Source organism: Phoxinus phoxinus, assembly GCF_949152265.1.
Source record: "Phoxinus phoxinus genome assembly, chromosome: 15".
NCBI lineage: Eukaryota > Metazoa > Chordata > Actinopteri > Cypriniformes > Leuciscidae > Phoxinus > Phoxinus phoxinus.
In genome coordinates, this window is record NC_136890.1 from 9,249,388 (window position 1) to 9,393,566 (window position 144,179).

The window sequence follows — 144,179 nt, forward strand, 5'->3', positions numbered from 1 at the left end:
CTTCAATGCACTTCAGATTGAGTTAGTTCTTGAATGCATTGCAATGCAACAAAGTGCATATTACTTATTTGTCATACTTTCAATGCACAACGCTTAATATAAGATTGCATTGCAAATATCGTCAACGCACTTCAGATTGAGTTAGTTCTTGAATGCATTGCAATGCAACAAAGTGCATATTACTTATTTGTCATACTTTCAATGCACAACGCTTGATATAAGCAATGAGCTCAATCTTGAGCTTTCTATACATACTCAAAGACTCCTTCTGCTGTTACGTCAGCCAAAAAAGTATTCCATATTTGACCCAACGAACATATTTTTGGTCAAATAATAGTCAATCTTGAGCTTTCTATACATACTCAAAGACTCTTTCTGATGCTTTCATAAGCCATATAGATGTTCTTAGAGAAGTCCATATCTGACCAATTGAACTAATTTCTGGTCAAGATTAAGATTAAGATATTTCTGACCAAAGAGTTCTCGAAACTAACTTTCTATACAAAGTCTCCTTCTGATGTTACGTCAGCCAAAAAAGAAGTCTATATTTGACCCAACGAACACATTTTTGGCCAAATAATAGTCAATCTTGAGCTTTCTATACATACTCAAAGACTCTTTCTGATTTTACATCAGCCAAAAAAGAAGTCCATATTTTAACCCAACGAACATAATTTTGGCCAAACAATAGTCAATCTTGAGCTTTCTATACATACTCAAAGACTCCTTCTGATGCTCCATAAGCCATATAGATGTCCATATAGAAGTCCATATCTGACCAATTAAACAATGAACTTTCTATACATTCTCATAGACTCCTTCTGATGTCACTCAGCCAAAAAAGAAGTCCATTTTTGACCCAAGGAACATATTTTTGGCCAAATAATAGTCAATCTTGAGCTTTCAAAGACTCAAAGACTCTTTCTGATCTTTCATAAGCCATATAGATGTCCATATACAAGTCCTTATCTGACCAATTGAACTAATTTCTGGTCAAAGGGTCTTCAAATGGATTTAAACTATATACATTTATAGACACCTTCTGATGTTAAATCAGACAAACAGAGGGACCTTTTTGAAATACTGAACATGTTTCTGGCCAAAGATTCCTTAAAGATGAACTTATACATTCAGATTTCCTCGGATGTCAGGAAGACACTATTCAAAATATGAATTACTAAACACATTTCTAATCAAGAGAACTTTCTATATTTAAAGACTCCTTCTGATGTTACGTCAGCCAAAAAAGAAGTCCATATTTGACCCAAGGAACATATTTTTGGCCAAACAATAGTCAATCTTGAGCTTTCTATACATACTCAAAGACTCTTTCTGATGCTTTCATAAGCCATATAGATATTCTTAGAGAAGTCCATATCTAACCAATTGAACAAATTTCTGGTCTAGATTAAGATTAAGATATTTCTGACCAAAGAGTTCTCGAAACGAACTTTCTATACAAAGACTCCTTCTGATGTTACGTCAGCCAAAAATTAAGTCCATATTTGACCCAACAAATATTTTTTTGGCCAAACAATAGTCAATCTTGAGCTTTCTGTACATACTCAGACTCCTTCTGATGTTACGTCAGCCAAAAAAGAAGTCCATATTTGACCCAACGAACAAACTTTTGGCCAAATAATAGTCAATCTTGAGCTTTCTATACATACTCAAAGACTCCTTCTGATGTTACGTCTGCCAAAACAGAAGTCCATTTTTGACCCAAGGAACATATTTTTGGCCAAACAATAGTCAATCTTGAGCTTTCTATACATACTCAAAGACTCTTTTTGATGCTTTCATAAGCCATATAGATGTTCTTAGAGAAGTCCATATCCAACCAATTGAACAAATTTCTGGTCTAGATTAAGATTAAGATATTTCTGACCAAAGAGTTCTCGAAACGAACTTTCTATACAAAGACTTCTTCTGATGTTACGTCAGCCAAAAATTAAGTCCATATTTGACCCAACAAATATTTTTTTGGCCAAACAATAGTCAATCTTGAGCTTTCTATACATACTCAGACTCCTTCTGATGTTACGTCAGCCAAAAAAGAAGTCCATATTTGACCCAACGAACAAAGTTTTGGCCAAATAATAGTCAATCTTGAGCTTTCTATACATACTCAAAGACTCCTTCTGATGTTACGTCTGCCAAAACAGAAGTCCATATTTGACCCAACGAACATATTTTTGGCCAAATAATAGTCAATCTTGAGCTTTCTATACATACTCAAAGACTCTTTCTGATGCTTTCATAAGCCATATAGATGTTCTTAGAGAAGTCCATATCTGACCAATTAAACTAATTTCTGGTCAAGATTAAGATTAAGATATTTCTGACCAAATAGTTCTCGAAACAAACTTTTTTATACAAATACTCCTTCTGAAGTTACGTCAGCCAAAAATAAAAGGTCCATATTTGACCCAACAAACAAAGTTTTGGCCAAATAATAGTCAATCTTGAGCTTTCTCTACATACTCAAAGGCTCCTTCTGCTGTTACGTCAGCCAAAAAAGAAGTCAATATTTGACCCAACGAACATATTTTTGGCCAAATAATAGTCAATCTTGAGCTTTCTGTACATACTCAAAGACTCTTTCTGATGCTTTCATAAGCCATATAGATGTTCTTAGAGAAGTCCATATCTGACCAATTGAACTAATTTCTGGTCAAGATTAAGATTAAGATATTTCTGACCAAAGAGTTCTCGAAACAAACTTTTTTATACAAATACTCCTTCTGAAGTTACGTCAGCCAAAAATAAAAGGTCCATATTTGACCCAACAAACAAAGTTTTGGCCAAATAATAGTCAATCTTGAGCTTACTATACATACTCAAAGACTCCTTCTGATGTTACGTCTGCCACAACAGAAGTCCATATTTGACCCAACGAACATATTTTTGGCCAAATAATAGTCAATCTTGAGCTTTCTATACATACTCAAAGACTCTTTCTGATGCTTTCATAAGCCATATAGATGTTCTTAGAGAAGTCCATATCTGACCAATTGAACTAATTTCTGGTCAAGATTAAGATTAAGATATTTCTGACCAAAGAGTTCTCGAAACGAACTTTCTATACAAAGACTCCTTCTGATGTTACGTCAGCCAAAAATTAAGTCCATATTTGACCCAACAAATATTTTTTTGGCCAAACAATAGTCAATCTTGAGCTTTCTATACATACTCAGACTCCTTCTGATGTTACGTCAGCCAAAAAAGAAGTCCATATTTGACCCAACGAACAAAGTTTTGGCCAAATAATAGTCAATCTTGAGCTTTCTATACATACTCAAAGACTCTTTCTGATTTTACGTCTGCCAAAACAGAAGTCCATATTTGACCCAAGGAACATATTTTTGGCCAAACAATAGTCAATCTTGAGCTTTCTATACATACTCAAAGACTCTTTTTGATGTTTCATAAGCCATATAGATGTTCTTAGAGAAGTCCATATCCAACCAATTGAACAAATTTCTGGTCTAGATTAAGATTAAGATATTTCTGACCAAAGAGTTCTCGAAACGAACTTTCTATACAAAGACTCCTTCTGATGTTACGTCAGCCAAAAATTAAGTCCATATTTGACCCAACAAATATTTTTTTGGCCAAACAATAGTCAATCTTGAGCTTTCTATACATACTCAGACTCCTTCTGATGTTACGTCAGCCAAAAAAGAAGTCCATATTTGACCCAACGAACAAAGTTTTGGCCAAATAATAGTCAATCTTGAGCTTTCTATACATACTCAAAGACTCCTTCTGATGTTACGTCTGCCAAAACAGAAGTCCATATTTGACCCAACGAACATATTTTTGGCCAAATAATAGTCAATCTTGAGCTTTCTATACATACTCAAAGACTCTTTCTGATGCTTTCATACGCCATATAGATGTTCTTAGAGAAGTCCATATCTGACCAATTAAACTAATTTCTGGTCAAGATTAAGATTAAGATATTTCTGACCAAATAGTTCTCGAAACAAACTTTTTTATACAAATACTCCTTCTGAAGTTACGTCAGCCAAAAATAAAAGGTCCATATTTGACCCAACAAACAAAGTTTTGGCCAAATAATAGTCAATCTTGAGCTTTCTCTACATACTCAAAGGCTCCTTCTGCTGTTACGTCAGCCAAAAAAGAAGTCAATATTTGACCCAACGAACATATTTTTGGCCAAATAATAGTCAATCTTGAGCTTTCTGTACATACTCAAAGACTCTTTCTGATGCTTTCATAAGCCATATAGATGTTCTTAGAGAAGTCCATATCTGACCAATTGAACTAATTTCTGGTCAAGATTAAGATTAAGATATTTCTGACCAAAGAGTTCTCGAAACGAACTTTCTATACAAAGACTCCTTCTGATGTTACGTCAGCCAAAAATTAAGTCCATATTTGACCCAACAAATATTTTTTTGGCCAAACAATAGTCAATCTTGAGCTTTCTATACATACTCAGACTCCTTCTGATGTTACGTCAGCCAAAAAAGAAGTCCATATTTGACCCAACGAACAAAGTTTTGGCCAAATAATAGTCAATCTTGAGCTTTCTATACATACTCAAAGACTCTTTCTGATGCTTTCATAAGCCATATAGATGTTCTTAGAGAAGTCCATATCTGACCAATTGAACTAATTTCTGGTCAAGATTAAGATTAAGATATTTCTGACCAAAGAGTTCTTGAAACAAACTTTTTTATACAAATACTCCTTCTGAAGTTACGTCAGCCAAAAATAAAAGGTCCATATTTGACCCAACAAACAAAGTTTTGGCCAAATAATAGTCAATCTTGAGCTTACTATACATACTCAAAGACTCCTTCTGATGTTACGTCTGCCACAACAGAAGTCCATATTTGACCCAACGAACATATTTTTGGCCAAATAATAGTCAATCTTGAGCTTTCTATACATACTCAAAGACTCTTTCTGATGCTTTCATAAGCCATATAGATGTTCTTAGAGAAGTCCATATCTGACCAATTTAACTAATTTCTGGTCAAGATTAAGATTAAGATATTTCTGACCAAAGAGTTCTCGAAACGAACTTTCTATACAAAGACTCCTTCTGATGTTACGTCAGCCAAAAATTAAGTCCATATTTGACCCAACAAATATTTTTTTGGCCAAACAATAGTCAATCTTGAGCTTTCTATACATACTCAGACTCCTTCTGATGTTACGTCAGCCAAAAAAGAAGTCCATATTTGACCCAACGAACAAAGTTTTGGCCAAATAATAGTCAATCTTGAGCTTTCTATACATACTCAAAGACTCCTTCTGATGTTACGTCTGCCAAAACAGAAGTCCATATTTGACCCAACGAACATATTTTTGGCCAAATAATAGTCAATCTTGAGCTTTCTATACATACTCAAAGACTCTTTCTGATGCTTTCATAAGCCATATAGATGTTCTTAGAGAAGTCCATATCTGACCAATTGAACTAATTTCTGGTCAAGATTAAGATTAAGATATTTCTGACCAAAGAGTTTTCGAAACAAACTTTTTTATACAAATACTCCTGAAGTTACGTCAGCCAAAAATAAAAGGTCCATATTTGACCCAACAAACAAAGTTTTGGCCAAATAATAGTCAATCTTGAGCTTTCTCTACATACTCAAAGGCTCCTTCTGCTGTTACGTCAGCCAAAAAAGAAGTCAATATTTGACCCAACGAACATATTTTTGGCCAAATAATAGTCAATCTTGAGCTTTCTGTACATACTCAAAGACTCTTTCTGATGCTTTCATAAGCCATATAGATGTTCTTAGAGAAGTCCATATCTGACCAATTGAACTAATTTCTGGTCAAGATTAAGATTAAGATATTTCTGACCAAAGAGTTCTCGAAACGAACTTTCTATACAAAGACTCCTTCTGATGTTACGTCAGCCAAAAATTAAGTCCATATTTGACCCAACAAATATTTTTTTGGCCAAACAATAGTCAATCTTGAGCTTTCTCTACATACTCAGACTCCTTCTGATGTTACGTCAGCCAAAAAAGAAGTCCATATTTGACCCAACGAACAAAGTTTTGGCCAAATAATAGTCAATCTTGAGCTTTCTATACATACTCAAAGACTCTTTCTGATGCTTTCATAAGCCATATAGATGTTCTTAGAGAAGTCCATATCTGACCAATTGAACTAATTTCTGGTCAAGATTAAGATTAAGATATTTCTGACCAAAGAGTTCTCGAAACAAACTTTTTTATACAAATACTCCTTCTGAAGTTACGTCAGCCAAAAATAAAAGGTCCATATTTGACCCAACAAACAAAGTTTTGGCCAAATAATAGTCAATCTTGAGCTTACTATACATACTCAAAGACTCCTTCTGATGTTACGTCTGCCACAACAGAAGTCCATATTTGACCCAACGAACATATTTTTGGCCAAATAATAGTCAATCTTGAGCTTTCTATACATACTCAAAGACTCTTTCTGATGCTTTCATAAGCCATATAGATGTTCTTAGAGAAGTCCATATCTGACCAATTGAACTAATTTCTGGTCAAGATTAAGATTAAGATATTTCTGACCAAAGAGTTCTCGAAACGAACTTTCTATACAAAGACTCCTTCTGATGTTACGTCAGCCAAAAATTAAGTCCATATTTGACCCAACAAATATTTTTTTGGCCAAACAATAGTCAATCTTGAGCTTTCTATACATACTCAGACTCCTTCTGATGTTACGTCAGCCAAAAAAGAAGTCCATATTTGACCCAACGAACAAAGTTTTGGCCAAATAATAGTCAATCTTGAGCTTTCTATACATACTCAAAGACTCCTTCTGATGTTACGTCTGCCAAAACAGAAGTCCATATTTGACCCAACGAACATATTTTTGGCCAAATAATAGTCAATCTTGAGCTTTCTATACATACTCAAAGACTCTTTCTGATGCTTTCATAAGCCATATAGATGTTCTTAGAGAAGTCCATATCTGACCAATTGAACTAATTTCTGGTCAAGATTAAGATTAAGATATTTCTGACCAAAGAGTTCTCGAAACAAACTTTTTTATACAAATACTCCTGAAGTTACGTCAGCCAAAAATAAAAGGTCCATATTTGACCCAACAAACAAAGTTTTGGCCAAATAATAGTCAATCTTGAGCTTTCTCTACATACTCAAAGGCTCCTTCTGCTGTTACGTCAGCCAAAAAAGAAGTCAATATTTGACCCAACGAACATATTTTTGGCCAAATAATAGTCAATCTTGAGCTTTCTATACATACTCAAAGACTCTATCTGATGCTTTCATAAGCCATATAGATGTTCTTAGAGAAGTCCATATCTGACCAATTGAACTAATTTCTGGTCAAGATTAAGATTAAGATATTTCTGACCAAAGAGTTCTCGAAACTAACTTTCTATACAAAGACTCCTTCTGATGTTATGTCAGCCAAAAAAGAAGTCCATATTTGACCCAACAAATATATTTTTGGCCAAATAATAGTCAATCTTGACCTTTCTATACATACTCAAAGACTCATTCTGATGTTACGTCAGCCAAAAAAGAAGTCCATATTTGACCTAACGAACAAATTTTTGGCAAAATAATAGTCAATCTTGAGCTTTCTATACATACTCAAAGACTCCTTCTGATGCTCCATAAGCCATATTAGATGTCCATATAGAAGTCCATATCTGACCAATTGAACCATGAACTTTCTATACATTCTCATAGACTCCTTCTGATGTCACTCAGCCAAAAAAGAAGTCCATATTTGACCCAAGGAACATATTTTTGGCCAAATAATTGTCAATCTTGAGCTTTCAAAGACTCAAAGACTCTTTCTGATGCTTTCATAAGCCATTAAGATGTCCATATAGAAGTCCATATCTGACCTATTGAACTAATTTCTGGTCAAAGGGTCTTCAAATGGATTTAAACTATATACATTTATAGACTCCTTCTGATGTTACGTCAGCCAAAAAAGAAGTCCATATTTTAACCCAACGAACATATTTTTGGCCAAATAATAGTCAATCTTGAGCTTTCTATACATACTCAAAGACTCCTTCTGATGCTTTCATAAGCCATATAGGTGTCCATATAGAAGTCCATATCTGACCAATTGAACTAATTTCGGGTCAAAGGGTCTTCAAATGGATTTAAACTATATACATTTATAGACTCCTATTTGACCCAAGGAACATATTTCTGGCCAAATAATAGTCAATCTTGAACTTTCTAGACATACTCAAAGACTATATAGCCATATATAGATGTTCTTAGAGAAGTCCATATCTTGACCGATTGAACGTATTTCTGGCCATAGGGTCCTTAATTGGTTTTAAACTATATAAACTTATAGACTCCTTCTGGTGTTAAATCAGCCATACAGAATTCCATATTTGACCTACTGAACATATTGCTGGCCAAAGAGTCCTTTAGGACTGAAATTCTTTCTGGCCATGGAGTACTCAATTGAACTTTCTATTGATTCTCATTGACTCCTGAGTCAGCCATACAGAAATCCATATTTGACACAATTTGAACATAATATCTGGCCAAAGAGTCCTCGATCTTGAACTTTCTATACATACTCATAGACCCCTTCTGATGCTTCATAAACCATACAGAAGTCAATATCTGACCTATTGAACTTATTTCTTGTCAAAGGGAAATGTTAAATTAAGTATCGTCGGAAAAATCTGAGTATTTAGTTAGTTCACTTTTAAGGACCCTTTGGCAAAAAATATGTTCTATTCACCAGATATGGACATCTATATGGCTTATGAAGAATCAGAATGAATCCATGAGTATGTATAGAAAGTTCAAGATTGAGGATTATTTGGCCAGAAATATTTCCCTTGGGTCAAATATGGACTTCTGTGTAGCTAATATAACAGCTAATATAGTTATTGTTCAGGAACTCTTTGGCCAGAACTATGTTCAGTGAGTCAATAAGGGACCTCTGGATATGGCTGATTTATCATCAGAAAGAGTCTATAACTTTATATAGTTTAAAATCATTTGAGGCCCCTTTGACCAGAAATAAGTTCAATTGGCAAGGTATGGATATATATTATGAAGCATCAGTAGGAGTCTTTGAGAATGTATAGAAAGTTCAATTTTCGAGTACTCTTTGGCCAGAACAATTTTCAGTCAAATATGTTTTTTTTTTGTCAGGCTGATATAACCTCAGAAGAAATCAATCTGAATGTATAAGTGTTAATCTATAAGGACTCCTTGGCCAGTAATATTTTCAGTAGGTCAAATATGGAATTCGGTATGGCTGATTGAACATCAGAAGGAGTCAACATATTAAGAAAGAAAGAGTTCAAAGACTCTTTGGGCAAAAATGTGATCAGTAGTTCAAAAAAGGGACTTTGTTATGGCTGATTTAACATCAGGATGAGTCTATAAGTTTATATAGTTTGAAACCTTTTGAGGACCCTTTGACCAGAAAAACATTCAATGGACTTATATTTAGATGGGTTTAGACTTTCATTTGGCTTAATATGAGGTATTAAAAGGAGTCTTTGATATTTTATAAAGAGCTCCAGATCAAGGATTTTTTCCCAGTAATATGAGGGTCAGAAGGTCAAATATGGCCAAAAAATGCATCAGGAGCATTTATCATCAGGAGGAGCCTATATCTATATATAGTTTACCCCCTTCCTCGGCACCCTCAATTTTGGCAAGTGATGCATTCATGACATAGCCAAAATAAAAAGATTTCTGCTCAGAACTCATTCTGAATAGACACATAACCAACATATATTTAGAAAGCCAACCCTTGAGAGTTTACAGTTCAAGACACAAAATTCATCAAACTGTTATAAATATTGAGATATATAAGGTCAAACATAAAACAAAAACAACAAATATTAAGAATATATTTATTAAATGTATATAAAAAAAATTTTATGTAGGATATCAACTTATAACCACAACTAAAGTGTAGCTACAAGTTTGGTCATGCTTCATTTTAAATCTGAGGATGATATCACTAAAAGTATGCATTTTATGAAGCCTATTATAAGGTCCTATCATGGGAGGCTTTGGAGAAGTTTTCATGAGAGGCTTTGGAGATGCTTATTAGATATTTTTATTGCCCTATAAATACCCATTTACAGTCTTTGACTAATGTCTGGCGAGGAGAAATGGCCCATTAGTGTAAATTGACCAACATTTAACACTTCTGCCAGTGAGAGACTTAATCTGCCATTATTCTTTTATTCTTATTCTTTTGTTTGAGATCAGCCATAATAGCCTGCATTCCTGTGTTATTTGCTTGGTCATCTAAATCTCTGCCATCCCACTAATACAAGTAATCCATATATTATCTTCAGTCTACGAACAAAAAAATAACTGTTCTTGAAAATTCTTTAAAAAAAATATTGTATGGAATAACGTTAGTCAAGCTCATGTAGCAGGTGCATTAGCTCATCATGTAGCCTCAAGCTAAATGACACAATATAATTTATTAATAATACAGTTTTACTTAAAGCTCACTTTAAAACACCATCGAGTATTTGAACCATATTCCGGTCGCGGTTTAAAATGGTTTCAAGTCAAAAAAATATTTTAAAATATGTTTTATTTAGCATTAAATACGAAGCTAGGGGCTATCTTTACTAGCATGCATACTGTAACATTCTTTGTTCCTATAACCAAAATCGAACAGAAAGCACACACACAAACCAGATATACTTGAATCCTGAATTTATTAGCTTTTTTAAATCACACAAAGAGATGTTTAGTTGCGTTTGCCTCGTAGCTCAGAATGAGGAAGTAAACAGACAGCGCCAGTGTCAGTCAGTGAAGAAGCACAGCCTTTTTGGTCACGTTGAACACGTGGATGATTGACAGATTTAGAAACGAATCATATCGCGCTGATGTCATGGTTTACTCGAGTCAGGAAGAGTAGAGTCATCGCTAGCTCTGTTAGCTGTTTTTAGCATTTTTGATCGCTTATTTCAAGTATATTTGAATAGAAATGTGTTTCTGCATTATAAAATATTTTTAAAAAATGTCATAATAATTCATTATTTCTCCAAATATGCGCACCATTGGACTAATATCCCTCGCGGATCGTGGATATTGTATGTAGGCCTATATGAACACAAATAAACCGGAGATGAGATGAATGGCTGCTGTATAAGTGATGATTTCTATTCCAAATAACGAACGTTACAGATTAATTATTTTGCACTCCTGGGATAAATTAAGAAATTAATGTCACTGAAAACCAGTTTAATTATAAACAGTGGTCAAATATCGAAGCTGGAGTTTTAAACCATCCTAATAAAGCTAATATTGTCCAGATTAAGTAAGAGTGTGATGTTTTTAACTAGTAATGAAATTAAAAAAAATCAGGATCACCAGTGGTCCTTGCTGAGGAAGGGGTTTTAAAAACATTTGAGGAATCTTTGGCCAAAAACATGTTAAATCGGTCTAATATAGACTTCTGTCTAGCTGATATAACATCACGGGAAGTCTGTATAGTATGAGAAGTATGTATAGTAAGTTACTGTTCATTGACTCTGGCCTGACGTAATATCAGACGAGTTAACGAGTATGTATAGAAAGTTCAATTTTCGAGTACTCTTTGGCCAGAAAATTTTTCAAAAGGACTTTTGTCAGGCTGATATAACCTCAGAAGAAATCAATCTGAATGTATAGTGTTAATCTTTAAGGACTCTTTGGACAGTAATATTTTCAGTAGGTCAAATATGGAAATCTGTATGGCTCATTGAACACCAAAAGGAGTCAATATGTTTAGAAAGATAGAGTTCAAATACTCTTTGGGCAAAAATATGTTCAAAAAGGGACCTCGGTATGGCTGATTTAACATCAGGAAGTTTATATAGTTTGTATAGTTTATAACTAAGTTTATATAGTTTGAAACCTTTTGAGGACCCTTTGACCAGAAAAAGGTTCAATTGGTCAGATATGGTCTTCTATTTATAGTAAGTTAATGTTCATTGACTCTGGCCACAAATATGTTCATTAGGTCAAATATGGACTTCTGTATGGCTGATTTTTTTATCAAAAGTAGTCTATAACATCACATATAGTTTATATAGTTTAAAAACTTTTGAGGACCCTTTGACCAGGAATAAGCTCAATAGGTCAGATAAGGACATATATATGGCTTATGAAGCATCAGAAAGAGTCTTTGAGTCTTTGAAAGCTCAAGATTGACTATTATTTGGCCAAAAATATGTTCCTTGGGTCAAATATGGACTTCTTTTTTGGCTGAGTGACATCAGAAGGAGTCTATGAGAATGTATAGAAAGTTAATGGTTCAATTGGTCAGATATGGACTTCTATATGGACATCTATATGGCTTATGGAGCATCAGAAGGAGTCTTTGAGTATGTATAGAAAGCTCAAGATTGACTATTATTTGGCCAAAAATATGTTCGTTGGGTCAAATATGGACTTCTTTTTTGGCTGACGTAACATCAGAAGGAGTCTTTGAGTATGTATGGAAAGCTCAAGATTGACTATTATTTGGCCAAAAATATGTTCCTTGGGTCAAATATGGACTTCTTTTTTGGCAGACGTGACATCAGAAGGAGTCTTTAAATATAGAAAGTTCTCTTGGTCAGAAATGTGTTTAGTAATTCATATTTTGAATAGTGTCTTCCTGACATCAGAATAAATCAGAATGTATAAGTTAATCTTTAAGGAATCTTTGGCCAGAAACATGTTCAGTATTTCAAAAAGGGCCCTCTGTTTGTCTGATTTAACATCAGATGGAGTCTAAAAATGTATATAGTTTAAATCCATTTGAAGACCCTTTGACCAGAAATTAGTTCAATAGGTCAGATATGGACTTCTATATGGACATCTATATTGCTTATGAAAGCATCAGAAAGAGTCTTTGAGTATGTATAGAAAGCTCAAGATTGACTATTATTTGTCCAAAAATATGTTCCTTGGGTCAAATATGGACTTGGCTGACGTAACATCAGAAGGAGTCTTTGAGTATGTATAAAGTTCAAGAATGACTAATATTTGGCCAAAAATATGTTCCTTGGGTCAAATATAGACTTCTTTTTTGGCTGACGTAACATCACAAGGAGTCTTTGAGTATGTATAGAAAGTTCGTTTCGAGAACTCTTTGGTCAGAAATATGTTTAGTAATTCATATTTTGAATGGTGCCTTCCTGACATCAGAAGAAATCAATCTGAATGTTAATTTCATCTTTATAGAATCTTTGACCAAAAACATGTTCAGTATTTCAAAAAGGAACCTCTGTATGTCTGATTTAACATCAAAAGGAGTCTATAAGTTTATATAGTTAAAAACCATTTAAGGACCCTTTGGCCAGAAATACGTTCAATTGGTCAAGATATGGACTTCTCTAAGAACATCTATATGGCAAAGAAAGAGTCTTTGACTCTTGAGTCTTGAGTCTTTGAGAGTCTCAGACATACAGACATTCCTCTGTATGTCTGATTTAGCATCAAAAGGAGTCTATAAGTTTATATAGTTAAAACCATTTAAGGACCCTTTGGCCAGAAATACGTTCAATTGGTCAAGATATGAACTTCTCTAAGAACATCTATATGGCAAAGAAAGAGTCTTTGAGTGTGTCTAAAAAGTTCAAGAGTAACTATTATAGAGGTATAGAAATTTCAAGATCGAGGGCCATATTTAAGTTGAGTAGGTCAAAAGGGACCTCTTTATGGCTGATTTAACACTAGAAGGAGTCTCTAAATTTATATAGTTTAAATCCATTTGAAGACCCTTTGACCAGAAATTAGTTCAAAAGGTCAGATATGACTACTTTCTTCCTGATATAACATTACGTGAAGTCATTACATATTTCTGGCCAGAGTCCATGAACATTAACTCTCGATACATACAGACTATGTATCGTGAGTTAATGTTCATGGACTCTGGCCAGAAATATGTTCAATAAGTCAAATATTTGACTTCAATTGGTCAAATATGGACTACCAATCAGAAGGAGTCTATGAGTATGTACAGAAAAGTCAGGATCAAGGACTCATTGGCAAGAAGTATATTCAAAAGGTACACATCAGGAGGAGACAATGAGAATGAACACCAAGTCGAGGACACTTCGGCCAGAAAAATGTTCATTAGGTCAAAAATGCTGGATGTAACTTCAGAAGAAGTCAATCAGTATGTGTAGAAAGTTCAAGTTTGAGGACTCATACTGTACTGAGGAAAGATCAAAATGAGTCATTATGTATAGAATGTTCAAGATCAAGTACATTTTGGCTAGAAATATATTTCGTAGGTCAATTATGGACAAATGTCTGGCTGACTTAAAATCAGAAAGAGTCTTTAAGAATCTATAGTAAGTTGCCTTTTGGGGACCATTTGGCCAGAAATATTTTCATTGGGCCAAATCCATCTGGCTGACGTAACATCAGAAGTAGTCAATGAGTTTACATAGTAAAAAAAAACTTTGAGGACCCTTTGGTCAGAAATATGTTCAATAGATTAGATCAATCAGTATGTGAAGAAAGTTCAAGATTGAGGACTCTTTAGCAAGAAATATATTCAGTAGGTTAAAAATGGACTACTGTATGGCTAAAGTACCATTGAAAAAGGAGTCATTGAGAATATATAGTACGCTTCCTTTTGGGGAAATATTTTCAATGAGCCAAATACTGGCTGACTTACGAAAACATCAGAAGTAATCAATGAGAATCATAGAAAGTTCAATATCGAGGTCTCTCTTGCCAGAAATATGTTAACGAGGTCAAATATGGACTTCTGTATGGCGGACGTAACATCAGAAGGAGTCTAAGAGTTTATATAATAAAAAAACATTTTGAAGACCCATTGGCCAGAAATATGTTCATTTGATCAGATATGTGCTTTTGTATGGCAATGAGTTTACATAGTGTGTAGAAAATATGTGTAGATAGTTCAAGTTTGAGGACTCTTTAACAAGAAATATGTTCAATAAGTTAAATATGGACTACTGTATGGCTGAAGTAACCCCAACAGGAGTCAGGAGAATATATATTATAGAATGTTTAAGATCAAGTACTTTTTGGCCAGAAATATATCCAGTAGTTCAAATATGGACAATTGTATATTTGCAATACATGATATTTGCAATGCAATCGGCTGTTGTATTGCATTTCTCTTACGATCAAACGTTGTGCAATAATAACATATAAGAATATAAGAAAAACATATGAGTAATATGCAATGCAATCTGTTGCAATGCATTAAAACCTTTTTCCGTTGTGCAAAGAACCTAACAAATGTCATTGTACATGAAGAATAACATATAAGTAATATGCATATTGTTGTCAATCTGCTGTTGTATTGCATTGCACATACGATCAGGCGTTGTGCATTGAAGAATAAGTATATGCACTTTGTTGCATTGCAATGCATTCAAGAGCTAACTCAATCTGAAGTGCGTTGAAGATATTTGCAATGCAATTTACTGTTCCATTGCACTGCACATACGATCAAACGTTATGCATTGAAGAATAAGAAATATGCACTTTGTTGCATTGCAATGCATTCAAGAGCTAACTCAATCTGAAGTGCGTTGAAGATATTTGCAATGCAATCTTATATCAAGCGTTGTGCATTGAAAGTATGACAAATAAGTAATATGCACTTTGTTGCATTGCAATGCATGCAAGAACTAACTCAATCTGAAGTGCGTTGACGATATTTGCAATGCAATCTTATATTAAGCGTTGTGCATTGAAAGAATGACAAATAAGTAACATTAACTTTGTTGCATTGCAATGCATTCAACAACTAACTCAATCTGAAGTGCGTTGCAATGCAATGCAATCTTATATTAAGCATTGTACATTGAAAGTATGACAAATAAGTAATTTGCACTTTGTTGCATTGCAATGCAATGCAGATATTTGCAATGCAATCTTATATTAAGCATTGTGCATTGAAAGTATGACAAATAAGTAATATGCACTTTGTTGCATTGCAATGCATTCAAGAACTAACTCAATCTGAAGTGCGTTGACGATATTTGCAATGCAATCTTATATTAAGCGTTGTGCATTGAAAGTATGACAAATAAGTAACATGCACTTTGTTGCATTGCAATGCATTCAACAACTAACTCAATCTGAAGTGCGTTGCAATGCAATGCAATCTTATATTAAGCGTTGTGCATTGAAAGTATGACAAATAAGTAACATGCACTTTGTTGCATTGCAATGCATTCAAGAACTAACTCAATCTGAAGTGCGTTGACGATATTTGCAATGCAATCTTATATTAAGCGTTGTGCATTGAAAGTATGACAAATAAGTAACATGCACTTTGTTGCATTGCAATGCATTCAAGAACTAACTCAATCTGAAGTGCGTTGACGATATTTGCAATGCAATCTTATATTAAGCGTTGTGCATTGAAAGTATGACAATAAGTAACATGCACTTTGTTGCATTGCAATGCATTCAACAACTAACTCAATCTGAAGTGCGTTGCAATGCAATGCAATCTTATATTAAGCGTTGTGCATTAAAAGTATGACAAATAAGTAACATGCACTTTGTTGCATTGCAATGCATTCAACAACTAACTCAATCTGAAGTGCGTTGCAATGCAATGCAATCTTATATTAAGCATTGTGCATTGAAAGTATGACAAATAAGTAATATGTACTTTGTTGCATTGCAATGCAATGCAGATATTTGCAATGCAATCTTATATTAAGCATTGTGCATTGAAAGTATGACAAATAAGTAATATGCACTTTGTTGCATTGCAATGCATTCAACAACTAACTCAATCTGAAGTGCGTTGCAATGCAATGCAATCTTATATTAAGCATTGTGCATTGAAAGTATGACAAATAAGTAATTTGCACTTTGTTGCATTGCAATGCAATGCAGATATTTGCAATGCAATCTTATATTAAGCATTGTGCATTGATAGTATGACAAATAAGTAATATGCACTTTGTTGCATTGCAATGCAATGCAGATATTTGCAATGCAATCTTATATCAAGCGTTGTGCATTGAAAGTATGACAAATAAGTAATATGCACTTTGTTGCATTGCAATGCATTCAATAACTAACTCAATCTGAAGTGCATTGAAGATATTTGCAATGCAATCTGCTGTTGCAATGCTTATTCAAGCGTTGTGCATTGAAATTATGACAAATAAGTAATATGCACTTTGTTGCATTGCAATGCATTCAAGAACTAACTCAATCTGAAGTGCGTTGATGATATTTGCAATGCAATCTTATATTAAGCGTTGTGCATTGAAAGTATGACAAATAAGTAACATGCACTTTGTTGCATTGCAATGCATTCAACAACTAACTCAATCTGAAGTGCGTTGCAATGCAATGCAATCTTATATTAAGCATTGTGCATTGAAAGTATGACAAATAAGTAATATGCACTTTGTTGCATTGCAATGCAATGCAGATATTTGCAATGCAATCTTATATTAAGCATTGTGCATTGAAAGTATTACAAATAAGTAATATGCACTTTGTTGCATTGCAGATTGTATTGCAAATATCTTTAACGCACTTCAGATTGAGTTAGTTCTTGAATGCATTGCAATGCAACAAAGTGCATATTACTTATTTGTCATACGTTCAATGCACAACGCTTGATATAAGCACTGCAACAGCAGATTGCATTGCAAATATCTTCAAAGCACTTCAGATTGAGTTAGTTGTTGAATGCATTGCAATGCAACAAAGTGCATATTACAATTTTTGTCATACTTTCAATGCACAACGCTTGATATAAGCATTGCAACAGCAGATTGCATTGCAAATATCTTCAATGCACTTCAGATTGAGTTAGTTCTTGAATGCATTGCAATGCAACAAAGTGCATATTACTTATTTGTCATACTTTCAATGCACAACGCTTGATATAAGCACTGCAACAGCAGATTGCATTGCAAATATCTTCAATGCACTTCAGATTGAGTTAGCTCTTGAATGCATTGCAATGCAACAAAGTGCATATTACTTATTTGTCATACTTTCAATGCACAATGCTTAATATAAGCAATGCAATGCAACAGCAGATTGCATTGCAAATATCTTCAATGCACTTCAGATTGAGTTAGTTCTTGAATGCATTGCAATGCAACAAAGTGCATATTACTTATTTGTCATACTTTCAATGCACAGCGCTTAATATAAGATTGCATTGCAAATATCGTCAACGCACTTCAGATTGAGTTAGTTCTTGAATGCATTGCAATGCAACAAAGTGCATATTACTTATTTGTCATACTTTCAATGCACAACGCTTGATATAAGCAATGAGCTCAATCTTGAGCTTTCTATACATACTCAAAGACTCCTTCTGCTGTTACGTCAGCCAAAAAAGTATTCCATATTTGACCCAACGAACATATTTTTGGTCAAATAATAGTCAATCTTGAGCTTTCTATACATACTCAAAGACTCTTTCTGATGCTTTCATAAGCCATATAGATGTTCTTAGAGAAGTCCATATCTGACCAATTGAACTAATTTCTGGTCAAGATTAAGATTAAGATATTTCTGACCAAAGAGTTCTCGAAACTAACTTTCTATACAAAGTCTCCTTCTGATGTTACGTCAGCCAAAAAAGAAGTCTATATTTGACCCAACGAACACATTTTTGGCCAAATAATAGTCAATCTTGAGCTTTCTATACATACTCAAAGACTCTTTCTGATTTTACATCAGCCAAAAAAGAAGTCCATATTTTAACCCAACGAACATATTTTTGGCCAAACAATAGTCAATCTTGAGCTTTCTATACATACTCAAAGACTCCTTCTGATGCTCCATAAGCCATATAGATGTCCATATAGAAGTCCATATCTGACCAATTAAACAATGAACTTTCTATACATTCTCATAGACTCCTTCTGATGTCACTCAGCCAAAAAAGAAGTCAATTTTTGACCCAAGGAACATATTTTTGGCCAAATAATAGTCAATCTTGAGCTTTCAAAGACTCAAAGACTCTTTCTGATCTTTCATAAGCCATTTAGATGTCCATATACAAGTCCTTATCTGACCAATTGAACTAATTTCTGGTCAAAGGGTGTTCAAATGGATTTAAACTATATACATTTATAGACACCTTCTGATGTTAAATCAGACAAACAGAGGGACCTTTTTGAAATACTGAACATGTTTCTGGCCAAAGATTCCTTAAAGATGAACTTATACATTCAGATTTCCTCTGATGTCAGGAAGACACTATTCAAAATATGAATTACTAAACACATTTCTAATCAAGAGAACTTTCTATATTTAAAGACTCCTTCTGATGTTACGTCAGCCAAAAAAGAAGTCCATATTTGACCCAAGGAACATATTTTTGGCCAAACAATAGTCAATCTTGAGCTTTCTATACATACTCAAAGACTCTTTCTGATGCTTTCATAAGCCATATAGATGTTCTTAGAGAAGTCCATATCTAACCAATTGAACAAATTTCTGGTCTAGATTAAGATTAAGATATTTCTGACCAAAGAGTTCTCGAAACGAACTTTCTATACAAAGACTCCTTCTGATGTTACGTCAGCCAAAAATTAAGTCCATATTTGACCCAACAAATATTTTTTTGGCCAAACAATAGTCAATCTTGAGCTTTCTATACATACTCAGACTCCTTCTGATGTTACGTCAGCCAAAAATAAAAGGTCCATATTTGACCCAACAAACAAAGTTTTGGCCAAATAATAGTCAATCTTGAGCTTTCTCTACATACTCAAAGGCTCCTTCTGATGTTACGTCTGCCAAAACAGAAGTCCATATTTGACCCAACGAACATATTTTTGGCCAAATAATAGTCAATCTTGAGCTTTCTATACATACTCAAAGACTCTTTCTGATGCTTTCATAAGCCATATAGATGTTCTTAGAGAAGTCCATATCTGACCAATTACACTAATTTCTGGTCAAGATTAAGATTAAGATATTTCTGAACCAAATAGTTCTCGAAACAAACTTTTTTATACAAATACTCCTTCTGAAGTTACGTCAGCCAAAAATAAAAGGTCCATATTTGACCCAACAAACAAAGTTTTGGCCAAATAATAGTCAATCTTGAGCTTTCTCTACATACTCAAAGGCTCCTTCTGCTGTTACGTCAGCCAAAAAAGAAGTCAATATTTGACCCAACGAACATATTTTTGGCCAAATAATAGTCAATCTTGAGCTTTCTGTACATACTCAAAGACTCTTTCTGATGCTTTCATAAGCCATATAGATGTTCTTAGAGAAGTCCATATCTGACCAATTGATTTAATTTCTGGTCAAGATTAAGATTAAGATATTTCTGACCAAAGAGTTCTCGAAACAAACTTTCTATACAAAGACTCCTTCTGATGTTACGTCAGCCAAAAATTAAGTCCATATTTGACCCAACAAATATTTTTTTGGCCAAACAATAGTCAATCTTGAGCTTTCTATACATACTCAGACTCCTTCTGATGTTACGTCAGCCAAAAAAGAAGTCCATATTTGACCCAACGAACAAAGTTTTGGCCAAATAATAGTCAATCTTGAGCTTTCTATACATACTCAAAGACTCTTTCTGATGCTTTCATAAGCCATATAGATGTTCTTAGAGAAGTCCATATCTGACCAATTGAACTAATTTCTGGTCAAGATTAAGATTAAGATATTTCTGACCAAAGAGTTCTCGAAACAAACTTTTTTATACAAATACTCCTTCTGAAGTTACGTCAGCCAAAAATAAAAGGTCCATATTTGACCCAACAAACAAAGTTTTGGCCAAATAATAGTCAATCTTGAGCTTACTATACATACTCAAAGACTCCTTCTGATGTTACGTCTGCCACAACAGAAGTCCATATTTGACCCAACGAACATATTTTTGGCCAAATAATAGTCAATCTTGAGCTTTCTATACATACTCAAAGACTCTTTCTGATGCTTTCATAAGCCATATAGATGTTCTTAGAGAAGTCCATATCTGACCAATTGAACTAATTTCTGGTCAAGATTAAGATTAAGATATTTCTGACCAAAGAGTTCTCGAAACGAACTTTCTATACAAAGACTCCTTCTGATGTTACGTCAGCCAAAAATTAAGTCCATATTTGACCCAACAAATTTTTTTTTGGCCAAACAATAGTCAATCTTGAGCTTTCTATACATACTCAGACTCCTTCTGATGTTACGTCAGCCAAAAAAGAAGTCCATATTTGACCCAACGAACAAAGTTTTGGCCAAATAATAGTCAATCTTGAGCTTTCTATACATACTCAAAGACTCCTTCTGATGTTACGTCTGCCAAAACAGAAGTCCATATTTGACCCAACGAACATATTTTTGGCCAAATAATAGTCAATCTTGAGCTTTCTATACATACTCAAAGACTCTTTCTGATGCTTTCATAAGCCATATAGATGTTCTTAGAGAAGTCCATATCTGACCAATTGAACTAATTTCTGGTCAAGATTAAGATTAAGATATTTCTGACCAAAGAGTTCTCGAAACAAACTTTTTTATACAAATACTCCTTCTGAAGTTACGTCAGCCAAAAATAAAAGGTCCATATTTGACCCAACAAACAAAGTTTTGGCCAAATAATAGTCAATCTTGAGCTTTCTCTACATACTCAAAGGCTCCTTCTGCTGTTACGTCAGCCAAAAAAAAAGTCAATATTTGACCCAACGAACATATTTTTGGCCAAATAAGAGTCCAATCTTGAGCTTTCTATACATACTCAAAGACTCTATCTGATGCTTTCATAAGCCATATAGATGTTCTTAGAGAAGTCCATATCTGACCAATTGAACTAATTTCTGGTCAAGATTAAGATTAAGATATTTCTGACCAAAGAGTTCTCGAAACTAACTTTCTATACAAAGACTCCTTCTGATGTTATGTCAGCCAAAAAAGAAGTCCATATTTGACCCAACAAATATATATTTGGCCAAATAATAGTCAATCTTGACCTTTCTATACATACTCAAAGACTCATTCTGATGTTACGTCAGCCAAAAAAGAAGTCCATATTTGACCTAACGAACAAATTTTTGGCAAAATAATAGTCAATTTTGAGCTTTCTATAAATACTCAAAGACTCCTTCTGATGCTTTCATAAGCCATATAGGTGTCCATATAGAAGTCCATATCTGACCAATTGAACCATGAACTTTCTATACATTCTCATAGACTCCTTCTGATGTCACTCAGCCAAAAAAGAAGTCCATATTTGACCCAAGGAACATATTTTTGGCCAAATAATTGTCAATCTTGAGCTTTCAAAGACTCAAAGACTCTTTCTGATGCTTTCATAAGCCATTAAGATGTCCATATAGAAGTCCATATCTGACCTATTGAACTAATTTCTGGTCAAAGGGTCTTCAAATGGATTTAAACTATATACATTTATAGACTCCTTCTGATGTTACGTCAGCCAAAAAAGAAGTCCATATTTTAACCCAACGAACATATTTTTGGCCAAATAATAGTCAATCTTGAGCTTTCTATACATACTCAAAGACTCCTTCTGATGCTTTCATAAGCCATATAGGTGTCCATATAGAAGTCCATATCTGACCAATTGAACTAATTTCTGGTCAAAGGGTCTTCAAATGGATTTAAACTATATACATTTATAGACTCCTTCCTATGTTGCGTCAGCCAAAAAAGAAGTCCATATTTGACCCAAGGAACATATTTCTGGCCAAATAATAGTCAATCTTGAACTTTCTAGACACACTCAAAGACTATATAGCCATATATAGATGTTCTTAGAGAAGTCCATATCTTGACCAATTGAACGTATTTCTGGCCATAGGGTCCTTAATTGGTTTTAAACTATATAAACTTATAGACTCCTTCTGGTGTTAAATCAGCCATACAGAATTCCATATTTGACCTACTGAACATATTGCTGGCCAAAGAGTCCTTTAGGACTGAAATTCTTTCTGGCCATGGAGTACTCAATTGAACTTTCTATTGATTCTCATTGACTCCTGAGTCAGCCATACAGAAATCCATATTTGACACAATTTGAACATAATATCTGGCCAAAGAGTCCTCGATCTTGAACTTTCTATACATACTCATAGACCCCTTCTGATGCTTCATAAACCATACAGAAGTCAATATCTGACCTATTGAACTTATTTCTTGTCAAAGGGAAATGTTAAATTAAGTATCGTCGGAAAAATCTGAGTATTTAGTTAGTTCACTTTTAAGGACCCTTTGGCAAAAAATATGTTCTATTCACCAGATATGGACATCTATATGGCTTATGAAGAATCAGAATGAATCCATGAGTATGTATAGAAAGTTCAAGATTGAGGATTATTTGGCCAGAAATATTTCCCTTGGGTCAAATATGGACTTCTGTGTAGCTAATATAACAGCTAATATAGTTATTGTTCAGGAACTCTTTGGCCAGAACTATGTTTAGTGAGTCAATAAGGGACCTCTGGATATGGCTGATTTATCATCAGAAAGAGTCTATAACTTTATATAGTTTAAAATCATTTGAGGCCCCTTTGACCAGAAATAAGTTCAATTGGCAAGGTATGGATATATATTATGAAGCATCAGTAGGAGTCTTTGAGAATGTATAGAAAGTTCAATTTTCGAGTACTCTTTGGCCAGAACAATTTTCAGTCAAATATGTTTTTTTTTGTCAGGCTGATATAACCTCAGAAGAAATCAATCTGAATGTATAAGTGTTAATCTATAAGGACTCCTTGGCCAGTAATATTTTCAGTAGGTCAAATATGGAATTCGGTATGGCTGATTGAACATCAGAAGGAGTCAACATATTAAGAAAGAAAGAGTTCAAAGACTCTTTGTGCAAAAATGTGATCAGTAGTTCAAAAAAGGGACTTTGTTATGGCTGATTTAACATCAGGATGAGTCTATAAGTTTATATAGTTTGAAACCTTTTGAGGACCCTTTGACCAGAAAAACATTCAATGGACTTATATTTAGATGGGTTTAGACTTTCATTTGGCTTAATATGAGGTATTAAAAGGAGTCTATGATATTTTATAAAGAGCTCCAGATCAAGGATTTTTTTCCCAGTAATATGAGGGTCAGAAGGTCAAATATGGCCTTCTGACCTCATTATGGCTGATTTATCATCAGGAGGAGCCTATATCTATATATAGTTTACCCCCTTCCTCGGCACCCTCAATTTTGGCAAGTGATGCATTCATGACATAGCCAAAATAAAAAGATTTCTGCTCAGAACTCATTCTGAATAAACACATAACCAACATATATTTAGAAAGCCAACCCTTGAGAGTTTACAGTTCAAGACTCAAAATTCATCAAACTGTTATAAATATTGAGATATATAAGGTCAAACATAAAACAAAAACAACAAATATTAAGAATATATTTATTAAATGTATATAAAAAAAATTAAATGTAGGATATCAACTTATAACCACAACTAAAGTGTAGCTACAAGTGTGGTCATGCTTCATTTTAAATCTGAGGATGATATCACTAAAAGTATGCATTTTATGAAGCCTATTATAAGGTCCTATCATGGGAGGCTTTGGAGAAGTTTTCATGGGAGGCTTTGGAGATGCTTATTAGATATTTTTATTGCCCTATAAATACCCATTTACAGTCTTTGACTAATGTCTGGCGAGGAGAAATGGCCCATTAGTGTAAATTGACCAACATTTAACACTTCTGCCAGTGAGAGACTTAATCTGCCATTATTTTTTTATTCTTATTCTTTTGTTTGAGATCAGCCATAATAGCCTGCATTCCTGTGTTATTTGCTTGGTCATCTAAATCTCTGCCATCCCACTAATACAAGTAATCCATATATTATCTTCAGTCTACAAACAAAAAAATAACTGTTCTTGAAAATTCTTTAAAAAAAATATTGTATGGAATAACGTTAGTCAAGCTCATGTAGCAGGTGCATTAGCTCATCATGTAGCCTCAAGCTAAATGACACAATATAATTTATTAATAATACAGTTTTACTTAAAGCTCACTTTAAAACACCATCGAGTATTTGAACCATATTCCGGTCGCGGTTTAAAATGGTTTCAAGTCAAAAAAATATTTTAAAATATGTTTTATTTAGCATTAAATACGAAGCTAGGGGCTATCTTTACTAGCATGCATACTGTAACATTCTTTGTTCCTATAACCAAAATCGAACAGAAAGCACACACACAAACCAGATATACTTGAATCCTGAATTTATTAGCTTTTTTAAATCACACGAAGAGATGTTTAGTTGCGTTTGCCTCGTAGCTCAGAATGAGGAAGTAAACAGACAGCGCGTCAGTCAGTGAAGAAGCACAGCCTTTTGGTCACGTTGAACACGTGGATGATTGACAGATTTAGAAACGAATCATATCGCGCTGATGTCATGGTTTACTCGAGTCAGGAAGAGTAGAGTCATCGCTAGCTCTGTTAGCTGTTTTTAGCATTTTTGATCGCTTATTTCAAGTATATTTGAATAGAAATGTGTTTCTGCATTAAAAAATATTTTTAAAAAATGTCATAATAATTCATTATTTCTCCAAATGTGCACACCATTGGACTAATATCCCTCGTGGATCGTGGATATTGTATGTATATGAACACAAATAAACCGGAGATGAGATGAATGGCTGCTGTATAAGTGATGATTTCTATTCCAAATAACGAACGTTACAGATTAATTATTTTGCACTCCTGGGATAAATTAAGAAATTAATGTCACTGAAAACCAGTTTAATTATAAACAGTGGTCAAATATTGAAGCTGGAGTTTTAAACCATCCTAATAAAGCTAATATTGTCCAGATTAAGTAAGAGTGTGATGTTTTTAACTAGTAATGAAATTAACACAAAAAAAAATCAGGATCACCAGTGGTCCTTGCTGAGGAAGGGGTTTTAAAAACATTTGAGGAATCTTTGGCCAAAAACATGTTAAGTCGGTCTAATATAGACTTCTGTCTAGCTGATATAACATCACGGGAAGTCTGTATAGTATGAGAAGTATGTATAGTAAGTTACTGTTCATTGACTCTGGCCTGACGTAATATCAGACGAGTTAACGAGTAGGGCCTATGTATAGAAAGTTCAATTTTCGAGTACTCTTTGGCCAGAAAATTTTTCAACAAGTCAAATATGGACTTTTGTCAGGCTGATATAACCTCAGAAGAAATCAATCTGAATGTATAGTGTTAATCTTTAAGGACTCTTTGGACAGTAATATTTTCAGTAGGTCAAATATGGAAATCTGTATGGCTCATTGAACACCAAAAGGAGTCAATATGTTTAGAAAGATAGAGTTCAAATACTCTTTGGGCAAAAATATGTTCAAAAAGGGACCTCGGTATGGCTGATTTAACATCAGGAAGTTTATATAGTTTGTATAGTTTATAACTAAGTTTATATAGTTTGAAACCTTTTGAGGACCCTTTGACCAGAAAAAGGTTCAATTGGTCAGATATGGTCTTCTATTTATAGTAAGTTAATGTTCATTGACTCTGGCCACAAATATGTTCATTAGGTCAAATATGGACTTCTGTATGGCTGATTTTTTATCAAAAGTAGTCTATAACATCACATATAGTTTATATAGTTTAAAAACTTTTGAGGACCCTTTGACCAGGAATAAGCTCAATAGGTCAGATAAGGACATATATATGGCTTATGAAGCATCAGAAAGAGTCTTTGAAAGCTCAAGATTGACTATTATTTGGCCAAAAATATGTTCCTTGGGTCAAATATGGACTTCTTTTTTGGCAGACGTGACATCAGAAGGAGTCTTTAAATATAGAAAGTTCTCTTGGTCAGAAATGTGTTTAGTAATTCATATTTTGAATAGTGTCTTCCTGACATCAGAAGAAATCAGAATGTATAAGTTAATCTTTAAGGAATCTTTGGCCAGAAACATGTTCAGTATTTCAAAAAGGGCCCTCTGTTTGTCTGATTTAACATCAGATGGAGTCTAAAAATGTATATAGTTTAAATCCATTTGAAGACCCTTTGACCAGAAATTAGTTCAATAGGTCAGATATGGACTTCTATATGGACATCTATATTGCTTATGAAAGCATCAGAAAGAGTCTTTGAGTATGTATAGAAAGCTCAAGATTGACTATTATTTGTCCAAAAATATGTTCCTTGGGTCAAATATGGACTTGGCTGACGTAACATCAGAAGGAGTCTTTGAGTATGTATAAAGTTCAAGAATGACTAATATTTGGCCAAAAATATGTTCCTTGGGTCAAATATAGACTTCTTTTTTGGCTGACGTAACATCACAAGGAGTCTTTGAGTATGTATAGAAAGTTCGTTTCGAGAACTCTTTGGTCAGAAATATGTTTAGTAATTCATATTTTGAATGGTGCCTTCCTGACATCAGAAGAAATCAATCTGAATGTTAATTTCATCTTTATAGAATCTTTGACCAAAAACATGTTCAGTATTTCAAAAAGGAACCTCTGTATGTCTGATTTAACATCAAAAGGAGTCTATAACTTTATATAGTTAAAAACCATTTAAGGACCCTTTGGCCAGAAATACGTTCAATTGGTCAAGATATGAACTTCTCTAAGAACATCTATATGGCAAAGAAAGAGTCTTTGAGTGTGTCTAAAAAGTTCAAGAGTGACTATTATAGAGGTATAGAAATTTCAAGATCGAGGGCCATATTTAAGTTGAGTAGGTCAAAAGGGACCTCTTTATGGCTGATTTAACACTAGAAGGAGTCTCTAAATTTATATAGTTTAAATCCATTTGAAGACCCTTTGACCAGAAATTGGTTCAAAAGGTCAGATATGACTACTTTCTTCCTGATATAACATTACGTGAAGTCATTACATATTTCTGGCCAGAGTCCATGAACATTAACTCTCGATACATACAGACTATGTATCGTGAGTTAATGTTCATGGACTCTGGCCAGAAATATGTTCAATAAGTCAAATATTTGACTTCAATTGGTCAAATATGGACTACCAATCAGAAGGAGTCTATGAGTATGTACAGAAAAGTCAGGATCAAGGACTCATTGGCAAGAAGTATATTCAAAAGGTACACATCAGGAGGAGACAATGAGAATGAACACCAAGTCGAGGACACTTCGGCCAGAAAATGTTCATTAGGTCAAAAATGCTGGATGTAACTTCAGAAGAAGTCAATCAGTATGTGTAGAAAGTTCAAGTTTGAGGACTCATACTGTACTGAGGAAAGATCAAAATGAGTCATTATGTATAGAATGTTCAAGATCAAGTACATTTTGACTAGAAATAAATTTCGTAGGTCAATTATGGACAAATGTCTGGCTGACTTAAAATCAGAAAGAGTCTTTAAGAATCTATAGTAAGTTGCCTTTTGGGGACCATTTGGCCAGAAATATTTTCATTGGGCCAAATCCATCTGGCTGACGTAACATCAGAAGTAGTCAATGAGTTTACATAGTAAAAAAAAACTTTGAGGACCCTTTGGTCAGAAATATGTTCAATAGATTAGATCAATCAGTATGTGAAGAAAGTTCAAGATTGAGGACTCTTTAGCAAGAAATATATTCAGTAGGTTAAAAATGGACTACTGTATGGCTGAAGTAACATTGAAAAAGGAGTCATTGAGAATATATAGTACGCTTCCTTTTGGGGAAATATTTTCAATGAGCCAAATACTGGCTGACTTACCAAAACATCAGAAGTAATCAATGAGAATCATAGAAAGTTCAATATCGAGGTCTCTCTTGCCAGAAATATGTTAACGAGGTCAAATATGGACTTCTGTATGGCGGACGTAACATCAGAAGGAGTCTAAGAGTTTATATAATAAAAAAACATTTTGAAGACCCATTGGCCAGAAATATGTTCATTTGATCAGATATGTGCTTTTGTATGGCAATGAGTTTACATAGTGTGTAGAAAATATGTGTAGATAGTTCAAGTTTGAGGACTCTTTAACAAGAAATATGTTCAATAAGTTAAATATGGACTACTGTATGGCTGAAGTAACACCAACAGGAGTCAGGAGAATATATATTATAGAATGTTTAAGATCAAGTACTTTTTGGCCAGAAATATATCCAGTAGTTCAAATATGGACAATTGTATATTTGCAATACATGATATTTGCAATGCAATCGGCTGTTGTATTGCATTTCTCTTACGATCAAACGTTGTGCAATAATAACATATAAGAATATAAGAAAAACATGAGTAATCTGAAAGTGCGTTGACGATATTTGCAATGCAATCTTATATTAAGCGTTGTGCATTGAAAGTATGACAAATAAGTAATATGCACTTTGTTGCATTGCAATGCATTCAAGAACTAACTCAATCTGAAGTGCATTGAAGATATTTGCATTGCAATCTGCTGTTGCATTGCATTGCTTATTTTAAGCATTGTGCATTTAAAGTATAACAAATAAGTAATATGCACTTTGTTGCATTGCAATGCATTCAAGAACTAACTCAATCTGAAGTGCATTGAAGATATTTGCAATGCAATCTGCTTTTGCAATGCTTATATCAAGCGTTGTGCATTGAAAGTATGACAAATAAGTAATATGCACTTTGTTGCATTGCAATGCATTCAAGAACTAACTCAATCTGAAGTGCATTGAAGATATTTGCATTGCAATCTGCTGTTGCATTGCATTGCTTATTTTAAGCATTGTGCATTGAAAGTATAACAAATAAGTAATATGCACTTTGTTGCATTGCAATGCATTCAAGAACTAACTCAATCTGAAGTGCATTGAAGATATTTGCAATGCAATCTGCTTTTGCAATGCTTATATCAAGCGTTGTGCATTGAAAGTATGACAAATAAGTAATATGCACTTTGTTGCATTGCAATGCAATGCAGATATTTGCAATGCAATTTGCTGTTCCATTGCACTGCACCAACGATCAAACGTTATGCATTGAAGAATAAGAAATATGCACTTTGTTGCATTGCAATGCATTCAAGAGCTAACTCAATCTGAAGTGCGTTGAAGATATTTGCAATGCAATTTACTGTTCCATTGCACTGCACATACGATCAAACGTTATGCATTGAAGAATAAGAAATATGCACATTGTTGCATTGCAATAAATTCAAGAGCTAACTCAATCTGACGTGCATTGAATATATTTGCAATGCAATCTGCTGTTGCAATGCTTATATCAAGCGTTGTGCATTGAAAGTATGACAAATAAGTAATATGCACTTTGTTGCATTGCAATGCATTCAAGAACTAACTCAATCTGAAGTGCTTTGACTTCAACAATCTGTTGTTGCATTGCATTGCTTATATCAAGCGTTGTGCATTGAAAGTTTGATAAATAAGTTGTATGAATTTTTTTGCTTTGAATGCAATGCAGAGATTTGCAATGCAATTTGCTGTTCCATTGCACTGAACATACGATCAAATGTTATGCATTGAAGAATAAGAAATATGCCCTTTGTTGCATTGCAATGCATTCAAGAGCTAACTCAATCTGAAGTGCGTTGAAGAAAGTGCATGATACTTTTATTGTTATTCTTCAATGCACAACGCTTGATAGTGTTCAAGCGATGCAACAGCAGATTGTATTGCAAATATCTTTAACGCACTTCAGATTGAGTTAGTTCTTGAATGCATTGCAATGCAACAAAGTGCATATTACTTATTTGTCATTCTTTCAATGCACAACACTTGATATAAGCAATGCAACAGCAGATTGCATTGCAAATATCGTCAACGCACTTCAGATTGAGTTAGTTCTTGAACGCATTGCAATGCAACAAAGTGCATATTACTTATTTGTCATACTTTCAATGCACAACGCTTGATATAAGCAATGCAATGCAACAGTAGATTGCATTGCAAATATCTTCAAAGCACTTCAGATTGAGTTAGTTGTTGAATGCATTGCAATGCAACAAAGTGCATATTACATTATTTGTCATACTTTCAATGCACAACGCTTGATATAAGCATTGCAACAGCAGATTGCATTGCAAATATCTTCAATGCACTTCAGAATGAGTTAGTTCTTGAATGCATTGCAATGCAACAAAGTGCATATTACTTATTTGTCATACTTTCAATGCACAACGCTTGATATAAGCACTGCAACAGCAGATTGCATTGCAAATATCTGCATTGCATTGCAATGCAACAAAGTGCATATTACTTATTTGTCATACTTTCAATGCACAATGCTTAATATAAGCAATGCAATGCAACAGCAGATTGCATTGCAAATATCATCAATGCACTTCAGATTGAGTTAGTTCTTGAATGCATTGCAATGCAACAAAGTGCATATTACTTATTTGTCATACTTTCAATGCACAACGCTTAATATAAGATTGCATTGCAAATATCGTCAACGCACTTCAGATTGAGTTAGTTCTTGAATGCATTGCAATGCAACAAAGTGCATATTACTTATTTGTCATACTTTCAATGCACAACGCTTGATATAAGCAATGAGCTCAATCTTGAGCTTTCTATACATACTCAAAGACTCCTTCTGCTGTTACGTCAGCCAAAAAAGTAGTCCATATTTTACCCAACGAACATATTTTTGGTCAAATAATAGTCAATCTTGAGCTTTCTATACATACTCAAAGACTCTTTCTGATGCTTTCATAAGCCATATAGATGTTCTTAGAGAAGTCCATATCTGACCAATTGAACTAATTTCTGGTCAAGATTAAGATTAAGATATTTCTGACCAAAGAGTTCTCGAAACTAACTTTCTATACAAAGTCTCCTTCTGATGTTACGTCAGCCAAAAAAGAAGTCTATATTTGACCCAACGAACAAATTTTTGGCCAAATAATAGTCAATCTTGAGCTTTCTATACATACTCAAAGACTCTTTCTGATGTTACATCAGCCAAAAAAGAAGTCCATATTTTAACCCAACGAACATATTTTTGGCCAAACAATAGTCAATCTTGAGCTTTCTATACATACTCAAAGACTCCTTCTGATGCTCCATAAGCCATATAGATGTCCATATAGAAGTCCATATCTGACCAATTAAACCATGAACTTTCTATACATTCTCATAGACTCCTTCTGATGTCACTCAGCCAAAAAAGAAGTCCATATTTGACCCAAGGAACATATTTTTGGCCAAATAATAGTCAATCTTGAGCTTTCAAAGACTCAAAGACTCTTTCTGATCTTTCATAAGCCATATAAATGTCCATATACAAGTCCTTATCTGACCAATTGAACTAATTTCTGGTCAAAGGGTCTTCAAATGGATTTAAACTATATACATTTATAGACACCTTCTGATGTTAAATCAGACAAACAGAGGGCCCTTTTTGAAATACTGAACATGTTTCTGGCCAAAGATTCCTTAAAGATGAACTTATACATTCAGATTTCCTCTGATGTCAGGAAGACACTATTCAAAATATGAATTACTAAACACATTTCTAATCAAGAGAACTTTCTATATTTAAAGACTCCTTCTGATGTTACGTCAGCCAAAAAAGAAGTCCATATTTGACCCAAGGAACATATTTTTGGCCAAACAATAGTCAATCTTGAGCTTTCTATACATACTCAAAGACTCTTTCTGATGCTTTCATAAGCCATATAGATGTTCTTAAAGAAGTCCATATCTAACCAATTGAACAAATTTCTGGTCTAGATTAAGATTAAGATATTTCTGACCAAAGAGTTCTCGAAACGAACTTTCTATACAAAGACTCCTTCTGATGTTACGTCGGCCAAAAATTAAGTCCATATTTGACCCAACAAATATTTTTTTGGCCAAACAATAGTCAATCTTGAGCTTTCTATACATACTCAGACTCCTTCTGATGTTACGTCAGCCAAAAAAGAAGTCCATATTTGACCCAACGAACAAAGTTTTGGCCAAATAATAGTCAATCTTGAGCTTTCTATACATACTCATAGACTCTTTCTGATGCTTACATAAGCCATATAGATGTTCTTAGAGAAGTCCATATCTGACCAATTAAACTAATTTCTGGTCAAGATTAAGATTAAGATATTTCTGACCAAAGAGTTCTCGAAACAAACTTTTTTATACAAATACTCCTTCTGAAGTTACGTCAGCCAAAAATAAAAGGTCCATATTTGACCCAACAAACAAAGTTTTGGCCAAATAATAGTCAATCTTGAGCTTTCTCTACATACTCAAAGGCTCCTTCTGCTGTTACGTCAGCCAAAAAAGAAGTCAATATTTGACCCAACGAACATATTTTTGGCCAAATAATAGTCAATCTTGAGCTTTCTGTACATACTCAAAGACTCTTTCTGATGCTTTCATAAGCCATATAGATGTTCTTAGAGAAGTCCATATTTGACCCAACAAATATATTTTTGGCCAAATAATAGTCAATCTTGACCTTTCTATACATACTCAAAGACTCATTCTGATGTTACGTCAGCCAAAAAAGAAGTCCATATTTGACCTAACGAACAAATTTTTGGCAAAATAATAGTCAATCTTGAGCTTTCTTATACATACTCAAAGACTCCTTCTGATGCTCCATAAGCCATATAGATGTCCATATAGAAGTCCATATCTGACCAATTGAACCATGAACTTTCTATACATTCTCATAGACTCCTTCTGATGTCACTCAGCCAAAAAAGAAGTCCATATTTGACCCAAGGGACATATTTTTTGCCAAATAATTGTCAATCTTGAGCTTTCAAAGACTCAAAGACTCTTTCTGATGCTTTCATAAGCCATTAAGATGTCCATATAGAAGTCCATATCTGACCTATTGAACTAATTTCTGGTCAAAGGGTCTTCAAATGGATTTAAACTATATACATTTATAGACTCCTTCTGATGTTACGTCAGCCAAAAAAGAAGTCCATATTTTAACCCAACGAACATATTTTTGGCCAAATAATAGTCAATCTTGAGCTTTCTATACATACTCAAAGACTCCTTCTGATGCTTTCATAAGCCATATAGGTGTCCATATAGAAGTCCATATCTGACCAATTGAACTAATTTCTGGTCAAAGGGTCTTCAAATGGATTTAAACTATATACATTTATAGACTCCTTCCTATGTTGCGTCAGCCAAAAAAGAAGTCCATATTTGACCCAAGGAACATATTTCTGGCCAAATAATAGTCAATCTTGAACTTTCTAGACATACTCAAAGACTATATAGCCATATATAGATGTTCTTAGAGAAGTCCATATCTTGACCAATTGAACGTATTTCTGGCCATAGGGTCCTTAATTGGTTTTAAACTATATAAACTTATAGACTCCTTCTGGTGTTAAATCAGCCATACAGAATTCCATATTTGACCTACTGAACATATTGCTGGCCAAAGAGTCCTCTAGGACTGAAATTCTTTCTGGCCATGGAGTACTCAATTGAACTTTCTATTGATTCTCATTGACTCCTGAGTCAGCCATACAGAAATCCATATTTGACACAATTTGAACATAATATCTGGCCAAAGAGTCCTCGATCTTGAACTTTCTATACATACTCATAGACCCCTTTTGATGCTTCATAAACCATACAGAAGTCAATATCTGACCTATTGAACTTATTTCTTGTCAAAGGGAAATGTTAAATTAAGTATCGTCTGAAAAATCTGAGTATTTAGTTAGTTCACTTTTAAGGACCCTTTGGCAAAAAATATGTTCTATTCACCAGATATGGACATCTATATGGCTTATGAAGAATCAGAATGAATCCATGAGTATGTATAGAAAGTTCAAGATTGAGGATTATTTGGCCAGAAATATTTCCCTTGGGTCAAATATGGACTTCTGTGTAGCTAATATAACAGCTAATATAGTTATTGTTCAGGAACTCTTTGGCCAGAACTATGTTCAGTGAGTCAATAAGGGACCTCTGGATATGGCTGATTTATCATCAGAAAGAGTCTATAACTTAATATAGTTTAAAATCATTTGAGGCCCCTTTGACCAGAAATAAGTTCAATTGGCAAGGTATGGATATATATTATGAAGCATCAGTAGGAGTCTTTGAGAATGTATAGAAAGTTCAATTTTCGAGTACTCTTTGGCCAGAACAATTTTCAGTCAAATATGTTTTTTTTTTGTCAGGCTGATATAACCTCAGAAGAAATCAATCTGAATGTATAAGTGTTAATCTATAAGGACTCCTTGGCCAGTAATATTTTCAGTAGGTCAAATATGGAATTCGGTATGGCTGATTGAACATCAGAAGGAGTCAACATATTAAGAAAGAAAGAGTTCAAAGACTCTTTGTGCAAAAATGTGATCAGTAGTTCAAAAAAGGGACTTTGTTATGGCTGATTTAACATCAGGATGAGTCTATAAGTTTATATAGTTTGAAACCTTTTGAGGACCCTTTGACCAGAAAAACATTCAATGGACTTATATTTAGATGGGTTTAGACTTTCATTTGGCTTAATATGAGGTATTAAAAGGAGTCTATGATATTTTATAAAGAGCTCCAGATCAAGGATTTTTTCCCAGTAATATGAGGGTCAGAAGGTCAAATATGGCCTTCTGACCTCATTATGGCTGATTTATCATCAGGAGGAGCCTATATCTATATATAGTTTACCCCCTTCCTCGGCACCCTCAATTTTGGCAAGTGATGCATTCATGACATAGCCAAAATAAAAAGATTTCTGCTCAGAACTCATTCTGAATAGACACATAACCAACATATATTTAGAAAGCCAACCCTTGAGAGTTTACAGTTCAAGACTCAAAATTCATCAAACTGTTATAAATATTGAGATATATAAGGTCAAACATAAAACAAAAACAACAAATATTAAGAATATATTTATTAAATGTATATAAAAAAAATTAAATGTAGGATATCAACTTATAACCACAACTAAAGTGTAGCTACAAGTGTGGTCATGCTTCATTTTAAATCTGAGGATGATATCACTAAAAGTATGCATTTTATGAAGCCTATTATAAGGTCCTATCATGGGAGGCTTTGGAGAAGTTTTCATGGGAGGCTTTGGAGATGCTTATTAGATATTTTTATTGCCCTATAAATACCCATTTACAGTCTTTGCCTAATGTCTGGCGAGGAGAAATGGCCCATTAGTGTAAATTGACCAACATTTAACACTTCTGCCAGTGAGAGACTTAATCTGCCATTATTCTTTTATTCTTATTCTTTTGTTTGAGATCAGCCATAATAGCCTGCATTCCTGTGTTATTTGCTTGGTCATCTAAATCTCTGCCATCCCACTAATACAAGTAATCCATATATTATCTTCAGTCTACAAACAAAAAAATAACTGTTCTTGAAAATTCTTTAAAAAAAATATTGTATGGAATAACGTTAGTCAAGCTCATGTAGCAGGTGCATTAGCTCATCATGTAGCCTCAAGCTAAATGACACAATATAATTTATTAATAATACAGTTTTACTTAAAGCTCACTTTAAAACACCATCGAGTATTTGAACCATATTCCGGTCGCGGTTTAAAATGGTTTCAAGTCAAAAAAATATTTTAAAATATGTTTTATTTAGCATTAAATACGAAGCTAGGGGCTATCTTTACTAGCATGCATACTGTAACATTCTTTGTTCCTATAACCAAAATCGAACAGAAAGCACACACACAAACCAGCTATACTTGAATATTGAAATTAATAGCTTTTTTAAATCACACGAAGAGATGTTTAGTTGCGTTTGCCTCGTAGCTCAGAATGAGGAAGTAAACAGACAGCGCGTCAGTCAGTGAAGAAGCACAGCCTTTTGGTCACGTTGAACACGTGGATGATTGACAGATTTAGAAACGAATCATATCGCGCTGATGTCATGGTTTACTCGAGTCAGGAAGAGTAGAGTCATCGCTAGCTCTGTTAGCTGTTTTTAGCATTTTTGATCGCTTATTTCAAGTATATTTGAATAGAAATGTGTTTCTGCATTATAAAATATTTTTAAAAAATGTCATAATAATTCATTATTTCTCCAAATGTGCGCACCATTGGACTAATATCCCTCGTGGATCGTGGATATTGTATGTATATGAACACAAATAAACCGGAGATGAGATGAATGGCTGCTGTATAAGTGATGATTTCTATTCCAAATAACGAACGTTACAGATTAATTATTTTGCACTCCTGGGATAAATTAAGAAATTAATGTCACTGAAAACCAGTTTAATTATAAACAGTGGTCAAATATCGAAGCTGGAGTTTTAAACCATCCTAATAAAGCTAATATTGTCCAGATTAAGTAAGAGTGTGATATTTTTAACTAGTAATGAAATTAACACAAAAAAAATCAGGATCACCAGTGGTCCTTGCTGAGGAAGGGGTTTTAAAAACATTTGAGGAATCTTTGGCCAAAAACATGTTAAATCGGTCTAATATAGACTTCTGTCTAGCTGATATAACATCACGGGAAGTCTGTATAGTATGAGAAGTATGTATAGTAAGTTACTGTTCATTGACTCTGGCCTGACGTAATATCAGACGAGTTAACGAGTATGTATAGAAAGTTCAATTTTCGAGTACTCTTTGGCCAGAAAATTTTTCAACAAGTCAAATATGGACTTTTGTCAGGCTGATATAACCTCAGAAGAAATCAATCTGAATGTATAGTGTTAATCTTTAAGGACTCTTTGGACAGTAATATTTTCAGTAGGTCAAATATGGAAATCTGTATGGCTCATTGAACACCAAAAGGAGTCAATATGTTTAGAAAGATAGAGTTCAAATACTCTTTGGGCAAAAATATGTTCAAAAAGGGACCTCGGTATGGCTGATTTAACATCAGGAAGTTTATATAGTTTGTATAGTTTATAACTAAGTTTATATAGTTTGAAACCTTTTGAGGACCCTTTGACCAGAAAAAGGTTCAATTGGTCAGATATGGTCTTCTATTTATAGTAAGTTAATGTTCATTGACTCTGGCCACAAATATGTTCATTAGGTCAAATATGGACTTCTGTATGGCTGATTTTTTATCAAAAGTAGTCTATAACATCACATATAGTTTATATAGTTTAAAAACTTTTGAGGACCCTTTGACCAGGAATAAGCTCAATAGGTCAGATAAGGACATATATATGGCTTATGAAGCATCAGAAAGAGTCTTTAAAAGCTCAAGATTGACTATTATTTGGCCAAAAATATGTTCCTTGGGTCAAATATGGACTTATTTTTTGGCTGAGTGACATCAGAAGGAGTCTATGAGAATGTATAGAAAGTTAATGGTTCAATTGGTCAGATATGGACTTCTATATGGACATCTATATGGCTTATGGAGCATCAGAAGGAGTCTTTGAGTATGTATAGAAAGCTCAAGATTGACTATTATTTGGCCAAAAATATGTTCGTTGGGTCAAATATGGACTTCTTTTTTGGCTGACGTAACATCAGAAGGAGTCTTTGAGTATGTATGGAAAGCTCAAGATTGACTATTATTTGGCCAAAAATATGTTCCTTGGGTCAAATATGGACTTCTTTTTTGGCAGACGTGACATCAGAAGGAGTCTTTAAATATAGAAAGTTCTCTTGGTCAGAAATGTGTTTAGTAATTCATATTTTGAATAGTGTCTTCCTGACATCAGAATAAATCAGAATGTATAAGTTAATCTTTAAGGAATCTTTGGCCAGAAACATGTTCAGTATTTCAAAAAGGGCCCTCTGTTTGTCTGATTTAACATCAGATGGAGTCTAAAAATGTATATAGTTTAAATCCATTTGAAGACCCTTTGACCAGAAATTAGTTCAATAGGTCAGATATGGACTTCTATATGGACATCTATATTGCTTATGAAAGCATCAGAAAGAGTCTTTGAGTATGTATAGAAAGCTCAAGATTGACTATTATTTGTCCAAAAATATGTTCCTTGGGTCAAATATAGACTTCTTTTTTGGCTGACGTAACATCACAAGGAGTCTTTGACTATGTATAGAAAGTTCGTTTCGAGAACTCTTTGGTCAGAAATATGTTTAGTAATTCATATTTTGAATGGTGCCTTCCTGACATCAGAAGAAATCAATCTGAATGTTAATTTCATCTTTATAGAATCTTTGACCAAAAACATGTTCAGTATTTCAAAAAGGAACCTCTGTATGTCTGATTTAACATCAAAAGGAGTTATATAGTTAAAAGTTTATATAGTTAAAAACCATTTAAGGACCCTTTGGCCAGAAATACGTTCAATTGGTCAAGATATGGACTTCTCTAAGAACATCTATATAGCAAAGAAAGAGTCTTTGACTCTTGAGTCTTGAGTCTTTGAGAGTCTCAGACATACAGACATTCCTCTGTATGTCTGATTTAACATCAAAAGGAGTCTATAAGTTTATATAGTTAAAAACCATTTAAGGACCCTTCGGCCAGAAATACGTTCAATTGGTCAAGATATGAACTTCTCTAAGAACATCTATATGGCAAAGAAAGAGTCTTTGAGTGTGTCTAAAAAGTTCAAGAGTGACTATTATAGAGGTATAGAAATTTCAAGATCGAGGGCCATATTTAAGTTGAGTAGGTCAAAAGGGACCTCTTTATGGCTGATTTAACACTAGAAGGAGTCTCTAAATTTATATAGTTTAAATCCATTTGACGACCCTTTGACCAGAAATTAGTTCAAAAGGTCAGATATGACTACATTCTTCCTGATATAACATTACGTGAAGTCATTACATATTTCTGGCCAGAGTCCATGAACATTAACTCTTGATACATACAGACTATGTATCGTGAGTTAATCTTCATGGACTCTGGCCAGAAATATGTTCAATAAGTCAAATATTTGACTTCAATTGGTCAAATATGGACTACCAATCAGAAGGAGTCTATGAGTATGTACAGAAAAGTCAGGATCCAAGGACTCATTGGCAAGAAGTATATTCAAAAGGTACACATCAGGAGGAGACAATGAGAATGAACACCAAGTCGAGGACACTTCGGCCAGAAAAATGTTCATTAGGTCAAAAATGCTGGATGTAACTTCAGAAGAAGTCAATCAGTATGTGTAGAAAGTTCAAGTTTGAGGACTCATACTGTACTGAGGAAAGATCAAAATGAGTCATTATGTATAGAATGTTCAAGATCAAGTACATTTTGACTAGAAATATATTTCGTAAGTCAATTATGGACAAATGTCTGGCTGACTTAAAATCAGAAAGAGTCTTTAAGAATCTATAGTAAGTTGCCTTTTGGGGACCATTTGGCCAGAAATATTTTCATTGGGCCAAATCCATCTGGCTGACGTAACATCAGAAGTAGTCAATGAGTTTACATAGTAAAAAAAAACTTTGAGGACCCTTTGGTCAGAAATATGTTCAATAGATTAGATCAATCAGTATGTGAAGTATCAGTATGTCTTTAAGAATCTATAGTAAGTTGCCTTTTGGGGACCATTTGGCCAGAAATATTTTCATTGGGCCAAATCCATCTGGCTGACGTAATATCAGAAGTAGTCAATGAGTTTACATAGTAAAAAAAAACTTTGAGGACCCTTTGGTCAGAAATATGTTCAATAGATTAGATCAATCAGTATGTGAAGAAAGTTCAAGATTGAGGACTCTTTAGCAAGAAATATATTCAGTAGGTTAAAAATGGACTACTGTATGGCTGAAGTAACATTGAAAAAGGAGTCATTAAGAATATATAGTTCGCTTCCTTTTGGGGAAATATTTTCAATGAGCCAAATACTGGCTGACTTACCAAAACATCAGAAGTAATCAATGAGAATCATAGAAAGTTCAATATCGAGGTCTCTCTTGCCAGAAATATGTTAACGAGGTCAAATATGGACTTCTGTATGGCGGACGTAACATCAGAAGGAGTCTAAGAGTTTATATAATAAAAAAACATTTTGAAGACCCATTGGCCAGAAATATGTTCATTTGATCAGATATGTGCTTTTGTATGGCAATGAGTTTACATAGTGTGTAGAAAATATGTGTAGATAGTTCAAGTTTGAGGACTCTTTAACAAGAAATATGTTCAATTAGTTAAATATGGACTACTGTATGGCTGAATTAACACCAACAGGAGTCAGGAGAATATATATTATAGAATGTTTAAGATCAAGTACTTTTTGGCCAGAAATATATCCAGTAGTTCAAATATGGACAATTGTATATTTGCAATACATGATATTTGCAATGCAATCGGCTGTTGTATTGCATTTCTCTTACGATCAAACGTTGTGCAATAATAACATATAAGAATATAAGAAAAACATATGAGTAATATGCAATGCAATCTGTTGCAATGCATTAAAACCTTTTTCCGTTGTGCAAAGAACCTAACAAATGTCATTGTACATGAAGAATAACATATAAGTGATATGCATATTGTTGTCAATCTGCTGTTGTATTGCATTGCACATACGATCAGGCGTTGTGCATTGAAGAATAAGTATATGCACTTTGTTGCATTGCAATGCATTCAAGAACTAACTCAATCTGAAGTGGGTTGACGATATTTGCAATGCAATCTTATATCATTCGTTGTGCAATGAAAGTATGACAAATAAGTAATATGCACTTTGTTGCATTGCAATGCATTCAAGAGCTAACTCAATCTGAAGTGCGTTGAAGATATTTGCAATGCAATCTTATATCAAGCGTTGTGCATTGAAAGTATGACAAATAAGTAATATGCACGTTGTTGCATTGCAATGCATTCAAGAACTAACTCAATCTGAAGTGCGTTGACGATATTTGCAATGCAATCTTATATTAAGCGTTGTGCATTGAAAGTATGACAAATAAGTAACATTATCTTTGTTGCATTGCAATGCATTCAACAACTAACTCAATCTGAAGTGCATTGAAGATATTTGCATTGCAATCTGCTGTTGCATTGCATTGCTTATTTTAAGCATTGTGCATTGAAAGTATAACAAATAAGTAATATGCACTTTGTTGCATTGCAATGCATTCAAGAACTAACTCAATCTGAAGTGCATTGAAGATATTTGCAATGCAATCTGCTTCTGCAATGCTTATATCAAGCGTTGTGCATTGAAAGTATGACAAATAAGTAATATGCACTTTGTTGCATTGCAATGCAATGCAGATATTTGCAATGCAATTTGCTGTTCCATTGCACTGCACCAACGATCAAACGTTATGCATTGAAGAATAAGAAATATGCACTTTGTTGCATTGCAATGCATTCAAGAGCTAACTCAATCTGAAGTGCGTTGAAGATATTTGCAATGCAATTTACTGTTCCATTGCACTGCACATACGATCAAACGTTATGCATTGAAGAATAAGAAATATGCACATTGTTGCATTGCAATAAATTCAAGAGCTAACTCAATCTGACGTAAATTGAATATATTTGCAATGCAATCTGCTGGTGCAATGCTTATAACAAGCGTTGTGCATTGAAAGTATGACAAATAAGTAATATGCACTTTGTTGCATTGCAATGCATTCAAGAACTAACTCAATCTGAAGTGCGTTGACGATATTTGCAATGCAATCTTATATCATTCGTTGTGCCATGAAAGTATGACAAATAAGTAATATGAACTTTGTTGCATTGCAATGCATTCAAGAACTAACTCAATCTGAAGTGCATTGAAGTTATTTGCAATTCAATCTGCTGTTGCAATGCTTATATCAAGCGTTGTGCATTGAAAGTATGACAAATAAGTAATATGCACTTTGTTGCATTGCAATGCATTCAAGAACTAACTCAATCTGAAGTGCATTGAAGATATTTGCAATGCAATCTGCTTTTGCAATGCTTATATCAAGCATTATGCATTAAAAGTATGACAAATAAGTAATATGCACTTTGTTGCATTGCAATGCAACGATCAAACGTTATGCATTGAAGAATAAGAAATATGCACTTTGTTGCATTGCAATGCATTCAAGAGCTAACTCAATCTGAAGTGCGTTGATGATATTTGCAATGCAATTTACTGTTCCATTGCACTTGCACATACGATCAAACGTTATGCATTGAAGAATAAGAATTATGCACATTGTTGCATTGCAATGCATTCAAGAGCTAACTCATTCTGAAGTGCATTGAAGATATTTGCAATGCAATCTGCTGTTGCAATGCTTATATCAAGCATTGTGCATTGAAAGTATGACAAATAAGTAATATGCACTTTGTTGCAGTGCAATGCATTCAAGAACTGACTCAATCTGAAGTGCGTTGACGATATTTGCAATGCAATCTGCTGTTGCAATGCTTATTCAAGCGTTGTGCATTGAAAGTATGACAAATAAGTAATATGCACTTTGTTGCATTGCAATGCATTCAAGAACTAACTCAATCTGAAGTGCGTTGACGATATTTGCAATGCAATCTTATATTAAGCGTTGTGCATTGAAAGTATGACAAATAAGTAACATGCACTTTGTTGCATTGCAATGCATTCAACAACTAACTCAATCTGAAGTGCGTTGCAATGCAATGCAATCTTATATGAAGCGTTGTGCATTGAAAGTATGACCAATAAGTAACATGCACTTTGTTGCATTGCAATGCATTCAACAACTAACTCAATCTGAAGTGCGTTGCAATGCAATGCAATCTTATATAAAGCATTGTGCATTGAAAGTATGACAAATAAGTAATATGCACTTTGTTGCATTGCAATGCATTCAAGAACTAACTCAATCTGAAGTGCATTGAAGATATTTGCAATGCAATCTGCTGTTGCAATGCTTATTCAAGCGTTGTGCATTGAAAGTATGACAAATAAGTAACATGCACTTTGTTGCATTGCAATGCATTCAACAACTAACTCAATCTGAAGTGCGTTGCAATGCAATGCAATCTTATATTAAGCATAGTGCATTGAAAGTATGACAAATAAGTAATATGCACTTTGTTGCATTGCAATGCAATGCAGATATTTGCAATGTAATCTTATATTAAGCATTGTGCATTGAAAGTATGACAAATAAGTAATATGCACTTTGTTGCATTGCAATGTAATGCAGATATTTGCAATGCAATCTTATATCAAGCGTTGTGCATTGAAAGTATGACAAATAGGCTAAGTAATATGCACTTTGTTGCATTGCAATGCATTCAACAACTAACTCAATCTGAAGTGCGTTGATGATATTTGCAATGCAATCTTATATTAAGCGTTGTGCATTGAAAGTATGACAAATAAGTAACATGCACTTTGTTGCATTGCAATGCATTCAACAACTAACTCAATCTGAAGTGCGTTGCAATGCAATGCAATCTTATATTAATCATTGTGCATTGAAAGTATGACAAATAAGTAATATGCACTTTGTTGCATTGCAATGCAATGCAGATATTTTCAATGCAATCTTATATTAAGCATTGTGCATTGAAAGTATGACAAATAAGTAATATGCACTTTGTTGCATTGCAATGTAATGCAGATATTTGCAATGCAATCTTATATCAAGCGTTGTGCATTGAAAGTATGACAAATAGGCTAAGTAATATGCACTTTGTTGCATTGCAATGCATTCAACAACTAACTCAATCTGAAGTGCGTTGATGATATTTGCAATGCAATCTTATATTAAGCGTTGTGCATTGAAAGTATGACAAATAAGTAACATGCACTTTGTTGCATTGCAATGCATTCAACAACTAACTCAATCTGAAGTGCGTTGCAATGCAATGAAATCTTATATTAAGCATTGTGCATTGAAAGTATGACAGATAAGTAATATGAACTTTGTTGCATTGCAATGCAATGCAGATATTTGCAATCTTATATTAAGCATTGTGCATTGAAAGTATGACAAATAAGTAATATGCACTTTGTTGCATTGCAATGCATTCAACAACTAACTCAATCTGAAGTGCGTTGCAATGCAATGCAATCTTATATTAATCATTGTGCATTGAAAGTATGACAAATAAGTAATATGCACTTTGTTGCATTGCAATGGAATGCAGATATTTTCAATGCAATCTTATATTAAGCATTGTGCATTGAAAGTATGACAAATAAGTAATATGCACTTTGTTGCATTGCAATGCAATGCAGATATTTGCAATGCAATCTTATATCAAGCATTGTGCATTGAAAGTATGACAAATAAGTAATATGCACTTTGTTGCATTGCAATGCAATGCAGATATTTGCAATGCAATCTTATATCAAGCGTTGTGCATTGAAAGTATGACAAATAAGTAATATGCACTTTGTTGCATTGCAATGCATTCAAGAACTAACTCAATCTGAAGTGCATTGAAGATATTTGCAATGCAATCTGCTTTTGCAATGCTTATTCAAGTGTTGTGCATTGAAAGTATGACAAATAAGTAATATGCACTTTGTTGCATTGCAATGCATTCAAGAACTAACTCAATCTGAAGTGCGTTGACGATATTTGCAATGCAATCTTATATTAAGCGTTGTGCATTGAAAGTATGACAAATAAGTAACATGCACTTTGTTGTATTGCAATGCATTCAACAACTAACTCAATCTGAAGTGCGTTGCAATGCAATGCAATCTTATGTTAAGCGTTTTGCATTGAAAGTATGACAAATAAGTAACATGCACTTTGTTGCATTGCAATGCATTCAACAACTAACTCAATCTGAAGTGCGTTGCAATGCAATGCAATCTTATATTAAGCATTGTGCATTGAAAGTATGACAGATAAGTAATATGAACTTTGTTGCATTGCAATGCAATGCAGATATTTGCAATGCAATCTTATATTAAGCATTGTGCATTGAAAGTATGACAAATAAGTAATATGCACTTTGTTGCATTGCAATGCATTCAACAACTAACTCAATCTGAAGTGCGTTGCAATGCAATGCAATCTTATATTAATCATTGTGCATTGAAAGTATGACAAATAAGTAATATGCACTTTGTTGCATTGCAATGCAATGCAGATATTTTCAATGCAATCTAATATTAAGCATTGTGCATTGAAAGTATGACAAATAAGTAATATGCACTTTGTTGCATTGCAATGCAATGCAGATATTTGCAATGCAATCTTATATCAAGCGTTGTGCATTGAAAGTATGACAAATAAGTAATATGCACTTTGTTGCATTGCAATGCATTCAAGAACTAACTCAATCTGAAGTGCATTGAAGATATTTGCAATGCAATCTGCTTTTGCAATGCTTATTCAAGTGTTGTGCATTGAAAGTATGACAAATAAGTAATATGCACTTTGTTGCATTGCAATGCATTCAAGAACTAACTCAATCTGAAGTGCGTTGCAATGCAATGCAATCTTATATTAAGCGTTTTGCATTGAAAGTATGACAAATAAGTAACATGCACTTTGTTGCATTGCAATGCATTCAACAACTAACTCAATCTGAAGTGCGTTGCAATGCAATGCAATCTAATATTAAGCATTGTGCATTGAAAGTATGACAAATAAGTAATATGAACTTTGTTGCAATGCAATGCAGATATTTGCAATGCAATCTTATATTAAGCATTGTGCATTGAAAGTATGACAAATAAGTAATATGCACTTTGTTGCATTGCAATGCAATGCATATATTTGCAATGCAATCTTATATCAAGCTTTGTGCATTGAAAGTATGACAAATAGTAATATGCACTTTGTTGCATTGCAATGCATTCAACAACTAACTCAATCTGAAGTGCGTTGCAATGCAATGCAATCTTATATTAATCATTGTGCATTGAAAGTATGACCAATAAGTAACATGCACTTTGTTGCATTGCAATGCATTCAACAACTAACTCAATCTGAAGTGCGTTGACGATATTTGCAATGCAATCTTATATTAAGCGTTGTGCATTGAAAGTATGACAAATAAGTAATATGCACTTTGTTGCATTGCAATGCAATGCAGATATTTGCAATGCAATCTTATATCAAGCGTTGTGCATTGAAAGTATGACAAATAAGTAATATGCACTTTGTTGCATTGCAATGCATTCAAGAACTAACTCAATCTGAAGTGCATTGAAGATATTTGCAATGCAATCTGCTTTTGCAATGCTTATTCAAGTGTTGTGCATTGAAAGTATGACAAATAAGTAATATGCACTTTGTTGCATTGCAATGCATTCAAGAACTAACTCAATCTGAAGTGCGTTGCAATGCAATGCAATCTTATATTAAGCGTTTTGCATTGAAAGTATGACAAATAAGTAACATGCACTTTGTTGCATTGCAATGCATTCAACAACTAACTCAATCTGAAGTGCGTTGCAATGCAATGCAATCTAATATTAAGCATTGTGCATTGAAAGTATGACAAATAAGTAATATGAACTTTGTTGCAATGCAATGCAGATATTTGCAATGCAATCTTATATTAAGCATTGTGCATTGAAAGTATGACAAATAAGTAATATGCACTTTGTTGCATTGCAATGCAATGCATATATTTGCAATGCAATCTTATATCAAGCTTTGTGCATTGAAAGTATGACAAATAGTAATATGCACTTTGTTGCATTGCAATGCATTCAACAACTAACTCAATCTGAAGTGCGTTGCAATGCAATGCAATCTTATATTAATCATTGTGCATTGAAAGTATGACCAATAAGTAACATGCACTTTGTTGCATTGCAATGCATTCAACAACTAACTCAATCTGAAGTGCGTTGACGATATTTGCAATGCAATCTTATATTAAGCGTTGTGCATTGAAAGTATGACAAATAAGTAACATGCACTTTGTTGTATTGCAATGCATTCAACAACTAACTCAATCTGAAGTGCGTTGCAATGCAATGCAATCTTATATTAAGCGTTTTGCATTGAAAGTATGACCAATAAGTAACATGCACTTTGTTGCATTGCAATGCATTCAACAACTAACTCAATCTGAAGTGCGTTGCAATGCAATGCAATCTTATATTAAGCATTGTGCATTGAAAGTATGACAAATAAGTAATATGCACTTTGTTGCATTGCAATGCATTCAAGAACTAACTCAATCTGAAGTGCATTGAAGATATTTGCAATGCAATCTGCTGTTGCAATGCTTATTCAAGCGTTGTGCATTGAAAGTATGACAAATAAGTAATATGCACTTTGTTGCATTGCAATGCATTCAAGAACTAACTCAATCTGAAGTGCATTGAAGATATTTGCAATGCAATCTGCTGTTGCAATGCTTATTCAAGCGTTGTGCATTGAAAGTATGACAAATAAGTAACATGCACTTTGTTGCATTGCAATGCATTCAACAACTAACTCAATCTGAAGTGCGTTGCAATGCAATGCAATCTTATATTAAGCATAGTGCATTGAAAGTATGACAAATAAGTAATATGCACTTTGTTGCATTGCAATGCAATGCAGATATTTGCAATGTAATCTTATATTAAGCATTGTGCATTGAAATTATGACAAATAAGTAATATGCACTTTGTTGCATTGCAATGTAATGCAGATATTTGCAATGCAATCTTATATCAAGCGTTGTGCATTGAAAGTATGACAAATAGGCTAAGTAATATGCACTTTGTTGCATTGCAATGTAATGCAGATATTTGCAATGCAATCTTATATTAAGCGTTGTGCATTGAAAGTATGACAAATAAGTAACATGCACTTTGTTGCATTGCAATGCATTCAACAACTAACTCAATCTGAAGTGCGTTGCAATGCAATGCAATCTTATATTAAGCATTGTGCATTGAAAGTATGACAAATAAGTAATATGCACTTTGTTGCATTGCAATGCAATGCATATATTTGCAATGCAATCTTTTATCAAGCTTTGTGCATTGAAAGTATTACAAATAAGTAATATGCACTTTGTTGCATTGCAATGCATTCAAGAACTAACTCAATCTGTTGTGCATTGAAGATATTTGCAATGCAATCTGCTGTTGCAATGCTTATTCAAGCGTTGTGCATTGAAAGTATGACAAATAAGTAATATGCACTTTGTTGCATTGCAATGCATTCAACAACTAACTCAATCTGAAGTGCGTTGCAATGCAATGCAATCTTATAATAATCATTGTGCATTGAAAGTATGACAAATAAGTAATATGCACTTTGTTGCATTGCAATGCAATGCAGATATTTTCAATGCAATCTTATATTAAGCATTGTGCATTGAAAGTATGACAAATAAGTAATATGCACTTTGTTGCATTGCAATGCAATGCAGATATTTGCAATGCAATCTTATATCAAGCGTTGTGCATTGAAAGTATGACAAATAAGTAATATGCACTTTGTTGCAATGCAATGCAGATATTTGCAATGCAATCTTATATTAAGCATTGTGCATTGAAAGTATGACAAATAAGTAATATGCACTTTGTTGCATTGCAATGCAATGCATATATTTGCAATGCAATCTTATATCAAGCTTTGTGCATTGAAAGTATGACAAATAGTAATATGCACTTTGTTGCATTGCAATGCATTCAACAACTAACTCAATCTGAAGTGCGTTGCAATGCAATGCAATCTTATATTAATCATTGTGCATTGAAAGTATGACCAATAAGTAACATGCACTTTGTTGCATTGCAATGCATTCAACAACTAACTCAATCTGAAGTGCGTTGACGATATTTGCAATGCAATCTTATATTAAGCGTTGTGCATTGAAAGTATGACAAATAAGTAATATGCACTTTGTTGCATTGCAATGCAATGCAGATATTTGCAATGCAATCTTATATCAAGCGTTGTGCATTGAAAGTATGACAAATAAGTAATATGCACTTTGTTGCATTGCAATGCATTCAAGAACTAACTCAATCTGAAGTGCATTGAAGATATTTGCAATGCAATCTGCTTTTGCAATGCTTATTCAAGTGTTGTGCATTGAAAGTATGACAAATAAGTAATATGCACTTTGTTGCATTGCAATGCATTCAAGAACTAACTCAATCTGAAGTGCGTTGCAATGCAATGCAATCTTATATTAAGCGTTTTGCATTGAAAGTATGACCAATAAGTAACATGCACTTTGTTGCATTGCAATGCATTCAACAACTAACTCAATCTGAAGTGCGTTGACGATATTTGCAATGCAATCTTATATTAAGCGTTGTGCATTGAAAGTATGACAAATAAGTAACATGCACTTTGTTGTATTGCAATGCATTCAACAACTAACTCAATCTGAAGTGCGTTGCAATGCAATGCAATCTTATATTAAGCGTTTTGCATTGAAAGTATGACCAATAAGTAACATGTACTTTGTTGCATTGCAATGCATTCAACAACTAACTCAATCTGAAGTGCGTTGCAATGCAATGCAATCTTATATTAAGCATTGTGCATTGAAAGTATGACAAATAAGTAATATGCACTTTGTTGCATTGCAATGCATTCAAGAACTAACTCAATCTGAAGTGCATTGAAGATATTTGCAATGCAATCTGCTGTTGCAATGCTTATTCAAGCGTTGTGCATTGAAAGTATGACAAATAAGTAACATGCACTTTTTTTGCATTGCAATGCATTCAACAACTAACTCAATCTGAAGTGCGTTGCAATGCAATGCAATCTTATATTAAGCATAGTGCATTGAAAGTATGACAAATAAGTAATATGCACTTTGTTGCATTGCAATGCAATGCAGATATTTGCAATGTAATCTTATATTAAGCATTGTGCATTGAAATTATGACAAATAAGTAATATGCACTTTGTTGCATTGCAATGTAATGCAGATATTTGCAATGCAATCTTATATCAAGCGTTGTGCATTGAAAGTATGACAAATAGGCTAAGTAATATGCACTTTGTTGCATTGCAATGTAATGCAGATATTTGCAATGCAATCTTATATTAAGCGTTGTGCATTGAAAGTATGACAAATAAGTAACATGCACTTTGTTGCATTGCAATGCATTCAACAACTAACTCAATCTGAAGTGCGTTGCAATGCAATGCAATCTTATATTAAGCATTGTGCATTGAAAGTATGACAAATAAGTAATATGCACTTTGTTGCATTGCAATGCAATGCATATATTTGCAATGCAATCTTTTATCAAGCTTTGTGCATTGAAAGTATTACAAATAAGTAATATGCACTTTGTTGCATTGCAATGCATTCAAGAACTAACTCAATCTGTTGTGCATTGAAGATATTTGCAATGCAATCTGCTGTTGCAATGCTTATTCAAGCGTTGTGCATTGAAAGTATGACAAATAAGTAATATGCACTTTGTTGCATTGCAATGCATTCAACAACTAACTCAATCTGAAGTGCGTTGCAATGCAATGCAATCTTATATTAATCATTGTGCATTGAAAGTATGACAAATAAGTAATATGCACTTTGTTGCATTGCAATGCAATGCAGATATTTTCAATGCAATCTTATATTAAGCATTGTGCATTGAAAGTATGACAAATAAGTAATATGCACTTTGTTGCATTGCAATGCAATGCAGATATTTGCAATGCAATCTTATATCAAGCGTTGTGCATTGAAAGTATGACAAATAAGTAATATGCACTTTGTTGCATTGCAATGCATTCAAGAACTAACTCAATCTGAAGTGCGTTGACGATATTTGCAATGCAATCTTATATTAAGCGTTGTGCATTGAAAGTATGACAAATAAGTAACATGCTCTTTGTTGCATTGCAATGCATTCAACAACTAACTCAATCTGAAGTGCGTTGCAATGCAATGCAATCTTATATTAAGCGTTGTGCATTGAAAGTATGACAAATAAGTAACATGCACTTTGTTGCATTGCAATGCATTCAACAACTAACTCAATCTGAAGTGCGTTGCAATGCAATGCAATCTAATATTAAGCATTGCGCATTGAAAGTATGACAAATAAGTAATATGCACTTTGTTGCATTGCAATGCAATGCAGATATTTGCAATGCAATCTTATATTAAGCATTGTGCATTGAAAGTATGACAAATAAGTAATATGCACTTTGTTGCATTGCAATGTAATGCAGATATTTGCAATGCAATCTTATATTAAGCGTTGTGCATTGAAAGTATGACAAATAAGTAACATGCACTTTGTTGCATTGCAATGCATTCAACAACTAACTCAATCTGAAGTGCGTTGCAATGCAATGCAATCTTATATTAAGCGTTGTGCATTGAAAGTATGATAAATAAGTAACATGCACTTTGTTGCATTGCAATGCTTTCAACAACTAACTCAATCTGAAGTGCGTTGCAATGCAATGCAATCTTATATTAAGCATTGCGCATTGAAAGTATGACAAATAAGTAATATGCACTTTGTTGCATTGCAATGCAATGCAGATATTTGCAATGCAATCTTATATTAAGCATTGTGCATTGAAAGTATGACAAATAAGTAATATGCACTTTGTTGCATTGCAATGTAATGCAGATATTTGCAATGCAATCTTTTATTAAGCGTTGTGCATTGAAAGTATGACAAATAAGTAACATGCACTTTGTTGCATTGCAATGCATTCAACAACTAACTGGCCAAAGATTCCTTAAAGATTAACTTATACATTCTGATTTATTCTGATGTCAGGAAGACACTATTCAAAATATGAATTACTAAACACATTTCTGACCAAGAGAACTTTCTATATTTAAAGACTCCTTCTGATGTCACGTCTGCCAAAAAAGAAGTCCATATTTGACCCAAGGAACATATTTTTGGCCAAATAATTGTCAATCTTGAGCTTTCAAAGACTCAAAGACTCTTTCTGATGCTTTCATAAGCCATATAGATGTTCTTAGAGAAGTCCATATCTGACCAATTAAACTAATTTCTGGTCAAGATTAAGATTAAGATATTTCTGACCAAATAGTTCTCAAAACAAACTTTTTTATACAAATACTCCTTCTGAATTTACGTCAGCCAAAAATAAAAGGTCCATATTTGACCCAACAAACAAAGTTTTGGCCAAATAATAGTCAATCTTGAGCTTTCTCTACATACTCAAAGGCTCCTTCTGCTGTTACGTCAGCCAAAAAAGAAGTCAATATTTGACCCAACGAACATATTTTTGGCCAGATAATAGTCAATCTTGAGCTTTCTGTACATACTCAAAGACTCTTTCTGATGCTTTCATAAGCCATATAGATGTTCTTAGAGAAGTCCATATCTGACCAATTGAACTAATTTCTGGTCAAGATTAAGATTAAGATATTTCTGACCAAAGAGTTCTCGAAACAAACTTTCTATACAAAGACTCCTTCTGATGTTACGTCAGCCAAAAATTAAGTCCATATTTGACCCAACAAATAGTTTTTTGGCCAAACAATAGTCAATCTTGAGCTTTCTATACACACTCAGACTCCTTCTGAAGTTACGTCAGCCAAAAATAAAAGGTCCATATTTGACCCAACAAACAAAGTTTTGGCCAAATAATAGTCAATCTTGAGCTTACTATACATACTCAAAGACTCCTTTTGATGTTACGTCTGCCACAACAGAAGTCCATATTTGACCCAACGAACATATTTTTGGCCAAATAATAGTCAATCTTTGAGCTTTCTATACATACTCAAAGACTCTTTCTGATGCTTTCATAAGCCATATAGATGTTCTTAGAGAAGTGCATATCTGACCAATTGAACTAATTTCTGGTCAAGATTAAGATTAAGATATTTCTGACCAAAGAGTTCTCGAAACGAACTTTCTATACAAAGACTCCTTTCTGATGTTACGTCAGCCAAAAATTAAGTCCATATTTGACCCAACAAATATTTTTTTGGCCAAACAATAGTCAATCTTGAGCTTTCTATACATACTCAGAATCCTTCTGATGTTACGTCAGCCAAAAAAGAAGTCCATATTTGACCCAACGAACAAAGTTTTGGCCAAATAATAGTCAATCTTGAGCTTTCTATACATACTCAAAGACTCCTTCTGATGTTACGTCTGCCAAAACAGAAGTCCATATTTGACCCAACGAACATATTTTTGGCCAAATAATAGTCAATCTTGAGCTTTCTATACATACTCAAAGACTCTATCTGATGCTTTCATAAGCCATATAGATGTTCTTAGAGAAGTCCATATCTGACCAATTGAACTAATTTCCTGTCAAGATTAAGATTAAGATATTTCTGACCAAAGAGTTCTCGAAACTAACTTTCTATACAAAGACTCCTTCTGATGTTATGTCAGCCAAAAAAGAAGTCCATATTTGACCCAACAAATATATTTTTGGCCAAATAATAGTCAATCTTGACCTTTCTATACATACTCAAAGACTCATTCTGATGTTACGTCAGCCAAAAAAGAAGTCCATATTTGACCTAACGAACAAATTTTTGGCAAAATAATAGTCAATCTTGAGCTTTCTATACATACTCAAAGACTCCTTCTGATGCTTTATAAGCCATATAGATGTCCATATAGAAGTCCATATCTGACCAATTGAACCATGAACTTTCTATACATTCTCATAGACTCCTTCTGATGTCACTCAGCCAAAAAAGAAGTCCATATTTGACCCAAGGAACATATTTTTTGCCAAATAATTGTCAATCTTGAGCTTTCAAAGACTCAAAGACTCTTTCTGATGCTTTCATAAGCCATTAAGATGTCCATATAGAAGTCCATATCTGACCTATTGAACTAATTTCTGGTCAAAGGGTCTTCAAATGGATTTAAACTATATACATTTATAGACTCCTTCTGATGTTACGTCAGCCAAAAAAGAAGTCCATATTTTAACCCAACGAACATATTTTTGGCCAAATAATAGTCAATCTTGAGCTTTCTGTACATACTCAAAGACTCTTTCTGATGCTTTCATAAGCCATATAGATGTTCTTAGAGAAGTCCATATCTGACCAATTGAACTAATTTCTGGTCAAGATTAAGATTAAGATATTTCTGACCAAAGAGTTCTCGAAACAAACTTTCTATACAAAGACTCCTTCTGATGTTACGTCAGCCAAAAATTAAGTCCATATTTGACCCAACAAATATTTTTTTGGCCAAACAATAGTCAATCTTGAGCTTTCTATACACACTCAGACTCCTTCTGAAGTTACGTCAGCCAAAAATAAAAGGTCCATATTTGACCCAACAAACAAAGTTTTGGCCAAATAATAGTCAATCTTGAGCTTACTATACATACTCAAAGACTCCTTCTGATGTTACGTCTGCCACAACAGAAGTCCATATTTGACCCAACGAACATATTTTTGGCCAAATAATAGTCAATCTTTGAGCTTTCTATACATACTCAAAGACTCTTTCTGATGCTTTCATAAGCCATATAGATGTTCTTAGAGAAGTGCATATCTGACCAATTGAACTAATTTCTGGTCAAGATTAAGATTAAGATATTTCTGACCAAAGAGTTCTCGAAACGAACTTTCTATACAAAGACTCCTTCTGATGTTACGTCAGCCAAAAATTAAGTCCATATTTGACCCAACAAATATTTTTTTGGCCAAACAATAGTCAATCTTGAGCTTTCTATACATACTCAGACTCCTTCTGATGTTACGTCAGCCAAAAAAGAAGTCCATATTTGACCCAACGAACAAAGTTTTGGCCAAATAATAGTCAATCTTGAGCTTTCTATACATACTCAAAGACTCCTTCTGATGTTACGTCTGCCAAAACAGAAGTCCATATTTGACCCAACGAACATATTTTTGGCCAAATAATAGTCAATCTTGAGCTTTCTATACATACTCAAAGACTCTTTCTGATGCTTTCATAAGCCATATAGATGTTCTTAGAGAAGTCCATATCTGACCAATTAAACTAATTTCTGGTCAAGATTAAGATTAAGATATTTCTGACCAAATAGTTCTCGAAACAAACTTTTTTATACAAATACTCCTTCTGAAGTTACGTCAGCCAAAAATAAAAGGTCCATATTTGACCCAACAAACAAAGTTTTGGCCAAATAATAGTCAATCTTGAGCTTTCTCTACATACTCAAAGGCTCCTTCTGCTGTTACGTCAGCCAAAAAAGAAGTCAATATTTGACCCAACGAACATATTTTTGGCCAAATAATAGTCAATCTTGAGCTTTCTATACATACTCAAAGACTCTATCTGATGCTTTCATAAGCCATATAGATGTTCTTAGAGAAGTCCATATCTGACCAATTGAACTAATTTCTGGTCAAGATTAAGATTAAGATATTTCTGACCAAATAGTTCTCGAAACAAACTTTTTTATACAAAGACTCCTTCTGATGTTATGTCAGCCAAAAAAGAAGTCCATATTTGACCCAACAAATATATTTTTGGCCAAATAATAGTCAATCTTGACCTTTCTATACATACTCAAAGACTCATTCTGATGTTACGTCAGCCAAAAAAGAAGTCCATATTTGACCTAACGAACAAATTTTTGGCAAAATAATAGTCAATCTTGAGCTTTCTATACATACTCAAAGACTCCTTCTGATGCTTTATAAGCCATATAGATGTCCATATAGAAGTCCATATCTGACCAATTGAACCATGAACTTTCTATACATTCTCATAGACTCCTTCTGATGTCACTCAGCCAAAAAAAAAAGTCCATATTTGACCCAAGGAACATATTTTTTGCCAAATAATTGTCAATCTTGAGCTTTCAAAGACTCAAAGACTCTTTCTGATGCTTTCATAAGCCATTAAGATGTCCATATAGAAGTCCATATCTGACCTATTGAACTAATTTCTGGTCAAAGGGTCTTCAAATGGATTTAAACTATATACATTTATAGACTCCTTCTGATGTTACGTCAGCCAAAAAAGAAGTCCATATTTTAACCCAACGAACATATTTTTGGCCAAATAATAGTCAATCTTGAGCTTTCTATACATACTCAAAGACTCCTTCTGATGCTTTCATAAGCCATATAGGTGTCCATATAGAAGTCCATATCTGACCAATTGAACTAATTTCTGGTCAAAGGGTCTTCAAATGGATTTAAACTATATACATTTATAGACTCCTTCCTATGTTGCGTCAGCCAAAAAAGAAGTCCATATTTGACCCAAGGAACATATTTCTGGCCAAATAATAGTCAATCTTGAACTTTCTAGACATACTCAAAGACTATATAGCCATATATAGATGTTCTTAGAGAAGTCCATATCTTGACCAATTGAACGTATTTCTGGCCATAGGTCCTTAATTGGTTTTAAACTATATAAACTTATAGACTCCTTCTGGTGTTAAATCAGCCATACAGAATTCCATATTTGACCTACTGAACATATTGCTGGCCAAAGAGTCCTTTAGGACTGAAATTCTTTCTGGCCATGGAGTACTCAATTGAACTTTCTATTGATTCTCATTGACTCCTGAGTCAGCCATACAGAAATCCATATTTGACACAATTTGAACATAATATCTGGCCAAAGAGTCCTCGATCTTGAACTTTCTATACATACTCATAGACCCCTTCTGATGCTTCATAAACCATACAGAAGTCAATATCTGACCTATTGAACTTATTTCTTGTCAAAGGGAAATGTTAAATTAAGTATCGTCTGAAAAATCTGAGTATTTAGTTAGTTCACTTTTAAGGACCCTTTGGCAAAAAATATGTTCTATTCACCAGATATGGACATCTATATGGCTTATGAAGAATCAGAATGAATCCATGAGTATGTATAGAAAGTTCAAGATTGAGGATTATTTGGCCAGAAATATTTCCCTTGGGTCAAATATGGACTTCTGTGTAGCTAATATAACAGCTAATATAGTTATTGTTCAGGAACTCTTTGGCCAGAACTATGTTCAGTGAGTCAATAAGGGACCTCTGGATATGGCTGATTTATCATCAGAAAGAGTCTATAACTTAATATAGTTTAAAATCATTTGAGGCCCCTTTGACCAGAAATAAGTTCAATTGGCAAGGTATGGATATATATTATGAAGCATCAGTAGGAGTCTTTGAGAATGTATAGAAAGTTCAATTTTCGAGTACTCTTTGGCCAGAACAATTTTCAGTCAAATATGTTTTTTTTTTGTCAGGCTGATATAACCTCAGAAGAAATCAATCTGAATGTATAAGTGTTAATCTATAAGGACTCCTTGGCCAGTAATATTTTCAGTAGGTCAAATATGGAATTCGGTATGGCTGATTGAACATCAGAAGGAGTCAACATATTAAGAAAGAAAGAGTTCAAAGACTCTTTGTGCAAAAATGTGATCAGTAGTTCAAAAAAGGGACTTTGTTATGGCTGATTTAACATCAGGATGAGTCTATAAGTTTATATAGTTTGAAACCTTTTGAGGACCCTTTGACCAGAAAAACATTCAATGGACTTATATTTAGATGGGTTTAGACTTTCATTTGGCTTAATATGAGGTATTAAAAGGAGTCTATGATATTTTATAAAGAGCTCCAGATCAAGGATTTTTTTCCCAGTAATATGAGGGTCAGAAGGTCAAATATGGCCTTCTGACCTCATTATGGCTGATTTATCATCAGGAGGAGCCTATATCTATATATAGTTTACCCCCTTCCTCGGCACCCTCAATTTTGGCAAGTGATGCATTCATGACATAGCCAAAATAAAAAGATTTCTGCTCAGAACTCATTCTGAATAGACACATAACCAACATATATTTAGAAAGCCAACCCTTGAGAGTTTACAGTTCAAGACTCAAAATTCATCAAACTGTTATAAATATTGAGATATATAAGGTCAAACATAAAACAAAAACAACAAATATTAAGAATATATTTATTAAATGTATATAAAAAAAATTAAATGTAGGATATCAACTTATAACCACAACTAAAGTGTAGCTACAAGTGTGGTCATGCTTCATTTTAAATCTGAGGATGATATCACTAAAAGTATGCATTTTATGAAGCCTATTATAAGGTCCTATCATGGGAGGCTTTGGAGAAGTTTTCATGGGAGGCTTTGGAGATGCTTATTAGATATTTTTATTGCCCTATAAATACCCATTTACAGTCTTTGACTAATGTCTGGCGAGGAGAAATGGCCCATTAGTGTAAATTGACCAACATTTAACACTTCTGCCAGTGAGAGACTTAATCTGCCATTATTCTTTTATTCTTATTCTTTTGTTTGAGATCAGCCATAATAGCCTGCATTCCTGTGTTATTTGCTTGGTCATCTAAATCTCTGCCATCCCACTAATACAAGTAATCCATATATTATCTTCAGTCTACAAACAAAAAAATAACTGTTCTTGAAAATTCTTTAAAAAAAATATTGTATGGAATAACGTTAGTCAAGCTCATGTAGCAGGTGCATTAGCTCATCATGTAGCCTCAAGCTAAATGACACAATATAATTTATTAATAATACAGTTTTACTTAAAGCTCACTTTAAAACACCATCGAGTATTTGAACCATATTCCGGTCGCGGTTTAAAATGGTTTCAAGTCAAAAAAATATTTTAAAATATGTTTTATTTAGCATTAAATACGAAGCTAGGGGCTATCTTTACTAGCATGCATACTGTAACATTCTTTGTTCCTATAACCAAAATCGAACAGAAAGCACACACACAAACCAGCTATACTTGAATCCTGAATTTATTAGCTTTTTTAAATCACACGAAGAGATGTTTAGTTGCGTTTGCCTCGTAGCTCAGAATGAGGAAGTAAACAGACAGCGCGTCAGTCAGTGAAGAAGCACAGCCTTTTGGTCACGTTGAACACGTGGATGATTGACAGATTTAGAAACGAATCATATCGCGCTGATGTCATGGTTTACTCGAGTCAGGAAGAGTAGAGTCATCGCTAGCTCTGTTAGCTGTTTTTAGCATTTTTGATCGCTTATTTCAAGTATATTTGAATAGAAATGTGTTTCTGCATTATAAAATATTTTTAAAAAATGTCATAATAATTCATTATTTCTCCAAATGTGCGCACCATTGGACTAATATCCCTCGTGGATCGTGGATATTGTATGTATATGAACACAAATAAACCGGAGATGAGATGAATGGCTGCTGTATAAGTGATGATTTCTATTCCAAATAACGAACGTTACAGATTAATTATTTTGCACTCCTGGGATAAATTAAGAAATTAATGTCACTGAAAACCAGTTTAATTATAAACAGTGGTCAAATATCGAAGCTGGAGTTTTAAACCATCCTAATAAAGCTAATATTGTCCAGATTAAGTAAGAGTGTGATATTTTTAACTAGTAATGAAATTAACACAAAAAAAATCAGGATCACCAGTGGTCCTTGCTGAGGAAGGGGTTTTAAAAACATTTGAGGAATCTTTGGCCAAAAACATGTTAAATCGGTCTAATATAGACTTCTGTCTAGCTGATATAACATCACGGGAAGTCTGTATAGTATGAGAAGTATGTATAGTAAGTTACTGTTCATTGACTCTGGCCTGACGTAATATCAGACGAGTTAACGAGTATGTATAGAAAGTTCAATTTTCGAGTACTCTTTGGCCAGAAAATTTTTCAACAAGTCAAATATTGACTTTTGTCAGGCTGATATAACCTCAGAAGAAATCAATCTGAATGTATAGTGTTAATCTTTAAGGACTCTTTGGACAGTAATATTTTCAGTAGGTCAAATATGGAAATCTGTATGGCTCATTGAACACCAAAAGGAGTCAATATGTTTAGAAAGATAGAGTTCAAATACTCTTTGGGCAAAAATATGTTCAAAAAGGGACCTCGGTATGGCTGATTTAACATCAGGAAGTTTATATAGTTTGTATAGTTTATAACTAAGTTTATATAGTTTGAAACCTTTTGAGGACCCTTTGACCAGAAAAAGGTTCAATTGGTCAGATATGGTCTTCTATTTATAGTAAGTTAATGTTCATTGACTCTGGCCACAAATATGTTCATTAGGTCAAATATGGACTTCTTTATGGCTGATTTTTTTATCAAAAGTAGTCTATAACATCACATATAGTTTATATAGTTTAAAAACTTTTGAGGACCCTTTGACCAGGAATAAGCTCAATAGGTCAGATAAGGACATATATATGGCTTATGAAGCATCAGAAAGAGTCTTTGAGTCTTTGAAAGCTCAAGATTGACTATTATTTGGCCAAAAATATGTTCCTTGGGTCAAATATGGACTTCTTTTTTGGCTGAGTGACATCAGAAGGAGTCTATGAGAATGTATAGAAAGTTAATGGTTCAATTGGTCAGATATGGACTTCTATATGGACATCTATATGGCTTATGGAGCATCAGAAGGAGTCATTGAGTATGTATAGAAAGCTCAAGATTGACTATTATTTGGCCAAAAATATGTTCGTTGGGTCAAATATGGACTTCTTTTTTGGCTGACGTAACATCAGAAGGAGTCTTTGAGTATGTATGGAAAGCTCAAGATTGACTATTATTTGGCCAAAAATATGTTCCTTGGGTCAAATATGGACTTCTTTTTTGGCAGACGTGACATCAGAAGGAGTCTTTAAATATAGAAAGTTCTCTTGGTCAGAAATGTGTTTAGTAATTCATATTTTGAATAGTGTCTTCCTGACATCAGAAGAAATCAGAATGTATAAGTTAATCTTTAAGGAATCTTTGGCCAGAAACATGTTCAGTATTTCAAAAAGGGCCCTCTGTTTGTCTGATTTAACATCAGATGGAGTCTAAAAATTTATATAGTTTAAATCCATTTGAAGACCCTTTGACCAGAAATTAGTTCAATAGGTCAGATATGGACTTCTATATGGACATCTATATTGCTTATGAAAGCATCAGAAAGAGTCTTTGAGTATGTATAGAAAGCTCAAGATTGACTATTATTTGTCCAAAAATATGTTCCTTGGGTCAAATATGGACTTGGCTGACGTAACATCAGAAGGAGTCTTTGAGTATGTATAAAGTTCAAGAATGACTAATATTTGGCCAAAAATATGTTCCTTGGGTCAAATATAGACTTCTTTTTTGGCTGACGTAACATCACAAGGAGTCTTTGAGTATGTATAGAAAGTTCGTTTCGAGAACTCTTTGGTCAGAAATATGTTTAGTAATTCATATTTTGAATGGTGCCTTCCTGACATCAGAAGAAATCAATCTGAATGTTAATTTCATCTTTATAGAATCTTTGACCAAAAACATGTTCAGTATTTCAAAAAGGAACCTCTGTATGTCTGATTTAACATCAAAAGGAGTCTATAAGTTTATATAGTTAAAAACCATTTAAGGACCCTTTGGCCAGATATTTTCAATGAGCCAAATACTGGCTGACTTACGAAAACATCAGAAGTAATCAATGAGAATCATAGAAAGTTCAATATCGAGGTCTCTCTTGCCAGAAATATGTTAACGAGGTCAAATATGGACTTCTGTATGGCGGACGTAACATCAGAAGGAGTCTAAGAGTTTATATAATAAAAAAACATTTTGAAGACCCATTGGCCAGAAATATGTTCATTTGATCAGATATGTGCTTTTGTATGGCAATGAGTTTACATAGTGTGTAGAAAATATGTGTAGATAGTTCAAGTTTGAGGACTCTTTAACAAGAAATATGTTCAATAAGTTAAATATGGACTACTGTATGGCTGAAGTAACCCCAACAGGAGTCAGGAGAATATATATTATAGAATGTTTAAGATCAAGTACTTTTTGGCCAGAAATATATCCAGTAGTTCAAATATGGACAATTGTATATTTGCAATACATGATATTTGCAATGCAATCGGCTGTTGTATTGCATTTCTCTTACGATCAAACGTTGTGCAATAATAACATATAAGAATATAAGAAAAACATATGAGTAATATGCAATGCAATCTGTTGCAATGCATTAAAACCTTTTTCCGTTGTGCAAAGAACCTAACAAATGTCATTGTACATGAAGAATAACATATAAGTAATATGCATATTGTTGTCAATCTGCTGTTGTATTGCATTGCACATACGATCAGGCGTTGTGCATTGAAGAATAAGTATATGCACTTTGTTGCATTGCAATGCATTCAAGAGCTAACTCAATCTGAAGTGCGTTGAAGATATTTGCAATGCAATTTACTGTTCCATTGCACTGCACATACGATCAAACGTTATGCATTGAAGAATAAGAAATATGCACTTTGTTGCATTGCAATGCATTCAAGAGCTAACTCAATCTGAAGTGCGTTGAAGATATTTGCAATGCAATCTTATATCAAGCGTTGTGCATTGAAAGTATGACAAATAAGTAATATGCACTTTGTTGCATTGCAATGCATTCAAGAACTAACTCAATCTGAAGTGCGTTGACGATATTTGCAATGCAATCTTATATTAAGCGTTGTGCATTGAAAGTATGACAAATAAGTAACATGCACTTTGTTGCATTGCAATGCATTCAACAACTAACTCAATCTGAAGTGCGTTGCAATGCAATGCAATCTTATATTAAGCATTGTGCATTGAAAGTATGAAAAATAAGTAATTTGCATTTTGTTGCATTGCAATGCAATGCAGATATTTGCAATGCAATCTTATATTAAGCGTTGTGCATTGAAAGTATGACAAATAAGTAACATGCACTTTGTTGCATTGCAATGCATTCAAGAACTAACTCAATCTGAAGTGCGTTGACGATATTTGCAATGCAATCTTATATTAAGCGTTGTGCATTGAAAGTATGACAAATAAGTAACATGCACTTTGTTGCATTGCAATGCATTCAACAACTAACTCAATCTGAAGTGCGTTGCAATGCAATGCAATCTTATATTAAGCGTTGTGCATGAAAGTATGACAAATAAGTAACATGCACTTTGTTGCATTGCAATGCATTCAACAACTAACTCAATCTGAAGTGCGTTGCAATGCAATGCAATCTTATATTAAGCATTGTGCATTGAAAGTATGACAAATAAGTAATATGCACTTTGTTGCATTGCAATGCAATGCAGATATTTGCAATGCAATCTTATATTAAGCATTGTGCATTGAAAGTATGACAAATAAGTAATATGCACTTTGTTGCATTGCAATGCATTCAAGAACTAACTCAATCTGGTGCGTTGACGATATTTGCAATGCAATCTTATATTAAGCGTTGTGCATTGAAAGTATGACAAATAAGTAACATGCACTTTGTTGCATTGCAATGCATTCAACAACTAACTCAATCTGAAGTGCGTTGCAATGCAATGCAATCTTATATTAAGCGTTGTGCATTGAAAGTATGACAAATAAGTAACATGCACTTTGTTGCATTGCAATGCATTCAACAACTAACTCAATCTGAAGTGCGTTGCAATGCAATGCAATCTTATATTAAGCATTGTGCATTGAAAGTATGACAAATAAGTAATATGAACTTTGTTGCATTGCAATGCATTGCAGATATTTGCAATGCAATCTTATATTAAGCATTGTGCATTGAAAGTATGACAAATAAGTAATATGCACTTTGTTGCATTGCAATGCAATGCATATATTTGCAATGCAATCTTATATCAAGCTTTGTGCATTGAAAGTATGACAAATAAGTAATATGCACTTTGTTGCATTGCAATGCATTCAAGAACTAACTCAATCTGAAGTGCATTGAAGATATTTGCAATGCAATCTGCTGTTGCAATGCTTATTCAAGCGTTGTGCATTGAAAGTATGACAAATAAGTAATATGAACTTTGTTGCATTGCAATGCATTCAACAACTAACTCAATCTGAAGTGCGTTGCAATGCAATGCAATCTTATATTAATCATTGTGCATTGAAAGTATGACAAATAAGTAATATGCACTTTGTTGCATTGCAATGCAATGCAGATATTTGCAATGCAATCTTATATTAAGCATTGTGCATTGAAAGTATGACAAATAAGTAATATGCACTTTGTTGCATTGCAATGCATTCAAGAACTAACTCAATCTGAAGTGCATTGAAGATATTTGCAATGCAATCTGCTGTTGCAATGCTTATTCAAGCGTTGTGCATTGAAAGTATGACAAATAAGTAATATGCACTTTGTTGCATTGCAATGCATTCAAGAACTAACTCAATCTGAAGTGCGTTGACGATATTTGCAATGCAATCTTATATTAAGCGTTGTGCATTGAAAGTATGACAAATAAGTAAATGCACTTTGTTGCATTGCAATGCATTCAACAACTAACTCAATCTGAAGTGCGTTGCAATGCAATGCAATATTATATTAAGCATTGTGCATTGAAAGTATGACAAATAAGTAATATGCACTTTGTTGCATTGCAATGCAATGCAGATATTTGCAATGCAATCTTATATTAAGCATTGTGCATTGAAAGTATTACAAATAAGTAATATGCACTTTGTTGCATTGCAGATTGTATTGCAAATATCTTTAACGCACTTCAGATTGAGTTCGTTCTTGAATGCATTGCAATGCAACAAAGTGCATATTACTTATTTGTCATTCTTTCAATGCACAACGCTTGATATAAGCACTGCAACAGCAGATTGCATTGCAAATATCTTCAAAGCACTTCAGATTGAGTTAGTTGTTGAATGCATTGCAATGCAACAAAGTGCATATTACATTATTTGTCATACTTTCAATGCACAACGCTTGATATAAGCATTGCAACAGCAGATTGCATTGCAAATATCTTCAATGCACTTCAGATTGAGTTAGTTCTTGAATGCATTGCAATGCAACAAAGTGCATATTACTTATTTGTCATACTTTCAATGCACAACGCTTGATATAAGCATTGCAACAGCAGATTGCATTGCAAATATCTTCAATGCACTTCAGATTGAGTTAGTTCTTGAATGCATTGCAATGCAACAAAGTGCATATTACTTATTTGTCATACTTTCAATGCACAATGCTTAATATAAGCAATGCAATGCAACAGCAGATTGAATTGCAAATATCTTCAATGCACTTCAGATTGAGTTAGTTCTTGAATGCATTGCAATGCAACAAAGTGCATATTACTTATTTGTCATACTTTCAATGCACAACGCTTAATATAAGATTGCATTGCAAATATCGTCAACGCACTTTCAGATTGAGTTAGTTCTTGAATGCATTGCAATGCAACAAAGTGCATATTACTTATTTGTCATACTTTCAATGCACAACGCTTGATATAAGCAATGAGCTCAATCTTGAGCTTTCTATACATACTCAAAGACTCCTTCTGCTGTTACGTCAGCCAAAAAAGTATTCCATATTTGACCCAACGAACATATTTTTGGTCAAATAATAGTCAATCTTGAGCTTTCTATACATACTCAAAGACTCTTTCTGATGCTTTCATAAGCCATATAGATGTTCTTAGAGAAGTCCATATCTGACCAATTGAACTAATTTCTGGTCAAGATTAAGATTAAGATATTTCTGACCAAAGAGTTCTCGAAACTAACTTTCTATACAAAGTCTCCTTCTGATGTTACGTCAGCCAAAAAAGAAGTCTATATTTGACCCAACGAACACATTTTTGGCCAAATAATAGTCAATCTTGAGCTTTCTATACATACTCAAAGACTCTTTCTGATTTTACATCAGCCAAAAAAGAAGTCCATATTTTAACCCAACGAACATATTTTTGGCCAAACAATAGTCAATCTTGAGCTTTCTATACATACTCAAAGACTCCTTCTGATGCTCCATAAGCCATATAGATGTCCATATAGAAGTCCATATCTGACCAATTAAACAATGAACTTTCTATACATTCTCATAGACTCCTTCTGATGTCACTCAGCCAAAAAAGAAGTCCATTTTTGACCCAAGGAACATATTTTTGGCCAAATAATAGTCAATCTTGAGCTTTAAAAGACTCAAAGACTCTTTCTGATCTTTCATAAGCCATATAGATGTCCATATACAAGTACTTTTCTGACCAATTGAACTAATTTCTGGTCAAAGGGTGTTCAAATGGATTTAAACTATATACATTTATAGACACCTTCTGATGTTAAATCAGACAAACAGAGGGACCTTTTTGAAATACTGAACATGTTTCTGGCCAAAGATTCCTTAAAGATGAACTTATACATTCAGATTTCCTCTGATGTCAGGAAGACACTATTCAAAATATGAATTACTAAACACATTTCTAATCAAGAGAACTTTCTATATTTAAAGACTCCTTCTGATGTTACGTCAGCCAAAAAAGAAGTCCATATTTGACCCAAGGAACATATTTTTGGCCAAACAATAGTCAATCTTGAGCTTTCTATACATACTCAAAGACTCTTTCTGATGCTTTCATAAGCCATATAGATGTTCTTAGAGAAGTCCATATCTAACCAATTGAACAAATTTCTGGTCTAGATTAAGATTAAGATATTTCTGACCAAAGAGTTCTCGAAACGAACTTTCTATACAAAGACTCCTTCTGATGTTACGTCAGCCAAAAATTAAGTCCATATTTGACCCAACAAATATTTTTTTGGCCAAACAATAGTCAATCTTGAGCTTTCTATACATACTCAGACTCCTTCTGATGTTACGTCAGCCAAAAAAGAAGTCCATATTTGACCCAACGAACAAAGTTTTGGCCAAATAATAGTCAATCTTGAGCTTTCTATACATACTCAAAGACTCCTTCTGATGTTACGTCTGCCAAAACAGAAGTCCATATTTGACCCAACGAACATATTTTTGGCCAAATAATAGTCAATCTTGAGCTTTCTATACATACTCAAAGACTCTTTCTGATGCTTTCATAAGCCATATAGATGTTCTTAGAGAAGTCCATATCTGACCAATTAAACTAATTTCTGGTCAAGATTAAGATTAAGATATTTCTGACCAAATAGTTCTCGAAACAAACTTTTTTATACAAATACTCCTTCTGAAGTTACGTCAGCCAAAAATAAAAGGTCCATATTTGACCCAACAAACAAAGTTTTGGCCAAATAATAATCAATCTTGAGCTTTCTCTACATACTCAAAGGCTCCTTCTGCTGTTACGTCAGCCAAAAAAGAAGTCAATATTTGACCCAACGAACATATTTTTGGCCAAATAATAGTCAATCTTGAGCTTTCTGTACATACTCAAAGACTCTTTCTGATGCTTTCATAAGCCATATAGATGTTCTTAGAGAAGTCCATATCTGACCAATTGAACTAATTTCTGGTCAAGATTAAGATTAAGATATTTCTGACCAAAGAGTTCTCGAAACAAACTTTCTATACAAAGACTCCTTCTGATGTTACGTCAGCCAAAAATTAAGTCCATATTTGACCCAACAAATATTTTTTTGGCCAAACAATAGTCAATCTTGAGCTTTCTATACATATTCAGACTCCTTCTGATGTTACGTCAGCCAAAAAAGAAGTCCATATTTGACCCAACGAACAAAGTTTTGGCCAAATAATAGTCAATCTTGAGCTTTCTATACATACTCAAAGACTCTTTCTGATGCTTTCATAAGCCATATAGATGTTCTTAGAGAAGTCCATATCTGACTAATTGAACGAATTTCTGGTCAAGATTAAGATTAAGATATTTCTGACCAAAGAGTTCTCGAAACAAACTTTTTTATACAAATACTCCTTCTGAAGTTACGTCAGCCAAAAATAAAAGGTCCATATTTGACCCAACAAACAAAGTTTTGGCCAAATAATAGTCAATCTTGAGCTTACTATACATACTCAAAGACTCCTTCTGATGTTACGTCTGCCACAACAGAAGTCCATATTTGACCCAACGAACATATTTTTGGCCAAATAATAGTCAATCTTTGAGCTTTCTATACATACTCAAAGACTCTTTCTGATGCTTTCATAAGCCATATAGATGTTCTTAGAGAAGTGCATATCTGACCAATTGAACTAATTTCTGGTCAAGATTAAGATTAAGATATTTCTGACCAAAGAGTTCTCGAAACGAACTTTCTATACAAAGACTCCTTCTGATGTTACGTCAGCCAAAAATTAAGTCCATATTTGACCCAACAAATATTTTTTTGGCCAAACAATAGTCAATCTTGAGCTTTCTATACATACTCAGACTCCTTCTGATGTTACGTCAGCCAAAAAAGAAGTCCATATTTGACCCAACGAACAAAGTTTTGGCCAAATAATAGTCAATCTTGAGCTTTCTATACATACTCAAAGACTCCTTCTGATGTTACGTCTGCCAAAACAGAAGTCCATATTTGACCCAACGAACATATTTTTGGCCAAATAATAGTCAATCTTGAGCTTTCTATACATACTCAAAGACTCTTTCTGATGCTTTCATAAGCCATATAGATGTTCTTAGAGAAGTCCATATCTGACCAATTAAACTAATTTCTGGTCAAGATTAAGATTAAGATATTTCTGACCAAATAGTTCTCGAAACAAACTTTTTTATACAAATACTCCTTCTGAAGTTACGTCAGCCAAAAATAAAAGGTCCATATTTGACCCAACAAACAAAGTTTTGGCCAAATAATAGTCAATCTTGAGCTTTCTCTACATACTCAAAGGCTCCTTCTGCTGTTACGTCAGCCAAAAAAGAAGTCAATATTTGACCCAACGAACATATTTTTGGCCAAATAATAGTCAATCTTGAGCTTTCTATACATACTCAAAGACTCTATCTGATGCTTTCATAAGCCATATAGATGTTCTTAGAGAAGTCCATATCTGACCAATTGAACTAATTTCTGGTCAAGATTAAGATTAAGATATTTCTGACCAAATAGTTCTCGAAACAAACTTTTTTATACAAAGACTCCTTCTGATGTTATGTCAGCCAAAAAAGAAGTCCATATTTGACCCAACAAATATATTTTTGGCCAAATAATAGTCAATCTTGACCTTTCTATACATACTCAAAGACTCATTCTGATGTTACGTCAGCCAAAAAAGAAGTCCATATTTGACCTAACGAACAAATTTTTGGCAAAATAATAGTCAATCTTGAGCTTTCTATACATACTCAAAGACTCCTTCTGATGCTTTATAAGCCATATAGATGTCCATATAGAAGTCCATATCTGACCAATTGAACCATGAACTTTCTATACATTCTCATAGACTCCTTCTGATGTCACTCAGCCAAAAAAAAAAGTCCATATTTGACCCAAGGAACATATTTTTTGCCAAATAATTGTCAATCTTGAGCTTTCAAAGACTCAAAGACTCTTTCTGATGCTTTCATAAGCCATTAAGATGTCCATATAGAAGTCCATATCTGACCTATTGAACTAATTTCTGGTCAAAGGGTCTTCAAATGGATTTAAACTATATACATTTATAGACTCCTTCTGATGTTACGTCAGCCAAAAAAGAAGTCCATATTTTAACCCAACGAACATATTTTTGGCCAAATAATAGTCAATCTTGAGCTTTCTATACATACTCAAAGACTCCTTCTGATGCTTTCATAAGCCATATAGGTGTCCATATAGAAGTCCATATCTGACCAATTGAACTAATTTCTGGTCAAAGGGTCTTCAAATGGATTTAAACTATATACATTTATAGACTCCTTCCTATGTTGCGTCAGCCAAAAAAGAAGTCCATATTTGACCCAAGGAACATATTTCTGGCCAAATAATAGTCAATCTTGAACTTTCTAGACATACTCAAAGACTATATAGCCATATATAGATGTTCTTAGAGAAGTCCATATCTTGACCAATTGAACGTATTTCTGGCCATAGGTCCTTAATTGGTTTTAAACTATATAAACTTATAGACTCCTTCTGGTGTTAAATCAGCCATACAGAATTCCATATTTGACCTACTGAACATATTGCTGGCCAAAGAGTCCTTTAGGACTGAAATTCTTTCTGGCCATGGAGTACTCAATTGAACTTTCTATTGATTCTCATTGACTCCTGAGTCAGCCATACAGAAATCCATATTTGACACAATTTGAACATAATATCTGGCCAAAGAGTCCTCGATCTTGAACTTTCTATACATACTCATAGACCCCTTCTGATGCTTCATAAACCATACAGAAGTCAATATCTGACCTATTGAACTTATTTCTTGTCAAAGGGAAATGTTAAATTAAGTATCGTCTGAAAAATCTGAGTATTTAGTTAGTTCACTTTTAAGGACCCTTTGGCAAAAAATATGTTCTATTCACCAGATATGGACATCTATATGGCTTATGAAGAATCAGAATGAATCCATGAGTATGTATAGAAAGTTCAAGATTGAGGATTATTTGGCCAGAAATATTTCCCTTGGGTCAAATATGGACTTCTGTGTAGCTAATATAACAGCTAATATAGTTATTGTTCAGGAACTCTTTGGCCAGAACTATGTTCAGTGAGTCAATAAGGGACCTCTGGATATGGCTGATTTATCATCAGAAAGAGTCTATAACTTAATATAGTTTAAAATCATTTGAGGCCCCTTTGACCAGAAATAAGTTCAATTGGCAAGGTATGGATATATATTATGAAGCATCAGTAGGAGTCTTTGAGAATGTATAGAAAGTTCAATTTTCGAGTACTCTTTGGCCAGAACAATTTTCAGTCAAATATGTTTTTTTTTTGTCAGGCTGATATAACCTCAGAAGAAATCAATCTGAATGTATAAGTGTTAATCTATAAGGACTCCTTGGCCAGTAATATTTTCAGTAGGTCAAATATGGAATTCGGTATGGCTGATTGAACATCAGAAGGAGTCAACATATTAAGAAAGAAAGAGTTCAAAGACTCTTTGTGCAAAAATGTGATCAGTAGTTCAAAAAAGGGACTTTGTTATGGCTGATTTAACATCAGGATGAGTCTATAAGTTTATATAGTTTGAAACCTTTTGAGGACCCTTTGACCAGAAAAACATTCAATGGACTTATATTTAGATGGGTTTAGACTTTCATTTGGCTTAATATGAGGTATTAAAAGGAGTCTATGATATTTTATAAAGAGCTCCAGATCAAGGATTTTTTCCCAGTAATATGAGGGTCAGAAGGTCAAATATGGCCTTCTGACCTCATTATGGCTGATTTATCATCAGGAGGAGCCTATATCTATATATAGTTTACCCCCATCCTCGGCACCCTCAATTTTGGCAAGTGATGCATTCATGACATAGCCAAAATAAAAAGATTTCTGCTCAGAACTCATTCTGAATAGACACATAACCAACATATATTTAGAAAGCCAACCCTTGAGAGTTTACAGTTCAAGACTCAAAATTCATCAAACTGTTATAAATATTGAGATATATAAGGTCAAACATAAAACAAAAACAACAAATATTAAGAATATATTTATTAAATGTATATAAAAAAAATTAAATGTAGGATATCAACTTATAACCACAACTAAAGTGTAGCTACAAGTGTGGTCATGCTTCATTTTAAATCTGAGGATGATATCACTAAAAGTATGCATTTTATGAAGCCTATTATAAGGTCCTATCATGGGAGGCTTTGGAGAAGTTTTCATGGGAGGCTTTGGAGATGCTTATTAGATATTTTTATTGCCCTATAAATACCCATTTACAGTCTTTGACTAATGTCTGGCGAGGAGAAATGGCCCATTAGTGTAAATTGACCAACATTTAACACTTCTGCCAGTGAGAGACTTAATCTGCCATTATTCTTTTATTCTTATTCTTTTGTTTGAGATCAGCCATAATAGCCTGCATTCCTGTGTTATTTGCTTGGTCATCTAAATCTCTGCCATCCCACTAATACAAGTAATCCATATATTATCTTCAGTCTACAAACAAAAAAATAACTGTTCTTGAAAATTCTTTAAAAAAAATATTGTATGGAATAACGTTAGTCAAGCTCATGTAGCAGGTGCATTAGCTCATCATGTAGCCTCAAGCTAAATGACACAATATAATTTATTAATAATACAGTTTTACTTAAAGCTCACTTTAAAACACCATCGAGTATTTGAACCATATTCCGGTCGCGGTTTAAAATGGTTTCAAGTCAAAAAAATATTTTAAAATATGTTTTATTTAGCATTAAATACGAAGCTAGGGGCTATCTTTACTAGCATGCATACTGTAACATTCTTTGTTCCTATAACCAAAATCGAACAGAAAGCACACACACAAACCAGCTATACTTGAATCCTGAATTTATTAGCATTTTTAAATCACACGAAGAGATGTTTAGTTGCGTTTGCCTCGTAGCTCAGAATGAGGAAGTAAACAGACAGCGCGTCAGTCAGTGAAGAAGCACAGCCTTTTGGTCACGTTGAACACGTGGATGATTGACAGATTTAGAAACGAATCATATCGCGCTGATGTCATGGTTTACTCGAGTCAGGAAGAGTAGAGTCATCGCTAGCTCTGTTAGCTGTTTTTAGCATTTTTGATCGCTTATTTCAAGTATATTTGAATAGAAATGTGTTTCTGCATTATAAAATATTTTTAAAAAATGTCATAATAATTCATTATTTCTCCAAATGTGCGCACCATTGGACTAATATCCCTCGTGGATCGTGGATATTGTATGTATATGAACACAAATAAACCGGAGATGAGATGAATGGCTGCTGTATAAGTGATGATTTCTATTCCAAATAACGAACGTTACAGATTAATTATTTTGCACTCCTGGGATAAATTAAGAAATTAATGTCACTGAAAACCAGTTTAATTATAAACAGTGGTCAAATATCGAAGCTGGAGTTTTAAACCATCCTAATAAAGCTAATATTGTCCAGATTAAGTAAGAGTGTGATATTTTTAACTAGTAATGAAATTAACACAAAAAAAATCAGGATCACCAGTGGTCCTTGCTGAGGAAGGGGTTTTAAAAACATTTGAGGAATCTTTGGCCAAAAACATGTTAAATCGGTCTAATATAGACTTCTGTCTAGCTGATATAACATCACGGGAAGTCTGTATAGTATGAGAAGTATGTATAGTAAGTTACTGTTCATTGACTCTGGCCTGACGTAATATCAGACGAGTTAACGAGTATGTATAGAAAGTTCAATTTTCGAGTACTCTTTGGCCAGAAAATTTTTCAACAAGTCAAATATGGACTTTTGTCAGGCTGATATAACCTCAGAAGAAATCAATCTGAATGTATAGTGTTAATCTTTAAGGACTCTTTGGACAGTAATATTTTCAGTAGGTCAAATATGGAAATCTGTATGGCTCATTGAACACCAAAAGGAGTCAATATGTTTAGAAAGATAGAGTTCAAATACTCTTTGGGCAAAAATATGTTCAAAAAGGGACCTCGGTATGGCTGATTTAACATCAGGAAGTTTATATAGTTTGTATAGTTTATAACTAAGTTTATATAGTTTGAAACCTTTTGAGGACCCTTTGACCAGAAAAAGGTTCAATTGGTCAGATATGGTCTTCTATTTATAGTAAGTTAATGTTCATTGACTCTGGCCACAAATATGTTCATTAGGTCAAATATGGACTTCTTTATGGCTGATTTTTTTATCAAAAGTAGTCTATAACATCACATATAGTTTATATAGTTTAAAAACTTTTGAGGACCCTTTGACCAGGAATAAGCTCAATAGGTCAGATAAGGACATATATATGGCTTATGAAGCATCAGAAAGAGTCTTTGAGTCTTTGAAAGCTCAAGATTGACTATTATTTGGCCAAAAATATGTTCCTTGGGTCAAATATGGACTTCTTTTTTGGCTGAGTGACATCAGAAGGAGTCTATGAGAATGTATAGAAAGTTAATGGTTCAATTGGTCAGATATGGACTTCTATATGGACATCTATATGGCTTATGGAGCATCAGAAGGAGTCATTGAGTATGTATAGAAAGCTCAAGATTGACTATTATTTGGCCAAAAATATGTTCGTTGAGTCAAATATGGACTTCTTTTTTGGCTGACGTAACATCAGAAGGAGTCTTTGAGTATGTATGGAAAGCTCAAGATTGACTATTATTTGGCCAAAAATATGTTCCTTGGGTCAAATATGGACTTCTTTTTTGGCAGACGTGACATCAGAAGGAGTCTTTAAATATAGAAAGTTCTCTTGGTCAGAAATGTGTTTAGTAATTCATATTTTGAATAGTGTCTTCCTGACATCAGAAGAAATCAGAATGTATAAGTTAATCTTTAAGGAATCTTTGGCCAGAAACATGTTCAGTATTTCAAAAAGGGCCCTCTGTTTGTCTGATTTAACATCAGATGGAGTCTAAAAATTTATATAGTTTAAATCCATTTGAAGACCCTTTGACCAGAAATTAGTTCAATAGGTCAGATATGGACTTCTATATGGACATCTATATTGCTTATGAAAGCATCAGAAAGAGTCTTTGAGTATGTATAGAAAGCTCAAGATTGACTATTATTTGTCCAAAAATATGTTCCTTGGGTCAAATATGGACTTGGCTGACGTAACATCAGAAGGAGTCTTTGAGTATGTATAAAGTTCAAGAATGACTAATATTTGGCCAAAAATATGTTCCTTGGGTCAAATATAGACTTCTTTTTTGGCTGACATAACATCACAAGGAGTCTTTGAGTATGTATAGAAAGTTCGTTTCGAGAACTCTTTGGTCAGAAATATGTTTAGTAATTCATATTTTGAATGGTGCCTTCCTGACATCAGAAGAAATCAATCTGAATGTTAATTTCATCTTTATAGAATCTTTGACCAAAAACATGTTCAGTATTTCAAAAAGGAACCTCTGTATGTCTGATTTAACATCAAAAGGAGTCTATAAGTTTATATAGTTAAAAACCATTTAAGGACCCTTTGGCCAGATATTTTCAATGAGCCAAATACTGGCTGACTTACGAAAACATCAGAAGTAATCAATGAGAATCATAGAAAGTTCAATATCGAGGTCTCTCTTGCCAGAAATATGTTAACGAGGTCAAATATGGACTTCTGTATGGCGGACGTAACATCAGAAGGAGTCTAAGAGTTTATATAATAAAAAAACATTTTGAAGACCCATTGGCCAGAAATATGTTCATTTGATCAGATATGTGCTTTTGTATGGCAATGAGTTTACATAGTGTGTAGAAAATATGTGTAGATAGTTCAAGTTTGAGGACTCTTTAACAAGAAATATGTTCAATAAGTTAAATATGGACTACTGTATGGCTGAAGTAACCCCAACAGGAGTCAGGAGAATATATATTATAGAATGTTTAAGATCAAGTACTTTTTGGCCAGAAATATATCCAGTAGTTCAAATATGGACAATTGTATATTTGCAATACATGATATTTGCAATGCAATCGGCTGTTGTATTGCATTTCTCTTACGATCAAACGTTGTGCAATAATAACATATAAGAATATAAGAAAAACATATGAGTAATATGCAATGCAATCTGTTGCAATGCATTAAAACCTGTTTCCGTTGTGCAAAGAACCTAACAAATGTCATTGTACATGAAGAATAACATATAAGTAATATGCATATTGTTGTCAATCTGCTGTTGTATTGCATTGCACATACGATCAGGCGTTGTGCATTGAAGAATAAGTATATGCACTTTGTTGCATTGCAATGCATTCAAGAGCTAACTCAATCTGAAGTGCGTTGAAGATATTTGCAATGCAATTTACTGTTCCATTGCACTGCACATACGATCAAACGTTATGCATTGAAGAATAAGAAATATGCACTTTGTTGCATTGCAATGCATTCAAGAGCTAACTCAATCTGAAGTGCGTTGAAGATATTTGCAATGCAATCTTATATCAAGCGTTGTGCATTGAAAGTATGACAAATAAGTAATATGCACTTTGTTGCATTGCAATGCATTCAAGAACTAACTCAATCTGAAGTGCGTTGACGATATTTGCAATGCAATCTTATATTAAGCGTTGTGCATTGAAAGTATGACAAATAAGTAACATGCACTTTGTTGCATTGCAATGCATTCAACAACTAACTCAATCTGAAGTGCGTTGCAATGCAATGCAATCTTATATTAAGCATTGTGCATTGAAAGTATGAAAAATAAGTAATTTGCATTTTGTTGCATTGCAATGCAATGCAGATATTTGCAATGCAATCTTATATTAAGCGTTGTGCATTGAAAGTATGACAAATAAGTAACATGCACTTTGTTGCATTGCAATGCATTCAAGAACTAACTCAATCTGAAGTGCGTTGACGATATTTGCAATGCAATCTTATATTAAGCGTTGTGCATTGAAAGTATGACAAATAAGTAACATGCACTTTGTTGCATTGCAATGCATTCAACAACTAACTCAATCTGAAGTGCGTTGCAATGCAATGCAATCTTATATTAAGCGTTGTGCATGAAAGTATGACAAATAAGTAACATGCACTTTGTTGCATTGCAATGCATTCAACAACTAACTCAATCTGAAGTGCGTTGCAATGCAATGCAATATTATATTAAGCATTGTGCATTGAAAGTATGACAAATAAGTAATATGCACTTTGTTGCATTGCAATGCAATGCAGATATTTGCAATGCAATCTTATATTAAGCATTGTGCATTGAAAGTATGACAAATAAGTAATATGCACTTTGTTGCATTGCAATGCATTCAAGAACTAACTCAATCTGGTGCGTTGACGATATTTGCAATGCAATCTTATATTAAGCGTTGTGCATTGAAAGTATGACAAATAAGTAACATGCACTTTGTTGCATTGCAATGCATTCAACAACTAACTCAATCTGAAGTGCGTTGCAATGCAATGCAATCTTATATTAAGCGTTGTGCATTGAAAGTATGACAAATAAGTAACATGCACTTTGTTGCATTGCAATGCATTCAACAACTAACTCAATCTGAAGTGCGTTGCAATGCAATGCAATCTTATATTAAGCATTGTGCATTGAAAGTATGACAAATAAGTAATATGAACTTTGTTGCATTGCAATGCATTGCAGATATTTGCAATGCAATCTTATATTAAGCATTGTGCATTGAAAGTATGACAAATAAGTAATATGCACTTTGTTGCATTGCAATGCAATGCATATATTTGCAATGCAATCTTATATCAAGCTTTGTGCATTGAAAGTATGACAAATAAGTAATATGCACTTTGTTGCATTGCAATGCATTCAAGAACTAACTCAATCTGAAGTGCATTGAAGATATTTGCAATGCAATCTGCTGTTGCAATGCTTATTCAAGCGTTGTGCATTGAAAGTATGACAAATAAGTAATATGAACTTTGTTGCATTGCAATGCATTCAACAACTAACTCAATCTGAAGTGCGTTGCAATGCAATGCAATCTTATATTAATCATTGTGCATTGAAAGTATGACAAATAAGTAATATGCACTTTGTTGCATTGCAATGCAATGCAGATATTTGCAATGCAATCTTATATTAAGCATTGTGCATTGAAAGTATGACAAATAAGTAATATGCACTTTGTTGCATTGCAATGCATTCAAGAACTAACTCAATCTGAAGTGCATTGAAGATATTTGCAATGCAATCTGCTGTTGCAATGCTTATTCAAGCGTTGTGCATTGAAAGTATGACAAATAAGTAATATGCACTTTGTTGCATTGCAATGCATTCAAGAACTAACTCAATCTGAAGTGCGTTGACGATATTTGCAATGCAATCTTATATTAAGCGTTGTGCATTGAAAGTATGACAAATAAGTAAATGCACTTTGTTGCATTGATGCATTCAACAACTAACTCAATCTGAAGTGCGTTGCAATGCAATGCAATATTATATTAAGCATTGTGCATTGAAAGTATGACAAATAAGTAATATGCACTTTGTTGCATTGCAATGCAATGCAGATATTTGCAATGCAATCTTATATTAAGCATTGTGCATTGAAAGTATTACAAATAAGTAATATGCACTTTGTTGCATTGCAGATTGTATTGCAAATATCTTTAACGCACTTCAGATTGAGTTCGTTCTTGAATGCATTGCAATGCAACAAAGTGCATATTACTTATTTGTCATACTTTCAATGCACAACGCTTGATATAAGCACTGCAACAGCAGATTGCATTGCAAATATCTTCAAAGCACTTCAGATTGAGTTAGTTGTTGAATGCATTGCAATGCAACAAAGTGCATATTACATTATTTGTCATACTTTCAATGCACAACGCTTGATATAAGCATTGCAACAGCAGATTGCATTGCAAATATCTTCAATGCACTTCAGATTGAGTTAGTTCTTGAATGCATTGCAATGCAACAAAGTGCATATTACTTATTTGTCATACTTTCAATGCACAACGCTTGATATAAGCATTGCAACAGCAGATTGCATTGCAAATATCTTCAATGCACTTCAGATTGAGTTAGTTCTTGAATGCATTGCAATGCAACAAAGTGCATATTACTTATTTGTCATACTTTCAATGCACAATGCTTAATATAAGCAATGCAATGCAACAGCAGATTGCATTGCAAATATCTTCAATGCACTTCAGATTGAGTTAGTTCTTGAATGCATTGCAATGCAACAAAGTGCATATTACTTATTTGTCATACTTTCAATGCACAACGCTTAATATAAGATTGCATTGCAAATATCGTCAACGCACTTCAGATTGAGTTAGTTCTTGAATGCATTGCAATGCAACAAAGTGCATATTACTTATTTGTCATACTTTCAATGCACAACGCTTGATATAAGCAATGAGCTCAATCTTGAGCTTTCTATACATACTCAAAGACTCCTTCTGCTGTTACGTCAGCCAAAAAAGTATTCCATATTTGACCCAACGAACATATTTTTGGTCAAATAATAGTCAATCTTGAGCTTTCTATACATACTCAAAGACTCTTTCTGATGCTTTCATAAGCCATATAGATGTTCTTAGAGAAGTCCATATCTGACCAATTGAACTAATTTCTGGTCAAGATTAAGATTAAGATATTTCTGACCAAAGAGTTCTCGAAACTAACTTTCTATACAAAGTCTCCTTCTGATGTTACGTCAGCCAAAAAAGAAGTCTATATTTGACCCAACGAACACATTTTTGGCCAAATAATAGTCAATCTTGAGCTTTCTATACATACTCAAAGACTCTTTCTGATTTTACATCAGCCAAAAAAGAAGTCCATATTTTAACCCAACGAACATATTTTTGGCCAAACAATAGTCAATCTTGAGCTTTCTATACATACTCAAAGACTCCTTCTGATGCTCCATAAGCCATATAGATGTCCATATAGAAGTCCATATCTGACCAATTAAACAATGAACTTTCTATACATTCTCATAGACTCCTTCTGATGTCACTCAGCCAAAAAAGAAGTCCATTTTTGACCCAAGGAACATATTTTTGGCCAAATAATAGTCAATCTTGAGCTTTAAAAGACTCAAAGACTCTTTCTGATCTTTCATAAGCCATATAGATGTCCATATACAAGTACTTTTCTGACCAATTGAACTAATTTCTGGTCAAAGGGTGTTCAAATGGATTTAAACTATATACATTTATAGACACCTTCTGATGTTAAATCAGACAAACAGAGGGACCTTTTTGAAATACTGAACATGTTTCTGGCCAAAGATTCCTTAAAGATGAACTTATACATTCAGATTTCCTCTGATGTCAGGAAGACACTATTCAAAATATGAATTACTAAACACATTTCTAATCAAGAGAACTTTCTATATTTAAAGACTCCTTCTGATGTTACGTCAGCCAAAAAAGAAGTCCATATTTGACCCAAGGAACATATTTTTGGCCAAACAATAGTCAATCTTGAGCTTTCTATACATACTCAAAGACTCTTTCTGATGCTTTCATAAGCCATATAGATGTTCTTAGAGAAGTCCATATCTAACCAATTGAACAAATTTCTGGTCTAGATTAAGATTAAGATATTTCTGACCAAAGAGTTCTCGAAACGAACTTTCTATACAAAGACTCCTTCTGATGTTACGTCAGCCAAAAATTAAGTCCATATTTGACCCAACAAATATTTTTTTGGCCAAACAATAGTCAATCTTGAGCTTTCTATACATACTCAGACTCCTTCTGATGTTACGTCAGCCAAAAAAGAAGTCCATATTTGACCCAACGAACAAAGTTTTGGCCAAATAATAGTCAATCTTGAGCTTTCTATACATACTCAAAGACTCCTTCTGATGTTACGTCTGCCAAAACAGAAGTCCATATTTGACCCAACGAACATATTTTTGGCCAAATAATAGTCAATCTTGAGCTTTCTATACATACTCAAAGACTCTTTCTGATGCTTTCATAAGCCATATAGATGTTCTTAGAGAAGTCCATATCTGACCAATTAAACTAATTTCTGGTCAAGATTAAGATTAAGATATTTCTGACCAAATAGTTCTCGAAACAAACTTTTTTATACAAATACTCCTTCTGAAGTTACGTCAGCCAAAAATAAAAGGTCCATATTTGACCCAACAAACAAAGTTTTGGCCAAATAATAATCAATCTTGAGCTTTCTCTACATACTCAAAGGCTCCTTCTGCTGTTACGTCAGCCAAAAAAGAAGTCAATATTTGACCCAACGAACATATTTTTGGCCAAATAATAGTCAATCTTGAGCTTTCTGTACATACTCAAAGACTCTTTCTGATGCTTTCATAAGCCATATAGATGTTCTTAGAGAAGTCCATATCTGACCAATTGAACTAATTTCTGGTCAAGATTAAGATTAAGATATTTCTGACCAAAGAGTTCTCGAAACAAACTTTCTATACAAAGACTCCTTCTGATGTTACGTCAGCCAAAAATTAAGTCCATATTTGACCCAACAAATATTTTTTTGGCCAAACAATAGTCAATCTTGAGCTTTCTATACATATTCAGACTCCTTCTGATGTTACGTCAGCCAAAAAAGAAGTCCATATTTGACCCAACGAACAAAGTTTTGGCCAAATAATAGTCAATCTTGAGCTTTCTATACATACTCAAAGACTCTTTCTGATGCTTTCATAAGCCATATAGATGTTCTTAGAGAAGTCCATATCTGACTAATTGAACGAATTTCTGGTCAAGATTAAGATTAAGATATTTCTGACCAAAGAGTTCTCGAAACAAACTTTTTTATACAAATACTCCTTCTGAAGTTACGTCAGCCAAAAATAAAAGGTCCATATTTGACCCAACAAACAAAGTTTTGGCCAAATAATAGTCAATCTTGAGCTTACTATACATACTCAAAGACTCCTTCTGATGTTACGTCTGCCACAACAGAAGTCCATATTTGACCCAACGAACATATTTTTGGCCAAATAATAGTCAATCTTTGAGCTTTCTATACATACTCAAAGACTCTTTCTGATGCTTTCATAAGCCATATAGATGTTCTTAGAGAAGTGCATATCTGACCAATTGAACTAATTTCTGGTCAAGATTAAGATTAAGATATTTCTGACCAAAGAGTTCTCGAAACGAACTTTCTATACAAAGACTCCTTCTGATGTTACGTCAGCCAAAAATTAAGTCCATATTTGACCCAACAAATATTTTTTTGGCCAAACAATAGTCAATCTTGAGCTTTCTATACATACTCAGACTCCTTCTGATGTTACGTCAGCCAAAAAAGAAGTCCATATTTGACCCAACGAACAAAGTTTTGGCCAAATAATAGTCAATCTTGAGCTTTCTATACATACTCAAAGACTCCTTCTGATGTTACGTCTGCCAAAACAGAAGTCCATATTTGACCCAACGAACATATTTTTGGCCAAATAATAGTCAATCTTGAGCTTTCTATACATACTCAAAGACTCTTTCTGATGCTTTCATAAGCCATATAGATGTTCTTAGAGAAGTCCATATCTGACCAATTAAACTAATTTCTGGTCAAGATTAAGATTAAGATATTTCTGACCAAATAGTTCTCGAAACAAACTTTTTTATACAAATACTCCTTCTGAAGTTACGTCAGCCAAAAATAAAAGGTCCATATTTGACCCAACAAACAAAGTTTTGGCCAAATAATAGTCAATCTTGAGCTTTCTCTACATACTCAAAGGCTCCTTCTGCTGTTACGTCAGCCAAAAAAGAAGTCAATATTTGACCCAACGAACATATTTTTGGCCAAATAATAGTCAATCTTGAGCTTTCTATACATACTCAAAGACTCTATCTGATGCTTTCATAAGCCATATAGATGTTCTTAGAGAAGTCCATATCTGACCAATTGAACTAATTTCTGGTCAAGATTAAGATTAAGATATTTCTGACCAAATAGTTCTCGAAACAAACTTTTTTATACAAAGACTCCTTCTGATGTTATGTCAGCCAAAAAAGAAGTCCATATTTGACCCAACAAATATATTTTTGGCCAAATAATAGTCAATCTTGACCTTTCTATACATACTCAAAGACTCATTCTGATGTTACGTCAGCCAAAAAAGAAGTCCATATTTGACCTAACGAACAAATTTTTGGCAAAATAATAGTCAATCTTGAGCTTTCTATACATACTCAAAGACTCCTTCTGATGCTTTATAAGCCATATAGATGTCCATATAGAAGTCCATATCTGACCAATTGAACCATGAACTTTCTATACATTCTCATAGACTCCTTCTGATGTCACTCAGCCAAAAAAAAAAGTCCATATTTGACCCAAGGAACATATTTTTTGCCAAATAATTGTCAATCTTGAGCTTTCAAAGACTCAAAGACTCTTTCTGATGCTTTCATAAGCCATTAAGATGTCCATATAGAAGTCCATATCTGACCTATTGAACTAATTTCTGGTCAAAGGGTCTTCAAATGGATTTAAACTATATACATTTATAGACTCCTTCTGATGTTACGTCAGCCAAAAAAGAAGTCCATATTTTAACCCAACGAACATATTTTTGGCCAAATAATAGTCAATCTTGAGCTTTCTATACATACTCAAAGACTCCTTCTGATGCTTTCATAAGCCATATAGGTGTCCATATAGAAGTCCATATCTGACCAATTGAACTAATTTCTGGTCAAAGGGTCTTCAAATGGATTTAAACTATATACATTTATAGACTCCTTCCTATGTTGCGTCAGCCAAAAAAGAAGTCCATATTTGACCCAAGGAACATATTTCTGGCCAAATAATAGTCAATCTTGAACTTTCTAGACATACTCAAAGACTATATAGCCATATATAGATGTTCTTAGAGAAGTCCATATCTTGACCAATTGAACGTATTTCTGGCCATAGGTCCTTAATTGGTTTTAAACTATATAAACTTATAGACTCCTTCTGGTGTTAAATCAGCCATACAGAATTCCATATTTGACCTACTGAACATATTGCTGGCCAAAGAGTCCTTTAGGACTGAAATTCTTTCTGGCCATGGAGTACTCAATTGAACTTTCTATTGATTCTCATTGACTCCTGAGTCAGCCATACAGAAATCCATATTTGACACAATTTGAACATAATATCTGGCCAAAGAGTCCTCGATCTTGAACTTTCTATACATACTCATAGACCCCTTCTGATGCTTCATAAACCATACAGAAGTCAATATCTGACCTATTGAACTTATTTCTTGTCAAAGGGAAATGTTAAATTAAGTATCGTCTGAAAAATCTGAGTATTTAGTTAGTTCACTTTTAAGGACCCTTTGGCAAAAAATATGTTCTATTCACCAGATATGGACATCTATATGGCTTATGAAGAATCAGAATGAATCCATGAGTATGTATAGAAAGTTCAAGATTGAGGATTATTTGGCCAGAAATATTTCCCTTGGGTCAAATATGGACTTCTGTGTAGCTAATATAACAGCTAATATAGTTATTGTTCAGGAACTCTTTGGCCAGAACTATGTTCAGTGAGTCAATAAGGGACCTCTGGATATGGCTGATTTATCATCAGAAAGAGTCTATAACTTAATATAGTTTAAAATCATTTGAGGCCCCTTTGACCAGAAATAAGTTCAATTGGCAAGGTATGGATATATATTATGAAGCATCAGTAGGAGTCTTTGAGAATGTATAGAAAGTTCAATTTTCGAGTACTCTTTGGCCAGAACAATTTTCAGTCAAATATGTTTTTTTTTTGTCAGGCTGATATAACCTCAGAAGAAATCAATCTGAATGTATAAGTGTTAATCTATAAGGACTCCTTGGCCAGTAATATTTTCAGTAGGTCAAATATGGAATTCGGTATGGCTGATTGAACATCAGAAGGAGTCAACATATTAAGAAAGAAAGAGTTCAAAGACTCTTTGTGCAAAAATGTGATCAGTAGTTCAAAAAAGGGACTTTGTTATGGCTGATTTAACATCAGGATGAGTCTATAAGTTTATATAGTTTGAAACCTTTTGAGGACCCTTTGACCAGAAAAACATTCAATGGACTTATATTTAGATGGGTTTAGACTTTCATTTGGCTTAATATGAGGTATTAAAAGGAGTCTATGATATTTTATAAAGAGCTCCAGATCATGGATTTTTTCCCAGTAATATGAGGGTCAGAAGGTCAAATATGGCCTTCTGACCTCATTATGGCTGATTTATCATCAGGAGGAGCCTATATCTATATATAGTTTACCCCCATCCTCGGCACCCTCAATTTTGGCAAGTGATGCATTCATGACATAGCCAAAATAAAAAGATTTCTGCTCAGAACTCATTCTGAATAGACACATAACCAACATATATTTAGAAAGCCAACCCTTGAGAGTTTACAGTTCAAGACTCAAAATTCATCAAACTGTTATAAATATTGAGATATATAAGGTCAAACATAAAACAAAAACAACAAATATTAAGAATATATTTATTAAATGTATATAAAAAAAATTAAATGTAGGATATCAACTTATAACCACAACTAAAGTGTAGCTACAAGTGTGGTCATGCTTCATTTTAAATCTGAGGATGATATCACTAAAAGTATGCATTTTATGAAGCCTATTATAAGGTCCTATCATGGGAGGCTTTGGAGAAGTTTTCATGGGAGGCTTTGGAGATGCTTATTAGATATTTTTATTGCCCTATAAATACCCATTTACAGTCTTTGACTAATGTCTGGCGAGGAGAAATGGCCCATTAGTGTAAATTGACCAACATTTAACACTTCTGCCAGTGAGAGACTTAATCTGCCATTATTCTTTTATTCTTATTCTTTTGTTTGAGATCAGCCATAATAGCCTGCATTCCTGTGTTATTTGCTTGGTCATCTAAATCTCTGCCATCCCACTAATACAAGTAATCCATATATTATCTTCAGTCTACAAACAAAAAAATAACTGTTCTTGAAAATTCTTTAAAAAAAATATTGTATGGAATAACGTTAGTCAAGCTCATGTAGCAGGTGCATTAGCTCATCATGTAGCCTCAAGCTAAATGACACAATATAATTTATTAATAATACAGTTTTACTTAAAGCTCACTTTAAAACACCATCGAGTATTTGAACCATATTCCGGTCGCGGTTTAAAATGGTTTCAAGTCAAAAAAATATTTTAAAATATGTTTTATTTAGCATTAAATACGAAGCTAGGGGCTATCTTTACTAGCATGCATACTGTAACATTCTTTGTTCCTATAACCAAAATCGAACAGAAAGCACACACACAAACCAGCTATACTTGAATCCTGAATTTATTAGCTTTTTTAAATCACACGAAGAGATGTTTAGTTGCGTTTGCCTCGTAGCTCAGAATGAGGAAGTAAACAGACAGCGCGTCAGTCAGTGAAGAAGCACAGCCTTTTGGTCACGTTGAACACGTGGATGATTGACAGATTTAGAAACGAATCATATCGCGCTGATGTCATGGTTTACTCGAGTCAGGAAGAGTAGAGTCATCGCTAGCTCTGTTAGCTGTTTTTAGCATTTTTGATCGCTTATTTCAAGTATATTTGAATAGAAATGTGTTTCTGCATTATAAAATATTTTTAAAAAATGTCATAATAATTCATTATTTCTCCAAATGTGCGCACCATTGGACTAATATCCCTCGTGGATCGTGGATATTGTATGTATATGAACACAAATAAACCGGAGATGAGATGAATGGCTGCTGTATAAGTGATGATTTCTATTCCAAATAACGAACGTTACAGATTAATTATTTTGCACTCCTGGGATAAATTAAGAAATTAATGTCACTGAAAACCAGTTTAATTATAAACAGTGGTCAAATATCGAAGCTGGAGTTTTAAACCATCCTAATAAAGCTAATATTGTCCAGATTAAGTAAGAGTGTGATATTTTTAACTAGTAATGAAATTAACACAAAAAAAATCAGGATCACCAGTGGTCCTTGCTGAGGAAGGGGTTTTAAAAACATTTGAGGAATCTTTGGCCAAAAACATGTTAAATCGGTCTAATATAGACTTCTGTCTAGCTGATATAACATCACGGGAAGTCTGTATAGTATGAGAAGTATGTATAGTAAGTTACTGTTCATTGACTCTGGCCTGACGTAATATCAGACGAGTTAACGAGTATGTATAGAAAGTTCAATTTTCGAGTACTCTTTGGCCAGAAAATTTTTCAACAAGTCAAATATGGACTTTTGTCAGGCTGATATAACCTCAGAAGAAATCAATCTGAATGTATAGTGTTAATCTTTAAGGACTCTTTGGACAGTAATATTTTCAGTAGGTCAAATATGGAAATCTGTATGGCTCATTGAACACCAAAAGGAGTCAATATGTTTAGAAAGATAGAGTTCAAATACTCTTTGGGCAAAAATATGTTCAAAAAGGGACCTCGGTATGGCTGATTTAACATCAGGAAGTTTATATAGTTTGTATAGTTTATAACTAAGTTTATATAGTTTGAAACCTTTTGAGGACCCTTTGACCAGAAAAAGGTTCAATTGGTCAGATATGGTCTTCTATTTATAGTAAGTTAATGTTCATTGACTCTGGCCACAAATATGTTCATTAGGTCAAATATGGACTTCTTTATGGCTGATTTTTTTATCAAAAGTAGTCTATAACATCACATATAGTTTATATAGTTTAAAAACTTTTGAGGACCCTTTGACCAGGAATAAGCTCAATAGGTCAGATAAGGACATATATATGGCTTATGAAGCATCAGAAAGAGTCTTTGAGTCTTTGAAAGCTCAAGATTGACTATTATTTGGCCAAAAATATGTTCCTTGGGTCAAATATGGACTTCTTTTTTGGCTGAGTGACATCAGAAGGAGTCTATGAGAATGTATAGAAAGTTAATGGTTCAATTGGTCAGATATGGACTTCTATATGGACATCTATATGGCTTATGGAGCATCAGAAGGAGTCATTGAGTATGTATAGAAAGCTCAAGATTGACTATTATTTGGCCAAAAATATGTTCGTTGGGTCAAATATGGACTTCTTTTTTGGCTGACGTAACATCAGAAGGAGTCTTTGAGTATGTATGGAAAGCTCAAGATTGACTATTATTTGGCCAAAAATATGTTCCTTGGGTCAAATATGGACTTCTTTTTTGGCAGACGTGACATCAGAAGGAGTCTTTAAATATAGAAAGTTCTCTTGGTCAGAAATGTGTTTAGTAATTCATATTTTGAATAGTGTCTTCCTGACATCAGAAGAAATCAGAATGTATAAGTTAATCTTTAAGGAATCTTTGGCCAGAAACATGTTCAGTATTTCAAAAAGGGCCCTCTGTTTGTCTGATTTAACATCAGATGGAGTCTAAAAATTTATATAGTTTAAATCCATTTGAAGACCCTTTGACCAGAAATTAGTTCAATAGGTCAGATATGGACTTCTATATGGACATCTATATTGCTTATGAAAGCATCAGAAAGAGTCTTTGAGTATGTATAGAAAGCTCAAGATTGACTATTATTTGTCCAAAAATATGTTCCTTGGGTCAAATATGGACTTGGCTGACGTAACATCAGAAGGAGTCTTTGAGTATGTATAAAGTTCAAGAATGACTAATATTTGGCCAAAAATATGTTCCTTGGGTCAAATATAGACTTCTTTTTTGGCTGACGTAACATCACAAGGAGTCTTTGAGTATGTATAGAAAGTTCGTTTCGAGAACTCTTTGGTCAGAAATATGTTTAGTAATTCATATTTTGAATGGTGCCTTCCTGACATCAGAAGAAATCAATCTGAATGTTAATTTCATCTTTATAGAATCTTTGACCAAAAACATGTTCAGTATTTCAAAAAGGAACCTCTGTATGTCTGATTTAACATCAAAAGGAGTCTATAAGTTTATATAGTTAAAAACCATTTAAGGACCCTTTGGCCAGATATTTTCAATGAGCCAAATACTGGCTGACTTACGAAAACATCAGAAGTAATCAATGAGAATCATAGAAAGTTCAATATCGAGGTCTCTCTTGCCAGAAATATGTTAACGAGGTCAAATATGGACTTCTGTATGGCGGACGTAACATCAGAAGGAGTCTAAGAGTTTATATAATAAAAAAACATTTTGAAGACCCATTGGCCAGAAATATGTTCATTTGATCAGATATGTGCTTTTGTATGGCAATGAGTTTACATAGTGTGTAGAAAATATGTGTAGATAGTTCAAGTTTGAGGACTCTTTAACAAGAAATATGTTCAATAAGTTAAATATGGACTACTGTATGGCTGAAGTAACCCCAACAGGAGTCAGGAGAATATATATTATAGAATGTTTAAGATCAAGTACTTTTTGGCCAGAAATATATCCAGTAGTTCAAATATGGACAATTGTATATTTGCAATACATGATATTTGCAATGCAATCGGCTGTTGTATTGCATTTCTCTTACGATCAAACGTTGTGCAATAATAACATATAAGAATATAAGAAAAACATATGAGTAATATGCAATGCAATCTGTTGCAATGCATTAAAACCTTTTTCCGTTGTGCAAAGAACCTAACAAATGTCATTGTACATGAAGAATAACATATAAGTAATATGCATATTGTTGTCAATCTGCTGTTGTATTGCATTGCACATACGATCAGGCGTTGTGCATTGAAGAATAAGTATATGCACTTTGTTGCATTGCAATGCATTCAAGAGCTAACTCAATCTGAAGTGCGTTGAAGATATTTGCAATGCAATTTACTGTTCCATTGCACTGCACATACGATCAAACGTTATGCATTGAAGAATAAGAAATATGCACTTTGTTGCATTGCAATGCATTCAAGAGCTAACTCAATCTGAAGTGCGTTGAAGATATTTGCAATGCAATCTTATATCAAGCGTTGTGCATTGAAAGTATGACAAATAAGTAATATGCACTTTGTTGCATTGCAATGCATTCAAGAACTAACTCAATCTGAAGTGCGTTGACGATATTTGCAATGCAATCTTATATTAAGCGTTGTGCATTGAAAGTATGACAAATAAGTAACATGCACTTTGTTGCATTGCAATGCATTCAACAACTAACTCAATCTGAAGTGCGTTGCAATGCAATGCAATCTTATATTAAGCATTGTGCATTGAAAGTATGAAAAATAAGTAATTTGCATTTTGTTGCATTGCAATGCAATGCAGATATTTGCAATGCAATCTTATATTAAGCGTTGTGCATTGAAAGTATGACAAATAAGTAACATGCACTTTGTTGCATTGCAATGCATTCAAGAACTAACTCAATCTGAAGTGCGTTGACGATATTTGCAATGCAATCTTATATTAAGCGTTGTGCATTGAAAGTATGACAAATAAGTAACATGCACTTTGTTGCATTGCAATGCATTCAACAACTAACTCAATCTGAAGTGCGTTGCAATGCAATGCAATCTTATATTAAGCGTTGTGCATGAAAGTATGACAAATAAGTAACATGCACTTTGTTGCATTGCAATGCATTCAACAACTAACTCAATCTGAAGTGCGTTGCAATGCAATGCAATCTTATATTAAGCATTGTGCATTGAAAGTATGACAAATAAGTAATATGCACTTTGTTGCATTGCAATGCAATGCAGATATTTGCAATGCAATCTTATATTAAGCATTGTGCATTGAAAGTATGACAAATAAGTAATATGCACTTTGTTGCATTGCAATGCATTCAAGAACTAACTCAATCTGGTGCGTTGACGATATTTGCAATGCAATCTTATATTAAGCGTTGTGCATTGAAAGTATGACAAATAAGTAACATGCACTTTGTTGCATTGCAATGCATTCAACAACTAACTCAATCTGAAGTGCGTTGCAATGCAATGCAATCTTATATTAAGCGTTGTGCATTGAAAGTATGACAAATAAGTAACATGCACTTTGTTGCATTGCAATGCATTCAACAACTAACTCAATCTGAAGTGCGTTGCAATGCAATGCAATCTTATATTAAGCATTGTGCATTGAAAGTATGACAAATAAGTAATATGAACTTTGTTGCATTGCAATGCATTGCAGATATTTGCAATGCAATCTTATATTAAGCATTGTGCATTGAAAGTATGACAAATAAGTAATATGCACTTTGTTGCATTGCAATGCAATGCATATATTTGCAATGCAATCTTATATCAAGCTTTGTGCATTGAAAGTATGACAAATAAGTAATATGCACTTTGTTGCATTGCAATGCATTCAAGAACTAACTCAATCTGAAGTGCATTGAAGATATTTGCAATGCAATCTGCTGTTGCAATGCTTATTCAAGCGTTGTGCATTGAAAGTATGACAAATAAGTAATATGAACTTTGTTGCATTGCAATGCATTCAACAACTAACTCAATCTGAAGTGCGTTGCAATGCAATGCAATCTTATATTAATCATTGTGCATTGAAAGTATGACAAATAAGTAATATGCACTTTGTTGCATTGCAATGCAATGCAGATATTTGCAATGCAATCTTATATTAAGCATTGTGCATTGAAAGTATGACAAATAAGTAATATGCACTTTGTTGCATTGCAATGCATTCAAGAACTAACTCAATCTGAAGTGCATTGAAGATATTTGCAATGCAATCTGCTGTTGCAATGCTTATTCAAGCGTTGTGCATTGAAAGTATGACAAATAAGTAATATGCACTTTGTTGCATTGCAATGCATTCAAGAACTAACTCAATCTGAAGTGCGTTGACGATATTTGCAATGCAATCTTATATTAAGCGTTGTGCATTGAAAGTATGACAAATAAGTAAATGCACTTTGTTGCATTGCAATGCATTCAACAACTAACTCAATCTGAAGTGCGTTGCAATGCAATGCAATATTATATTAAGCATTGTGCATTGAAAGTATGACAAATAAGTAATATGCACTTTGTTGCATTGCAATGCAATGCAGATATTTGCAATGCAATCTTATATTAAGCATTGTGCATTGAAAGTATTACAATTAAGTAATATGCACTTTGTTGCATTGCAGATTGTATTGCAAATATCTTTAACGCACTTCAGATTGAGTTCGTTCTTGAATGCATTGCAATGCAACAAAGTGCATATTACTTATTTGTCATACTTTCAATGCACAACGCTTGATATAAGCACTGCAACAGCAGATTGCATTGCAAATATCTTCAAAGCACTTCAGATTGAGTTAGTTGTTGAATGCATTGCAATGCAACAAAGTGCATATTACATTATTTGTCATACTTTCAATGCACAACGCTTGATATAAGCATTGCAACAGCAGATTGCATTGCAAATATCTTCAATGCACTTCAGATTGAGTTAGTTCTTGAATGCATTGCAATGCAACAAAGTGCATATTACTTATTTGTCATACTTTCAATGCACAACGCTTGATATAAGCATTGCAACAGCAGATTGCATTGCAAATATCTTCAATGCACTTCAGATTGAGTTAGTTCTGAATGCATTGCAATGCAACAAAGTGCATATTACTTATTTGTCATACTTTCAATGCACAATGCTTAATATAAGCAATGCAATGCAACAGCAGATTGCATTGCAAATATCTTCAATGCACTTCAGATTGAGTTAGTTCTTGAATGCATTGCAATGCAACAAAGTGCATATTACTTATTTGTCATACTTTCAATGCACAACGCTTAATATAAGATTGCATTGCAAATATCGTCAACGCACTTCAGATTGAGTTAGTTCTTGAATGCATTGCAATGCAACAAAGTGCATATTACTTATTTGTCATACTTTCAATGCACAACGCTTGATATAAGCAATGAGCTCAATCTTGAGCTTTCTATACATACTCAAAGACTCCTTCTGCTGTTACGTCAGCCAAAAAAGTATTCCATATTTGACCCAACGAACATATTTTTGGTCAAATAATAGTCAATCTTGAGCTTTCTATACATACTCAAAGACTCTTTCTGATGCTTTCATAAGCCATATAGATGTTCTTAGAGAAGTCCATATCTGACCAATTGAACTAATTTCTGGTCAAGATTAAGATTAAGATATTTCTGACCAAAGAGTTCTCGAAACTAACTTTCTATACAAAGTCTCCTTCTGATGTTACGTCAGCCAAAAAAGAAGTCTATATTTGACCCAACGAACACATTTTTGGCCAAATAATAGTCAATCTTGAGCTTTCTATACATACTCAAAGACTCTTTCTGATTTTACATCAGCCAAAAAAGAAGTCCATATTTTAACCCAACGAACATATTTTTGGCCAAACAATAGTCAATCTTGAGCTTTCTATACATACTCAAAGACTCCTTCTGATGCTCCATAAGCCATATAGATGTCCATATAGAAGTCCATATCTGACCAATTAAACAATGAACTTTCTATACATTCTCATAGACTCCTTCTGATGTCACTCAGCCAAAAAAGAAGTCCATTTTTGACCCAAGGAACATATTTTTGGCCAAATAATAGTCAATCTTGAGCTTTAAAAGACTCAAAGACTCTTTCTGATCTTTCATAAGCCATATAGATGTCCATATACAAGTACTTTTCTGTCCAATTGAACTAATTTCTGGTCAAAGGGTGTTCAAATGGATTTAAACTATATACATTTATAGACACCTTCTGATGTTAAATCAGACAAACAGAGGGACCTTTTTGAAATACTGAACATGTTTCTGGCCAAAGATTCCTTAAAGATGAACTTATACATTCAGATTTCCTCTGATGTCAGGAAGACACTATTCAAAATATGAATTACTAAACACATTTCTAATCAAGAGAACTTTCTATATTTAAAGACTCCTTCTGATGTTACGTCAGCCAAAAAAGAAGTCCATATTTGACCCAAGGAACATATTTTTGGCCAAACAATAGTCAATCTTGAGCTTTCTATACATACTCAAAGACTCTTTCTGATGCTTTCATAAGCCATATAGATGTTCTTAGAGAAGTCCATATCTAACCAATTGAACAAATTTCTGGTCTAGATTAAGATTAAGATATTTCTGACCAAAGAGTTCTCGAAACGAACTTTCTATACAAAGACTCCTTCTGATGTTACGTCAGCCAAAAATTAAGTCCATATTTGACCCAACAAATATTTTTTTGGCCAAACAATAGTCAATCTTGAGCTTTCTATACATACTCAGACTCCTTCTGATGTTACGTCAGCCAAAAAAGAAGTCCATATTTGACCCAACGAACAAAGTTTTGGCCAAATAATAGTCAATCTTGAGCTTTCTATACATACTCAAAGACTCCTTCTGATGTTACGTCTGCCAAAACAGAAGTCCATATTTGACCCAACGAACATATTTTTGGCCAAATAATAGTCAATCTTGAGCTTTCTATACATACTCAAAGACTCTTTCTGATGCTTTCATAAGCCATATAGATGTTCTTAGAGAAGTCCATATCTGACCAATTAAACTAATTTCTGGTCAAGATTAAGATTAAGATATTTCTGACCAAATAGTTCTCGAAACAAACTTTTTTATACAAATACTCCTTCTGAAGTTACGTCAGCCAAAAATAAAAGGTCCATATTTGACCCAACAAACAAAGTTTTGGCCAAATAATAATCAATCTTGAGCTTTCTCTACATACTCAAAGGCTCCTTCTGCTGTTACGTCAGCCAAAAAAGAAGTCAATATTTGACCCAACGAACATATTTTTGGCCAAATAATAGTCAATCTTGAGCTTTCTGTACATACTCAAAGACTCTTTCTGATGCTTTCATAAGCCATATAGATGTTCTTAGAGAAGTCCATATCTGACCAATTGAACTAATTTCTGGTCAAGATTAAGATTAAGATATTTCTGACCAAAGAGTTCTCGAAACAAACTTTCTATACAAAGACTCCTTCTGATGTTACGTCAGCCAAAAATTAAGTCCATATTTGACCCAACAAATATTTTTTTGGCCAAACAATAGTCAATCTTGAGCTTTCTATACATATTCAGACTCCTTCTGATGTTACGTCAGCCAAAAAAGAAGTCCATATTTGACCCAACGAACAAAGTTTTGGCCAAATAATAGTCAATCTTGAGCTTTCTATACATACTCAAAGACTCTTTCTGATGCTTTCATAAGCCATATAGATGTTCTTAGAGAAGTCCATATCTGACTAATTGAACTAATTTCTGGTCAAGATTAAGATTAAGATATTTCTGACCAAAGAGTTCTCGAAACAAACTTTTTTATACAAATACTCCTTCTGAAGTTACGTCAGCCAAAAATAAAAGGTCCATATTTGACCCAACAAACAAAGTTTTGGCCAAATAATAGTCAATCTTGAACTTACTATACATACTCAAAGACTCCTTCTGATGTTACGTCTGCCACAACAGAAGTCCATATTTGACCCAACGAACATATTTTTGGCCAAATAATAGTCAATCTTTGAGCTTTCTATACATACTCAAAGACTCTTTCTGATGCTTTCATAAGCCATATAGATGTTCTTAGAGAAGTGCATATCTGACCAATTGAACTAATTTCTGGTCAAGATTAAGATTAAGATATTTCTGACCAAAGAGTTCTCGAAACGAACTTTCTATACAAAGACTCCTTCTGATGTTACGTCAGCCAAAAATTAAGTCCATATTTGACCCAACAAATATTTTTTTGGCCAAACAATAGTCAATCTTGAGCTTTCTATACATACTCAGACTCCTTCTGATGTTACGTCAGCCAAAAAAGAAGTCCATATTTGACCCAACGAACAAAGTTTTGGCCAAATAATAGTCAATCTTGAGCTTTCTATACATACTCAAAGACTCCTTCTGATGTTACGTCTGCCAAAACAGAAGTCCATATTTGACCCAACGAACATATTTTTGGCCAAATAATAGTCAATCTTGAGCTTTCTATACATACTCAAAGACTCTTTCTGATGCTTTCATAAGCCATATAGATGTTCTTAGAGAAGTCCATATCTGACCAATTAAACTAATTTCTGGTCAAGATTAAGATTAAGATATTTCTGACCAAATAGTTCTCGAAACAAACTTTTTTATACAAATACTCCTTCTGAAGTTACGTCAGCCAAAAATAAAAGGTCCATATTTGACCCAACAAACAAAGTTTTGGCCAAATAATAGTCAATCTTGAGCTTTCTCTACATACTCAAAGGCTCCTTCTGCTGTTACGTCAGCCAAAAAAGAAGTCAATATTTGACCCAACGAACATATTTTTGGCCAAATAATAGTCAATCTTGAGCTTTCTATACATACTCAAAGACTCTATCTGATGCTTTCATAAGCCATATAGATGTTCTTAGAGAAGTCCATATCTGACCAATTGAACTAATTTCTGGTCAAGATTAAGATTAAGATATTTCTGACCAAATAGTTCTCGAAACAAACTTTTTTATACAAAGACTCCTTCTGATGTTATGTCAGCCAAAAAAGAAGTCCATATTTGACCCAACAAATATATTTTTGGCCAAATAATAGTCAATCTTGACCTTTCTATACATACTCAAAGACTCATTCTGATGTTACGTCAGCCAAAAAAGAAGTCCATATTTGACCTAACGAACAAATTTTTGGCAAAATAATAGTCAATCTTGAGCTTTCTATACATACTCAAAGACTCCTTCTGATGCTTTATAAGCCATATAGATGTCCATATAGAAGTCCATATCTGACCAATTGAACCATGAACTTTCTATACATTCTCATAGACTCCTTCTGATGTCACTCAGCCAAAAAAGAAGTCCATATTTGACCCAAGGAACATATTTTTTGCCAAATAATTGTCAATCTTGAGCTTTCAAAGACTCAAAGACTCTTTCTGATGCTTTCATAAGCCATTAAGATGTCCATATAGAAGTCCATATCTGACCTATTGAACTAATTTCTGGTCAAAGGGTCTTCAAATGGATTTAAACTATATACATTTATAGACTCCTTCTGATGTTACGTCAGCCAAAAAAGAAGTCCATATTTTAACCCAACGAACATATTTTTGGCCAAATAATAGTCAATCTTGAGCTTTCTATACATACTCAAAGACTCCTTCTGATGCTTTCATAAGCCATATAGGTGTCCATATAGAAGTCCATATCTGACCAATTGAACTAATTTCTGGTCAAAGGGTCTTCAAATGGATTTAAACTATATACATTTATAGACTCCTTCCTATGTTGCGTCAGCCAAAAAAGAAGTCCATATTTGACCCAAGGAACATATTTCTGGCCAAATAATAGTCAATCTTGAACTTTCTAGACATACTCAAAGACTATATAGCCATATATAGATGTTCTTAGAGAAGTCCATATCTTGACCAATTGAACGTATTTCTGGCCATAGGTCCTTAATTGGTTTTAAACTATATAAACTTATAGACTCCTTCTGGTGTTAAATCAGCCATACAGAATTCCATATTTGACCTACTGAACATATTGCTGGCCAAAGAGTCCTTTAGGACTGAAATTCTTTCTGGCCATGGAGTACTCAATTGAACTTTCTATTGATTCTCATTGACTCCTGAGTCAGCCATACAGAAATCCATATTTGACACAATTTGAACATAATATCTGGCCAAAGAGTCCTCGATCTTGAACTTTCTATACATACTCATAGACCCCTTCTGATGCTTCATAAACCATACAGAAGTCAATATCTGACCTATTGAACTTATTTCTTGTCAAAGGGAAATGTTAAATTAAGTATCGTCTGAAAAATCTGAGTATTTAGTTAGTTCACTTTTAAGGACCCTTTGGCAAAAAATATGTTCTATTCACCAGATATGGACATCTATATGGCTTATGAAGAATCAGAATGAATCCATGAGTATGTATAGAAAGTTCAAGATTGAGGATTATTTGGCCAGAAATATTTCCCTTGGGTCAAATATGGACTTCTGTGTAGCTAATATAACAGCTAATATAGTTATTGTTCAGGAACTCTTTGGCCAGAACTATGTTCAGTGAGTCAATAAGGGACCTCTGGATATGGCTGATTTATCATCAAAAAGAGTCTATAACTTAATATAGTTTAAAATCATTTGAGGCCCCTTTGACCAGAAATAAGTTCAATTGGCAAGGTATGGATATATATTATGAAGCATCAGTAGGAGTCTTTGAGAATGTATAGAAAGTTCAATTTTCGAGTACTCTTTGGCCAGAACAATTTTCAGTCAAATATGTTTTTTTTTTGTCAGGCTGATATAACCTCAGAAGAAATCAATCTGAATGTATAAGTGTTAATCTATAAGGACTCCTTGGCCAGTAATATTTTCAGTAGGTCAAATATGGAATTCGGTATGGCTGATTGAACATCAGAAGGAGTCAACATATTAAGAAAGAAAGAGTTCAAAGACTCTTTGTGCAAAAATGTGATCAGTAGTTCAAAAAAGGGACTTTGTTATGGCTGATTTAACATCAGGATGAGTCTATAAGTTTATATAGTTTGAAACCTTTTGAGGACCCTTTGACCAGAAAAACATTCAATGGACTTATATTTAGATGGGTTTAGACTTTCATTTGGCTTAATATGAGGTATTAAAAGGAGTCTATGATATTTTATAAAGAGCTCCAGATCAAGGATTTTTTCCCAGTAATATGAGGGTCAGAAGGTCAAATATGGCCTTCTGACCTCATTATGGCTGATTTATCATCAGGAGGAGCCTATATCTATATATAGTTTACCCCCTTCCTCGGCACCCTCAATTTTGGCAAGTGATGCATTCATGACATAGCCAAAATAAAAAGATTTCTGCTCAGAACTCATTCTGAATAGACACATAACCAACATATATTTAGAAAGCCAACCCTTGAGAGTTTACAGTTCAAGACTCAAAATTCATCAAACTGTTATAAATATTGAGATATATAAGGTCAAACATAAAACAAAAACAACAAATATTAAGAATATATTTATTAAATGTATATAAAAAAAATTAAATGTAGGATATCAACTTATAACCACAACTAAAGTGTAGCTACAAGTGTGGTCATGCTTCATTTTAAATCTGAGGATGATATCACTAAAAGTATGCATTTTATGAAGCCTATTATAAGGTCCTATCATGGGAGGCTTTGGAGAAGTTTTCATGGGAGGCTTTGGAGATGCTTATTAGATATTTTTATTGCCCTATAAATACCCATTTACAGTCTTTGACTAATGTCTGGCGAGGAGAAATGGCCCATTAGTGTAAATTGACCAACATTTAACACTTCTGCCAGTGAGAGACTTAATCTGCCATTATTCTTTTATTCTTATTCTTTTGTTTGAGATCAGCCATAATAGCCTGCATTCCTGTGTTATTTGCTTGGTCATCTAAATCTCTGCCATCCCACTAATACAAGTAATCCATATATTATCTTCAGTCTACAAACAAAAAAATAACTGTTCTTGAAAATTCTTTAAAAAAAATATTGTATGGAATAACGTTAGTCAAGCTCATGTAGCAGGTGCATTAGCTCATCATGTAGCCTCAAGCTAAATGACACAATATAATTTATTAATAATACAGTTTTACTTAAAGCTCACTTTAAAACACCATCGAGTATTTGAACCATATTCCGGTCGCGGTTTAAAATGGTTTCAAGTCAAAAAAATATTTTAAAATATGTTTTATTTAGCATTAAATACGAAGCTAGGGGCTATCTTTACTAGCATGCATACTGTAACATTCTTTGTTCCTATAACCAAAATCGAACAGAAAGCACACACACAAACCAGCTATACTTGAATCCTGAATTTATTAGCTTTTTTAAATCACACGAAGAGATGTTTAGTTGCGTTTGCCTCGTAGCTCAGAATGAGGAAGTAAACAGACAGCGCGTCAGTCAGTGAAGAAGCACAGCCTTTTGGTCACGTTGAACACGTGGATGATTGACAGATTTAGAAACGAATCATATCGCGCTGATGTCATGGTTTACTCGAGTCAGGAAGAGTAGAGTCATCGCTAGCTCTGTTAGCTGTTTTTAGCATTTTTGATCGCTTATTTCAAGTATATTTGAATAGAAATGTGTTTCTGCATTATAAAATATTTTTAAAAAATGTCATAATAATTCATTATTTCTCCAAATGTGCGCACCATTGGACTAATATCCCTCGTGGATCGTGGATATTGTATGTATATGAACACAAATAAACCGGAGATGAGATGAATGGCTGCTGTATAAGTGATGATTTCTATTCCAAATAACGAACGTTACAGATTAATTATTTTGCACTCCTGGGATAAATTAAGAAATTAATGTCACTGAAAACCAGTTTAATTATAAACAGTGGTCAAATATCGAAGCTGGAGTTTTAAACCATCCTAATAAAGCTAATATTGTCCAGATTAAGTAAGAGTGTGATATTTTTAACTAGTAATGAAATTAACACAAAAAAAATCAGATCACCAGTGGTCCTTGCTGAGGAAGGGGTTTTAAAAACATTTGAGGAATCTTTGGCCAAAAACATGTTAAATCGGTCTAATATAGACTTCTGTCTAGCTGATATAACATCACGGGAAGTCTGTATAGTATGAGAAGTATGTATAGTAAGTTACTGTTCATTGACTCTGGCCTGACGTAATATCAGACGAGTTAACGAGTATGTATAGAAAGTTCAATTTTCGAGTACTCTTTGGCCAGAAAATTTTTCAACAAGTCAAATATAGACTTTTGTCAGGCTGATATAACCTCAGAAGAAATCAATCTGAATGTATAGTGTTAATCTTTAAGGACTCTTTGGACAGTAATATTTTCAGTAGGTCAAATATGGAAATCTGTATGGCTCATTGAACACCAAAAGGAGTCAATATGTTTAGAAAGATAGAGTTCAAATACTCTTTGGGCAAAAATATGTTCAAAAAGGGACCTCGGTATGGCTGATTTAACATCAGGAAGTTTATATAGTTTGTATAGTTTATAACTAAGTTTATATAGTTTGAAACCTTTTGAGGACCCTTTGACCAGAAAAAGGTTCAATTGGTCAGATATGGTCTTCTATTTATAGTAAGTTAATGTTCATTGACTCTGGCCACAAATATGTTCATTAGGTCAAATATGGACTTCTGTATGGCTGATTTTTTTATCAAAAGTAGTCTATAACATCACATATAGTTTATATAGTTTAAAAACTTTTGAGGACCCTTTGACCAGGAATAAGCTCAATAGGTCAGATAAGGACATATATATGGCTTATGAAGCATCAGAAAGAGTCTTTGAGTCTTTGAAAGCTCAAGATTGACTATTATTTGGCCAAAAATATGTTCCTTGGGTCAAATATGGACTTCTTTTTTGGCTGAGTGACATCAGAAGGAGTCTATGAGAATGTATAGAAAGTTAATGGTTCAATCGGTCAGATATGGACTTCTATATGGACATCTATATGGCTTATGGAGCATCAGAAGGAGTCATTGAGTATGTATAGAAAGCTCAAGATTGACTATTATTTGGCCAAAAATATGTTCGTTGGGTCAAATATGGACTTCTTTTTTGGCTGACGTAACATCAGAAGGAGTCTTTGAGTATGTATGGAAAGCTCAAGATTGACTATTATTTGGCCAAAAATATGTTCCTTGGGTCAAATATGGACTTCTTTTTTGGCAGACGTGACATCAGAAGGAGTCTTTAAATATAGAAAGTTCTCTTGTTCAGAAATGTGTTTAGTAATTCATATTTTGAATAGTGTCTTCCTGACATCAGAAGAAATCAGAATGTATAAGTTAATCTTTAAGGAATCTTTGGCCAGAAACATGTTCAGTATTTCAAAAAGGGCCCTCTGTTTGTCTGATTTAACATCAGATGGAGTCTAAAAATGTATATAGTTTAAATCCATTTGAAGACCCTTTGACCAGAAATTAGTTCAATAGGTCAGATATGGACTTCTATATGGACATCTATATTGCTTATGAAAGCATCAGAAAGAGTCTTTGAGTATGTATAGAAAGCTCAAGATTGACTATTATTTGTCCAAAAATATGTTCCTTGGGTCAAATATGGACTTGGCTGACGTAACATCAGAAGGAGTCTTTGAGTATGTATAAAGTTCAAGAATGACTAATATTTGGCCAAAAATATGTTCCTTGGGTCAAATATAGACTTCTTTTTTGGCTGACGTAACATCACAAGGAGTCTTTGAGTATGTATAGAAAGTTCGTTTCGAGAACTCTTTGGTCAGAAATATGTTTAGTAATTCATATTTTGAATGGTGCCTTCCTGACATCAGAAGAAATCAATCTGAATGTTAATTTCATCTTTATAGAATCTTTGACCAAAAACATGTTCAGTATTTCAAAAAGGAACCTCTGTATGTCTGATTTAACATCAAAAGGAGTCTATAAGTTTATATAGTTAAAAACCATTTAAGGACCCTTTGGCCAGAAATACGTTCAATTGGTCAAGATATGGACTTCTCTAAGAACATCTATATGGCAAAGAAAGAGTCTTTGACTCTTGAGTCTTGAGTCTTTGAGAGTCTCAGACATACAGACATTCCTCTGTATGTCTGATTTAGCATCAAAAGGAGTCTATAAGTTTATATAGTTAAAAACCATTTAAGGACCCTTTGGCCAGAAATACGTTCAATTGGTCAAGATATGAACTTCTCTAAGAACATCTATATGGCAAAGAAAGAGTCTTTGAGTGTGTCTAAAAAGTTCAAGAGTGACTATTATAGAGGTATAGAAATTTCAAGATCGAGGGCCATATTTAAGTTGAGTAGGTCAAAAGGGACCTCTTTATGGCTGATTTAACACTAGAAGGAGTCTCTAAATTTATATAGTTTAAATCCATTTGAAGACCCTTTGACCAGAAATTAGTTCAAAAGGTCAGATATGACTACTTTCTTCCTGATATAACATTACGTGAAGTCATTACATATTTCTGGCCAGAGTGAACATTAACTCTCGATACATACAGACTATGTATCGTGAGTTAATGTTCATGGACTCTGGCCAGAAATATGTTCAATAAGTCAAATATTTGACTTCAATTGGTCAAATATGGACTACCAATCAGAAGGAGTCTATGAGTATGTACAGAAAAGTCAGGATCAAGGACTCATTGGCAAGAAGTATATTCAAAAGGTACACATCAGGAGGAGACAATGAGAATGAACACCAAGTCGAGGACACTTCGGCCAGAAAAATGTTCATTAGGTCAAAAATGCTGGATGTAACTTCAGAAGAAGTCAATCAGTATGTGTAGAAAGTTCAAGTTTGAGGACTCATACTGTACTGAGGAAAGATCAAAATGAGTCATTATGTATAGAATGTTCAAGATCAAGTACATTTTGGCTAGAAATATATTTCGTAGGTCAATTATGGACAAATGTCTGGCTGACTTAAAATCAGAAAGAGTCTTTAAGAATCTATAGTAAGTTGCCTTTTGGGGACCATTTGGCCAGAAATATTTTCATTTGGCCAAATCCATCTGGCTGACGTAACATCAGAAGTAGTCAATGAGTTTACATAGTAAAAAAAAACTTTGAGGACCCTTTGGTCAGAAATATGTTCAATAGATTAGATCAATCAGTATGTGAAGAAAGTTCAATATTGAAGACTTTTTAGCAAGAAATATATTCAGTAGGTTAAAAATGGACTACTGTATGGCTGAAGTAACATTGAAAAAGGAGTCATTGAGAATATATAGTACGCTTCCTTTTGGGGAAATATTTTCAATGAGCCAAATACTGGCTGACTTACGAAAACATCAGAAGTAATCAATGAGAATCATAGAAAGTTCAATATCGAGGTCTCTCTTGCCAGAAATATGTTAACGAGGTCAAATATGGACTTCTGTATGGCGGACGTAACATCAGAAGGAGTCTAAGAGTTTATATAATAAAAAAACATTTTGAAGACCCATTGGCCAGAAATATGTTCATTTGATCAGATATGTGCTTTTGTATGGCAATGAGTTTACATAGTGTGTAGAAAATATGTGTAGATAGTTCAAGTTTGAGGACTCTTTAACAAGAAATATGTTCAATAAGTTAAATATGGACTACTGTATGGCTGAAGTAACCCCAACAGGAGTCAGGAGAATATATATTATAGAATGTTTAAGATCAAGTACTTTTTGGCCAGAAATATATCCAGTAGTTCAAATATGGACAATTGTATATTTGCAATACATGATATTTGCAATGCAATCGGCTGTTGTATTGCATTTCTCTTACGATCAAACGTTGTGCAATAATAACATATAAGAATATAAGAAAAACATATGAGTAATATGCAATGCAATCTGTTGCAATGCATTAAAACCTTTTTCCGTTGTGCAAAGAACCTAACAAATGTCATTGTACATGAAGAATAACATATGAGTAATATGCATATTGTTGTCAATCTGCTGTTGTATTGCATTGCACATACGATCAGGCGTTGTGCATTGAAGAATAAGTATATGCACTTTGTTGCATTGCAATGCATTCAAGAGCTAACTCAATCTGAAGTGCGTTGAAGATATTTGCAATGCAATTTACTGTTCCATTGCACTGCACATACGATCAAACGTTATGCATTGAAGAATAAGAAATATGCACTTTGTTGCATTGCAATGCATTCAAGAGCTAACTCAATCTGAAGTGCGTTGAAGATATTTGCAATGCAATCTTATATCAAGCGTTGTGCATTGAAAGTATGACAAATAAGTAATATGCACTTTGTTGCATTGCAATGCATTCAAGAACTAACTCAATCTGAAGTGCGTTGACGATATTTGCAATGCAATCTTATATTAAGCGTTGTGCATTTGAAAGTATGACAAATAAGTAACATGCACTTTGTTGCATTGCAATGCATTCAACAACTAACTCAATCTGAAGTGCGTTGCAATGCAATGCAATCTTATATTAAGCATTGTGCATTGAAAGTATGAAAAATAAGTAATTTGCATTTTGTTGCATTGCAATGCAATGCAGATATTTGCAATGCAATCTTATATTAAGCGTTGTGCATTGAAAGTATGACAAATAAGTAACATGCACTTTGTTGCATTGCAATGCATTCAAGAACTAACTCAATCTGAAGTGCGTTGACGATATTTGCAATGCAATCTTATATTAAGCGTTGTGCATTGAAAGTATGACAAATAAGTAACATGCACTTTGTTGCATTGCAATGCATTCAACAACTAACTCAATCTGAAGTGCGTTGCAATGCAATGCAATCTTATATTAAGCGTTGTGCATGAAAGTATGACAAATAAGTAACATGCACTTTGTTGCATTGCAATGCATTCAACAACTAACTCAATCTGAAGTGCGTTGCAATGCAATGCAATCTTATATTAAGCATTGTGCATTGAAAGTATGACAAATAAGTAATATGCACTTTGTTGCATTGCAATGCAATGCAGATATTTGCAATGCAATCTTATATTAAGCATTGTGCATTGAAAGTATGACAAATAAGTAATATGCACTTTGTTGCATTGCAATGCATTCAAGAACTAACTCAATCTGGTGCGTTGACGATATTTGCAATGCAATCTTATATTAAGCGTTGTGCATTGAAAGTATGACAAATAAGTAACATGCACTTTGTTGCATTGCAATGCATTCAACAACTAACTCAATCTGAAGTGCGTTGCAATGCAATGCAATCTTATATTAAGCGTTGTGCATTGAAAGTATGACAAATAAGTAACATGCACTTTGTTGCATTGCAATGCATTCAACAACTAACTCAATCTGAAGTGCGTTGCAATGCAATGCAATCTTATATTAAGCATTGTGCATTGAAAGTATGACAAATAAGTAATATGAACTTTGTTGCATTGCAATGCATTGCAGATATTTGCAATGCAATCTTATATTAAGCATTGTGCATTGAAAGTATGACAAATAAGTAATATGCACTTTGTTGCATTGCAATGCAATGCATATATTTGCAATGCAATCTTATATCAAGCTTTGTGCATTGAAAGTATGACAAATAAGTAATATGCACTTTGTTGCATTGCAATGCATTCAAGAACTAACTCAATCTGAAGTGCATTGAAGATATTTGCAATGCAATCTGCTGTTGCAATGCTTATTCAAGCGTTGTGCATTGAAAGTATGACAAATAAGTAATATGAACTTTGTTGCATTGCAATGCATTCAACAACTAACTCAATCTGAAGTGCGTTGCAATGCAATGCAATCTTATATTAATCATTGTGCATTGAAAGTATGACAAATAAGTAATATGCACTTTGTTGCATTGCAATGCAATGCAGATATTTGCAATGCAATCTTATATTAAGCATTGTGCATTGAAAGTATGACAAATAAGTAATATGCACTTTGTTGCATTGCAATGCATTCAAGAACTAACTCAATCTGAAGTGCATTGAAGATATTTGCAATGCAATCTGCTGTTGCAATGCTTATTCAAGCGTTGTGCATTGAAAGTATGACAAATAAGTAATATGCACTTTGTTGCATTGCAATGCATTCAAGAACTAACTCAATCTGAAGTGCGTTGACGATATTTGCAATGCAATCTTATATTAAGCGTTGTGCATTGAAAGTATGACAAATAAGTAAATGCACTTTGTTGCATTGCAATGCATTCAACAACTAACTCAATCTGAAGTGCGTTGCAATGCAATGCAATATTATATTAAGCATTGTGCATTGAAAGTATGACAAATAAGTAATATGCACTTTGTTGCATTGCAATGCAATGCAGATATTTGCAATGCAATCTTATATTAAGCATTGTGCATTGAAAGTATTACAAATAAGTAATATGCACTTTGTTGCATTGCAGATTGTATTTCAAATATCTTTAACGCACTTCAGATTGAGTTCGTTCTTGAATGCATTGCAATGCAACAAAGTGCATATTACTTATTTGTCATACTTTCAATGCACAACGCTTGATATAAGCACTGCAACAGCAGATTGCATTGCAAATATCTTCAAAGCACTTCAGATTGAGTTAGTTGTTGAATGCATTGCAATGCAACAAAGTGCATATTACATTATTTGTCATACTTTCAATGCACAACGCTTGATATAAGCATTGCAACAGCAGATTGCATTGCAAATATCTTCAATGCACTTCAGATTGAGTTAGTTCTTGAATGCATTGCAATGCAACAAAGTGCATATTACTTATTTGTCATACTTTCAATGCACAACGCTTGATATAAGCATTGCAACAGCAGATTGCATTGCAAATATCTTCAATGCACTTCAGATTGAGTTAGTTCTTGAATGCATTGCAATGCAACAAAGTGCATATTACTTATTTGTCATACTTTCAATGCACAATGCTTAATATAAGCAATGCAATGCAACAGCAGATTGCATTGCAAATATCTTCAATGCACTTCAGATTGAGTTAGTTCTTGAATGCATTGCAATGCAACAAAGTGCATATTACTTATTTGTCATACTTTCAATGCACAACGCTTAATATAAGATTGCATTGCAAATATCGTCAACGCACTTCAGATTGAGTTAGTTCTTGAATGCATTGCAATGCAACAAAGTGCATATTACTTATTTGTCATACTTTCAATGCACAACGCTTGATATAAGCAATGAGCTCAATCTTGAGCTTTCTATACATACTCAAAGACTCCTTCTGCTGTTACGTCAGCCAAAAAAGTATTCCATATTTGACCCAACGAACATATTTTTGGTCAAATAATAGTCAATCTTGAGCTTTCTATACATACTCAAAGACTCTTTCTGATGCTTTCATAAGCCATATAGATGTTCTTAGAGAAGTCCATATCTGACCAATTGAACTAATTTCTGGTCAAGATTAAGATTAAGATATTTCTGACCAAAGAGTTCTCGAAACTAACTTTCTATACAAAGTCTCCTTCTGATGTTACGTCAGCCAAAAAAGAAGTCTATATTTGACCCAACGAACACATTTTTGGCCAAATAATAGTCAATCTTGAGCTTTCTATACATACTCAAAGACTCTTTCTGATTTTACATCAGCCAAAAAAGAAGTCCATATTTTAACCCAACGAACATATTTTTGGCCAAACAATAGTCAATCTTGAGCTTTCTATACATACTCAAAGACTCCTTCTGATGCTCCATAAGCCATATAGATGTCCATATAGAAGTCCATATCTGACCAATTAAACAATGAACTTTCTATACATTCTCATAGACTCCTTCTGATGTCACTCAGCCAAAAAAGAAGTCCATTTTTGACCCAAGGAACATATTTTTGGCCAAATAATAGTCAATCTTGAGCTTTAAAAGACTCAAAGACTCTTTCTGATCTTTCATAAGCCATATAGATGTCCATATACAAGTACTTTTCTGACCAATTGAACTAATTTCTGGTCAAAGGGTGTTCAAATGGATTTAAACTATATACATTTATAGACACCTTCTGATGTTAAATCAGACAAACAGAGGGACCTTTTTGAAATACTGAACATGTTTCTGGCCAAAGATTCCTTAAAGATGAACTTATACATTCAGATTTCCTCTGATGTCAGGAAGACACTATTCAAAATATGAATTACTAAACACATTTCTAATCAAGAGAACTTTCTATATTTAAAGACTCCTTCTGATGTTACGTCAGCCAAAAAAGAAGTCCATATTTGACCCAAGGAACATATTTTTGGCCAAACAATAGTCAATCTTGAGCTTTCTATACATACTCAAAGACTCTTTCTGATGCTTTCATAAGCCATATAGATGTTCTTAGAGAAGTCCATATCTAACCAATTGAACAAATTTCTGGTCTAGATTAAGATTAAGATATTTCTGACCAAAGAGTTCTCGAAACGAACTTTCTATACAAAGACTCCTTCTGATGTTACGTCAGCCAAAAATTAAGTCCATATTTGACCCAGCAAATATTTTTTTGGCCAAACAATAGTCAATCTTGAGCTTTCTATACATACTCAGACTCCTTCTGATGTTACGTCAGCCAAAAAAGAAGTCCATATTTGACCCAACGAACAAAGTTTTGGCCAAATAATAGTCAATCTTGAGCTTTCTATACATACTCAAAGACTCCTTCTGATGTTACGTCTGCCAAAACAGAAGTCCATATTTGACCCAACGAACATATTTTTGGCCAAATAATAGTCAATCTTGAGCTTTCTATACATACTCAAAGACTCTTTCTGATGCTTTCATAAGCCATATAGATGTTCTTAGAGAAGTCCATATCTGACCAATTAAACTAATTTCTGGTCAAGATTAAGATTAAGATATTTCTGACCAAATAGTTCTCGAAACAAACTTTTTTATACAAATACTCCTTCTGAAGTTACGTCAGCCAAAAATAAAAGGTCCATATTTGACCCAACAAACAAAGTTTTGGCCAAATAATAATCAATCTTGAGCTTTCTCTACATACTCAAAGGCTCCTTCTGCTGTTACGTCAGCCAAAAAAGAAGTCAATATTTGACCCAACGAACATATTTTTGGCCAAATAATAGTCAATCTTGAGCTTTCTGTACATACTCAAAGACTCTTTCTGATGCTTTCATAAGCCATATAGATGTTCTTAGAGAAGTCCATATCTGACCAATTGAACTAATTTCTGGTCAAGATTAAGATTAAGATATTTCTGACCAAAGAGTTCTCGAAACAAACTTTCTATACAAAGACTCCTTCTGATGTTACGTCAGCCAAAAATTAAGTCCATATTTGACCCAACAAATATTTTTTTGGCCAAACAATAGTCAATCTTGAGCTTTCTATACATACTCAGACTCCTTCTGATGTTACGTCAGCCAAAAAAGAAGTCCATATTTGACCCAACGAACAAAGTTTTGGCCAAATAATAGTCAATCTTGAGCTTTCTATACATACTCAAAGACTCTTTCTGATGCTTTCATAAGCCATATAGATGTTCTTAGAGAAGTCCATATCTGACTAATTGAACTAATTTCTGGTCAAGATTAAGATTAAGATATTTCTGACCAAAGAGTTCTCGAAACAAACTTTTTTATACAAATACTCCTTCTGAAGTTACGTCAGCCAAAAATAAAAGGTCCATATTTGACCCAACAAACAAAGTTTTGGCCAAATAATAGTCAATCTTGAGCTTACTATACATACTCAAAGACTCCTTCTGATGTTACGTCTGCCACAACAGAAGTCCATATTTGACCCAACGAACATATTTTTGGCCAAATAATAGTCAATCTTGAGCTTTCAAAGACTCAAAGACTCTTTCTGATGCTTTCATAAGCCATATAGATGTTCTTAGAGAAGTGCATATCTGACCAATTGAACTAATTTCTGGTCAAGATTAAGATTAAGATATTTCTGACCAAAGAGTTCTCGAAACGAACTTTCTATACAAAGACTCCTTCTGATGTTACGTCAGCCAAAAATTAAGTCCATATTTGACCCAACAAATATTTTTTTGGCCAAACAATAGTCTATCTTGAGCTTTCTATACATACTCAGACTCCTTCTGATGTTACGTCAGCCAAAAAAGAAGTCCATATTTGACCCAACGAACAAAGTTTTGGCCAAATAATAGTCAATCTTGAGCTTTCTATACATACTCAAAGACTCCTTCTGATGTTACGTCTGCCAAAACAGAAGTCCATATTTGACCCAACGAACATATTTTTGGCCAAATAATAGTCAATCTTGAGCTTTCTATACATACTCAAAGACTCTTTCTGATGCTTTCATAAGCCATATAGATGTTCTTAGAGAAGTCCATATCTGACCAATTAAACTAATTTCTGGTCAAGATTAAGATTAAGATATTTCTGACCAAATAGTTCTCGAAACAAACTTTTTTATACAAATACTCCTTCTGAAGTTACGTCAGCCAAAAATAAAAGGTCCATATTTGACCCAACAAACAAAGTTTTGGCCAAATAATAGTCAATCTTGAGCTTTCTCTACATACTCAAAGGCTCCTTCTGCTGTTACGTCAGCCAAAAAAGAAGTCAATATTTGACCCAACGAACATATTTTTGGCCAAATAATAGTCAATCTTGAGCTTTCTGTACATACTCAAAGACTCTTTCTGATGCTTTCATAAGCCATATAGATGTTCTTAGAGAAGTCCATATCTGACCAATTGAACTAATTTCTGGTCAAGATTAAGATTAAGATATTTCTGACCAAAGAGTTCTCGAAACAAACTTTCTATACAAAGACTCCTTCTGATGTTACGTCAGCCAAAAATTAAGTCCATATTTGACCCAACAAATATTTTTTTGGCCAAACAATAGTCAATCTTGAGCTTTCTATACATACTCAGACTCCTTCTGATGTTACGTCAGCCAAAAAAGAAGTCCATATTTGACCCAACGAACAAAGTTTTGGCCAAATAATAGTCAATCTTGAGCTTTCTATACATACTCAAAGACTCTTTCTGATGCTTTCATAAGCCATATAGATGTTCTTAGAGAAGTCCATATCTGACCAATTGAACTAATTTCTGGTCAAGATTAAGATTAAGATATTTCTGACCAAAGAGTTCTCGAAACAAACTTTTTTATACAAATACTCCTTCTGAAGTTACGTCAGCCAAAAATAAAAGGTCCATATTTGACCCAACAAACAAAGTTTTGGCCAAATAATAGTCAATCTTGAGCTTACTATACATACTCAAAGACTCCTTCTGATGTTACGTCTGCCACAACAGAAGTCCATATTTGACCCAACGAACATATTTTTGGCCAAATAATAGTCAATCTTGAGCTTTCTATACATACTCAAAGACTCTTTCTGATGCTTTCATAAGCCATATAGATGTTCTTAGAGAAGTCCATATCTGACCAATTGAACTAATTTCTGGTCAAGATTAAGATTAAGATATTTCTGACCAAAGAGTTCTCGAAACGAACTTTCTATACAAAGACTCCTTCTGATGTTACGTCAGCCAAAAATTAAGTCCATATTTGACCCAACAAATATTTTTTTGGCCAAACAATAGTCAATCTTGAGCTTTCTATACATACTCAGACTCCTTCTGATGTTACGTCAGCCAAAAAAGAAGTCCATATTTGACCCAACGAACAAAGTTTTGGCCAAATAATAGTCAATCTTGAGCTTTCTATACATACTCAAAGACTCCTTCTGATGTTACGTCTGCCAAAACAGAAGTCCATATTTGACCCAACGAACATATTTTTGGCCAAATAATAGTCAATCTTGAGCTTTCTATACATACTCAAAGACTCTTTCTGATGCTTTCATAAGCCATATAGATGTTCTTAGAGAAGTCCATATCTGACCAATTGAACTAATTTCTGGTCAAGATTAAGATTAAGATATTTCTGACCAAAGAGTTCTCGAAACAAACTTTTTTATACAAATACTCCTTCTGAAGTTACGTCAGCCAAAAATAAAAGGTCCATATTTGACCCAACAAACAAAGTTTTGGCCAAATAATAGTCAATCTTGAGCTTTCTCTACATACTCAAAGGCTCCTTCTGCTGTTACGTCAGCCAAAAAAGAAGTCAATATTTGACCCAACGAACATATTTTTGGCCAAATAATAGTCAATCTTGAGCTTTCTATACATACTCAAAGACTCTATCTGATGCTTTCATAAGCCATATAGATGTTCTTAGAGAAGTCCATATCTGACCAATTGAACTAATTTCTGGTCAAGATTAAGATTAAGATATTTCTGACCAAAGAGTTCTCGAAACTAACTTTCTATACAAAGACTCCTTCTGATGTTATGTCAGCCAAAAAAGAAGTCCATATTTGACCCAACAAATATATTTTTGGCCAAATAATAGTCAATCTTGACCTTTCTATACATACTCAAAGACTCATTCTGATGTTACGTCAGCCAAAAAAGAAGTCCATATTTGACCTAACGAACAAATTTTTGGCAAAATAATAGTCAATCTTGAGCTTTCTATACATACTCAAAGACTCCTTCTGATGCTCCATAAGCCATATTAGATGTCCATATAGAAGTCCATATCTGACCAATTGAACCATGAACTTTCTATACATTCTCATAGACTCCTTCTGATGTCACTCAGCCAAAAAAGAAGTCCATATTTGACCCAAGGAACATATTTTTGGCCAAATAATTGTCAATCTTGAGCTTTCAAAGACTCAAAGACTCTTTCTGATGCTTTCATAAGCCATTAAGATGTCCATATAGAAGTCCATATCTGACCTATTGAACTAATTTCTGGTCAAAGGGTCTTCAAATGGATTTAAACTATATACATTTATAGACTCCTTCTGATGTTACGTCAGCCAAAAAAGAAGTCCATATTTTAACCCAACGAACATATTTTTGGCCAAATAATAGTCAATCTTGAGCTTTCTATACATACTCAAAGACTCCTTCTGATGCTTTCATAAGCCATATAGGTGTCCATATAGAAGTCCATATCTGACCAATTGAACTAATTTCTGGTCAAAGGGTCTTCAAATGGATTTAAACTATATACATTTATAGACTCCTTCCTATGTTGCGTCAGCCAAAAAAGAAGTCCATATTTGACCCAAGGAACATATTTCTGGCCAAATAATAGTCAATCTTGAACTTTCTAGACATACTCAAAGACTATATAGCCATATATAGATGTTCTTAGAGAAGTCCATATCTTGACCAATTGAACGTATTTCTGGCCATAGGTCCTTAATTGGTTTTAAACTATATAAACTTATAGACTCCTTCTGGTGTTAAATCAGCCATACAGAATTCCATATTTGACCTACTGAACATATTGCTGGCCAAAGAGTCCTTTAGGACTGAAATTCTTTCTGGCCATGGAGTACTCAATTGAACTTTCTATTGATTCTCATTGACTCCTGAGTCAGCCATACAGAAATCCATATTTGACACAATTTGAACATAATATCTGGCCAAAGAGTCCTCGATCTTGAACTTTCTATACATACTCATAGACCCCTTCTGATGCTTCATAAACCATACAGAAGTCAATATCTGACCTATTGAACTTATTTCTTGTCAAAGGGAAATGTTAAATTAAGTATCGTCTGAAAAATCTGAGTATTTAGTTAGTTCACTTTTAAGGACCCTTTGGCAAAAAATATGTTCTATTCACCAGATATGGACATCTATATGGCTTATGAAGAATCAGAATGAATCCATGAGTATGTATAGAAAGTTCAAGATTGAGGATTATTTGGCCAGAAATATTTCCCTTGGGTCAAATATGGACTTCTGTGTAGCTAATATAACAGCTAATATAGTTATTGTTCAGGAACTCTTTGGCCAGAACTATGTTCAGTGAGTCAATAAGGGACCTCTGGATATGGCTGATTTATCATCAGAAAGAGTCTATAACTTAATATAGTTTAAAATCATTTGAGGCCCCTTTGACCAGAAATAAGTTCAATTGGCAAGGTATGGATATATATTATGAAGCATCAGTAGGAGTCTTTGAGAATGTATAGAAAGTTCAATTTTCGAGTACTCTTTGGCCAGAACAATTTTCAGTCAAATATGTTTTTTTTTTGTCAGGCTGATATAACCTCAGAAGAAATCAATCTGAATGTATAAGTGTTAATCTATAAGGACTCCTTGGCCAGTAATATTTTCAGTAGGTCAAATATGGAATTCGGTATGGCTGATTGAACATCAGAAGGAGTCAACATATTAAGAAAGAAAGAGTTCAAAGACTCTTTGTGCAAAAATGTGATCAGTAGTTCAAAAAAGGGACTTTGTTATGGCTGATTTAACATCAGGATGAGTCTATAAGTTTATATAGTTTGAAACCTTTTGAGGACCCTTTGACCAGAAAAACATTCAATGGACTTATATTTAGATGGGTTTAGACTTTCATTTGGCTTAATATGAGGTATTAAAAGGAGTCTATGATATTTTATAAAGAGCTCCAGATCATGGATTTTTTCCCAGTAATATGAGGGTCAGAAGGTCAAATATGGCCTTCTGACCTCATTATGGCTGATTTATCATCAGGAGGAGCCTATATCTATATATAGTTTACCCCCATCCTCGGCACCCTCAATTTTGGCAAGTGATGCATTCATGACATAGCCAAAATAAAAAGATTTCTGCTCAGAACTCATTCTGAATAGACACATAACCAACATATATTTAGAAAGCCAACCCTTGAGAGTTTACAGTTCAAGACTCAAAATTCATCAAACTGTTATAAATATTGAGATATATAAGGTCAAACATAAAACAAAAACAACAAATATTAAGAATATATTTATTAAATGTATATAAAAAAAATTAAATGTAGGATATCAACTTATAACCACAACTAAAGTGTAGCTACAAGTGTGGTCATGCTTCATTTTAAATCTGAGGATGATATCACTAAAAGTATGCATTTTATGAAGCCTATTATAAGGTCCTATCATGGGAGGCTTTGGAGAAGTTTTCATGGGAGGCTTTGGAGATGCTTATTAGATATTTTTATTGCCCTATAAATACCCATTTACAGTCTTTGACTAATGTCTGGCGAGGAGAAATGGCCCATTAGTGTAAATTGACCAACATTTAACACTTCTGCCAGTGAGAGACTTAATCTGCCATTATTCTTTTATTCTTATTCTTTTGTTTGAGATCAGCCATAATAGCCTGCATTCCTGTGTTATTTGCTTGGTCATCTAAATCTCTGCCATCCCACTAATACAAGTAATCCATATATTATCTTCAGTCTACAAACAAAAAAATAACTGTTCTTGAAAATTCTTTAAAAAAAATATTGTATGGAATAACGTTAGTCAAGCTCATGTAGCAGGTGCATTAGCTCATCATGTAGCCTCAAGCTAAATGACACAATATAATTTATTAATAATACAGTTTTACTTAAAGCTCACTTTAAAACACCATCGAGTATTTGAACCATATTCCGGTCGCGGTTTAAAATGGTTTCAAGTCAAAAAAATATTTTAAAATATGTTTTATTTAGCATTAAATACGAAGCTAGGGGCTATCTTTACTAGCATGCATACTGTAACATTCTTTGTTCCTATAACCAAAATCGAACAGAAAGCACACACACAAACCAGCTATACTTGAATCCTGAATTTATTAGCTTTTTTAAATCACACGAAGAGATGTTTAGTTGCGTTTGCCTCGTAGCTCAGAATGAGGAAGTAAACAGACAGCGCGTCAGTCAGTGAAGAAGCACAGCCTTTTGGTCACGTTGAACACGTGGATGATTGACAGATTTAGAAACGAATCATATCGCGCTGATGTCATGGTTTACTCGAGTCAGGAAGAGTAGAGTCATCGCTAGCTCTGTTAGCTGTTTTTAGCATTTTTGATCGCTTATTTCAAGTATATTTGAATAGAAATGTGTTTCTGCATTATAAAATATTTTTAAAAAATGTCATAATAATTCATTATTTCTCCAAATGTGCGCACCATTGGACTAATATCCCTCGTGGATCGTGGATATTGTATGTATATGAACACAAATAAACCGGAGATGAGATGAATGGCTGCTGTATAAGTGATGATTTCTATTCCAAATAACGAACGTTACAGATTAATTATTTTGCACTCCTGGGATAAATTAAGAAATTAATGTCACTGAAAACCAGTTTAATTATAAACAGTGGTCAAATATCGAAGCTGGAGTTTTAAACCATCCTAATAAAGCTAATATTGTCCAGATTAAGTAAGAGTGTGATATTTTTAACTAGTAATGAAATTAACACAAAAAAAATCAGGATCACCAGTGGTCCTTGCTGAGGAAGGGGTTTTAAAAACATTTGAGGAATCTTTGGCCAAAAACATGTTAAATCGGTCTAATATAGACTTCTGTCTAGCTGATATAACATCACGGGAAGTCTGTATAGTATGAGAAGTATGTATAGTAAGTTACTGTTCATTGACTCTGGCCTGACGTAATATCAGACGAGTTAACGAGTATGTATAGAAAGTTCAATTTTCGAGTACTCTTTGGCCAGAAAATTTTTCAACAAGTCAAATATGGACTTTTGTCAGGCTGATATAACCTCAGAAGAAATCAATCTGAATGTATAGTGTTAATCTTTAAGGACTCTTTGGACAGTAATATTTTCAGTAGGTCAAATATGGAAATCTGTATGGCTCATTGAACACCAAAAGGAGTCAATATGTTTAGAAAGATAGAGTTCAAATACTCTTTGGGCAAAAATATGTTCAAAAAGGGACCTCGGTATGGCTGATTTAACATCAGGAAGTTTATATAGTTTGTATAGTTTATAACTAAGTTTATATAGTTTGAAACCTTTTGAGGACCCTTTGACCAGAAAAAGGTTCAATTGGTCAGATATGGTCTTCTATTTATAGTAAGTTAATGTTCATTGACTCTGGCCACAAATATGTTCATTAGGTCAAATATGGACTTCTTTATGGCTGATTTTTTTATCAAAAGTAGTCTATAACATCACATATAGTTTATATAGTTTAAAAACTTTTGAGGACCCTTTGACCAGGAATAAGCTCAATAGGTCAGATAAGGACATATATATGGCTTATGAAGCATCAGAAAGAGTCTTTGAGTCTTTGAAAGCTCAAGATTGACTATTATTTGGCCAAAAATATGTTCCTTGGGTCAAATATGGACTTCTTTTTTGGCTGAGTGACATCAGAAGGAGTCTATGAGAATGTATAGAAAGTTAATGGTTCAATTGGTCAGATATGGACTTCTATATGGACATCTATATGGCTTATGGAGCATCAGAAGGAGTCATTGAGTATGTATAGAAAGCTCAAGATTGACTATTATTTGGCCAAAAATATGTTCGTTGGGTCAAATATGGACTTCTTTTTTGGCTGACGTAACATCAGAAGGAGTCTTTGAGTATGTATGGAAAGCTCAAGATTGACTATTATTTGGCCAAAAATATGTTCCTTGGGTCAAATATGGACTTCTTTTTTGGCAGACGTGACATCAGAAGGAGTCTTTAAATATAGAAAGTTCTCTTGGTCAGAAATGTGTTTAGTAATTCATATTTTGAATAGTGTCTTCCTGACATCAGAAGAAATCAGAATGTATAAGTTAATCTTTAAGGAATCTTTGGCCAGAAACATGTTCAGTATTTCAAAAAGGGCCCTCTGTTTGTCTGATTTAACATCAGATGGAGTCTAAAAATTTATATAGTTTAAATCCATTTGAAGACCCTTTGACCAGAAATTAGTTCAATAGGTCAGATATGGACTTCTATATGGACATCTATATTGCTTATGAAAGCATCAGAAAGAGTCTTTGAGTATGTATAGAAAGCTCAAGATTGACTATTATTTGTCCAAAAATATGTTCCTTGGGTCAAATATGGACTTGGCTGACGTAACATCAGAAGGAGTCTTTGAGTATGTATAAAGTTCAAGAATGACTAATATTTGGCCAAAAATATGTTCCTTGGGTCAAATATAGACTTCTTTTTTGGCTGACGTAACATCACAAGGAGTCTTTGAGTATGTATAGAAAGTTCGTTTCGAGAACTCTTTGGTCAGAAATATGTTTAGTAATTCATATTTTGAATGGTGCCTTCCTGACATCAGAAGAAATCAATCTGAATGTTAATTTCATCTTTATAGAATCTTTGACCAAAAACATGTTCAGTATTTCAAAAAGGAACCTCTGTATGTCTGATTTAACATCAAAAGGAGTCTATAAGTTTATATAGTTAAAAACCATTTAAGGACCCTTTGGCCAGATATTTTCAATGAGCCAAATACTGGCTGACTTACGAAAACATCAGAAGTAATCAATGAGAATCATAGAAAGTTCAATATCGAGGTCTCTCTTGCCAGAAATATGTTAACGAGGTCAAATATGGACTTCTGTATGGCGGACGTAACATCAGAAGGAGTCTAAGAGTTTATATAATAAAAAAACATTTTGAAGACCCATTGGCCAGAAATATGTTCATTTGATCAGATATGTGCTTTTGTATGGCAATGAGTTTACATAGTGTGTAGAAAATATGTGTAGATAGTTCAAGTTTGAGGACTCTTTAACAAGAAATATGTTCAATAAGTTAAATATGGACTACTGTATGGCTGAAGTAACCCCAACAGGAGTCAGGAGAATATATATTATAGAATGTTTAAGATCAAGTACTTTTTGGCCAGAAATATATCCAGTAGTTCAAATATGGACAATTGTATATTTGCAATACATGATATTTGCAATGCAATCGGCTGTTGTATTGCATTTCTCTTACGATCAAACGTTGTGCAATAATAACATATAAGAATATAAGAAAAACATATGAGTAATATGCAATGCAATCTGTTGCAATGCATTAAAACCTTTTTCCGTTGTGCAAAGAACCTAACAAATGTCATTGTACATGAAGAATAACATATAAGTAATATGCATATTGTTGTCAATCTGCTGTTGTATTGCATTGCACATACGATCAGGCGTTGTGCATTGAAGAATAAGTATATGCACTTTGTTGCATTGCAATGCATTCAAGAGCTAACTCAATCTGAAGTGCGTTGAAGATATTTGCAATGCAATTTACTGTTCCATTGCACTGCACATACGATCAAACGTTATGCATTGAAGAATAAGAAATATGCACTTTGTTGCATTGCAATGCATTCAAGAGCTAACTCAATCTGAAGTGCGTTGAAGATATTTGCAATGCAATCTTATATCAAGCGTTGTGCATTGAAAGTATGACAAATAAGTAATATGCACTTTGTTGCATTGCAATGCATTCAAGAACTAACTCAATCTGAAGTGCGTTGACGATATTTGCAATGCAATCTTATATTAAGCGTTGTGCATTGAAAGTATGACAAATAAGTAACATGCACTTTGTTGCATTGCAATGCATTCAACAACTAACTCAATCTGAAGTGCGTTGCAATGCAATGCAATCTTATATTAAGCATTGTGCATTGAAAGTATGAAAAATAAGTAATTTGCATTTTGTTGCATTGCAATGCAATGCAGATATTTGCAATGCAATCTTATATTAAGCGTTGTGCATTGAAAGTATGACAAATAAGTAACATGCACTTTGTTGCATTGCAATGCATTCAAGAACTAACTCAATCTGAAGTGCGTTGACGATATTTGCAATGCAATCTTATATTAAGCGTTGTGCATTGAAAGTATGACAAATAAGTAACATGCACTTTGTTGCATTGCAATGCATTCAACAACTAACTCAATCTGAAGTGCGTTGCAATGCAATGCAATCTTATATTAAGCGTTGTGCATGAAAGTATGACAAATAAGTAACATGCACTTTGTTGCATTGCAATGCATTCAACAACTAACTCAATCTGAAGTGCGTTGCAATGCAATGCAATCTTATATTAAGCATTGTGCATTGAAAGTATGACAAATAAGTAATATGCACTTTGTTGCATTGCAATGCAATGCAGATATTTGCAATGCAATCTTATATTAAGCATTGTGCATTGAAAGTATGACAAATAAGTAATATGCACTTTGTTGCATTGCAATGCATTCAAGAACTAACTCAATCTGGTGCGTTGACGATATTTGCAATGCAATCTTATATTAAGCGTTGTGCATTGAAAGTATGACAAATAAGTAACATGCACTTTGTTGCATTGCAATGCATTCAACAACTAACTCAATCTGAAGTGCGTTGCAATGCAATGCAATCTTATATTAAGCGTTGTGCATTGAAAGTATGACAAATAAGTAACATGCACTTTGTTGCATTGCAATGCATTCAACAACTAACTCAATCTGAAGTGCGTTGCAATGCAATGCAATCTTATATTAAGCATTGTGCATTGAAAGTATGACAAATAAGTAATATGAACTTTGTTGCATTGCAATGCATTGCAGATATTTGCAATGCAATCTTATATTAAGCATTGTGCATTGAAAGTATGACAAATAAGTAATATGCACTTTGTTGCATTGCAATGCAATGCATATATTTGCAATGCAATCTTATATCAAGCTTTGTGCATTGAAAGTATGACAAATAAGTAATATGCACTTTGTTGCATTGCAATGCATTCAAGAACTAACTCAATCTGAAGTGCATTGAAGATATTTGCAATGCAATCTGCTGTTGCAATGCTTATTCAAGCGTTGTGCATTGAAAGTATGACAAATAAGTAATATGAACTTTGTTGCATTGCAATGCATTCAACAACTAACTCAATCTGAAGTGCGTTGCAATGCAATGCAATCTTATATTAATCATTGTGCATTGAAAGTATGACAAATAAGTAATATGCACTTTGTTGCATTGCAATGCATTCAAGAACTAACTCAATCTGAAGTGCATTGAAGATATTTGCAATGCAATCTGCTGTTGCAATGCTTATTCAAGCGTTGTGCATTGAAAGTATGACAAATAAGTAATATGCACTTTGTTGCATTGCAATGCATTCAAGAACTAACTCAATCTGAAGTGCGTTGACGATATTTGCAATGCAATCTTATATTAAGCGTTGTGCATTGAAAGTATGACAAATAAGTAAATGCACTTTGTTGCATTGCAATGCATTCAACAACTAACTCAATCTGAAGTGCGTTGCAATGCAATGCAATATTATATTAAGCATTGTGCATTGAAAGTATGACAAATAAGTAATATGCACTTTGTTGCATTGCAATGCAATGCAGATATTTGCAATGCAATCTTATATTAAGCATTGTGCATTGAAAGTATTACAATTAAGTAATATGCACTTTGTTGCATTGCAGATTGTATTGCAAATATCTTTAACGCACTTCAGATTGAGTTCGTTCTTGAATGCATTGCAATGCAACAAAGTGCATATTACTTATTTGTCATACTTTCAATGCACAACGCTTGATATAAGCACTGCAACAGCAGATTGCATTGCAAATATCTTCAAAGCACTTCAGATTGAGTTAGTTGTTGAATGCATTGCAATGCAACAAAGTGCATATTACATTATTTGTCATACTTTCAATGCACAACGCTTGATATAAGCATTGCAACAGCAGATTGCATTGCAAATATCTTCAATGCACTTCAGATTGAGTTAGTTCTTGAATGCATTGCAATGCAACAAAGTGCATATTACTTATTTGTCATACTTTCAATGCACAACGCTTGATATAAGCATTGCAACAGCAGATTGCATTGCAAATATCTTCAATGCACTTCAGATTGAGTTAGTTCTGAATGCATTGCAATGCAACAAAGTGCATATTACTTATTTGTCATACTTTCAATGCACAATGCTTAATATAAGCAATGCAATGCAACAGCAGATTGCATTGCAAATATCTTCAATGCACTTCAGATTGAGTTAGTTCTTGAATGCATTGCAATGCAACAAAGTGCATATTACTTATTTGTCATACTTTCAATGCACAACGCTTAATATAAGATTGCATTGCAAATATCGTCAACGCACTTCAGATTGAGTTAGTTCTTGAATGCATTGCAATGCAACAAAGTGCATATTACTTATTTGTCATACTTTCAATGCACAACGCTTGATATAAGCAATGAGCTCAATCTTGAGCTTTCTATACATACTCAAAGACTCCTTCTGCTGTTACGTCAGCCAAAAAAGTATTCCATATTTGACCCAACGAACATATTTTTGGTCAAATAATAGTCAATCTTGAGCTTTCTATACATACTCAAAGACTCTTTCTGATGCTTTCATAAGCCATATAGATGTTCTTAGAGAAGTCCATATCTGACCAATTGAACTAATTTCTGGTCAAGATTAAGATTAAGATATTTCTGACCAAAGAGTTCTCGAAACTAACTTTCTATACAAAGTCTCCTTCTGATGTTACGTCAGCCAAAAAAGAAGTCTATATTTGACCCAACGAACACATTTTTGGCCAAATAATAGTCAATCTTGAGCTTTCTATACATACTCAAAGACTCTTTCTGATTTTACATCAGCCAAAAAAGAAGTCCATATTTTAACCCAACGAACATATTTTTGGCCAAACAATAGTCAATCTTGAGCTTTCTATACATACTCAAAGACTCCTTCTGATGCTCCATAAGCCATATAGATGTCCATATAGAAGTCCATATCTGACCAATTAAACAATGAACTTTCTATACATTCTCATAGACTCCTTCTGATGTCACTCAGCCAAAAAAGAAGTCCATTTTTGACCCAAGGAACATATTTTTGGCCAAATAATAGTCAATCTTGAGCTTTAAAAGACTCAAAGACTCTTTCTGATCTTTCATAAGCCATATAGATGTCCATATACAAGTACTTTTCTGACCAATTGAACTAATTTCTGGTCAAAGGGTGTTCAAATGGATTTAAACTATATACATTTATAGACACCTTCTGATGTTAAATCAGACAAACAGAGGGACCTTTTTGAAATACTGAACATGTTTCTGGCCAAAGATTCCTTAAAGATGAACTTATACATTCAGATTTCCTCTGATGTCAGGAAGACACTATTCAAAATATGAATTACTAAACACATTTCTAATCAAGAGAACTTTCTATATTTAAAGACTCCTTCTGATGTTACGTCAGCCAAAAAAGAAGTCCATATTTGACCCAAGGAACATATTTTTGGCCAAACAATAGTCAATCTTGAGCTTTCTATACATACTCAAAGACTCTTTCTGATGCTTTCATAAGCCATATAGATGTTCTTAGAGAAGTCCATATCTAACCAATTGAACAAATTTCTGGTCTAGATTAAGATTAAGATATTTCTGACCAAAGAGTTCTCGAAACGAACTTTCTATACAAAGACTCCTTCTGATGTTACGTCAGCCAAAAATTAAGTCCATATTTGACCCAACAAATATTTTTTTGGCCAAACAATAGTCAATCTTGAGCTTTCTATACATACTCAGACTCCTTCTGATGTTACGTCAGCCAAAAAAGAAGTCCATATTTGACCCAACGAACAAAGTTTTGGCCAAATAATAGTCAATCTTGAGCTTTCTATACATACTCAAAGACTCCTTCTGATGTTACGTCTGCCAAAACAGAAGTCCATATTTGACCCAACGAACATATTTTTGGCCAAATAATAGTCAATCTTGAGCTTTCTATACATACTCAAAGACTCTTTCTGATGCTTTCATAAGCCATATAGATGTTCTTAGAGAAGTCCATATCTGACCAATTAAACTAATTTCTGGTCAAGATTAAGATTAAGATATTTCTGACCAAATAGTTCTCGAAACAAACTTTTTTATACAAATACTCCTTCTGAAGTTACGTCAGCCAAAAATAAAAGGTCCATATTTGACCCAACAAACAAAGTTTTGGCCAAATAATAATCAATCTTGAGCTTTCTCTACATACTCAAAGGCTCCTTCTGCTGTTACGTCAGCCAAAAAAGAAGTCAATATTTGACCCAACGAACATATTTTTGGCCAAATAATAGTCAATCTTGAGCTTTCTGTACATACTCAAAGACTCTTTCTGATGCTTTCATAAGCCATATAGATGTTCTTAGAGAAGTCCATATCTGACCAATTGAACTAATTTCTGGTCAAGATTAAGATTAAGATATTTCTGACCAAAGAGTTCTCGAAACAAACTTTCTATACAAAGACTCCTTCTGATGTTACGTCAGCCAAAAATTAAGTCCATATTTGACCCAACAAATATTTTTTTGGCCAAACAATAGTCAATCTTGAGCTTTCTATACATATTCAGACTCCTTCTGATGTTACGTCAGCCAAAAAAGAAGTCCATATTTGACCCAACGAACAAAGTTTTGGCCAAATAATAGTCAATCTTGAGCTTTCTATACATACTCAAAGACTCTTTCTGATGCTTTCATAAGCCATATAGATGTTCTTAGAGAAGTCCATATCTGACTAATTGAACTAATTTCTGGTCAAGATTAAGATTAAGATATTTCTGACCAAAGAGTTCTCGAAACAAACTTTTTTATACAAATACTCCTTCTGAAGTTACGTCAGCCAAAAATAAAAGGTCCATATTTGACCCAACAAACAAAGTTTTGGCCAAATAATAGTCAATCTTGAACTTACTATACATACTCAAAGACTCCTTCTGATGTTACGTCTGCCACAACAGAAGTCCATATTTGACCCAACGAACATATTTTTGGCCAAATAATAGTCAATCTTTGAGCTTTCTATACATACTCAAAGACTCTTTCTGATGCTTTCATAAGCCATATAGATGTTCTTAGAGAAGTGCATATCTGACCAATTGAACTAATTTCTGGTCAAGATTAAGATTAAGATATTTCTGACCAAAGAGTTCTCGAAACGAACTTTCTATACAAAGACTCCTTCTGATGTTACGTCAGCCAAAAATTAAGTCCATATTTGACCCAACAAATATTTTTTTGGCCAAACAATAGTCAATCTTGAGCTTTCTATACATACTCAGACTCCTTCTGATGTTACGTCAGCCAAAAAAGAAGTCCATATTTGACCCAACGAACAAAGTTTTGGCCAAATAATAGTCAATCTTGAGCTTTCTATACATACTCAAAGACTCCTTCTGATGTTACGTCTGCCAAAACAGAAGTCCATATTTGACCCAACGAACATATTTTTGGCCAAATAATAGTCAATCTTGAGCTTTCTATACATACTCAAAGACTCTTTCTGATGCTTTCATAAGCCATATAGATGTTCTTAGAGAAGTCCATATCTGACCAATTAAACTAATTTCTGGTCAAGATTAAGATTAAGATATTTCTGACCAAATAGTTCTCGAAACAAACTTTTTTATACAAATACTCCTTCTGAAGTTACGTCAGCCAAAAATAAAAGGTCCATATTTGACCCAACAAACAAAGTTTTGGCCAAATAATAGTCAATCTTGAGCTTTCTCTACATACTCAAAGGCTCCTTCTGCTGTTACGTCAGCCAAAAAAGAAGTCAATATTTGACCCAACGAACATATTTTTGGCCAAATAATAGTCAATCTTGAGCTTTCTATACATACTCAAAGACTCTATCTGATGCTTTCATAAGCCATATAGATGTTCTTAGAGAAGTCCATATCTGACCAATTGAACTAATTTCTGGTCAAGATTAAGATTAAGATATTTCTGACCAAATAGTTCTCGAAACAAACTTTTTTATACAAAGACTCCTTCTGATGTTATGTCAGCCAAAAAAGAAGTCCATATTTGACCCAACAAATATATTTTTGGCCAAATAATAGTCAATCTTGACCTTTCTATACATACTCAAAGACTCATTCTGATGTTACGTCAGCCAAAAAAGAAGTCCATATTTGACCTAACGAACAAATTTTTGGCAAAATAATAGTCAATCTTGAGCTTTCTATACATACTCAAAGACTCCTTCTGATGCTTTATAAGCCATATAGATGTCCATATAGAAGTCCATATCTGACCAATTGAACCATGAACTTTCTATACATTCTCATAGACTCCTTCTGATGTCACTCAGCCAAAAAAGAAGTCCATATTTGACCCAAGGAACATATTTTTTGCCAAATAATTGTCAATCTTGAGCTTTCAAAGACTCAAAGACTCTTTCTGATGCTTTCATAAGCCATTAAGATGTCCATATAGAAGTCCATATCTGACCTATTGAACTAATTTCTGGTCAAAGGGTCTTCAAATGGATTTAAACTATATACATTTATAGACTCCTTCTGATGTTACGTCAGCCAAAAAAGAAGTCCATATTTTAACCCAACGAACATATTTTTGGCCAAATAATAGTCAATCTTGAGCTTTCTATACATACTCAAAGACTCCTTCTGATGCTTTCATAAGCCATATAGGTGTCCATATAGAAGTCCATATCTGACCAATTGAACTAATTTCTGGTCAAAGGGTCTTCAAATGGATTTAAACTATATACATTTATAGACTCCTTCCTATGTTGCGTCAGCCAAAAAAGAAGTCCATATTTGACCCAAGGAACATATTTCTGGCCAAATAATAGTCAATCTTGAACTTTCTAGACATACTCAAAGACTATATAGCCATATATAGATGTTCTTAGAGAAGTCCATATCTTGACCAATTGAACGTATTTCTGGCCATAGGTCCTTAATTGGTTTTAAACTATATAAACTTATAGACTCCTTCTGGTGTTAAATCAGCCATACAGAATTCCATATTTGACCTACTGAACATATTGCTGGCCAAAGAGTCCTTTAGGACTGAAATTCTTTCTGGCCATGGAGTACTCAATTGAACTTTCTATTGATTCTCATTGACTCCTGAGTCAGCCATACAGAAATCCATATTTGACACAATTTGAACATAATATCTGGCCAAAGAGTCCTCGATCTTGAACTTTCTATACATACTCATAGACCCCTTCTGATGCTTCATAAACCATACAGAAGTCAATATCTGACCTATTGAACTTATTTCTTGTCAAAGGGAAATGTTAAATTAAGTATCGTCTGAAAAATCTGAGTATTTAGTTAGTTCACTTTTAAGGACCCTTTGGCAAAAAATATGTTCTATTCACCAGATATGGACATCTATATGGCTTATGAAGAATCAGAATGAATCCATGAGTATGTATAGAAAGTTCAAGATTGAGGATTATTTGGCCAGAAATATTTCCCTTGGGTCAAATATGGACTTCTGTGTAGCTAATATAACAGCTAATATAGTTATTGTTCAGGAACTCTTTGGCCAGAACTATGTTCAGTGAGTCAATAAGGGACCTCTGGATATGGCTGATTTATCATCAAAAAGAGTCTATAACTTAATATAGTTTAAAATCATTTGAGGCCCCTTTGACCAGAAATAAGTTCAATTGGCAAGGTATGGATATATATTATGAAGCATCAGTAGGAGTCTTTGAGAATGTATAGAAAGTTCAATTTTCGAGTACTCTTTGGCCAGAACAATTTTCAGTCAAATATGTTTTTTTTTTGTCAGGCTGATATAACCTCAGAAGAAATCAATCTGAATGTATAAGTGTTAATCTATAAGGACTCCTTGGCCAGTAATATTTTCAGTAGGTCAAATATGGAATTCGGTATGGCTGATTGAACATCAGAAGGAGTCAACATATTAAGAAAGAAAGAGTTCAAAGACTCTTTGTGCAAAAATGTGATCAGTAGTTCAAAAAAGGGACTTTGTTATGGCTGATTTAACATCAGGATGAGTCTATAAGTTTATATAGTTTGAAACCTTTTGAGGACCCTTTGACCAGAAAAACATTCAATGGACTTATATTTAGATGGGTTTAGACTTTCATTTGGCTTAATATGAGGTATTAAAAGGAGTCTATGATATTTTATAAAGAGCTCCAGATCAAGGATTTTTTCCCAGTAATATGAGGGTCAGAAGGTCAAATATGGCCTTCTGACCTCATTATGGCTGATTTATCATCAGGAGGAGCCTATATCTATATATAGTTTACCCCCTTCCTCGGCACCCTCAATTTTGGCAAGTGATGCATTCATGACATAGCCAAAATAAAAAGATTTCTGCTCAGAACTCATTCTGAATAGACACATAACCAACATATATTTAGAAAGCCAACCCTTGAGAGTTTACAGTTCAAGACTCAAAATTCATCAAACTGTTATAAATATTGAGATATATAAGGTCAAACATAAAACAAAAACAACAAATATTAAGAATATATTTATTAAATGTATATAAAAAAAATTAAATGTAGGATATCAACTTATAACCACAACTAAAGTGTAGCTACAAGTGTGGTCATGCTTCATTTTAAATCTGAGGATGATATCACTAAAAGTATGCATTTTATGAAGCCTATTATAAGGTCCTATCATGGGAGGCTTTGGAGAAGTTTTCATGGGAGGCTTTGGAGATGCTTATTAGATATTTTTATTGCCCTATAAATACCCATTTACAGTCTTTGACTAATGTCTGGCGAGGAGAAATGGCCCATTAGTGTAAATTGACCAACATTTAACACTTCTGCCAGTGAGAGACTTAATCTGCCATTATTCTTTTATTCTTATTCTTTTGTTTGAGATCAGCCATAATAGCCTGCATTCCTGTGTTATTTGCTTGGTCATCTAAATCTCTGCCATCCCACTAATACAAGTAATCCATATATTATCTTCAGTCTACAAACAAAAAAATAACTGTTCTTGAAAATTCTTTAAAAAAAATATTGTATGGAATAACGTTAGTCAAGCTCATGTAGCAGGTGCATTAGCTCATCATGTAGCCTCAAGCTAAATGACACAATATAATTTATTAATAATACAGTTTTACTTAAAGCTCACTTTAAAACACCATCGAGTATTTGAACCATATTCCGGTCGCGGTTTAAAATGGTTTCAAGTCAAAAAAATATTTTAAAATATGTTTTATTTAGCATTAAATACGAAGCTAGGGGCTATCTTTACTAGCATGCATACTGTAACATTCTTTGTTCCTATAACCAAAATCGAACAGAAAGCACACACACAAACCAGCTATACTTGAATCCTGAATTTATTAGCTTTTTTAAATCACACGAAGAGATGTTTAGTTGCGTTTGCCTCGTAGCTCAGAATGAGGAAGTAAACAGACAGCGCGTCAGTCAGTGAAGAAGCACAGCCTTTTGGTCACGTTGAACACGTGGATGATTGACAGATTTAGAAACGAATCATATCGCGCTGATGTCATGGTTTACTCGAGTCAGGAAGAGTAGAGTCATCGCTAGCTCTGTTAGCTGTTTTTAGCATTTTTGATCGCTTATTTCAAGTATATTTGAATAGAAATGTGTTTCTGCATTATAAAATATTTTTAAAAAATGTCATAATAATTCATTATTTCTCCAAATGTGCGCACCATTGGACTAATATCCCTCGTGGATCGTGGATATTGTATGTATATGAACACAAATAAACCGGAGATGAGATGAATGGCTGCTGTATAAGTGATGATTTCTATTCCAAATAACGAACGTTACAGATTAATTATTTTGCACTCCTGGGATAAATTAAGAAATTAATGTCACTGAAAACCAGTTTAATTATAAACAGTGGTCAAATATCGAAGCTGGAGTTTTAAACCATCCTAATAAAGCTAATATTGTCCAGATTAAGTAAGAGTGTGATATTTTTAACTAGTAATGAAATTAACACAAAAAAAATCAGATCACCAGTGGTCCTTGCTGAGGAAGGGGTTTTAAAAACATTTGAGGAATCTTTGGCCAAAAACATGTTAAATCGGTCTAATATAGACTTCTGTCTAGCTGATATAACATCACGGGAAGTCTGTATAGTATGAGAAGTATGTATAGTAAGTTACTGTTCATTGACTCTGGCCTGACGTAATATCAGACGAGTTAACGAGTATGTATAGAAAGTTCAATTTTCGAGTACTCTTTGGCCAGAAAATTTTTCAACAAGTCAAATATAGACTTTTGTCAGGCTGATATAACCTCAGAAGAAATCAATCTGAATGTATAGTGTTAATCTTTAAGGACTCTTTGGACAGTAATATTTTCAGTAGGTCAAATATGGAAATCTGTATGGCTCATTGAACACCAAAAGGAGTCAATATGTTTAGAAAGATAGAGTTCAAATACTCTTTGGGCAAAAATATGTTCAAAAAGGGACCTCGGTATGGCTGATTTAACATCAGGAAGTTTATATAGTTTGTATAGTTTATAACTAAGTTTATATAGTTTGAAACCTTTTGAGGACCCTTTGACCAGAAAAAGGTTCAATTGGTCAGATATGGTCTTCTATTTATAGTAAGTTAATGTTCATTGACTCTGGCCACAAATATGTTCATTAGGTCAAATATGGACTTCTGTATGGCTGATTTTTTTATCAAAAGTAGTCTATAACATCACATATAGTTTATATAGTTTAAAAACTTTTGAGGACCCTTTGACCAGGAATAAGCTCAATAGGTCAGATAAGGACATATATATGGCTTATGAAGCATCAGAAAGAGTCTTTGAGTCTTTGAAAGCTCAAGATTGACTATTATTTGGCCAAAAATATGTTCCTTGGGTCAAATATGGACTTCTTTTTTGGCTGAGTGACATCAGAAGGAGTCTATGAGAATGTATAGAAAGTTAATGGTTCAATCGGTCAGATATGGACTTCTATATGGACATCTATATGGCTTATGGAGCATCAGAAGGAGTCATTGAGTATGTATAGAAAGCTCAAGATTGACTATTATTTGGCCAAAAATATGTTCGTTGGGTCAAATATGGACTTCTTTTTTGGCTGACGTAACATCAGAAGGAGTCTTTGAGTATGTATGGAAAGCTCAAGATTGACTATTATTTGGCCAAAAATATGTTCCTTGGGTCAAATATGGACTTCTTTTTTGGCAGACGTGACATCAGAAGGAGTCTTTAAATATAGAAAGTTCTCTTGTTCAGAAATGTGTTTAGTAATTCATATTTTGAATAGTGTCTTCCTGACATCAGAAGAAATCAGAATGTATAAGTTAATCTTTAAGGAATCTTTGGCCAGAAACATGTTCAGTATTTCAAAAAGGGCCCTCTGTTTGTCTGATTTAACATCAGATGGAGTCTAAAAATGTATATAGTTTAAATCCATTTGAAGACCCTTTGACCAGAAATTAGTTCAATAGGTCAGATATGGACTTCTATATGGACATCTATATTGCTTATGAAAGCATCAGAAAGAGTCTTTGAGTATGTATAGAAAGCTCAAGATTGACTATTATTTGTCCAAAAATATGTTCCTTGGGTCAAATATGGACTTGGCTGACGTAACATCAGAAGGAGTCTTTGAGTATGTATAAAGTTCAAGAATGACTAATATTTGGCCAAAAATATGTTCCTTGGGTCAAATATAGACTTCTTTTTTGGCTGACGTAACATCACAAGGAGTCTTTGAGTATGTATAGAAAGTTCGTTTCGAGAACTCTTTGGTCAGAAATATGTTTAGTAATTCATATTTTGAATGGTGCCTTCCTGACATCAGAAGAAATCAATCTGAATGTTAATTTCATCTTTATAGAATCTTTGACCAAAAACATGTTCAGTATTTCAAAAAGGAACCTCTGTATGTCTGATTTAACATCAAAAGGAGTCTATAAGTTTATATAGTTAAAAACCATTTAAGGACCCTTTGGCCAGAAATACGTTCAATTGGTCAAGATATGGACTTCTCTAAGAACATCTATATGGCAAAGAAAGAGTCTTTGACTCTTGAGTCTTGAGTCTTTGAGAGTCTCAGACATACAGACATTCCTCTGTATGTCTGATTTAGCATCAAAAGGAGTCTATAAGTTTATATAGTTAAAAACCATTTAAGGACCCTTTGGCCAGAAATACGTTCAATTGGTCAAGATATGAACTTCTCTAAGAACATCTATATGGCAAAGAAAGAGTCTTTGAGTGTGTCTAAAAAGTTCAAGAGTGACTATTATAGAGGTATAGAAATTTCAAGATCGAGGGCCATATTTAAGTTGAGTAGGTCAAAAGGGACCTCTTTATGGCTGATTTAACACTAGAAGGAGTCTCTAAATTTATATAGTTTAAATCCATTTGAAGACCCTTTGACCAGAAATTAGTTCAAAAGGTCAGATATGACTACTTTCTTCCTGATATAACATTACGTGAAGTCATTACATATTTCTGGCCAGAGTGAACATTAACTCTCGATACATACCGACTATGTATCGTGAGTTAATGTTCATGGACTCTGGCCAGAAATATGTTCAATAAGTCAAATATTTGACTTCAATTGGTCAAATATGGACTACCAATCAGAAGGAGTCTATGAGTATGTACAGAAAAGTCAGGATCAAGGACTCATTGGCAAGAAGTATATTCAAAAGGTACACATCAGGAGGAGACAATGAGAATGAACACCAAGTCGAGGACACTTCGGCCAGAAAAATGTTCATTAGGTCAAAAATGCTGGATGTAACTTCAGAAGAAGTCAATCAGTATGTGTAGAAAGTTCAAGTTTGAGGACTCATACTGTACTGAGGAAAGATCAAAATGAGTCATTATGTATAGAATGTTCAAGATCAAGTACATTTTGGCTAGAAATATATTTCGTAGGTCAATTATGGACAAATGTCTGGCTGACTTAAAATCAGAAAGAGTCTTTAAGAATCTATAGTAAGTTGCCTTTTGGGGACCATTTGGCCAGAAATATTTTCATTTGGCCAAATCCATCTGGCTGACGTAACATCAGAAGTAGTCAATGAGTTTACATAGTAAAAAAAAACTTTGAGGACCCTTTGGTCAGAAATATGTTCAATAGATTAGATCAATCAGTATGTGAAGAAAGTTCAATATTGAAGACTTTTTAGCAAGAAATATATTCAGTAGGTTAAAAATGGACTACTGTATGGCTGAAGTAACATTGAAAAAGGAGTCATTGAGAATATATAGTACGCTTCCTTTTGGGGAAATATTTTCAATGAGCCAAATACTGGCTGACTTACGAAAACATCAGAAGTAATCAATGAGAATCATAGAAAGTTCAATATCGAGGTCTCTCTTGCCAGAAATATGTTAACGAGGTCAAATATGGACTTCTGTATGGCGGACGTAACATCAGAAGGAGTCTAAGAGTTTATATAATAAAAAAACATTTTGAAGACCCATTGGCCAGAAATATGTTCATTTGATCAGATATGTGCTTTTGTATGGCAATGAGTTTACATAGTGTGTAGAAAATATGTGTAGATAGTTCAAGTTTGAGGACTCTTTAACAAGAAATATGTTCAATAAGTTAAATATGGACTACTGTATGGCTGAAGTAACCCCAACAGGAGTCAGGAGAATATATATTATAGAATGTTTAAGATCAAGTACTTTTTGGCCAGAAATATATCCAGTAGTTCAAATATGGACAATTGTATATTTGCAATACATGATATTTGCAATGCAATCGGCTGTTGTATTGCATTTCTCTTACGATCAAACGTTGTGCAATAATAACATATAAGAATATAAGAAAAACATATGAGTAATATGCAATGCAATCTGTTGCAATGCATTAAAACCTTTTTCCGTTGTGCAAAGAACCTAACAAATGTCATTGTACATGAAGAATAACATATGAGTAATATGCATATTGTTGTCAATCTGCTGTTGTATTGCATTGCACATACGATCAGGCGTTGTGCATTGAAGAATAAGTATATGCACTTTGTTGCATTGCAATGCATTCAAGAGCTAACTCAATCTGAAGTGCGTTGAAGATATTTGCAATGCAATTTACTGTTCCATTGCACTGCACATACGATCAAACGTTATGCATTGAAGAATAAGAAATATGCACTTTGTTGCATTGCAATGCATTCAAGAGCTAACTCAATCTGAAGTGCGTTGAAGATATTTGCAATGCAATCTTATATCAAGCGTTGTGCATTGAAAGTATGACAAATAAGTAATATGCACTTTGTTGCATTGCAATGCATTCAAGAACTAACTCAATCTGAAGTGCGTTGACGATATTTGCAATGCAATCTTATATTAAGCGTTGTGCATTTGAAAGTATGACAAATAAGTAACATGCACTTTGTTGCATTGCAATGCATTCAACAACTAACTCAATCTGAAGTGCGTTGCAATGCAATGCAATCTTATATTAAGCATTGTGCATTGAAAGTATGAAAAATAAGTAATTTGCATTTTGTTGCATTGCAATGCAATGCAGATATTTGCAATGCAATCTTATATTAAGCGTTGTGCATTGAAAGTATGACAAATAAGTAACATGCACTTTGTTGCATTGCAATGCATTCAAGAACTAACTCAATCTGAAGTGCGTTGACGATATTTGCAATGCAATCTTATATTAAGCGTTGTGCATTGAAAGTATGACAAATAAGTAACATGCACTTTGTTGCATTGCAATGCATTCAACAACTAACTCAATCTGAAGTGCGTTGCAATGCAATGCAATCTTATATTAAGCGTTGTGCATGAAAGTATGACAAATAAGTAACATGCACTTTGTTGCATTGCAATGCATTCAACAACTAACTCAATCTGAAGTGCGTTGCAATGCAATGCAATCTTATATTAAGCATTGTGCATTGAAAGTATGACAAATAAGTAATATGCACTTTGTTGCATTGCAATGCAATGCAGATATTTGCAATGCAATCTTATATTAAGCATTGTGCATTGAAAGTATGACAAATAAGTAATATGCACTTTGTTGCATTGCAATGCATTCAAGAACTAACTCAATCTGGTGCGTTGACGATATTTGCAATGCAATCTTATATTAAGCGTTGTGCATTGAAAGTATGACAAATAAGTAACATGCACTTTGTTGCATTGCAATGCATTCAACAACTAACTCAATCTGAAGTGCGTTGCAATGCAATGCAATCTTATATTAAGCGTTGTGCATTGAAAGTATGACAAATAAGTAACATGCACTTTGTTGCATTGCAATGCATTCAACAACTAACTCAATCTGAAGTGCGTTGCAATGCAATGCAATCTTATATTAAGCATTGTGCATTGAAAGTATGACAAATAAGTAATATGAACTTTGTTGCATTGCAATGCATTGCAGATATTTGCAATGCAATCTTATATTAAGCATTGTGCATTGAAAGTATGACAAATAAGTAATATGCACTTTGTTGCATTGCAATGCAATGCATATATTTGCAATGCAATCTTATATCAAGCTTTGTGCATTGAAAGTATGACAAATAAGTAATATGCACTTTGTTGCATTGCAATGCATTCAAGAACTAACTCAATCTGAAGTGCATTGAAGATATTTGCAATGCAATCTGCTGTTGCAATGCTTATTCAAGCGTTGTGCATTGAAAGTATGACAAATAAGTAATATGAACTTTGTTGCATTGCAATGCATTCAACAACTAACTCAATCTGAAGTGCGTTGCAATGCAATGCAATCTTATATTAATCATTGTGCATTGAAAGTATGACAAATAAGTAATATGCACTTTGTTGCATTGCAATGCAATGCAGATATTTGCAATGCAATCTTATATTAAGCATTGTGCATTGAAAGTATGACAAATAAGTAATATGCACTTTGTTGCATTGCAATGCATTCAAGAACTAACTCAATCTGAAGTGCATTGAAGATATTTGCAATGCAATCTGCTGTTGCAATGCTTATTCAAGCGTTGTGCATTGAAAGTATGACAAATAAGTAATATGCACTTTGTTGCATTGCAATGCATTCAAGAACTAACTCAATCTGAAGTGCGTTGACGATATTTGCAATGCAATCTTATATTAAGCGTTGTGCATTGAAAGTATGACAAATAAGTAAATGCACTTTGTTGCATTGCAATGCATTCAACAACTAACTCAATCTGAAGTGCGTTGCAATGCAATGCAATATTATATTAAGCATTGTGCATTGAAAGTATGACAAATAAGTAATATGCACTTTGTTGCATTGCAATGCAATGCAGATATTTGCAATGCAATCTTATATTAAGCATTGTGCATTGAAAGTATTACAAATAAGTAATATGCACTTTGTTGCATTGCAGATTGTATTTCAAATATCTTTAACGCACTTCAGATTGAGTTCGTTCTTGAATGCATTGCAATGCAACAAAGTGCATATTACTTATTTGTCATACTTTCAATGCACAACGCTTGATATAAGCACTGCAACAGCAGATTGCATTGCAAATATCTTCAAAGCACTTCAGATTGAGTTAGTTGTTGAATGCATTGCAATGCAACAAAGTGCATATTACATTATTTGTCATACTTTCAATGCACAACGCTTGATATAAGCATTGCAACAGCAGATTGCATTGCAAATATCTTCAATGCACTTCAGATTGAGTTAGTTCTTGAATGCATTGCAATGCAACAAAGTGCATATTACTTATTTGTCATACTTTCAATGCACAACGCTTGATATAAGCATTGCAACAGCAGATTGCATTGCAAATATCTTCAATGCACTTCAGATTGAGTTAGTTCTTGAATGCATTGCAATGCAACAAAGTGCATATTACTTATTTGTCATACTTTCAATGCACAATGCTTAATATAAGCAATGCAATGCAACAGCAGATTGCATTGCAAATATCTTCAATGCACTTCAGATTGAGTTAGTTCTTGAATGCATTGCAATGCAACAAAGTGCATATTACTTATTTGTCATACTTTCAATGCACAACGCTTAATATAAGATTGCATTGCAAATATCGTCAACGCACTTCAGATTGAGTTAGTTCTTGAATGCATTGCAATGCAACAAAGTGCATATTACTTATTTGTCATACTTTCAATGCACAACGCTTGATATAAGCAATGAGCTCAATCTTGAGCTTTCTATACATACTCAAAGACTCCTTCTGCTGTTACGTCAGCCAAAAAAGTATTCCATATTTGACCCAACGAACATATTTTTGGTCAAATAATAGTCAATCTTGAGCTTTCTATACATACTCAAAGACTCTTTCTGATGCTTTCATAAGCCATATAGATGTTCTTAGAGAAGTCCATATCTGACCAATTGAACTAATTTCTGGTCAAGATTAAGATTAAGATATTTCTGACCAAAGAGTTCTCGAAACTAACTTTCTATACAAAGTCTCCTTCTGATGTTACGTCAGCCAAAAAAGAAGTCTATATTTGACCCAACGAACACATTTTTGGCCAAATAATAGTCAATCTTGAGCTTTCTATACATACTCAAAGACTCTTTCTGATTTTACATCAGCCAAAAAAGAAGTCCATATTTTAACCCAACGAACATATTTTTGGCCAAACAATAGTCAATCTTGAGCTTTCTATACATACTCAAAGACTCCTTCTGATGCTCCATAAGCCATATAGATGTCCATATAGAAGTCCATATCTGACCAATTAAACAATGAACTTTCTATACATTCTCATAGACTCCTTCTGATGTCACTCAGCCAAAAAAGAAGTCCATTTTTGACCCAAGGAACATATTTTTGGCCAAATAATAGTCAATCTTGAGCTTTAAAAGACTCAAAGACTCTTTCTGATCTTTCATAAGCCATATAGATGTCCATATACAAGTACTTTTCTGACCAATTGAACTAATTTCTGGTCAAAGGGTGTTCAAATGGATTTAAACTATATACATTTATAGACACCTTCTGATGTTAAATCAGACAAACAGAGGGACCTTTTTGAAATACTGAACATGTTTCTGGCCAAAGATTCCTTAAAGATGAACTTATACATTCAGATTTCCTCTGATGTCAGGAAGACACTATTCAAAATATGAATTACTAAACACATTTCTAATCAAGAGAACTTTCTATATTTAAAGACTCCTTCTGATGTTACGTCAGCCAAAAAAGAAGTCCATATTTGACCCAAGGAACATATTTTTGGCCAAACAATAGTCAATCTTGAGCTTTCTATACATACTCAAAGACTCTTTCTGATGCTTTCATAAGCCATATAGATGTTCTTAGAGAAGTCCATATCTAACCAATTGAACAAATTTCTGGTCTAGATTAAGATTAAGATATTTCTGACCAAAGAGTTCTCGAAACGAACTTTCTATACAAAGACTCCTTCTGATGTTACGTCAGCCAAAAATTAAGTCCATATTTGACCCAGCAAATATTTTTTTGGCCAAACAATAGTCAATCTTGAGCTTTCTATACATACTCAGACTCCTTCTGATGTTACGTCAGCCAAAAAAGAAGTCCATATTTGACCCAACGAACAAAGTTTTGGCCAAATAATAGTCAATCTTGAGCTTTCTATACATACTCAAAGACTCCTTCTGATGTTACGTCTGCCAAAACAGAAGTCCATATTTGACCCAACGAACATATTTTTGGCCAAATAATAGTCAATCTTGAGCTTTCTATACATACTCAAAGACTCTTTCTGATGCTTTCATAAGCCATATAGATGTTCTTAGAGAAGTCCATATCTGACCAATTAAACTAATTTCTGGTCAAGATTAAGATTAAGATATTTCTGACCAAATAGTTCTCGAAACAAACTTTTTTATACAAATACTCCTTCTGAAGTTACGTCAGCCAAAAATAAAAGGTCCATATTTGACCCAACAAACAAAGTTTTGGCCAAATAATAATCAATCTTGAGCTTTCTCTACATACTCAAAGGCTCCTTCTGCTGTTACGTCAGCCAAAAAAGAAGTCAATATTTGACCCAACGAACATATTTTTGGCCAAATAATAGTCAATCTTGAGCTTTCTGTACATACTCAAAGACTCTTTCTGATGCTTTCATAAGCCATATAGATGTTCTTAGAGAAGTCCATATCTGACCAATTGAACTAATTTCTGGTCAAGATTAAGATTAAGATATTTCTGACCAAAGAGTTCTCGAAACAAACTTTCTATACAAAGACTCCTTCTGATGTTACGTCAGCCAAAAATTAAGTCCATATTTGACCCAACAAATATTTTTTTGGCCAAACAATAGTCAATCTTGAGCTTTCTATACATACTCAGACTCCTTCTGATGTTACGTCAGCCAAAAAAGAAGTCCATATTTGACCCAACGAACAAAGTTTTGGCCAAATAATAGTCAATCTTGAGCTTTCTATACATACTCAAAGACTCTTTCTGATGCTTTCATAAGCCATATAGATGTTCTTAGAGAAGTCCATATCTGACTAATTGAACTAATTTCTGGTCAAGATTAAGATTAAGATATTTCTGACCAAAGAGTTCTCGAAACAAACTTTTTTATACAAATACTCCTTCTGAAGTTACGTCAGCCAAAAATAAAAGGTCCATATTTGACCCAACAAACAAAGTTTTGGCCAAATAATAGTCAATCTTGAGCTTACTATACATACTCAAAGACTCCTTCTGATGTTACGTCTGCCACAACAGAAGTCCATATTTGACCCAACGAACATATTTTTGGCCAAATAATAGTCAATCTTGAGCTTTCAAAGACTCAAAGACTCTTTCTGATGCTTTCATAAGCCATATAGATGTTCTTAGAGAAGTGCATATCTGACCAATTGAACTAATTTCTGGTCAAGATTAAGATTAAGATATTTCTGACCAAAGAGTTCTCGAAACGAACTTTCTATACAAAGACTCCTTCTGATGTTACGTCAGCCAAAAATTAAGTCCATATTTGACCCAACAAATATTTTTTTGGCCAAACAATAGTCTATCTTGAGCTTTCTATACATACTCAGACTCCTTCTGATGTTACGTCAGCCAAAAAAGAAGTCCATATTTGACCCAACGAACAAAGTTTTGGCCAAATAATAGTCAATCTTGAGCTTTCTATACATACTCAAAGACTCCTTCTGATGTTACGTCTGCCAAAACAGAAGTCCATATTTGACCCAACGAACATATTTTTGGCCAAATAATAGTCAATCTTGAGCTTTCTATACATACTCAAAGACTCTTTCTGATGCTTTCATAAGCCATATAGATGTTCTTAGAGAAGTCCATATCTGACCAATTAAACTAATTTCTGGTCAAGATTAAGATTAAGATATTTCTGACCAAATAGTTCTCGAAACAAACTTTTTTATACAAATACTCCTTCTGAAGTTACGTCAGCCAAAAATAAAAGGTCCATATTTGACCCAACAAACAAAGTTTTGGCCAAATAATAGTCAATCTTGAGCTTTCTCTACATACTCAAAGGCTCCTTCTGCTGTTACGTCAGCCAAAAAAGAAGTCAATATTTGACCCAACGAACATATTTTTGGCCAAATAATAGTCAATCTTGAGCTTTCTGTACATACTCAAAGACTCTTTCTGATGCTTTCATAAGCCATATAGATGTTCTTAGAGAAGTCCATATCTGACCAATTGAACTAATTTCTGGTCAAGATTAAGATTAAGATATTTCTGACCAAAGAGTTCTCGAAACAAACTTTCTATACAAAGACTCCTTCTGATGTTACGTCAGCCAAAAATTAAGTCCATATTTGACCCAACAAATATTTTTTTGGCCAAACAATAGTCAATCTTGAGCTTTCTATACATACTCAGACTCCTTCTGATGTTACGTCAGCCAAAAAAGAAGTCCATATTTGACCCAACGAACAAAGTTTTGGCCAAATAATAGTCAATCTTGAGCTTTCTATACATACTCAAAGACTCTTTCTGATGCTTTCATAAGCCATATAGATGTTCTTAGAGAAGTCCATATCTGACCAATTGAACTAATTTCTGGTCAAGATTAAGATTAAGATATTTCTGACCAAAGAGTTCTCGAAACAAACTTTTTTATACAAATACTCCTTCTGAAGTTACGTCAGCCAAAAATAAAAGGTCCATATTTGACCCAACAAACAAAGTTTTGGCCAAATAATAGTCAATCTTGAGCTTACTATACATACTCAAAGACTCCTTCTGATGTTACGTCTGCCACAACAGAAGTCCATATTTGACCCAACGAACATATTTTTGGCCAAATAATAGTCAATCTTGAGCTTTCTATACATACTCAAAGACTCTTTCTGATGCTTTCATAAGCCATATAGATGTTCTTAGAGAAGTCCATATCTGACCAATTGAACTAATTTCTGGTCAAGATTAAGATTAAGATATTTCTGACCAAAGAGTTCTCGAAACGAACTTTCTATACAAAGACTCCTTCTGATGTTACGTCAGCCAAAAATTAAGTCCATATTTGACCCAACAAATATTTTTTTGGCCAAACAATAGTCAATCTTGAGCTTTCTATACATACTCAGACTCCTTCTGATGTTACGTCAGCCAAAAAAGAAGTCCATATTTGACCCAACGAACAAAGTTTTGGCCAAATAATAGTCAATCTTGAGCTTTCTATACATACTCAAAGACTCCTTCTGATGTTACGTCTGCCAAAACAGAAGTCCATATTTGACCCAACGAACATATTTTTGGCCAAATAATAGTCAATCTTGAGCTTTCTATACATACTCAAAGACTCTTTCTGATGCTTTCATAAGCCATATAGATGTTCTTAGAGAAGTCCATATCTGACCAATTGAACTAATTTCTGGTCAAGATTAAGATTAAGATATTTCTGACCAAAGAGTTCTCGAAACAAACTTTTTTATACAAATACTCCTTCTGAAGTTACGTCAGCCAAAAATAAAAGGTCCATATTTGACCCAACAAACAAAGTTTTGGCCAAATAATAGTCAATCTTGAGCTTTCTCTACATACTCAAAGGCTCCTTCTGCTGTTACGTCAGCCAAAAAAGAAGTCAATATTTGACCCAACGAACATATTTTTGGCCAAATAATAGTCAATCTTGAGCTTTCTATACATACTCAAAGACTCTATCTGATGCTTTCATAAGCCATATAGATGTTCTTAGAGAAGTCCATATCTGACCAATTGAACTAATTTCTGGTCAAGATTAAGATTAAGATATTTCTGACCAAAGAGTTCTCGAAACTAACTTTCTATACAAAGACTCCTTCTGATGTTATGTCAGCCAAAAAAGAAGTCCATATTTGACCCAACAAATATATTTTTGGCCAAATAATAGTCAATCTTGACCTTTCTATACATACTCAAAGACTCATTCTGATGTTACGTCAGCCAAAAAAGAAGTCCATATTTGACCTAACGAACAAATTTTTGGCAAAATAATAGTCAATCTTGAGCTTTCTATACATACTCAAAGACTCCTTCTGATGCTCCATAAGCCATATTAGATGTCCATATAGAAGTCCATATCTGACCAATTGAACCATGAACTTTCTATACATTCTCATAGACTCCTTCTGATGTCACTCAGCCAAAAAAGAAGTCCATATTTGACCCAAGGAACATATTTTTGGCCAAATAATTGTCAATCTTGAGCTTTCAAAGACTCAAAGACTCTTTCTGATGCTTTCATAAGCCATTAAGATGTCCATATAGAAGTCCATATCTGACCTATTGAACTAATTTCTGGTCAAAGGGTCTTCAAATGGATTTAAACTATATACATTTATAGACTCCTTCTGATGTTACGTCAGCCAAAAAAGAAGTCCATATTTTAACCCAACGAACATATTTTTGGCCAAATAATAGTCAATCTTGAGCTTTCTATACATACTCAAAGACTCCTTCTGATGCTTTCATAAGCCATATAGGTGTCCATATAGAAGTCCATATCTGACCAATTGAACTAATTTCTGGTCAAAGGGTCTTCAAATGGATTTAAACTATATACATTTATAGACTCCTTCCTATGTTGCGTCAGCCAAAAAAGAAGTCCATATTTGACCCAAGGAACATATTTCTGGCCAAATAATAGTCAATCTTGAACTTTCTAGACATACTCAAAGACTATATAGCCATATATAGATGTTCTTAGAGAAGTCCATATCTTGACCAATTGAACGTATTTCTGGCCATAGGTCCTTAATTGGTTTTAAACTATATAAACTTATAGACTCCTTCTGGTGTTAAATCAGCCATACAGAATTCCATATTTGACCTACTGAACATATTGCTGGCCAAAGAGTCCTTTAGGACTGAAATTCTTTCTGGCCATGGAGTACTCAATTGAACTTTCTATTGATTCTCATTGACTCCTGAGTCAGCCATACAGAAATCCATATTTGACACAATTTGAACATAATATCTGGCCAAAGAGTCCTCGATCTTGAACTTTCTATACATACTCATAGACCCCTTCTGATGCTTCATAAACCATACAGAAGTCAATATCTGACCTATTGAACTTATTTCTTGTCAAAGGGAAATGTTAAATTAAGTATCGTCTGAAAAATCTGAGTATTTAGTTAGTTCACTTTTAAGGACCCTTTGGCAAAAAATATGTTCTATTCACCAGATATGGACATCTATATGGCTTATGAAGAATCAGAATGAATCCATGAGTATGTATAGAAAGTTCAAGATTGAGGATTATTTGGCCAGAAATATTTCCCTTGGGTCAAATATGGACTTCTGTGTAGCTAATATAACAGCTAATATAGTTATTGTTCAGGAACTCTTTGGCCAGAACTATGTTCAGTGAGTCAATAAGGGACCTCTGGATATGGCTGATTTATCATCAGAAAGAGTCTATAACTTAATATAGTTTAAAATCATTTGAGGCCCCTTTGACCAGAAATAAGTTCAATTGGCAAGGTATGGATATATATTATGAAGCATCAGTAGGAGTCTTTGAGAATGTATAGAAAGTTCAATTTTCGAGTACTCTTTGGCCAGAACAATTTTCAGTCAAATATGTTTTTTTTTTGTCAGGCTGATATAACCTCAGAAGAAATCAATCTGAATGTATAAGTGTTAATCTATAAGGACTCCTTGGCCAGTAATATTTTCAGTAGGTCAAATATGGAATTCGGTATGGCTGATTGAACATCAGAAGGAGTCAACATATTAAGAAAGAAAGAGTTCAAAGACTCTTTGTGCAAAAATGTGATCAGTAGTTCAAAAAAGGGACTTTGTTATGGCTGATTTAACATCAGGATGAGTCTATAAGTTTATATAGTTTGAAACCTTTTGAGGACCCTTTGACCAGAAAAACATTCAATGGACTTATATTTAGATGGGTTTAGACTTTCATTTGGCTTAATATGAGGTATTAAAAGGAGTCTATGATATTTTATAAAGAGCTCCAGATCAAGGATTTTTTCCCAGTAATATGAGGGTCAGAAGGTCAAATATGGCCTTCTGACCTCATTATGGCTGATTTATCATCAGGAGGAGCCTATATCTATATATAGTTTACCCCCTTCCTCGGCACCCTCAATTTTGGCAAGTGATGCATTCATGACATAGCC